The sequence below is a fragment of the Mugil cephalus genome, chromosome 1 (assembly GCF_022458985.1).
Source record: "Mugil cephalus isolate CIBA_MC_2020 chromosome 1, CIBA_Mcephalus_1.1, whole genome shotgun sequence".
Classification (NCBI taxonomy): domain Eukaryota; kingdom Metazoa; phylum Chordata; class Actinopteri; order Mugiliformes; family Mugilidae; genus Mugil; species Mugil cephalus.
Genome location: NC_061770.1, coordinates 47200184 through 47315709, shown reverse-complemented (window position 1 = coordinate 47315709; position 115526 = coordinate 47200184). Strand labels below are relative to the sequence as shown.

Below are 115526 nucleotides of genomic sequence, written 5' to 3'. Positions count from 1 at the left end.
TAGCTGTGTCGCAGCGATGCAGCAGTCTCTACTTCCCCCGTGGCTGCAAAATACTGAAAGTAGATACTAAAAGGGGAGCTACGTCGGCTGATGAGGCGCCCGCACTGACCTGGCAGGACGCTCAGCCCAAAGGAACCACAGTGAACTTCACTCCGGAGCCAAAACACCAGCACATGCACCTCTTATTGCTGAAGCAGCTTTAACCTGCAAGTTTCAAACTGGAAGTAATGACTGAGGTTTAAATACAAAGGGACAGCGATTATACGCTGAATCACTCCTCGTTGTCAAGCAGCCTCCACTCTCTTTCTTTGTCACTCTGTTTCTCCCACTCTCTCGCCGGCTAAGTCTCAACAGAGGCCCTTTGACTTTTCTTTCATCTGCTCCTAGAAAAGTATTGTTGATCCGGCCACTTGAAATTCTGTGGCTGAAGCAAGACAGAGAAAATCCTCTGTATTTTCTTTCCCTTTTATCTGACTCGAACGTGACTTTGACTTTCCCACTACAGTTTTCTCACCCCTTTCGACACCCTTTACAACTCATCCGTCATGGCTCTGAGGCGTGGGAATCCATGATTCGGCCACGTGCTCTGAGATTCATGACCAACACCACAGGGTAGCCTGTAGATCAGCGTGCAGATATCGCCTTTTGGCAGATAGTCACGTTGGGGCCCTCTGGAGTTGAGCTCTGGATGCTCTGGGATTTATCAGAATCTCTTCAATAGAAAGAGAAAGAAAGAGGCATCAGAAAACAAATGAACTACATATGGTATGGAGTGGCACAACACAAGATCTGAGTTATGTAGTAAATTGTATTAAACAGATCAGTTGAACAATAATTAGTAAAAAGTCACTTTCCTCTTCGGGTCATTAGGTATAGATCAACGGAGAAATGCAAATCTTAGCAACTTTGTATTAAAATGTGTGCAACAAATGAACTATATTCTAACTAAACTAAACTTCTGTATCTGACCATCTCAACTGACTCATCAGAGTCTGAAATATATATATATAATACTATATATTAAATGGAATTAAGTTTGAGGCAGAAGAGGCTTTTTACATTTCTCTTCATAACTCACACTATAGCTGCAAGAAACCAGCCATTTTTATTGTAAGAGACATACTGTACTACATGTGTATTAATTATTAACAATTACTAACTGATTTTCATATTAAATGCATGTGTGTCACTGTAACTGGATTCTAAGTATTTGAATTTAGTTAAAAGACTTTTTTACTCAAATACATTGATTAACTGACAGTTCGAGAATAATCTCATAATCCCCGATGTGGTAAACCATGATGGTGCTAGCTAGTGGAGGTGGGAAAAAATATCGATATGGCAATATATCGCGATATTGTTTCTTCCGATACAATATCAATGTCCACCCCCACTACTTTTTCTGTGCAGTAAATTGCAATAAATTAGAAATGGATCATTTGGATTTAAAAATTCTCAGTGGATTATGTAGAATATTGCAATATATCGCCATATCATAATGTTGCAATAATGTATCGTATTGTGACTTAAGTATCGCGATACGTATCACATCATGAAGTCCTTGCCAATACCTACCCCCACTAGCTAGCAGTGGCTATGTTAGCATAGGTGAGTGGTTCATGTTCATTTTAAACCAATAACTTGGATGTAATATGACAACTCACTCTCATATAGACTCTAGACAGCTGAAGGATATCACTGAACATCTATAAAAGTAATTATCCTGACCATTGACAGTCTCCTATAGATAACCAGTCTGTTTCCAATCCAATCCCTGGAATAATACACAGAGGATGTGTATAGAATAATAACAATAAAAGTATATCAGTATGTAAGTCTGATATTATGTTTTTCTCAATAAAACTTCTCTACTCACGTTATCCCCACATGAACATGTGTTCTCAGTTAAACCTTTGGCAGAAAGTTTGGTATCAGACTAAAATCAAGACATTCCTTCCTCCCTCCAGGTCCATGGAGGGCCACGTGGGGGGTGAAGTGTTGCAACGGGGGGCGGTTTGCCAATTACCTTATGTATTGTGTTGTATTAAGTTTGGAGACTGTTGCTTAGAAACCAATTCAATTAGGAAAACATCAAGAAAAAATGATGATGCATGCAGAGTGTATAAATGTCGGCTCACCCTGAATGTCATGCTTCTTTTGTGCAATAAACTCATTCAACTCACAGACTGTAAGTTTAGCGCAGCTTTGTTAATTAGATTTTCTCCTCTACATCTGTGAGTTCTGAGCCAGTGTTGCTCTTGTAAGTCATGCTATAGGCCGTCACTGTGAGTAGTGTGGAAGTTAGATTATATAACTAACATTTGCAACTTTGTATTTTGGAAAGAGAAACCCACCAACCCACCAGCCTATTCTACTGACATCATGAACATTCCTCCAACTGGGACAGAAACTCAACCCAACTTCGTGGGGAACAGTACACCTTGTTAAAATATACTGCAAAGTTCCTTTGCAGACTTTACACTACCTTCTCAACTTGCATTGAGATATTTGGTTTTCCAATGGAAGTACAACATTACTGAGGCCTCAGAGTCACACAAATAAACCGATGTGTCAATAAAAAAGCTCAAATGGATATTTACACATGGGTTTATGATACGTGCTGTATATTTGTTCATTGAGTTTAGTGTTTAGCTTTTCAGACGACACAGTGTGGATGATCGGGTGTTAAATATGAGCTCTCGATAAAAGTCTGGGTGAGCCAATGGGAGCAGGAAGCAGGAAGATTCTCAGTAGCTGGACGGACACATTACCGTTTCTAATCAATTGCCTTCTTTGTAATGATGAACCACAAACTTAATTTCATATCATTTTCATCTGTGATACGTGTGATAGGTCAGACATTAATGTTACTAGTCTGATGACCAGATACTAGGAGAGAGAAGTTTATTCTGTTATACTATTTAATCACTGTTTGTTCTGGGGCAGAATAGACACAGAGAATCATTCATTTGACTATTTGATGCATGCTCACCTTCAACCCTGTTTAACCCATTAACATGTTTGCATGTGTCACACCATCTGACGCCATCTTGTCAACAACTACCGCCAAATAAAGATGATTGAAACAACCTGGACGCTCATATATCCCCTGGAATTGGTTGGTAAATTTGATTTTTGCAAAGTTTTGGGTTTTCTTGAAGAAAATGAAGATCCACGTTTTGTTCCTGGTCATTTGTTTTGTGGCTGGGACCAGAGCAGCACCACAGCATGGTGGTGAGAAGCCAGTCAAATCTGGAGTACATGTCTTAACTCTCATGTCTCATGTAATGGTTATAACAAGCATTATTGCAAGATATACAAAGTTGTTAGTTGGAGGAGTTTTTGACATGAGTGCCTCATTTTCTATTTTCTCAACTCCCACAGATTCTCTCTGGAAGAATCTGAGGGAAGGTCTCTATAGGATGGTCTCTTTAAGGATGGTCTCCTGAAGGATGGTATTCCAGACAAGATGCTCGTAGACCGTTAACTGATTCTCTAAGCACAGATGAGCTCATAAAAGAGGTCATTGAGAACAAGGAAGTGATGAGGAAGGTTGTTGATTTCCTGTCAAAACACAAGAAGCTTGTGAGGAGTATGTTGGAAGAGATCGTGGATGTCATCTTGAGCAACAAGGAGCTTGTTAAGAACCATTAAGTACCATTTCAAACGATAAGGAGCTCATGAATGCAGCTTCTGAAGGTCTCAAGTGTTAGTAAAGCTTGTAAAGTCTAAGATAAAACTTCTTCTCATACGTTAAAAATGAATATTTTACTGATTTATTTTACTGCTTCATATGTTGTCAGGCTTTAGATATTAATGTGTATGTTTATCTGTTCTCTCTCTGCAGTGCTCTAACCTGATCGCCAGCATCACGACGCCCACACCTACAATCACAATATACAGTATTGTTTTATGGGAAGGTAAATGCAACATGAAATCAAATGTTTTCTTCAGTTTCTAGCATTTTAGACTAAAATATACATACTTATTAAAAAATAATATTCACACACTAATCTTTGGGAACTTACTTATGGATATATAATAGCAAAAGGCTACTGTAACTTTAAATATTCTAATTTAGTTTTCTCTCTGTGTGGGTTTCTGCTGCCCATCTCCTCCGAGGCTTGACATGTTGAGCATTCGAAGACGCTCCTCTGCATTTGGTTATTTGCTTCTACATGAGCCAGTGTGGCCATTGTCCTCTGACTTCTGGCATCAAAAGGGCATTTTCACCCAGAGAACTGCAACTCACTGGATATCTCTCTTCTTCACTCTCTGTAAACCTCATAGATGCTTGTATTGTAAAATCCCCGTAGGTCAGCAGTTTCTCAAACACTCACACCAGCCTGTCTGGCACCAACAAACACATCACGTTCAAAGTCCTTTAAATCACCTTTCTTCCTCATTCTGATGCTGTTTGAACTTCAGCAGACTGAATTTACCAGGTCTACATGCATTGTATGCTAAGTGACACTGTATACACATACCGTATATAACGGCTGCATAATTTACCTGCTACTGCCATTATTAGAGGCGTCTCTCAACAACTGTGTGTCTAAATAGAGAATTCTTCACCATGAACATAAGGGTCTTTTGGCAGAATATCTAGAGGTGAAATAAAAGAATCACGAACATGAAAATAGATTTTCTCAAAGCTCTCAAGCACCATTTGTGACCACAAGAGGGAGACAGGAATCTGGTAATGTAGAGTTTAAAGTGAAGCTCATACTGTCTATGGAAACACATCTGCAATAAACTGTGAGCCCTAAGTAAACGCTCTGTCATGCCTGTGCTGAATCCGTAAAGCATTTAGCGTCAGTCAGGTCCCCTGCTCAGCTTTACTGTCAGAACTGTCCTTATCATGTTGTTGTTGTGGTGTTATGCCTGTTATTGTTATGTTTCTCTCTCTCTCTTCTCTTTCCCTCCTTGGACATCTACCTGCCAACGGGACAAGGGATGGAAATTAATCACCCAACTACAATAACATACATATTTACATTGTAAATGTTAATTAACAGGTTTGTTCCATTTTATTTATTTATTTATTTTTTTTAAATATAGTTTTCATCAATCCAGTATATATTGCTTCTTGAGGCCAATAATGATGTTACTTGTGTCAAATAACCCCAGTGAGTCTTTTGTATTCTATTATTTGAGGGCACTAATTTAGGTGTGAGAAGTGGTGCACCACATTATGATTTTCTTTGCTGATGAAACTGCCTTTTATTTTTTTGCTGTATTCATCATTTGTTTGGTCTATGAAAGGTCAAAAACAGAAGAAATGCCATGTGGACATTGACATATCTGCTATGAAATGACTTGTTTTTCAGAGGAAAATAGAAGTTTGAATGAGTGGACTGTGAGGACGTGAGGACTGGATATCACTTTCTGACTCATTCTTTGACATTCTGTGACAAATCGGTGGTACACAAATAAAGCTGACACAATCGACTAAAACACATTTAGATGTTGTCTAGTCTTTGTCTCAGTATTTACAGATCAGCTGGGAAGTTTTGGCAGATTATGTATTTAGTTAAGCTCTATTTCAGACAGTTTTCATGTTTCATTTTACTCTGGTTGTATAAGAGCGACACACTGAATCATGGCAACACTTCTCCTAGGTGTTCATAATCCAAGCTGTGCGTGTTTGTTTGTCTGGGCTGGCGGTCACAAAAGTGATGTGCTAAGGTCCTGCTGTTTTAGCTGACCTCATCCCCTCCCACACACACAAACACACACACACCTTTTTATTTATTTACAGCAGGGATGACTGTGTGGAAGAAAAATCCTTACTGAGGGTCTTATCTACACCAGCAGGAGGAGCCCTAAGTAAAGACAGGCTGCTAGGTGTGTCGCAGCGATGCAGCAGTCTCTACGTACCCTTTGGCTGTAAATGCAGATGAGGTAAAAATACTGAAAATAGATACAATAACAGAAAATTGAGAAGCTATGTTGGCTAATAAAGCGGCTGCAGTGACTAAGCAGGACTCTCAGCCCCAGGGGACCAATGTGAACCGTGCAGTCTGGGATTAAAGTCATACCGTAATTCAAAAGTGCAAAAAATGACATTAAAAATTTGTGAAAATGAATAAAAGCTTTGGAGGTTTCCATTAAGATCTGGAAGTTGTAAAAAAAGGTCTGTGTAAATATTAATTTATGGCTTTTAAATGTTCCCCTTTGTCTCTCAAACACATTTTCGGAGGTTTTGAATTTGTCACTGTTGGTGAATACTTTTGTTCTGCATTTTTTTTTTTTAAACTGTGTAAACACTGATATGAAACCTGCTGCTCATGAAGCCAGTTCATTAGATACACATGTTGAACTCATTAATGCAAATATCTAACCAGTCAATGTATGGGATGAATATCATGCTGCTATTTAAAAAAAAAAAAAAAAAGAAAGAAAAGAAAAGAAAAAAAAAAGGTGAAACTCAATATTTGAAGACTTGGAATTTACTGAGAACTTTTGAAAGCTTGAGGCAGAGTTTGGGGCTTGTTTGGTGTTTTGAAACCTGGTAGTGTATATGTTGCATATTACTAGTGTAACAAATAGATAAAGAGCAAATGTCTGTTATTATCTAAGTCAAATTCAAATTATTACCAATCTCCCCAAAAAGTGGGTGTTGTGAAGTCAGCTCTGAAAGATCAGTGCAATGTGAGTGTATATAAAGTTCTATCTTATTTCCCTTTTGTTCGGTAATACTAACACTAATCATCTGAGCACTTAAAAACAATAAGTAGTGAGCCTGGAAATTAATTACCAAATGCATATATAATGAATATAATGATACATGCATTTGGAGTGAATACTATTTGTAGACAACTACAATAAAATTTGATTAAACTGAATAATGGATAACACATTTTTAAAATAAATCAGCGTTTTTTTTTTAATATTAGGTACAGATTGATGGAAAAAAATACAAATTTTATAGATTTAAAAATAACAACACAATAATGAGTGAATAAAAAAAAATTAAATAAAATGAACTGAAATAAAAAACTATTGTTCTTTGATTTGAGGTCAGACTGTTTTTGCTGGTTAGACAAAAAGAGCCCTCCCTCCCACCCCCAAATCCCACTCCGAGGTCTGGAAACTTCATGTTCCTCAACAACAGGGCGTGTTCATGAAACGTCTTCCACAGCAACGAGGTCAAAAGGAGTTCCTCATATTCACTCCCATTATTTTAAGGGCGGCTCTGAGCAGCTCTGTGAGCCTCCGGGGGGAATTCTTCTTAATTAATTCTTAATCAGGATATTTTGTGTGTTTTGGCAGCGTCGGTAGTGGTGAGATGAAATAATTCATCTATATGAGAGGAGCTCATTTCCATCTCTCAGAGGAGGCTGCGGCCACTAGAGGGAGACAGGCCTCCGGTAAGTTCTGGTAAAATCAAGACATTCCTTCCTCCCTCCAGGTCCATGGAGGGCCACGTGGGGGGTGAAGTGTTGCAACGGGGGGCGGTTTGCCAATTACCTTATGTATTGTGTTGTATTAAGTTTGGAGACTGTTGCTTAGAAACCAATTCAATTAGGAAAACATCAAGAAAAAATGATGACGCATGCAGAGTGTATAAATGTCGGCTCACCCTGAATGTCATGCTTCTTTTGTGCAATAAACTCATTCAACTCACAGACTGTAAGTTTAGCGCAGCTTTGTTAATTAGATTTTCTCCTCTACATCTGTGAGTTCTGAGCCAGTGTTGCTCTTGTAAGTCATGCTATAGGCCGTCACTGTGAGTAGAGTGGAAGTTACATTATATAACTAACATTTGCAACTTTGTATTTTGGAAAGAGAAACCCACCAACCCACCAGCCTATTCTACTGACAATCATGAACATTCCTCCAACTGGGACAGAAACTCAACCCAACTTCGTGGGAACAGTACACCTTGTTAAAATATACTGCAAAGTTCCTTTGCAGACTTTACACTACCTTCTCAACTTGCATTGAGATATTTGGTTTTCCAATGGAAGTACAACATTACTGAGGCCTCAGAGTCACACAAATAAACCGATGTGTCAATAAAAAAGCTCAAATGGATATTTACACATGGGTTTATGATACGTGCTGTATATTTGTTCATTGAGTTTAGTGTTTAGCTTTTCAGACGACACAGTGTGGATGATCGGGTGTTAAATATGAGCTCTCGATAAAAGTCTGGGTGAGCCAATGGGAGCAGGAAGCAGGAAGATTCTCAGCAGCTGGACGGACACGTTACCGTTTCTAATCAATTGCCTTCTTTGTAATGATGAACCGCAAACTTAATTTCATATCATTTCTGTCTGTGATATGTCTGATAGGTCAGACATTAATGTTACTAGTCTGATGACCAGATACTAGGAGAGAGAAGTTTATTCTGTTATACTATTTAATCACTGTTTGTTCTGGGGCAGAATAGACACAGAGAATCATTCATTTGACTATTTGATGCATGCTCACCTTCAACCCTGTTTAACCCATTAACATGTTTGCATGTGTGACACCATCTGACGCCATCTTGTCAACAACTACCGCCAAATAAAGGTGATTGAAACAACCTGGACGCTCATATATCCCCTGGAATTGGTTGGTAAATTTGATTTTTGCAAAGTTTTGGGTTTTCTTGAAGAAAATGAAGATCCACGTTTTGTTCCTGGTCATTTGTTTTGTGGCTGGGACCAGAGCAGCACCACAGCATGGTGGTGAGAAGCCAGTCAAATCTGGAGTACATGTCTTAACTCTCACGTCTCATGTAATGGTTATAACAAGCATTATTGCAAGATATACAAAGTTGTTAGTTGGAGGAGTTTTTGACATGAGTGCCTCATTTTCTATTTTCTCAACTCCCACAGATTCTCTCTGGAAGAATCTGAGGGAAGGTCTCCTATAGGATGGTCTCTTTAAGGATGGTCTCCTGAAGGATGGTATTCCAGACAAGATGCTCGTAGACCGTTAACTGATTCTCTAAGCACAGATGAGCTCATAAAAGAGGTCATTGAGAACAAGGAAGTGATGAGGAAGGTTGTTGATTTCCTGTCAAAACACAAGAAGCTTGTGAGGAGTATGTTGGAAGAGATCGTGGATGTCATCTTGAGCAACAAGGAGCTTGTTAAGAACCATTAAGTACCATTTCAAACGATAAGGAGCTCATGAATGCAGATTCTGAAGGTCTCAAGTGTTAGTAAAGCTTGTAAAGTCTAAGTCTAAGATAAAACTTCTTCTCATACATTGAAAATGAATATTTTACTGACTTATTTTACTGCTTCATATGTTGTCAGGCTTTAGATATTAATGTGTATGTTTATCTGTTCTCTCTCTGCAGTGCTCTAACCTGATCGCCAGCATCACGACGCCCACACCTACAATCACAATATACAGTATTGTTTTATGGGAAGGTAAATGCAACATGAAATCAAATGTTTTCTTCAGTTTCTAGCATTTTAGACTAAAATATACATACTTATTAAAAAATAATATTCACACACTAATCTTTGGGAACTTAGTTATAGATGTGTCTAATAGCAAAAGGCTACTGTAACTTTAAATATTCTAATTTAGTTTTCTCTCTGTGTGGGTTTCTGCTGCCCATCTCCTCCGAGGCTTGACATGTTGAGCATTCGAAGACGCTCCTCTGTATTTGGTTATTTGCTTCTACATGAGCCAGTGTGGCCATTGTCCTCTGACTTCTGGCATCAAAAGGGCATTTTCACCCAGAGAACTGCAACTCACTGGATATCTCTCTTCTTCACTCTCTGTAAACCTCATAGATGCTTGTATTGTAAAATCCCCGTAGGTCAGCAGTTTCTCAAACACTCACACCAGCCTGTCTGGCACCAACAAACACATCACATTCAAAGTCCTTTAAATCACCTTTCTTCCTCATTCTGATGCTGTTTGAACTTCAGCAGACTGAATTTACCAGGTCTACATGCATTGTATGCTAAGTGACACTGTATACACATACCATATATAACGGCTGCATAATTTACCTGCTACTGCCATTATTAGAGGCGTCTCTCAACAACTGTGTGTCTAAATAGAGAATTCTTCACCATGAACATAAGGGTCTTTTGGCAGAATATCTAGAGGTGAAATAAAAGAATCACGAACATGAAAATAGATTTTCTCAAAGCTCTCAAGCACCATTTGTGACCACAAGAGGGAGACAGGAATCTGGTAATGTAGAGTTTAAAGTGAAGCTCATACTGTCTATGGAAACACATCTGCAATAAACTGTGAGCCCTAAGTAAACGCTCTGTCATGCCTGTGCTGAATCCGTAAAGCATTTAGCGTCAGTCAGGTCCCCTGCTCAGCTTTACTGTCAGAACTGTCCTTATCATGTTGTTGTTGTGGTGTTATGCCTGTTATTGTTATGTTTCTCTCTCTCTCTTCTCTTTCCCTCCTTGGACATCTACCTGCCAACGGGACAAGGGATGGAAATTAATCACCCAACTACAATAACATACATATTTACATTGTAAATGTTAATTAACAGGTTTGTTCCATTTTATTTATTTATTTATTTTTTTTAAATATAGTTTTCATCAATCCAGTATATATTGCTTCTTGAGGCCAATAATGATGTTACTTGTGTCAAATAACCCCAGTGAGTCTTTTGTATTCTATTATTTGAGGGCACTAATTTAGGTGTGAGAAGTGGTGCACCACATTATGATTTTCTTTGCTGATGAAACTGCCTTTTATTTTTTTGCTGTATTCATCATTTGTTTGGTCTATGAAAGGTCAAAAACAGAAGAAATGCCATGTGGACATTGACATATCTGCTATGAAATGACTTGTTTTTCAGAGGAAAATAGAAGTTTGAATGAGTGGACTGTGAGGACGTGAGGACTGGATATCACTTTCTGACTCATTCTTTGACATTCTGTGACAAATCGGTGGTACACAAATAAAGCTGACACAATCGACTAAAACACATTTAGATGTTGTCTAGTCTTTGTCTCAGTATTTACAGATCAGCTGGGAAGTTTTGGCAGATTATGTATTTAGTTAAGCTCTATTTCAGACAGTTTTCATGTTTCATTTTACTCTGGTTGTATAAGAGCGACACACTGAATCATGGCAACACTTCTCCTAGGTGTTCATAATCCAAGCTGTGCGTGTTTGTTTGTCTGGGCTGGCGGTCACAAAAGTGATGTGCTAAGGTCCTGCTGTTTTAGCTGACCTCATCCCCTCCCACACACACAAACACACACACACCTTTTTATTTATTTACAGCAGGGATGACTGTGTGGAAGAAAAATCCTTACTGAGGGTCTTATCTACACCAGCAGGAGGAGCCCTAAGTAAAGACAGGCAGCTAGGTGTGTCGCAGCGATGCAGCAGTCTCTACGTACCCTTTGGCTGTAAATGCAGATGAGGTAAAAATACTGAAAATAGATACAATAACAGAAAATTGAGAAGCTATGTTGGCTAATAAAGCGGCTGCAGTGACTAAGCAGGACTCTCAGCCCCAGGGGACCAATGTGAACCGTGCAGTCTGGGATTAAAGTCATACCGTAATTCAAAAGTGCAAAATATGACATTAAAAATTTGTGAAAATGAATCAAATCTTTGGAGGCTTCCAAAAAGATCTGGAAGTTGTAAAAAAAGGTCTGTGTAAATATTATTTTATGGCTGTTAAATTTTCCCCTTTGTCTCTCAAACACATTTTCTGAGGTTTTGAATTTGTCACTGTTGGTGAATACTTTTGTTCTGCATTTTTTTTTTTTAAACTGTGTAAACACTGATATGAAACCTGCTGCTCATGTGCTGGTTAAAAAATAACTTTTCAAACCTTCAAACTTCCATTTTGAAGCCAGTTCATTAGATACACATGTTGAACTCATTAATGCAAATATCTAACCAGTCAATGTATGGGATGAATATCATGCTGCTATTTAAAAAAAAAAGAAAAAGAAAAAGAAAAAAGGGAAAAAAAAGGTGAAACTCAATATCTGAAGACTTGGAATTTACTATGAGAACTTTTGAAAGCTTGAGGCAGAGTTTGGGGCTTGTTTGGTGTTTTGAAACCTGGTAGTGTGTATATTGCATATTACTAGTGTAACAAATAGACAAAGAGCAAATGTCTCTTATTATCTAAGTCAAATTCAAATTATTCCAAATCTTTCCAAAAAGTGGGTGTTGTGAAGTCAGCTCTGAAAGATCAGTGCAATGTGAGTGTATATAAAGTTCTATCTTATTTCCCTTTTGTTCGGTAATACTAACACTAATCATCTGAGCACTTAAAAACAATAAGTAGTGAGCCTGGAAATTAATTACCAAATGCATATATAATGAATATAATGATACATGCATTTGGAGTGAATACTATTTGTAGACAACTACTATAAAATTTGATTAAACTGAATAATGCATAACACATTTTTGAAATAAATCAGCGTTTTTTGTTGTTTTTTTAATTATTAGTTACAGATTGATGGAAAAAATGCAAATTTTATAGATTTAAAAATAAAACTTACAACACAATGAGTGAATAAAAAAATTAAATTAAATAAAATGAACCCAAATAAAAAACTATTGTTCTTTGATTTGAGGTCAGACTGTTTTTGCTGGTTAGACAAAAAGAGCCCCCGCTCTCATCCCCAAATCCCACTCCGAGGTCTGGAAACTTCATGTTCCTCAACAACAGGGCGTGTTCATGAAACGTCTTCCACAGCAACGAGGTCAAAAGGAGTTCCTCATATTCACTCCCATTATTTTAAGGGCGGCTCTGAGCAGCTCTGTGAGCCTCCGGGGGGAATTCTTCTTAATTAATTCTTAATCAGGATATTTTGTGTGTTTTGGCAGCGTCGGTAGTGGTGAGATGAAATAATTCATCTATATGAGAGGAGCTCATTTCCATCTCTCAGAGGAGGCTGCGGCCACTAGAGGGAGACAGGCCTCCGGTAAGTCACTCACTACCACCAGCACATAGGCAGAAACACGCGAATGTGAAGCCGTGCCAAAAAGCTGATTATATGACCTAAATTGAACGGACTGAACCGACTCCTTTGTTCTGCATGAATGCACATACTGTTCGTCAGGGGAAGATAAAGACATATATACGATCACATGTACTTCTCCGTTCCTTATCGCCTATTTATATTGTATTTTGATGACTTTCTGCTGCGATAGTTGTGCGTTGTTCGCTCACCTCTTCAGGGTTCAGATAACTGGACGGCGAAATACTCTGAGCCAGTATAAACGAAGAGGAGACTGCTGTTTTATTTTCCTTTAGCATTATCATCTATTTAATCTCTCTTTAATATATATATATATATGTTCAGTAAATGTCATTGACTTTTGGCGTCTCACCCATAAATCAACTCGACTGTCTGTAGCTAATTGAAAACACAAGCCATTCAAAGGTTTTCTTTAAGTCCGGTGCAATCCACATGTTCCACTTTACTAAAGATTCATCCACTGTGTTCTACTTTTTATTTACACTAGTACTTTAGGTGCACTAGTGGGCATTAATGTATGCTAATATAACAGCCCCGCAATAAATCTTAGCTTTATGAAGCTGCAGTGTTGAGTTACACTACGCAATTTGTACACCGGCATATGCAGTACACTCACTTTCCAGATCATTAGGTTTTGGTGTTTAGCATTCATGGCCGTTACAGTGTTCAGGTATGAGTTTAAAGGTGGTAATCCATCTAGATGATCATTTTGTAGGCTGCAGTTCGTGGTGTTGTATTTAGCCTAGCTAAAATATCATGATGCAAATCTGTAGTTCGACAATACACAGCCTTCAAAATGGAAACACAGTTGCATCAACAGCTCTCTCTCTCTCTGTTACTTTAACCCAGGAACACCTCAAGGTACACGACAAAGAGCCCAGGACATGGACTCGACCACAGGGCACTAGGTTAGCAGACGTGGTTTTAATGTTGTGGCTGATCTGTATATGTGCTAAAGTAAATAAACACTACTCTTACTGATAACAGGGCTAATCTTAAAGACATCAGAGGAAAAAAAACTTACTGAGGGCCATGTTTAAAGGCAGCCATAAAAGCTCTGCTGGAGACGTGCCGCAGCCTTAAACTTCCCGGTAGCTGCAAGGGGTCAGAGGTCACGGCGGGAGCAGATGCAGCGCTGTGACCTTTAGAGGGGGGGTTTCCTCAGCTGCAAGGAAACACAAAGAGCCAGAGGTTACGTGCAAGATGATTAGAAAAATATGTCTGTCTACGTGTGGGGATTTTCAACTTCACAGCTACTAAGCAACAGGAGCATTTAGTATTTAGGAACATGTCTTAATACGTCCCTAAATACTAAACGCTGGATGGATTTCCATGAGATATGGTTCGTTCTAAAGTAGTCATTTAAGAATGTTAATTATGCGGATTATTACAGTGGAATTTATAATGTGCAACGTGGGATTGATATGACTTTAAAGGTAAATACTGAGTGAAGCTCTACAGGGGAGAAAACATTATATGTCGATGACGTTGCTTTTCCATTAATGTACATTAATGTAGACGAAAAGCTGGTGTAAATAGTCACATGTAAAAAAAAATTTTTTTAAACTCTTTTTAACTGAGTCACTGGAAATCCATCCACACTCATCTCAGACACAAACAACATTAACCTCCTGGGTTCGTTCATCAGGCTTTGTAGATGCGGGGGGGTCAAAGCTGCATCATTTGACATGAGACCAGCAGTCAGCTCAGACTGATCATAATCTGTCTGAGGTTTTGAACTGCAGCCACAATGAACACGTGCAACATTCCTGATTTAATATTACACTGTAGCATCTGTTAAACAACATTAAACATTGACCATGTTGAGAATGCAGTGTTATCCTGGGAAACTTTTCAACCTGCCTTTCACCAGGCACACACACGCACAAAAACGGACGAGAAGGATGCACTGGAACAAGTCTGATCCACAGAGGCCCCTCCCCTCAACCCACAGGACCCAAACACTCCCACTAACAACATCCACAGGACGCCCTCACAAGACCCATGTCCATTCTTTGCTGAGTCACAACTGTTTTGGAGGCAGAAGGGAGACCTGCACAATATCAGCACGGTGGTCATAATGTTATGCCTGATAGGTGCATGAAGATCCAGCAAAATAAATTAAGTTGTTGCCCTGTAACGTCCTGCATGAAAAATATGAAAAATAATAAGTATTAGGAGCAAAATGTAACTATTAAAGCAAATTTGTTGTGACTGATATATTATTAAACATGACTTCATTAGCTCATTAGATTTAGCTGCAGGTGGAATTAGCTGGAGCTACTTTATTATATAGAGCACAGAAATCATCTGAGGGGACGTGAGATGGTTAAAAGAAGATGACAGAAGAAAATTTACGACACACAAATGTTCTGGTGAGACATCAGTTGATTTATTGATTATAGTGAGAAGTTTAGAGGAGAAATCAGTTGTTGTTGTTTCAAGCATCACAAGCTACATCCTCTAAAATCAGCATCCAGGGGAGTTTACACATTTATTAGTGACATCTTCAAAGTGGTACGTTAAAACAAACATCGACTGTTCTTACTGCAGGTCTGAAAACACATTGTAGCAGGTAACTCCTCGGTTTAGTCTCTCTGGGACACACACACAAATAATCACTCTCAATTGTGTTTTTTTTTTCAATTGTGGAAACATTAAACAGCCACTAGAACATAAAAAACGTGTTAGTGGAGGTTTCATCTTAACATTCGCGTCCCTATTTGCTACTGCTGTGTGCTGGAAAACTGAGGAAACAAACAACAACAAAAAACACCTGGAAAATTATTAATATTAAATGTAGCGTTGCCATATGTATAAGAGTTTAGCGCTTTCTCCCAAAGAGTAGAGAAAAAGAGAAAAAGAGTGTGGTGTTTTTTACAACGCTCCCGTTTAGTTGCTACACCACCCACAGCCTTTGAAAGCAGCACTACCTAGTCTCAACCTATAAGGGACACTGCGCATGCTCGGAACATCCACCAGACGGTCGGGAGCAGCGAGAAACCGCTGCAGAGGAGGTGTCGGTGTGTAGAAAAATCCTCTTTCTACCGCATTTCGGCGGCGCAAATGTCCGGAATGAGCAGTCAGGAGTTTGTGACTCCGCAGGATGTCTGCCCTCTTCCTCCTCCTCCTCCTCCCCCTGCGCTGCTCTGGCTAGGAGGAGGGGGTATACCTTGAGGAGGAGGCGGATGAGGAGGAGGAGGAGGAGGGAGTGGGGGTGGATGCAGCCTTATCAATAGCAGGTTGCCTCTGATGATCCAGTTCAAACTAGTTCTGCTTTACATATGAGACTGCGGCTCTGAGTGCTTCTACATTTCTACAAAGAGCTGAGGGAGAAAGAAAAAACAAAAACGCTTCCAAATGTCCAGACTTCTTCAGAACATTTTAAACTAACATGTATTTGGTTGTGCTGCACCCAAATGTATCCAGCATTATCACCTTTCTCTTATTTGATGAGGGTGAAACTAAAATGTTATGTAACTCGCTCGTCAAGCTGCACTCATAAAGGTGTAAATAATGCAAACGAAAACTTGGTCCGTGACGGTTTCATTTGGGATGATAACAGTCATTCACGGGGGAGTGTTTGGGCGACAACAAAGGACCAGATCAAGCGTCGTCATCTACCGCTGGCGCGGCGCGGCCGCGCGTAAAAGCCAGTAAATGTCGACGCCTTTGCTCAGTGCGCGACGAGTCGCCAGCAGATAGGGCTAATGGGAGGTTTCAAATGCGCAGTAAGGCGAGATTTAATCTCCATGTTGGGAGTGATGTATGACAGGAACCGGGTGACAAAGCGGAGGGAAGCCGTGGAGGAATCACTGCAGTGCAGCAGAGCTGTCAGTCAACCGGCAGAGGAGGCTGCACGCAGCACCAGACACCAGCGAGCAGCGGCTCAGTTTGAGCCTCCGCGGTGCCGGTTTATTGTCGAATCATCGGGATGTGACTGTATCCTCTGATATCAGCCTCTTCTCCATCCAATCAGACAATTTTATCTGCGCAACAACGCACATGTCTGCCATTATTTTAGATTTATGAGCTCTGCTAACTCAGCTTGAGCCAATCCCAGTGGTTAAACTCGCTTATCACGACCATACACGCTCTAATTTTTTTTTTATTATTATTATTTGTAAACGACCCGTCCTGATGCTAAGTCTTCCTCCTGTTTGACGCATCCCCGCATTACCTTGCGCCTTTTGTCCCGCACATTGCATCCTCCCAGCCACAAACAAACCGGGGATCCTCACCACTGTAAGACATTGGGAAGACAAACCTGCTCAGAAACAACCTCCCCACGCAAACTCCCGTCCACACGGGCCCCACTTTCTCAAAATACACACTCCGCCGGCACACATACATACATACACAAGCCGGTTCAGACGCAGAGAGAGAGGGAGAGAGAGAGAGAGAGAGAGGGAGCGGTGAGCCTGTCTCTCCCTCCTCCCTCGTCCACCAGCATCTAGCGACGCAGCGCTTCCACCAATCTGCGCGGCGAGAGGACCACCCCAACCCCTGAACCCGAATCTACCCGCCCTGCTCGCTTATAAATACCGCCTGGATCACACCGGCGAGTCTTGGTCTTCAGAAACGCTCAGGGTTGCAGCAGAACATCCCCCTTTCGTCTTATCCCCCCTCATCGTTTCGCTGTTTTTTAAGGAAATCTCACGCATCACCCATTTTCACTCTTCATCCTCTCCCCCCCTTCCCCTCCTGTTTTTTTCTTTTTTCTTTTCCGAACTGTAGTGGGGTTTTTCCGCGGCCAGTTGCATGCATTTTTCGTCTCCCAAAATGGTTTGCGAGACTAAAATTGTTGCGGACGAACACGATGCTATACCTGGGACGAAAAAGGAGGCGATCATGTGGAGCTCTCCTCCGTCCAGCGCGGCTCTAAACCCCGCGGAAGCCAAGGATGCGAGGAAAGATGCGGTTTTTATCCGAGAGTTCGAGCGCGGGGATCAGGAGGAGGTGCGGCGCATCTTTTACGAGGGTATTATGGAGAGGATACCCAACACGGCGTTTAGGGGGCTCAGACAGCAGCCGAAGACCCAGTTTATATATGCTCTTCTGACAGGTAAGTACCCTCACTACTTTTGCATCACGTTGTTTACTGTGTTTCAGCCCGGATTTCAAACGGAAAAACTTCCAAATGAATTCTTTTGTCGAGCTTTCTTTTGATGTCTCCGCCGTGAAGTGATTTATTTGGAGAAACTTGTCTTAAACCACACAGACGTCTAACGTTCCTCTGCACTATCTGACCCTGTAGGCGAGGTACAGCTAAGTCGAAATCTGTTGCAGCGCGGCTCCCTTTCCGCCGGCACACCGGCATGTCGCTCATCATGCAACAAAAGGCATGGCAGGCGCATGGTGCATGTGTAGAGCCGGCGGGGCCTGCCGCTGCCGCTGCCGCTCCTGCTTAGGATGAGGATGATGATGATGATGATGTGATGACATGCCGGTGTCGTGAATGAATGACTGAATGAACATTTCGAGGATCGGACCGCGGGGTGCGCGCCACGCGCCCGAAATCCACCCCGCAGCCGCTCCGCCGCCACCCCCACGCACCGCAACACACACGTTAAAAGTCCTTCCACCCCTTGCGGCGCGCACACGCACACTCCGCCTCTGCACAGCTGCCTATGCGCCACAGTCGTGCGCTGGTCTCGTTTGGCTTTTGTTGACGTCGCCGACCAAAAAGCCTCGTGCGTCGCAGCCGGTGCCGTTACGCACGTTAAAAAAAAAAGAAATCGTACGAGCAGAACAGACACAGCATTCGTAAACAAAAAACAAACAAACAAAAAAAATAATCCCTGTGTTTTAACAAGATCTTCCAAGGCACGCAGTTGAAACCGTGGTACATTTAAATCCACTATAATCATTAATTTTAATTTGATTGAAAACTTGCTGCCAAATTGAATCTCTTTTGTTTTATAGTAAACCGGAATAAACTAACTATCGCATGCCACGCAACATGCTTTGCGCACCATCCATCCTGCCCGTTACTGATTCCCTTTGCGCCCCCCAGCGTTACATGTGACTAATAACTCCATCACGGATTGCACTGGTTTGATGAATTCTCTTGTGTACTGGTGGGGGGAGAAACGGTTGTGCCCCTGCAGCTTCTTATGTGCTTTACATTGCAGCCTGAAGAATGCGGGCTTGTGTGAGAACTAACCTCTCCTGATTAAATTGCTGATACTGCGCCTCTGTATATAAAAAAAAATGTATGATGCTTACAAATGTCTTATTGTCTGCGTCTTTTTTTTTCTTCTTCTGTGTATGTGTGGGGTCAAATTCTGCCAAAATCAAACATGTGATTCTCTTTTCTGACAGGTTTCGTTTATTTTTCTTCCATTTCTCCATAGTAATGTGCTTTTTCGTGACCAAATCCGTCACGCTGACCTGCTGTGCGCCCTTCATTCTCATGGGCGCGCGCTACTACTACAGCAGGAAAGTTATCCAGAGTTATCTGGACTGTGCTCTGCACACGGACATGGCTGACATAGAGGCTTATTACATGAAACCCACAGGTAAGACGCAGGGGAAAACCTCCCTGTTCTCTCTGAATAATGACACGAATACATGTTGGGTCAGCGGGCGATGCTCATCCACTCTGCTTTAGCAAAGATTAACATGTCTGATGAGGCTAGTCATGCTTTTTAAAACTGCAGTAGAAAGGCTAGAATAATGTCATTAAAGGCAAAGACGCTGACAGGGCTTTTAAAATGTGGTTGGGTTTAGAGTGGTCGGCAAATCATCAAATATGCAGCTTGTCTCTCTGCTTTCCTTCTTCTTTCCCACCCCTCCTCCCTCGCTCTTTCTCCACTCCTTCCCCCACTCGCTTCCTCTCTGAGCTCCACTTGGCCACTGGGGCAGGGCCGGGGAGGGAGGGAGGGGAGGGAGGGGGGGGGTGCATCACAGGGCTATTGATTGTGTAGAGGAGTCTGCTGATACACTTTCTGCAGCATGCTCGGTGTCAGCAAGGCTCATTTCCTCCGCTGAAGTTTCTAATTGGAAAAATCAATCCAACCTTTGGCGTCACCTCATTCTGCTCAGGCGGTCGAGCCGCAAGCACATTTTTACACTCTCGCCCCGCCTCGTAACTTCTTGGACGCGTCTGCGCCGTTAACCCGAACCACGTGGCCGATATAAAAAGCAGGTGTTAGCTAAGCCACTCAATTGCCCCCCCCCACCCCCCCAACCATTGTCTGCTTCTCTCTGACATTATACCCTCTGGCTTGGTAATCCACTGCATAGACAATTGCAATTTAGCATTCCCATTATGGCTCCAGTGCTGTGATGGTTTAGAGGGGGTCAGGCACCGCCGCTCGTAGACAATGCTAATGATTATGACCGTGCAAACTCAATGGGCCCGGGGTCACGAACACCTGGGTACCGATGGTGAGGCTCCACTGATGTCGCCGTCATTAGTCATAACACGTGTAGCGCGTGTGCGGCGCTTTGTGTGCAGCGTGGACGGGGGAATGAAAACGTTTAGCGCAAAGAAGGCACAAAAAAAATCTGAAATGAGACATCCTCAGTCCACTAGAATTGAACTTTTGTGAGGTTGTTTGCTTATACCAACTAGAAACCACACACTTAAACCAGGGTTAGCTGAGTTAGGACTCTTATACCTTTATTATTATTATATCCTTATTTATTACCTTACTTGTTTTATACTATTCATTTGGATGACTTAGTTATGCAAGTCTGTGATGGTAAAGAGAAACTAGTGTCAACTAGTTCAATCAACAACAGATCCGTGCATGCTAAGCTAAGCTAAGCTAAGCTCATGTTAGCTAGTTACAGTGACTGTGTGCGGGAGGGTTCGGAGAATTTGCTAAATGGAGTCGACAAAAGTACTTGAGTTTGAGATATGTGCGTGCGTCTTATCCTTTGGATAGATGTGACGTACTGACGTGGGTGATCTATTTGAGCATCACTAGATACGTACTTCAGTCATTAAAGTAACTGCTCAACTAAATGAAAAGAAATAAGCAGCAATCACAGGAGTTCAAAGAAGCAAAGAGGGGATATTTGTTAGCTCAGGGTAGCAGAAGAGAAGTGACCGACTGAAGCTACATTTTGCTCTCCTCATGCCACAGCTACAACAATCAATACTCTTATCTCCTCTGTGTGCGTGTTGTGATCACTCACTCTGCTCCCCCTTAAGGCCAGCTGTCACCGCTTTCATTTGACCGGTAATAAAGTCAGAGCGTGTAGGTGGACAGGTTGTAAAACAAATTGAATTCACCATTGTTGAGTATAAACAGGGAAAACTCTATAAAAAAAAAACTAAAGACACAAAACAAACAAAAAACAGCTGCTGAATTTAACTGGTTTGAAATGAATGAGACATAATTTCAAATCCTCAATTCTGATTCACAAATACTTAATCTCCGTAAGTTTATTATCTAAATTCAATAGCTCAGTCAGTGCTTAACGGATTGGAAGCAATGCAATTAAAACTTAACTCAATCTGTTTATACACTCCGACTCCTCCACTCCTCCTCCTCATGTTTCTCTGTCCTTCCTCGGAGCCAACAAACCAATAACCAGTCAATCTGGAGATTAATGAATGTCCACCGGTGGCGTGTCAACTACAGAGCATTTGTTGACAGAAACCGTAAATGAAGACGAATGGCTTTTCGCCAATCGAAATCTTTTTTTTTTTTCCAGAAACCCACAGCAAACAGTTTTTCTGTAAACCTTTATCCACGAGCAGCTGCACTCATCAAATCACTTTGTTCCACTGCAGAAGACTTAATTCATATGTGTAAATTTGCATGGGTGCGTTATCAGATGGGGACTGCAGGAATCAGAGAAGGGAAACGAGATCCTAGAAAACGAATTCATGGAGAATCTTTATCTTTAGGCTTTAAAACAAGCGGTTGAATGTGCTTCCATTCACAGTCACAGATAGCTAAAAGACAGCCATGCTTTAATAAATGTTTCTGAGGTGGGAAAAATGTAACCGAGAAAAGCTTCGCTTCCGAGAAGTTGCTGGACCACATACCTTGTTAGTTGTTCAGTCACTGTAAAGCTGCTTACAGTCATGTAATGTGAATATGAGGGTGGGTGGAGGGTGTGACTAGACACTGGGCCAAAGCCTCTGTGGATATAAGTGATACTCACTCAGTCGTACCAGCTGATTAACGGTTCTCAGTCAGTCTTGCTGTATATGTATGGGGCTTCGCTCTAGTAGAGAGACCAGGTTTCCTCTAACTGTACCTGCTGAGCTTATTTTAGCTTTGAACGACAGAATGAGGGAGACAGACAGAGAGAGAAAGACACAACGTGCGAAGGGAAGAAAGGAGGTGAGCGTTAGGTAGGAAACGGGGGCATGCGCAGGAGGGCTGTTCTGAAACGTGTAATATATGCATGCGGGAGAAGCCGAGAGATCAAGAGCTTGCTGGTAAGCAGATAGACAAAGGGATCTCCTGGGGATATTTCTGACTCATCAGCTGAAGCATCTCAGATTAACAGGGCCTGCCGCTTCCCATCCTCTCCTCTTCCATCCCTCCCTCTTGTTGCTATTTGAGCCGCAGCGATTTCTTTCCGTGTAGCACCTGTATCGCTCCTCCTCCTCGTCTTCCGCTCCACATTTCATCTGTGCCGAAGGTGCAGGGGGAGGCGCTGCAGTGGCCAACCAGGGTTATCCATCATCCTGGCACAGAGGAAGCGATGTTTCCTCCCAGCAAAGGAAGCAGCCTTCGGTCTCGCTCTGAAAAAGTACAAAAATTCAATTTACTGGTCATTTGTTCAGTTATCTGTAGAAGTAAAAAAAAAAAAAAAAAGTTTCAGAGGGCTAATGTTTACCCTGTAGACACAAAGGTGAACGCTGATATATGTGGAAGTGAATCACGAGCACTAAACTCATCCATTATACTGTTAATCAGTCAATCAGTGACAAAGTAACAACAAAGTTACTAATGAAAACTATACAATAAAACAAAGCTTAATCAGTCGCTTTAGCTTTAAGATCCGTGTGTAGCATTAGCCAAGTTGTTGCCTTTACATCACTCCCTGACTTAGCTGCTCTCACATTATACATGCAGCGAAACCGGAGAACTCACTTGTCCATTACCTCGGCCGTACGCTGCGTGCGCGCGGCCATGCGCTATGTCCTGTCTGCTCAGTGTTTTGAGGAAGTGGAGGCCGTCATTAATAATGCATTGTGGTCTCACTAGCCTCGGCCTTTGTTTCGCATTCTGCTTAAATCAATGCCGAACAAAGGCGCTCATCGGAGAAAGTGGAGGACGTGTCAACAGCGGCGTCATTAATTACAGCGTGGTGCCTTTTCTCTCTCGCTCGACTCCGGCGAGTAATCGGGAGAATTTAACATAATAAAAAGAGCGGTTTTACAGCCTGTTATCAATAAGTCTGCCATTACTTTCGCGAGTCGAAAGCGACTCCTGCAGCTTGAGCCAAATATTATTAATTAGCTTGGCCACAGTTCACGCAGGAGCAGTTTATGTAAGTCTAGATCTAATAGGTGAGAGTCACATTTTGCATTTGTGTGCAAAGCCCCCCTCCTCTGATGACCTTTGACCTCAGGAATGAAGGCGAGGCAGCGGCAACGCAAACAAAGGCATGGACGAAGCTAAAAGTAGCACGTGTCTAAAATGTGGGCAGGTACCTGCCGGCTAGCGTACAAACATCCACAGATGTGTTGATGGGCAGGAAGGAAGGAAGTAAACACGTAATGAGCTCCTCCGCGCTAATGGAAATGTAAAGATGTGTCCGTAAAGCCGACGACACACAGCTCACGCCTTCTTTTACATTAAACATTAAAGGTTGGTGTAAGTCTGCATCAAGTCAACGCACAAGTCTAAAATTAATCTTGGCTTCGCGACAACTAAATGATGCATTCTGTGCGGCTGGTGCGCGTCTGCGAGCACAACCGGGAGGCGTGTCCGTTCGCCATCGCCGGCCCACGGTGCAGGAGAAAACTGCTGATGTGGGGGTTATATGTGACAGGCTAATCTATACTCCCAGCATGCACTCTGACCCCGAGGAGCAGGGCGTGTCTGGTCTGTGTCGCATTAAGGAGGCTGCGTGTGCGTTTAGAAAGCACCTTCGAGTTTTTTTTTTGTATCTTTAAATCTGCAAAATGATAAAAGATAAAATTAACGAACAGGTATTTTGCTATTTGCCAGATGTTTCTGTTACACAAATATGAAAATATGGAACTGATTCACTGTTGACTGGCCCATTGGAAGAAAGCATGCGTCTTTTTTAGCAAATAAAGTGATAAAAATACACAATGATTTAACACAGCAATGCAAGAATAGTAGGTGGAGATCTTGACAGCAGCAGAGATGGTGCCAGGGTCAGATTAATCATGCAGTGATGCAACGCTTTCAGTTCAGAGCCACTTAATATTCCTCCAAACAATGACTCTTGACTGTTTTACTGTTAGCAGCAAGAAGTACAGCCCAGTGAGGCGGCGTCTAGACTGAAGCTTTATCATCTGAATCGGCCCTGTACGTTTCACCTGAAGGAAAGGAGAGTAATCTCGTTAGGCCCCATAAAACCGTTTTTTTTTTTTTCTCTTTTATACAGGTATCACATCACAACTTCATCCAGTATTTAACGCTCCCGCACACATGCATGGTGGCATATTAATGCGGCTGTAGTGAAAGAAATTAGATCTGCTGCATTAAGAACACGGTAATCAGATTTTGGCTTGTGTGAGAATCATTACCGATTTACCGAGCGCGCAGCTCTTCCTCTGCTTCTCGCCTTCACCCTGCGCCTGATTTATTTCTCGTCTCGAGATCATCTGTATCCTCCGGGTCCCCTCCCCCCTCCGCAATAATGGCAGATCCTCCGTCCCCCCCCCCCCCTTTTTTTGCGTTTGTATGCCCTAGCAGCAATAATGGATCCTTTCAGGCTCATCACTTTTACTGTTAACACAGGCGCCTCGCCTCCATCCTCCTCGGCTCGCTCCTCCTTTCAGAGACGACGGATGAACGGCTTCTCCTTTTTAGCCCCTTTTCCTCTTTCTCTGACTCCCCTTCCCTCAGTGAGTAAGCTCATTCATTCGAAGTTGCAGTGACACAGATGCTTATGTTTTAAAAGGCGGCGCACTGTATCGCTGGCGTATCGAGTTTTACTCTTAAGCAGCTGCAGCTTAATGCCTTTAAAAAAAAACGCCTTTTGTGGTTACTTGAAGGACTACGCAGCTTCTCCCTTGCTGAGCGGTTAGAAAAGCAGCTTCGGTGCCATGAAGTCACTAGTTCGATTCCCCAGTGCTCATTGCTTATATGCCTTGAAGCCCGCAGACAGCTCCCTGGGCGTCCCATTGTTCTAGGGGGCTGGAGAACAAATTCCTCGGTGCAGTGCCAAATATGGCAAATAAAACTGATTCGATTTCTATGGTATTCACTGGACACGTAGATGGGAGCTGCAAGATAAACAGTGGAGTGATTGACTTGAGCCTTCCCAAAACTTTAACAAGTGCATTTACAGCCTTGGATAAGGGTTTAGGAAAGTGTTCTTCTTGTGAACGTTTGGTCAGATTCCTAGTTTAATATGGTCTGAATGCATTATTCATTCCCACCTACTGCTATTTCGTTTTCTTTGGCTAGCAGTGAGTTCAATGTAAATTCCCCCTAACGGCAGAAACCTTATAGGCCTCATAGGCATTCAAAAAAAAAACAAAGCAAAGAAAGAAAAACATGACCAAATATGACTGCTGGCTATATACAGTATCTAGTCTCAGCAAAAGAAAACAGACTATGACACAACCTTCAAAACACTTCTGAGAACGACCACTTGGGAAACAGGTGTACAGTTTCCTGTAATATGCTGCTGTCAGCGTTGAGGAGTCGTTTTCACAAATCGCAACATCACCTGTGAGAGCGAGTGGCTAACTTAACGCACCAAGTGCAAAAGACATAATTAAGAGATGAGGCTGTGTAAGGTTATTAAGAAAATGCTGATACAAAACACACCACAGAATTCTCCTCCCTATCTGAACTATTGGAGACACTACATGGTCCTATAATCTGCAGAACTGGACAGTCTGAATATTCCCTTATGTCAAAGTTTGCAGTGACAGTGTTTTAACTAGCTAGTGATTCAGCACATTTCAGCTATTTCTGCAACGTGTAAGAAACTCTAAGAAGCCAATCATGCACAACATTCATCCCCCAAAGCTCTTCTAAGCTCGGCATCTCATTTGTCGTCGTGTTTCTGCCTCCTCTTTCTCTTGATCTAAAACACTCCTGCGCCGCAGCGCTCCTTCATCTTTCCATTCCTCTCGCTGCCTGACGTCCTCCCAGCAGAGGTAACGGCGGGTCACTGAAGCCACTCCGTTTAATGGCTGCGCAGCCGGACGCAACGGATGTAAAGTTCCCAGAACCGCGACGTCAGCGCTGCTTTTGAGCCCCCATAAGAAGGGGAGATCAAAATTTTGCGAAGTGTAGCTCATCGTCCCATGCGAAGAACCCAGCGTTCTCTTGAGGAAAGTAATGCACAGTGTGACGAACAAAAAGGCGGAGCGGTGGGAAGCGTGCGTGCTTCCCTGTGCTGTCCTGATTCCTGGCATAGGCTCAGATCAGACAGATGGTCAGGAGGGCTTTATGGAAGCATCCCCCCTCACCCTCCACCCCTCCCTCCTGCACCTTCAACACACACACACACACACACAAGCATTATGCAGGCAAAGAGCGACAGGAGACGACACTGCAAATTTGACATCTGTCTGCGATAAAACAACGCTCCGCGGTCACAGCGAATGCTTAGAGACACTTAACCTGTGACTGTTAGTTTTAGCTGGAGAAACAATCTCCAAAGTACTGAAAAATTAGGTTCACACCGTGGCGCCACAAAACACCCGAGAGAAATGCGTTTGATTGCAAGACTTATTCAAAAATAATACCATGTAATCAGTAAAACTGTGCAGTCATCTGACGTACGTGTTCGATTAGCCACCCCCTTGACTGCTGAGTTTTCCTGCTGAGGTCAGAAAAAAAAAATATCTGCGGGCTTCAGGGAACTACCGATTGCCCGTCTTATATTTGCAAAATTTAACACCCCTAACAGATTAGTGCAACACTGGTTGCACACTTGGAGGGAGGGGAGTACTTGGAGTTTCCCGCTGCTGCTGCAACCCACACATCACAGTTGTTTGATTCAGGAACAGAAGCCTCTGGATCAGCTTAACACAGGGCCTGCAGGGCCGTCAAATCCCTGCTAACAAGCGGGACACCAGCAGAAGCATGATGTCAGTTTCACTGGCAGTTGGTGTGTGTGTGTGTGTGTGTGTGTGTGTGTGTGTGTGTGTGTGTGTGTGTGCGTATATGTGAGCGAGAGTTAGACATTCAGCTGAAAATAAAGGAGAAGTCCACGGCTCACGCACCGGTTCAGTTTCTCCGTGACAAGCAGATGGCCTTCTAGCCCAAAACCATGTAACCGCTGCTAATACGTGCCGTAGATGCTGCTGACGTAACTGAAACAGCCATTTGAACGTAGTTAGGTAACTAAAGCAGCAGGTTTTTGAGGGTGCTTTTCTTTGAAAGATTAGAATCGGTCAAAGAAGCGACGTCATCACTAACATGATAAGCTGGTTTTAAAAAATCACATGGCTTCAAAGGAAGACGCATGACGATGCATTCCATTAGTTACTTGTGACATTTTCCTGTGTGATGCTGGAGTGGTATTAAACATCCCAGGAAGTAGTGATTAGATTATTCAGATTAGATGTGTACATGTCTCCAGATTTCTAGCGCTGAAATGACAACATTTCGATGGAGCAAGCTTCCAAATAAGCTAGAAAAATCTTAAATGAATGTAGAGGTGCTCTGCACTTTGTGTTTTGTCCCTTTTAAACTCAACTATTAACACTTAAAAATCTCAAAGGGGAAAATAACTCACAGGGTTACAAAGTGCAGCATGACTAGAGCTCCAGATCAATGTAAAAGGCTGACATTCAAGCACTAAGCTGTACTCTGGTGGAGGAGCATTGTCTGCTGACATTTTTATCTATATTGGTCTAACTTTGTTTGTCTGTATGTGCGTTAGCCTTTTTGTCTGTCAGCAGCATCAGTCTGATTGACTCTGGGATACAGTCAAACTTTGATACAGTCCAAACTGCTGTGAAAATGTCAATGTTTTAATTCTGTCTGTGAAGAAAACAAAATTAACCTCCTGAAATGTAATTCTGGAAAATGGCCCCTTTCTTTATTGAATCCCAAAAAAATGTTGTCTTCAAGTGCAGCCTGCCGTTCATGCGTCAGTGTCTCTGCTCCAATAAACTGTGAACCCTAAGTGTAGCCTCTCTGATGCCTGTGCTTTTAATCAGCAGAGTTGTACTGAGTGGGTAAAGCAGTCAGGTCTCGGTACACTCATCTACTCACTGCATCTGTTCTTTACTCTGTCCAAGTCAGTACAACATGATGCTAATGGAAGCACAGGACATTCATCAAACTCTCTGATCCAACCACTGATGTCCATCCAGTTATTGTTTTCATCATTCCAGTTTATTTTGCGCCTTGATGCCAATTATGAGGGCATACAAATATTCCACTGACAGAAATTTAAGACACGGTCAAGGGATTCACAGCATATTGGAGCAGCTAAACCTGCTAACCCTAACCCACTTTTACATCTTGAAGGAGCAGTTCAATATTTTGAGGAATGTGCTCATTGGTTTCTTTTCTTAGAGCAGGATGAGAAGGGTGATACTCTTCTACAGCCAGCAGCCACTTAGCTATCTTAGCATAAAGACTAATAAAAAAAATGCAATCTGTATTTATTAAACAATAATAAAATGTAAGATTTAGTTAGGTTAAATTGGGTTAACAAAGGACAGAGCCAGACTGGCATTTTCGGTCATTATGCTAAGATCAGCTAATTGGATTATAGATCCATTTTCATATTTACAGAACGTTTATTGGAAGCATATCCCCAAAGTATAGAAATATTCCCTTAATAGTTTTAACATAAAAAAAAAAAAAAAGCTTGCGGTATTTTATTTACCGTAACTCAATGATGGGCAAGAAAGTGTAGCTGAACACTGGGAAGTTGCGCTTTCTGGGGGAAAAAAAGCTGCCATTACGGTAATGATAACGCACCGCTGCTGTCGGCTGCAGGTTGGGGAGAGAACCAGGAAAAGAGGGTCGTTTGTAGGAATTTGTTGGTAAAAACGAAGTTAGTTATACCCTTGAAATGTCACGAAGGTACAACTTTCCAGTGTTCAGCCACACTTTGAAATTTGTCAACAGGGCAAACCACTGTGAGTTACGGTAATTACCGTATTGCGGTATTACGATAATCAGTTACCGCGTGCTTTAACGCACCAGAGTCGATACGTTAAGGCTTTAAAGGGTTAAGAGTTTATCTGTATGTCCAACATTTGCAGTAGCTCTAATGTTTCCAAACTTGTCCCTTTGGTTTCTGCCAGGTTCCTGTTTCTGGGTGGCGGTGCTTGATGGACGGGTGGTGGGCATCGTGGCGGCGCAGGGCCGTGAGGATGACAACACGGTCGAGCTGCGGCGCATGTCGGTGGACTCCCACTACCGCGGCAAAGGCATCGCAAAGGCACTCGGTCGTCGCGTCCTGGAGTTCGCCGTGCGCAACAACTACGCCGCCGTGGTCCTCGGCACTACGGCCGTCAAGTTGGCCGCCCACAAGCTGTACGAGTCACTGGGCTTCCGCAGAACGGGCCGGAGCGAGGACTACAGGCTACCCGGGATGAGCCGCTCGCCGCTGGAGAGGCTCTTCTTCCAGATCCGCTATAGCCGCTACCGCCTGCAGCTTCGTGAGGAGTGAGAGGTGACAGGGAGAGGGAGAGAGAGAGATGGAGAGGGGGAGATGGAGAAAGAGAGGGACAGAGAGAGAGAGAGAGAGAGAGAGCAACAACCCTCCTTCACCTGAGAGCCCCGACAGCATCCTCTCCTCTGACAGCTTTTATTTATTTTGTGTCATTAGAGATAACTTTGAGTACTACTTAACACTATTTCATCTTAAAGTCACTAACGTTTTTTTTTTTTTAATTTTATTTACTATTCCGCTTTTGTTGCTGTTGTTTTTGTATTTTACATTTAAAAAAAAAGAGTTTGTTTCTTTTATTAATCTATTTTTTTGTATCTTTACCCCTCCCTTTCCACCGTGGGAGAAAAAAAGAAGAAGGCATTTTTAGAAAAGACGTCCAACTGGTCCCCCCCAACCAGACACCCTCACCAGCCCCTCGAGCTCCAAGACCACGTGACTCGAATCAAAACTCCCCTTCATTACTATTCCTCCTGTTTCCTCCTCCCCCCAAAACCTCAAGCCTTCCCTTCCACGTTCCTTTTAGCAAAACTCAGCCAACGGGGTTTAGATGAGAGTCATGTCACTGGGGTTGAACAGATCAGTGGATGGGTGGGGAGGGGCAGATATCGCTTCCTAAAAAGAAGAAAACACACACACACAAAAAAAAGTGTTTCTTCTGCTACGCAACCTGACGCACTCTCTTTTGTAAAAGTCTTGCAGTGTCAATATTTGTGCGTGCGTTGTGGACAGAGTGTGGCCACAAGCATGCACAAACCAAGCCGTTTGGCCAGTCTCTCAAGACACCATATTGAAGCACAGCGAGAGTGTGTTACTGACCCCCACAGTGAGAGAGAAGGATGACAGGATGGCTACCGGAATATGCACCGTGCGTCCTGGATGGACATGAATCAGCACAGTGCATCTTCCTCGCGCGCCGTCCTCTTTGCTCTCCTCGCTGATTGCTTAATTGGATCTCTCCTTCCTTTCTGTTGTTTTTTTTTTCTGGATGAATCGCTCCTTTTTTTCCCCAGCAGAGTCGTGAAAACGGCCTCTGATTGGTTGAGGTGATGGGAGGGTGGAGCTTTCTCGCTGAGGGATCCCAAGAAATGATATAGCTGCATTTCAGAGCTTGTGCGCGTGTGTGTGTATGTGATTGTTGAGAGTATGTTGCTGTGTGTGTGTGTGTGTGTGTGTGTGTGTGTGTGTGTGTGTGTGTGTGTGTGTGTGTGTGTGTGTGTTTGCTTGTGTGTGTGTCTCTCTTGAGGATGTGGTCAGTCATTAGACCCAGCCTCAACAGACTACGATGAACCTATCTAACTAAACATTAACTCCTTTCTATGTGTGCTTTAAAAACTGTTTACTGATTGAATCGAGATCAATTCTGACATTTTAAAGATGCGAATTAGCAATTTTATAACTTTAAAGAAATTACCACGTTTAAATATGCAAATTTTACTGTCAAAACTACGACAATTACAAAGTAGCTACAGTCAACGCTCCACATACTTCATCCAGGTTATTGGGGAACAACTTGGCTATGACGTGACTACTAGCAATACTTGCAAACCTACAGTACATGACTGAGCACAAATAGCAAATAATTATTTCAACTACTATACTGGCATTAGTATCCTCTCTCCCTCATGTATTTTTACTGTGCACACAGCTGAAAATCCATGTAGAGAACGTCAAACTCCTCCCGTTACGCCTCTCTCCAACTCCATCCTCCGACCATATAACCAGCAGTAGATTAAGCCATCCACTACTCTGAGCCTAAGTTGTGTCATCAAAACCATTTGTAAAAAGCAAAAATACAAAAAAAAGCACATAACATTAAAAAAAAGTAATAAAAAAAAATTTATAAAAATAAAATAATACAAACGTAATTGTCACAAAGTTAGCACTGACCCTCCCGGCCTTGCTCTCCTCCCCCCATCGAACTCTTCCTCCCCGCCATTCACGAATCTGTCTGCAACCCTGGGCTAGACCATACACCCTCCTCCATCCGAACCCCGCGCACCCTCCACCGACCGTCGACCGACCTATCCTGCACCCGAGGCCTCATCCATTCCCCGCCCGCGTCTGCATGTGCCACAGAGCCTTGCTGCACTGCTTTTATTATTCCATCTGAAGCTTGATGAACCCACCCTCGACCCCACTCCCACTCTGATGTCATCTGGGCAGTGTGACGCACGCCGCCTCTGCGACTGCGGGTGCCGGGGTTGCGCGCGATGTACGGCTGTACGGGTGTGGCGTAGGGCTGCCCAGACAGCGCGAAGGTGTGTGTGTGTGTGTGTGTGTGTGTGCGTGCGTGCGTGCGTGTTCAGAGTTGGTACTCTCACCGACTGCAGCACTGCCTGGATGACATCATGCCTGCCAGCCAACCAACTGTAGAATGCAAAAAGCAATGCAAGTGTGGCATGCCTCTGTACCCAGTGTGTGTACGGTGCCTGCCCTGGAAAAGTGTAGAAAAAAAATTGATGAAAAAATATATATATATATACTATATATATACATACGTAAAAAGAAAATAAGCTTCTTTTTAAGATAAACATATAAAAGCAATGTGTGTTTCTTTGGAAAAAAAATAACTGTTTGCATGAAACGTGTCTTTGAATGCAAATATAACTTTTAGGGGAGAAACTCCTAGCACATGGCATACAGTGGAAGCATCTTTTTCTTTTTTCTCGTAACGGTTTACGTCGTTTTAAGTTCACTGTAATACGAGACAAGGGTGAGAAATTAATACCAGCCAAAAGCCAGTGCTCACAAAAAAACCTTTCAGCCAACCGTCGTGTAGAACAGGATGTTATCCATCCCTGGCCTGGCTGGAGGACAAGAAGGTTCGATTGCCTCCTTGATCGCAGTGGGAAGCATCATAGCTTTTCTTCTATTAGACCAGCTTGTTGTAAGGTTGCTAGATGCTCTGCAGGACTAAGATTTACTCTGGGAATGATATAAAACGAAACAACTATTGTAAAAATCATGTAGCTCACTACTTATATCGAGTGAAGCCCTTGAGCAAATTTGTTCCATGAAGATAAAAGCGACACAAGTCAAATGTTTAGACTTGGCTCCAAGTAATTACTGCGCTTCCTGTCAAGTGTCCTAAAACATCAAACTTTTCTTTTGCATCTAATTTGGATTAAATTTGCCACACGTATGTAATCCCATGAAGTCCCATGGTTCTCAACCTTTCCACCCTTAGCTCCTTTAGTTCAAGCCATGTGAAACGAGACACTTCGAGAGGAGGTTTAGTCACCGATGCGTTTAAAGTTAAACAGAGTCGATCCGACACTTCCCTAAAGTAAAACACAAGGCACAAAAGCACTGAGAGCGTTAAACGACACTGTTTCCAGATGTTTTCAGTGGCCCAACATGTGGAGGATGCCTCACGCCACCTTGATGCATCTGCTTTGAACTTGGTTGTTGCTGGAGAGTCAAAACGAGACCGCGTTCTGTGACTGCTTCTGGAGCGGCGGCGGCCACTGGCGTTCGCACAGGCTCCCAGAAACGATCAGACCGCACCGCGTGTTTCACCTCAATTGAAAATCTGATGTCAGAGCTGTGAAACGTCAGTGGCGCTGAGGATTCAGATTTCCTCACAGAAACACCACGGCAGAGGCGGACGTCGTGCGTTAGTTGTCCCCGCCGGCGCCGCGCGACTCAACCAGTCTCGAGCGGTTGAGAGTGAGAGATGGGTTTTCCTGAGGTGGATAGCAAACATGAGAAAACTGTGGGCCTGATGTTGTGGAAGAATGTGAAGTCTGTCAATTCTGAGCCATTTCTGCTGCTGCCAATCTCAGTTTTTGCCTGATGAAATTTTTTAAAAAGCTCCTAAATGTATTTTGGGGGGAGAATTATTATCCACATTGGTACATATTCTGAACAAAGGTAATATCATTAGAAAACGCCTTTGCCAAGGCCTTATGCACTGGAATCAAACCCTGGAGTTCAAATATCTTGTGGACTGCATGGCTTAAGGGGTGACTTTGAATTTAAAGATGAAGTGCACTGACTAAAATGCATTTACTTCTAGTCTGAGCAATGTCTGTTTTCTACTCCATGTGAATGCTATGCCCTGTGAAGTCTTGCCTCTATTAAAAACCGGTGTGGCATACACGATGTTAGAATGTAGTGATTAAACTGTATGCAACATCTACCAGAGTGTACATTTAGTTACACGCCGTTCCTCTGAAAATGTTCTGCTGATGTACAATCCAAAAACAATCTCACACCTTTTTCTCAATTTGCTTTTTTTTTTCTTTTTTTTCCCCTGTGATTTGTTTGAGTGAGCTTTCCTATTGGTTGAGGTTTGAGGAGGTTTGAGGAGGTATGCTGCGTTAGCGCCTCTCGCGCTGGAGAAGGCTCTTTTAGTTCAGAGTGCTTTAGAACCCAAAAGTCTGACGTTCGATCTCTGATGACCACGGCAGAGGCACAAGCTGAGGCTACTGAAACTTCAACTTGGGCAGTTTTTTTTTGTTTTGTTTTTAAATTAAGTGGCCACCTTAAGTTCAGACGTATCAGTCGAGATCAACATTTCGTTCAGTTTATCTACCGGTAAAGGAGCATAGAATTCAAACCTGCACAAATGTACAGATCCCGTGGGTGTGTTGTGTTACTCGGGTGGAGTGTGTCTTCGCTCAGCAGGGCAAACACTCACAGGCATGAATGTAAACTGCCAACATTTTATGTTTTAAATCTTTTTTTTTTTTTTTTACTTTGGGAATGAGGAAGAAAAAAGGTTAAAATCAACTGTCGGTTCTTTCATTAAGTGACTAAACCACTACATTAGATGTTAGACATTTTGTGTGATTGTAAATAGCTGTAACTCTACCTACTGCTAATGTATTATTTACTGCGACCTGTCATCTTTTGCCGGTTTCAACCAATCCTGACGGAGTTCACTTTTTTTTTTTTTTTTTTGTCTCAGAAAATGGTTGTCGCCTGGAATGTTCCACCTAAAGAGGAGGGCGAGGGGCGAGGGAGGAATGTGCCACATTGGCAGTTAAAAGAGGGGGTATGGGGCGGAGGAGGAGGAGGAGGAGGTCTGCAGCAACAGAGCTCCACAGCATGGACTCCCTCTCTCTCTCTACCTCTGGTGAGGATTTTTTGCTCGGCTGTAGCAAATTCAGAAGGACTCACTCTGGACTGAGGCCACAGGTGCCAAGAACACAAAAGCACTTGTAGCACAACTGTGTCTTGTTTTGCTATGACAGAACAGGTAGTTTTGATTTTTTTTTTTTTTACATTTCCTATGAAGAATACGGATAAAGTTTCTCTTTCTCCTGTACTATCGACTGTATGTATTAGAAGCGTATATACAGGACGTGATACCATCGTGTATAATTCACTCTACGGCCCGTGGCTATTTTTGGAGGTGGAAGTTTGCCAAAGGTGACAGTAACTGCTGCATTTCTGTTCCTTACATGCCGATATTTTGTTCAACACAAGCCTGCACACTGACTTGTTATTATTTGGAAGAAAAAAAAAATCCCGCCCACGTGCCATCTAGTCAAGCAATAAATACAAACAGAGAAAACCACAAAATAATGACATATTATCTACATGGATTTTATTTAAAATATGAAATGCTGCATTGATATTATATATCCCTTTTACTGTATCAATTAGTGGCGGTGATGCCAACACAGTATTGGCATTGTAACATTACCACTCATTATAGCGAAGCCTGAAGGGGTGTCTGATTGTAAAATGTTTTCGTTTTTTTGTATTTTTCTTTACAAAAAGGTGTCAAAGATGTGTTTTTTTTTTTAAAAAAGAAACTCGAAGCTGAAGTACACAGGTGTACCTCTGCATATTTGTACAGATGTCAACAGGAAATGACAAGAGAGGGGATGATGGATGCTAAAGAGTGAGCAGTTCAAGCAGACAGGAAAAAAAAAAAAAAAAAGATGGTGCAGCTGCACTCTGGAAGTGCTCTTAACTGTATTTAACCACAATCACTTCTGGTTAACTCACACCGCGACACAGAGACACGCACTGCAGCGCCACTTCTGTCTGTGGGACTGGATCTAATCGGTTAAAAAAAAAAAACAGCTGTCTAAATCACAACCATGTTTCTTACAAGTGGGATTCAAAGTCTTTTTTTGAATCTACAAGTTAGTAACTGTAAAGTTGTAAAGTATATTTTACTGTAAATAGCATCTGGGGGTCATTTTTACTCCTTTTGTAACTGCAACTGGGGATTTAAAATATATAAAAGTATATTTTAAAAAAAAATATTTACAGCATTATTACAGAGATTCTACAGCAGCGCAGGTGTCTTGATCTGCGCTGCCTCACAGCGATTCCCACAACGAGTAACAGCAGACACTTTCGCAGGGAACAGTGCACACCATCTTAGCCCTCGTGTCCGAACGCTAATGCGTCCAGACACTGCCTTTCTTGTCCCGCCTGTCTGCTTGAACTCTCAAGTCGTCGGGGAGAGCCCAAACGGCGGCGACTCTTGTTGGCTCGTAGCGCACGCCGGCCACGGCCGCGAGCGTCTGCGGCTCTGGACCGAGCTATCCGGCTATACAGCGAGCCGCCGCCGCGCAAGTGGCTCTCTCTGCCCTGGAGCCCTGTCATGGCTGTCGTCTGTTGCCAGGAAACCGACCCGCACAAAGCACAGCAGGGGATTGATATGCAGCCGCACTGTGGGGAGGCAGGCAGGTCAACCAGCCGGCCTTGATCAAGGAGTAGGAGGAGGGATTGATGGATGGACGAGACGGGAGGGGGCTTTAAAATGCAACTGAGGGCACTTTCTGCCCGAAGCGTTTGCGGGACCTGTAGGGGAAGGGTGAGGAATCGGAGAAAAGAGGCTCTTATAGTCGGGTGGAGAGCAAACACCGCTCGGGGCCCCGCTAGGTTAGAGAGGTTACGTAAAGGCGTGGAAATGACTCTAAAGAACGCAGGGTTAAAATTATAGCCAGTCACGCTGTGGGACACGATTCTCGTGACCGGTGTCGGGACGAGCACGGGGGTGACTTAGCAGATTCAGTGAGTCCCAGGAAGGTGAAGGACAGAAAGAGACACTGTAAAACTGCGTAGGCACTGCTGGTTCAACCGGTCGGCCCCCGACCCTCAGTGAGACTGCAGCTCTGGTTTTTATTGGGGTCTATTAGCTTTCAGTTCCCTTTCTGCCATTCTGTTGAGAAACTGCTGTATTACCACCCGGGATTACTCTTATTATTGTGATTAACCCTTTCTTTTATACTGACAACACCTGGAACACTGTATAGATGTAAAGATGGGATTTCTTGCATTATGACGATGACTGAACCATGGATGTACATATATTGTATCAATTAAAACGACGATGCATTAAGCTTTTACACGTTGCACCGGTAAGATGTTGTTCTTGTCTCGAACGAGGCGGCGGGGGAAGAAGAGGAGGAGCGAGACGCGCCTCAGACGTCAGACTGGAAGTGACACGAGTGTCGGCGGCCGCGAGGATTTGCGCCGCGGGGTCTACTCACGCGTCATGAGTCGGCTCGGGGAACATCACTCTGTTGCCCTTGACGACCGGAGTCTTCAGAGGGGACGCTGCGGCTCCTGTTAATGGAAGAGGTCATTAAAGTGAAGCTATCACTCAGTCAAATGAACATAGTGGTAACGTCACTCACATCTTCAAGAGGAAATTAGCTGAGGTTTAAGTACATTGAATGATATTCTTCCTTTGATGAGCCATTTATACACACACACACATATATATATAGTTTGATACAAATAACAAAGCAGTTCGCAACACACTGATAAACACCTTTATTGGTATTTGCTTTACCTCCACACCCCGGCTCCAAAAGTGCAGAGTGCCCTCTAGAATGTGCACATACCAGTCTCACGCTTCCCCTGCAAAGTGGGGGAAAAGGCCCTGCACTCTTAAACCACAGAACAATGAAAGAATAGAGGGGCAGATTTCCATAACACTGTCCATCGCTCTGGCTCCGAACTGCTCACAACTGACCCGGTGAGAAAAGCGTCTTTCACATTGTCAAGAGGAGAGCATATTCCAGTCAGTGGAAAAAAATGAACTGCCCGAAGGGGCTGGGAAAAGAAAGAAAGCCACAACGGCTGGCGGGTACGCCGGATATATCTCACAATGCCACCTTTGCCGTTTCCTATAATTAGAAACCAACGAAGTGACATTTCAAATAGGGGGTTTAAAACGTCACGGACCCATTTTGTTGGCTTAAACGGTCTTAATTGCGGGACAATGAGGGACATTAGAAGTCTTGCTGTGGCTGGCGTCGACACAGAAACTCGGTCAGTGTGCCTGGGAGCCAGCAAATGTGTGTGAGGGTGGATGCGTGGACAGAAAGTGTGACTGCCTCTGGTGTGCGTGTGCGTGCGTGTGTGTGTGTGTACGCGTGCGTACGAGTATTTGTGGAATGTGTGTGTGGGACACAAACGGCACAAAAGGGGCGAGTGGGCTCGAGTCAAGTGTGCAGATAAAGGATGAGCCGGAGAGAGCAAAGTAATGGATGCTCACGGTCGAGATTAGTATTAGATAAAAAGGAGATGACTTGCCTTGAGTTGCGTGAATGCAACCGACACAAGGGGAAGTTTAGTAGAAGCAGGCGGCTCGGAAAATATCAGCTCCAAGAATGCTGCACTTGAGCATGCAAATTAGAACAGGACATTATTTTAGGATTAATACTTGAGATCAGAGACGTTTTCAAGCGCACACAGGGTTTATTCACAAACAACAAATACAAGGAAAAAGTGTTTAGTAAAAGAAGGTACAGTCTTATTTCAGGTATACAAAACTACTCATTTTTAAAAACCATGCTGAGAGAGCCAATTTTAGGAACCAATAAATATCGAGCCCTTGAACATGGAGCTTCACCTTGGCAACAAAGCAGAGAAAACATCTCTGGTCCTAACAAGATAGTGTGAAAATGGAGGAGGAGAGGAGGAGGAGGACAAGGAATCTTTTTTTTTTTGCAGGATGGAGTGGGAGAGAGAGAGAGAGAGAGAGAGAGAGAGAGAGAGAGAGAGAGAGAGAGGAACTGGTGCAATCCGGTCTACGGCTCCTGCCGTTGCCCCCGGATACGGATGGAGTGAAAGCAAGAACTGGGAGCTGCAGCTGCCTGGTTTCCATAGTGACGTGGATGCAGGACAAGTGAAACAGAGCGATAATGGGAGGGAGAAATGGAACAAGAAACCCAAACCGGGAAGATGGATGTGAACAAACCGGGAGGAAGAGAGACAGAGGAAGACTTTTAAAGGTGAAAGGAAAGAAGGTGCCACACATGCAGCGTGGCGGTAAAGGCCCTGCTGAAGGGAATGAGATGGATGTAGTCAAGCAGAGGGCGACCTGAGGGGGATGTTAAGCTCAGACATGGATCCCCAAGACTTGCCACTGGAGACTGCCACCTTCAGGGGGACCTGGGAAACACACAGAAGAAAAGAGTAGAGTCCTAGTGTTGGCATGTGTATAAGCTCACAGGGATTTACTTTATGAACTGTTGATGAACAAGAAAACTGGGCACAAATCTAATGCTGACACAACAGTTGCATTTACAAGTTAAAGTTGTGACTATAAATAAACTACGTTGTGACATTAGTCTTAGCCCTGTGGCAGCAAACAAATACACAACTTTGTATTTCTGATTGAACAAAGACGGGGAACTTTTGGTTCTATACAGTGTGTGTACATGACACCAGACTAAACTACTGAGTGGTTTACTTACTTTAAGGTGGACTCCTAGATGGTCTATGTGCTGAAGAGATTCCATGGTGCTCTTCACAAGAGCTGCACACAAATATAAACAATCATACCAGGCGCCATAGCCACACTGCATCAACTATATAGCATGTCCTTTACATCTCACATACATCAACTCAGAATTCTATGGAAAAAAGTCAGAATTCGAAGGAAAATAAATAGTTGTCATCTTGTGTATAATACAAAGGCGCGTCCTTCATACAAGGGGAATATTTGACGCTGGACACGATTGATATACCTGCGAACTGCTCCACCTGCGAGTCCTCCACTTCGTACAGGAGCTCATCGTGGAGCTGGGCTATCAGCCTGGAGTTACAGTACAGTATACACATTCACAAACACATAAACACTCTTTATCTTCTTCTTTTTCATCCCGTATTTACATTGCACCCTGCTCTCCTAACATACCAGTCTAATTCTGGTATATGTTGGCTCTAGCGTCAACTGTGTTTGCTCTGGCTCAATGTTTGCCGTCAAACAGAGGTAATCATTTGGGAGCGCCCCGCCTCATCTCAACAAATTAAGTTGGCTGGTGAACCAGTGAATGTTGCTTATGTCTTCTGGCCTGACAGACTCAGTCAGTTCTCCTCTATAAATATAGCACAAGACCACAGTTTGCCTGTATAGATTTAGAACGGCGTGCAGTGTGAAGAGACGCTGTATATTTTGTCCCTGTGGCTCCGTGGAAGGAGAGGGCTAACCCAAGCATGTGAGACTTGGTAAAGTTTTCTTAAGACTTGTCGTATGTGCATCTTCGGCCGGTGGAACCAGGTTTAGAGGTGGTACCTGGCAGACAGGGAGTTGGAGGAGGAAGCCAGGTTGAAGATTCGGATCATAGCCGTCTTGCAGAGATCGGCAGCAGAACCTGGACACAAATAAAAGACACGGATCTGTTTGACTATGGGTGATGTTTAATTTCATTTACTTTGATATTTTTCTACAGATTTAGTAATACCTCAAATTGCACAGTTGATTTTATCCTGGTTGCCCTTTAGCTGAATTTGTGTCTTAGATCTATTGGTCTGTTGTTGCGCTGTGACTGGTCATCAATACCTAGTTTGATTCACTTACGTGAACCTCATGGTCTGGACTTTGAAACCACGACTAAAATATGTAAAGGCAGTCAGGAGCTGCAAGTCAGTCAATTGATTGCAAGCAAAACTGACTTTTGACTAAGTGAAATGTAATGTGCGCACAAATATCCACCAATCAGGCTGAACTTTATGACCCCCCTTCCTTTTGCTGGCCCCCCTTTCACTGCCAAAACAGCCCCAACCCATGGAGCCATAGACTCCACTAGACCTCTGAAGGTGTGCTGTGGCATTTGGCACCAATATGTTAGCAGCGGATCCTTTAAGTTACGATGTGGAGCCTCCACAGATCAGACTTGTTTGTCCAGCACATCCCACTGATGCTCGATTGGATTGAGATCTGGGGAATTTGGAGGCCGAGTCAACACCTTAAACTCATTATTGTGCTCCTCAAACCATTCCTCGGACATTTTTGTTATGTGTCGGTGTGCGTTATCCTGCTGAAAGAGGCCACAGCTCCCAGGAAACACCACTTCCATGAAATGGCGTTCATGCTCTGTAACAACGTGTAGGTGTAGGTACGTGTCAAAGTAACATCCACATGGATGGCAGGACCCAAGGTCTCCCAGGAGAACATTGAGCAGAGCATCACACTGTGTCTGCAAGCTTGCCTTCTGCCTGTATTGTGGTGCCATGTGTTCCCCAGGTAAGCACACACGCACCTGGCTATCCCCATGATGCAAAAGAAAACACAATTCATCTGACCAGGGCACCTTCTTCCACTGCTGTGTGGTTGTGTTCTGATGCTCATGTGCCCCTTGTTGGTGCTTTCTGTGGTGGACAGGGGTTAGCATGGGAACCCTGACTGGTCTGGGGCTATTCAGACTCAAATGCAACAAATATCTTCTGACACCTTTCTATTAGAACCGGCATTAAGTTCTTCAGCAATCTGAGCTACAGTAGCTTGTTTATTGGATCTCCGACGCTTTTCTTGGTCCACTTTTGATAGATACTGATCACTGCAGACTGGGAACACCCACAAGAGCTTCAGTGTTTGAGATGCTCTGACCTAGCCATCCCAATTTTGCCCTTGTCAAAACCTATTTCAATCACATCAACTCTGAGGACAAAATGTTCCCTTGTCTGTGAAGGTTCCTCAGTGCGTTTACATCCATGTGAAAAAAAACTAATTATTACCTTAATTGAACTATAACAGGAGAACTTAAGTGCATGTAAACACGTTACTCCGATTAAAATTCTCTTGTTTATTATATGGTGTAATAGGTCAACCAGAAAGCAAGCCGTATTAAAGTGGTATTAACCCGCTGAAAAGACACATATCGCCACCTAGTGTGGAGGAGGAGGACATGTTCCCGTGAGTTATTTGATTTTCTTCCGCTGCATGTAAACTGGAACAGGGACTGTAGTCCGAAAGTGGAATTTTGAGCATAGCTGATTAAGCTCTGCATGTAAACGCACTAACGTATCCAGGTCATGATAATCCACAAAGGCATTGAATAAAGGCAACTGGACTTGTAGAATTTCTTAAAGACGTTTCGCCACTCATCCGAGTAGCTTCTTCAGTTCTGATACACTAGTGGGAAGTTGAGGTTTAAATAAGAAAAAACTCTGTGGGTAACACCCAACCGGAAACTTGCTTGACCAGAAACTGAGGTTTTTTTCCATAATGGCTGGTACTTACCTGTTGTGAGAGGGGGGATTGTGTGCCTGGGCTACTTACCCTTAGAAAATTAAGAATTAGGTTACAATAGCTGACGTTAAAATCTTCATTGGAGGTAAAGATTTAGATTATGCTTATACGCACATGTAGAGAAGTCAATGCTTTTACATATAAATGTCAATCATCCCACCTTGGACGACAAAGTTGACAGCCTGCCTCTCAGCCTGCATGCGGAGGCCCCAGTCAGGGGAGTTGATGTTGGGGAGAGTCCGACGACGACCCATGATAGAAAGCACATAACCTAAACACAAGATATTTAAAATAAACAGTCTTCTTCTGTAAAACTGGACTAGTATTTTATCAATGCACGAGGCACAGCAACCACAAATCATCAGTGGGGTAAAACACTGTTATAATAAATCCTAAAAATCCTACTTCCTACTAGATGATATCATAAACACAGTGTTTTCCCCAATACTGCACCATAATGTATAAATTCTTTTTTCAATCTTATGATCTTCTCATGTTTGTGAATGAATAAATGGAAGTAGGAGGAAACCTGCTCTTTGGATAACCTGGTAATATCAAACATATCACTGGTAAAACTGGTGAGAAGTTACAAGCGGATAAGGATGTAATAGGTGTGAAACATATGCATACACATACCGTGCTATCTAAACAAAGAGATACACTGGCATTTCCAGTAGAGTCACACAAAACACACAAAAAAAAGGCAACACGAGAATACGCAGTGACGTGACACGGGCACAATACACAAACACACACATTATCAAATGCAGGTATGCAACATACACACACACACGCGCTCACACAGTTGACGAGTACATTCCACCGACGAGACAATGGAGCTGGCTTTAAAGCTAAAGCCCTCTAGTATCCCCCACTATGAACTAAGCCTGCCAGGGCATGAAACCTGAATGACCCTCTTCCTAGAACGCGCACACACACACACACACAATCCTGCACACAAGCCTAAATACATAGGAAATGAGTACACTACGGATAGTGGCAAACACAAACCTTCTACTCTTTGTGAACTGACCCGTGACACAAGCATGCAACCTTTTTTACCAGGAATGTGACCTTTGGTCTGGGGCCCATTGACAGTGATGTGCAGTGTACTTTGTGTCAGTGATAACACATCACAAAAATGCTGTTTCAGTCTATGGGGCAGGTGAATCACACTGGAATGTGTGTGTTTTGCTGTTGCCGTGGTCTATGACACATTGCCGTGATGGCCTGTGGTTTTCCAGTTCAGCCTGTTTTCACGTTCAGTGTTGGGAAATCTGACGGACAGCGGCAAAATCTAGGGCTGGATAATGTAACCGTATAATTATATCTGAATACAATCTGGTGAGACCACAGAGTGGTTGAATGGTTTCACCATTCAGTAAAATTCAGTTGGCCTGATTGATTAAAAACGACAAACAATAAATCAAAATTAAACAACAGCTTGGGTTTGTTCTTCTTCTACAGTCATACCATTTTATTATGTTCATTGTCTATTTCCAGACGTGTATCAGTAAATGATTTGATGATGATCTAATTGACACATCCAGCAGTTATGGATCAACACAATTTATTTTGAATCATGTTTCTAAACACCTGAAACCCCGATACATACACTCTTTTAGTTTTGCTAGTTTTTGCTCACTACCAACACATGTCTTGCTGCGTGGTGCTGGTAACGTAGTGGACAGTGGTGTTTTCCAGCTTCTTTTCTCTAAAAGTAGCTGCTAGAGACGACTAAGAGAAGAGTAAGAGTTAACACTACGCACTACAGTGAAAGGCCAGCCAGCTAAACAATGAGCTGAAAGTCTGCAAAGCTCTGTAAAGCCGAGGAAAGCCACAGATCCACCGGGATAATAGTCTGTTCATCGCTATGTGTGACTCCTTTCACGCCGTCAGTTATTTCATTCATTCTTTTATCAAAATTTAATGAATTATTAATCTGACTTTATTCGGACATAGAATGAAATCCATGACGATAACTATCTATTTTTGAACGTAAGGACCTAAAGCGAGAGCTATACTACAGATATATTAAGTATAGTAAACTGTAAATGGACAGGGACGTGTTTATTTGTCACTGCAGCAGATCTAGGCTTCTCTCTGTCAGCTCTAGACTTCACAGGGCTTTTTATATCTGTTATTCCCCGTCTTTTTCTTTTTTTTTTCTCAGGCAGTCTTTACAAGTGGAGGTTTGGCATTCATCCCAAGAGCATTAATGATATGAAGACCAGCAGCGCAGGCTTACCCAGAGAGGCGGCGTTATCTCATTTTAATATCAAAGACAGTCGGCGATAAACAGAGTGTGAGCCACTCAGTCACTACAGGGTTATTTTTGTGGTAGTTTATTTTGTATACGCTGTAAAGAATATCCCCGTTCTTGTTTGCTCAGCTCCTTGCAGGTTGATTCACTCCTTAACTTCTTCCTCTATCACCTCCACAGCTTCTTCTTTTTCCCTTCCTTTCTTCTCTCTTGGCCACTGCACCCACACTGTGATACTGACCTCACCTTCATGTTGCCCTTTACAATACATCCTCAACAAAACAGGACCGCAGCTGAGCCTGCACTGTTCACCTCGTCTCTGCTCAGCCCGGCCAACATCCATCCCCCTGAACAAAATATCGCTGTATCAGATACCAATCAGCTACAGACTCGACGCTGGGACGGCAAGAGGCCACAGAGTTTATTAAATCCCTGCACACTGAGCCACAGCAGAGGAGCTAAAACGGTGTGAGGCTGGTGTCGCACTGTACGTCTCCAGTAAAAAAAAAAAAAAAAAAAATTTATGTAAACAAGGAGAAAAGAAACAAAAAAGAAGCAAAGAGGCTGATGGACAAGAAGAGAGAGGGACAGACTCACACGGAGCGGGACATATTGGGCATATAAAACCCCGCACAGCCTCTGATGGGAGCATCGCCATGGCGATGAGCTGCATTAGAGGCGACGGGCTTGACGCGTCATCACTCTGCCCCTGAGAACACGGAGGCTTCCACACTGTGATCTGAGCACAGAAAAAAAACAAAAAACTGAGTCCATTACCAAACTTCGATTAGGAAGCCGACCCCAGAGGAAAGGGAAGCAACGAGGGGGGGGGGGAGGGTCCTGTCGCCGGGGTGATGGAGCACCTGTCTGGGCGTAAGCGCCGGTCAGTGTTTGTGAAAAAGGTGGCGTGACAGACACCCGCTGTTTTGACCCAATTCTCTGCGTTTGCTCCAAAACAAGGTTGTTATTGAATGTAAAATGAGGAAGTTCAGGAAAGCTGACGCCAACATACACAAATACACCTTTATCGCTTCTTAATTCGTTGGGATTTAACCGGTTTAAGGAAATATCGACGCGACGCAAATTCGATAGAGTTAAGAGGTGATTAGATCCACGGCTGGAGGTGGAGGTTTGGACTACGACCAGTCCTCCGCGGACGGCGACCTGTTTTGGTGCATTCTGCTCGTCGACACACACACAACGAAGGTTAAAGTGCAGACTTCACACTATTTTGTGTTAGCGTGTTCAAGTCTCAGGTGTGCTGCGTTGGCAGTTCAGTCAGAATATAAATAGAGTAGTGTCCCATCTGAACCATCACACCCTTCTCCACACGCTACCCCCCCCCCCCTCCCCCCATCCCCCACGCATCCACCCCGTCCCTTCCAGTATTGACCCACGGCAGTTTGTCTCATTCCTGCCGGTGCAAGCACATCTTCCTCTGCTTCAGCCAGACACACACAAATCCACAGAGAGCAGCGGGCGTACGCCAAGAAAATTCCAAATGTGCAGCGTATGTCAAAAGTGTTGGCCATTACCCGCATATACGCGTATTTTTTTTATTATTTTTGTGGGGACATTTGGCTGTTTTGGAATCATAGGCACCAACTTTCCCTGCACCTACGTGTTTTAAATATTAAATAGCCTGCCTTATGTTTTCTGCAATATCCACTCCTTCAGTATTAGATGATCATTTACCTTAAGGGAATGCTTCATAACGTACACAGAGCTTATCCAAAAAACAAAAAAAAAAAACAAAGCTGGAACAAAGACAACTGGATTTTCTGAGTTTCTTCTAGGAAAAAAAGTCCAGTTTTGTTTGTATCAGTCTTGTTTTTAAATGCACCGTGACTTGGACGACACAGACCTTGTTTGTGGCTCTGCTGGATGGTTCTCTGGATGAAGGCCTGGACATCTCTGTAGGTCTGCAGGAAGCTGTCCTGGAATCGACTGGCCTGCTCGGGGCTCACCCCCAAGATCCCTGACAGACGCTCACGACCTGCAGGGAACAACCAATCATGAACATGAAACGCAGATTCAGCAGACAAAGACAATTTGGACCAGAAATGATTCGTCTTGTGCTAGTTTGTACCTTTCCTGTGGATCCTATATATATTACCACTGTTTTCTTTTCTTTCCTTTTTTTTTGTTACACTCTCGTGGGGTTTTAAACCAGCTAGAGGTGCTGGTAAATGATGCCACCTCAGCAAAAAAACTTTTGAACTGAATATCAGGTGTTTGTGCTGATCTGCGCCATGAACGACCTAAATGATAAGACAATATAAATGGAGCAAACTGCCTTCATCATCACTGACTAAAGACAGGTGGAGGAGGTCGGAGGAAGAGGGGAATGAAGTGAAAGTGGCCGGGGTCACAGAGGGCGGGGCCAAAGGGTGAGAGAAACGACGAGGAAAAAATGAGGAGCGAGAGACTGAAGAGGGGCAGGATGAAAGGAGAGGCTGCCCCAGACTGTGAGAGGCCTGTTAATGTGCGTAAAGTAAAGACAGAAGCCAAGGCCTCAAAGGCCTAATGCGTGTGTGTGTGTGTGTCCTTTCCAAGGAAGTGTTAAATGTGTGCAGCCTGTAGCAGGAGTCCACGAGGTTAGGAACAGATCAATAGAGGAGTGCAGAGGGTGGGCTAATGGGTGTCATAGTTACTGAGGGCGCGTTTTGACCTTCACCGTGCAGAACAGTGCTCGTGGAGAGTTTGAAACTCAGACGCATTGAAAATTCAACAGCTTAATGAGGAAAGACCTTGTTTTTGGATGTAAAGGACGCGGCGTAAGGGAGGTGGACTTTAAACAGCAGCCAAATTAATTGGCGCTTCTATGGATTTAAAGTTTGATGCTCGATAGCTGGAACACGGAGATGACATCTGAACTTATACGAACAAACATTCCTGAAAGCGCACAATCCCGAGGCTCTATTAGAAATGAGCACGTGACTGTGTTGAAGTAAAATTCTCTGAATGTGTGTTTCTGTGCGTGAAAGACTCCAGATTCCTGTTGGATGAGGTCATATTAGGGAGTGAACGCTCCCCGACCTGATCCCTCTGTGAGCTGCCCCTTCACTTTCCATTCTCCTTCATAAAAAACTCACTGTATATAACAAAGGAAAAAACAAAAGCTGCAAAAAGCCTATTTCAGTTTAGATCTGTTCTAGTCAATCACATGCAATGAATGAAGAACTGCGACAGACATTCATCTTATCTGTTTCATACTCTCGGTTGGTCTTTATTTTCACACCTGTGTCTAATCTCCTCCTTCATTTCATTTTTTTTCCTCCCTTCCAGCTTGGCCTTCTTACGTGTTGACCTAATTGTATGTGTATAACGTGCATGAGTCCATAGCACTGCTCTGCCCCTCCTCCCTGCCCTGATTGTCTTGCAGAGAAAGCTTCCTTTAGTATTCGGTCGCCATGGCAACGCATCCTTCCATGAAGAGCTGTCTGTCTGCGCTGATCAGGAGCTCCTTACATTCCTCTCTTCGCTCCCTTTCTCGGCCCCACCCACTCTTTACTCTTCCCCTTTCCCCTACATTAACTCTCTTCTCCGCCACCTCCCCCCTTTCCTTTTTTAGCCTTCCGCGTTTTCCGGATCGGCCTTTCTATACGTAGTATCTCACCCTGTCACCGTTTTTGTTTTACACACTTTGTGCTCTCCTTGCGTTTATACCTCTGACCTTTTTTATGTGACTAGTCCTTGTATGCGACTCATGGCCCCTACACATCTCAGATGAATAGCTTTTACACATGATCCTCTTTGGCTTGCATTGTTGCGGTTTTATTGAGTTTCCAAGAATTGACTCATTCAGCCCCGCGTGCGTTTGAAAGTGACTGTGTTCGAGGGCTCGTGTTTGTTTTCTCCCGCTGAGCTGTGACTCTAGTTAAAGCAGAAATGCCGCCGAACACTCCATCAGTCGGAGAGCCTCAAATTTTGTTAAGCTCCTGAATTCACTCAACGGGAGCACACGAAGCTAATAAATCCACAGGGGCAGGACTTTACAGTCATCTGTCTTCTATTAACGTGCAGTTTGATCAAACTATAGCATTTATGAGCTAATTTATCCGATAATTGAATATCTGATTTGCCAAAAACTAGTCAGCAGTCACATGAACTGGCGACCACATAGCAGGAAGCGGGAACCTCTCTGACATAAATTAATTGACTTAAAAAAAAAATCTTCTTAAAAAGTTCTGACCTACACCAAGGAGTTCTGAAACATCACTATAATATGCTCATCAGTACATGTGACCCTTGTGTTCTGTGTCTCAAGACGTCAAATCAAATATAGAGCAACATTGCTTAATTTCTGAAATGTTTTAAGTCGCAAGAGCTTTAATAGTACGATATAAGACAATAAGTGGTCTCACTGTTCATGGTTTCTATCAATTTACTTCAGCAGATCAGTTTAAAAATGTGGTACATCTCCCAGTGTATTCAGATCTGTTTATATCAGTGTTTATATTAATCCGTTTTAACATATAATTGATTTATTTCTCAAACAACAACGGACCTTTGGAACCTTAGGGAGCCATTATTCTGTCTTCTGTCTTCAGCGAGGACTCAGGACCTTTGGTCGTTTGCAACAATTAAGGAGATTACATGTGTGAAAGAGGGGCACCCCAAGGAAGCTATTTAAAGCTTTTAATAGGGGGCCCGGTTTCCCACAAACATAAATGCTGGCCATGAAATACTTAACACACAAACAGACATATAATAGACAATCACAGTATTCTGGTTCCATTAGATTAGTCAATATACAAAAACAAGTCTATGCAACGTTAATGTAGAGAAATCAGTGAAATAAGATACAAATGACCTTTATTTTTAAGATTCTTAATATAATCAGTAAATTAAACATATATTGATTGGTGTTTTCAGTTTTTTTTTAGTATTGTATCATATTGCAGTGATGTATGTGAGGCTCAAAGGTTTTCTATAGGGTGAGAAGTGCAGTGTGGCAGAAAATGTCTCAGCTTAAAAAACAAGGAAGTATATTTACGTAGTTTTTTGTGAGAACTTCAATATGACATTTACAATTAAGAAATTCATCAATGAAGATCCTCAGGGATTTTGTAGACCCAACTCTTGCAATATTCTCTCGGTTTATTTTTGGACTGATTTGCTTAATGTCAGTTTATTTTTTACTGGAACGGACGACAGTGAATTAAGTTTGTTTTGTTACACCTAAACCAGGTGTCTATTTTTCTTGATTTATTCAAGTTTATTTAGATGTTTGTCCAAAAAAACACAAAAACAAACAACAAAAACTAATTTGTATCATCAGCAAATAATACTTGATGCAATACAGATGAGAAATTAACAAAGTAATTTATATACACGAGGAAGAGAAGCGGTCCTAAAATGGAACCCTGAGGAACCCCATGATTGATGGGTTTGTATGATGATATATGGCTGTTTATATAAACATATTGATGTCCCTCAAACAGATAACTATGAAATCAGTCCAGCGCTAGGCCTCTGACACCAAAGTGTAACAATTAAATGATAAGGATACCAATGTTGATGGTGCAAATGCTTTAGACATATATCGCCTTTATCAATTGCATCATAGATTTGACCTGTTAGATCGAGCACTGCTACACATGTAGTATTTTTCTTTCTGAAGCCATACTGGGATGGGACTATGACAGTAGAAGTTTGCTCTATGTAATCAATTATATATGACTAACTGTGTTTGTTTTGAATGGGAGCTTCAACATTAAAACCTCTAAAGTGAAGTGAATAACGTTGATCATATCATTACAATTCAATGTTCTGCTGGGGATCTTTTGGAGCTGACATCCATGTAGATTTTACTTAGACATGTACACCTGATGACCCTAAGCAACAAGACCCCTTGACAACAGCAGCCATCCCCAGCAAAACCCACAAAACCGCTTAGGAACAGGAATAGCCTAAGGTGTTGACTTCCCACATCCCAAACCGATGGAGAGCTGTGGGATGCACTGGAACAAGCGAGATCCAGAGAAACCCCCGTCACCTCAACCCACAAGATTAAACCTCCTTCTACACCTGTATCTGTTCCTGATGAGTCATAACTGTTTTGGGGGCTCTATATAAGGCAGGTGGTTTTAATGTTGCGTATTATAGTAACTTTGATGCAGTATTGAAAAGTTGAATTTATTTTCAGTTGGAAAAAAGTTCATCTAAATACTATATTGTTGATGGTGAGCCCATGGAAAAAAACTGGATCTCGACATAAATGTTTAAATTGGTTACAGGCAATAAAACCTGATGAAGGATGCACACTGCTCATAAAACCTCCCTCCATCATACAGGTGAAAGCACAAATGCACACGTAAACAAGTCGTATGCTGTAATAGGCACATGAACATATGTTCATCTACACACACAAAAACGCGTACACGCTATAGTTAAATGTAAACTATCCACTGTGACGTCCACCTACACAATCGCACCCGTCACCCCCAGAGAGGCTGATTTCTGACACTCTGGTGGTGTGTGTCCATGTGCGAGTGTGTGCGGACCATAAATAGGTCACAAACTACACAGACAGTTTATTTATTTATTTTTTCATTTTTACGGGCCACATGGGGGTATTACACATTCGTCTTCCTCTCACCCCTCTTCTCTGCATTTTTTACCTTCTGCCTCTGCCCCTCCACCCCGATCCTTGCCTGCCCCGTGGAATCAGGAATGTGATCCACAACGTACATGAAACACATGAGGACAGCTACTGTATGTCGCAGTGGAAATCCCTGGGCATTTCTGTGGGAAGATAACCTAAATCCTGCGAAAGAAAACCCCTTTTGTGGCGCTGCGATCTGTCCTTCCCCCTGTTTTCCCTGGCCTTCAGTGCACTGTTTTCACTCTGAATTATCTGTGATCCTAATCCATGTCTCCTCTTTACACAATGAGCCACTTGTAGTCGTGAACCAGTCGCCAAGAGATCTCTTGTCGTGTCGAAGCAATACAGGCTTACGTTTTAAACTAGTGTATACAAAGGCAAAACCCAAACAAAAGACTTTTTGAGTTTTCTTGAAGACTTTTCGTCCAAGTAGATTCTTCAGTTTTTACTTTCAACATCTAATAACCACAGTCGTCTAAATTTAGAGGACTTTAGAGCAAGTGCACCACCGAGGTTCATCAAATAAAAACCTCCCCGCCAGTCACACAGGAAACCAGTGGTAGTGACATCTTTAAGAAAACTCCAGCTGCTCGTTGTTTTTGGATTTGACCTGAATGACTGAGAGTCTTAATGATAATTATGTACTCACCTGCTCCATACACAACAGAGTACACGATGCGTTTGGCGTGTTCCCTGTCCTCAGAGGTCACCTCCGCCTCACTCATCCCCTTCCTGAGCGACAGAAATTAGGAAAGACTCATTATAGAGATAGACGGCAAATTAAAGACCTTGAAAGCCAAACACGGTGATGAAGTTGAAGTGAAAAGTGTTTAAAATGATGAGCGACACCCTCTCTTAAGGGTGACTGATGGAACAATTCAATAATGCGATTTGCATTTGTATCTGCCAAATTACTACTAATGATTAGGCAGCGATGTTCACCCCCACGCTAATAACAATGTGAGGTGTAGAGGTGAAAGCTGAAGTAAAGAGAGACTGAAAGATTACAGAAATGACGCAGCAGGAAAGAGGAGCCAAGACAGACAGACGGTTATGTAACATGACTTGTAGACAGTCATAGTACTGGGATCAGACAGGGTGGGACGATTCGGCATTTCTGGAGGGACTGATGTGGAGCTGCCACTGTCGATCAGTGTTGAAGATGAGTCTCTCTCTCACACACACACAAACACACACACACACAGAAAAGTTACAAAACTGTCTGGTGAGTGTCATCACTCCAGCGTTACATGGTGTCACAAGTCTCCTTAAATGTGACGCACAGATACATAGAGTTAGAGCCGTACATGTGCAGACATCAGCTCACGGCCTCACGGAGGATTCTCAATAAAAGCTTTATTTATTTATGACTATGTTCATTTGTACAACCGCTGGTGAGCCCCTTGAAAACAGGGAAGTGCATGTAACATTTACTCCAATTTGGACACAAATGTCCTCAAATTGAAGCTGATAGTCTACACACTACGAGCCCACGTTCATTATGAATTTGCCAGTTAATTAAGTTCACTAGTGAAAACATGTCTGAAAACACAGTCCTGCACTAAATCTTATAAAATCTCCAATTTTAGTCAGTGGGTTTGGATAAATAACTGTTTAACAGCACAACAAACTACATCCTCAAAAAATTAGCATACTGTTGTGTGACCAGTCTACTTACACTGTTTGAACATAAACCGTAAAATATTAGAATGCATTTTTTTCATTGATGTACCTAATGAAGTAGCAGGCAAGTTACTTGAAATAACTTTAATATACTATAAAATAACTCAAAATGTGTCAGCGGCCAAATACTGACATGAGCTTCACAGCAGAAGAACATTTTCCTATAATGAGCGTACTGGATTTCATTGCCCCCTGCTGGACGGGCATTCATCAAGAGGAGACAAAAAAAACGAGGATTACGTCTCGGTTTGTTACTTTTTTGCATATTTTATTTCTGTCTTCTGCGGTTCTTAAGTTGGGTTTAATTTGGCATTAAACATGAAGAGTTGCTAATTCACATTATAAATAATAATAATCAATAATCAACAAGAGTCAAACGTACTCTGGATAGTGCTAAGAATAAAACTTCTAAATATGTTCTGCGATTTTCTTATGCAATAGTTTGGTAAAAACTATTTTAAACCACAGTCAGAAAGTGAACAGTGGTTTTAAAGGTGAGAGAATGAGAGGGATTAGAGGAAGAGACAGAGGCAACAGAAGAAAAGAAAAACCGAAACCGAAATAAATAAAGTATACAGTTAAAGACTAATGGAGAAGCAATGAGAATGGAGGAAAAATATAATGTATAAAACCATGTAGAATACTACAGATGAGACAGCAGTAGAGTCAGTGTGAGGAGACGGAGTAATCCCAGCAGAGCTGCAGTGATACCAGCTAATTTGTTTAAAGGTGAAAGAGAAATAATGAAGGAGACGCGCTGTAAATCCTCAGAACGGGTTTTAATATGGTAATCTGTTTAACGGCTGCCCTCTGCCACGCACTTGACTGAGACGGATGACAGCGGCACAGGTATGACGCACACCGTCCACGCAGCATTAAAAAACGACACAGACCTGTGTGTAAACACCGACGAGCACCGGCACCGAGAGAGGAGGAGGAAAACACACACATCCACACAAAACTACTTTAAAAGAGCAACAACGTAATCACCGGGGCAACGGGCCTGAGGGTGTCCTGCTCGTGGCAAAGAAGCGGGACGAGGCAGTTGGCACGGTAGCCATGGCAACGGCGTTAATAGCGTTTGAAGTGAAGGAGTCGGCGGTCTAGAGAGAGAAACCCTGCGGAGCATCAACACTCACCTTGGCAAGGAGATCAGGGGAGAACCAGTGTGAATGTGTACGAGTGTACGAGTGTACGAGTGTGTGTGTGTGTGTGTGTGTGTGTGTGTGCGTGCGCGAGCGAGGGAGCCTCACCACTGAGAGGCCAGCATGGTAAAGACGTCCGCCTGCGGGTTGGTAAAAACGCGGAGCAGCTCAGGGTCAGAGGAAAGGTGAGCCAACAGACGCAGCTCCACCTGGCAGAAGTCTGACAAACACAAACACACGCTGACATTACTTCACATTTGCCCACATTCACCTCTAAAAGAAAATAAGGAAAAAGAGGGAAAAAGTGGATTTGTTGCGTTCGCCGCCAACCCGAGATGCTTCTTCACGTCTAAATAGCTGATCGTTTTTTTAAGTACCTCTGTGGATGGAGCTCGAATGAGAGTCACGTGACTAAGGTCTGTTGACACCTGTAACTCACTTGTAATTGGATGAATTCATTTTCATTTCATTTTCCTCCAGTGAGTCTCATTAATTATCCAGACTCAAGGTGAATATATTATTATGACTGAATTCTTTACAGGCCTAACGTCTAACAGCTGTTGTACAGCGTGTTTAAATCCAGCTTTAATATTATATATTATTATCAGGAAGATGTAGATTTGGTAAAGATAATAGGATAGTGAAATGGTGTAGAAAAAAAACACCCATACGTGTTTAGATGTATTTTTAGATGAACACTATACTTATGCTGAGACGTTCTGTTCGTGGAAGGTATCATTTGAACTGACGCGCAACACTTACGCCGCACTCGGTGTTCCCCAACCTGCCATCCTTACTTCATTAAGCCAGAGCGCCTTTAAATACCCCACAGAGAGTCGCCGTGGTGGTTGTATTTTTGCCGCGCTGAAAGTGTGGAGCAGAACTACTAATGGCAACAGAGAGGTGAAAAGAACAAGAGCTTCCGGTTAAGTAAGATCCTGTCTGTGGAGAAATCATCTCTCCTCTGCTGCTGGTGGCAGTGATAAGTGGTGAGCCTGGAAAGAAATTGGCCCTTTTAGATTCTGCCACCAAAAAAACAGCACTATGTCCAGTATTGACGTTTGAGAGCTGGACAAATCAAACTTGATTGTACCTAAGCTGAGCCAATTTTCCTCCTAGACACAAGTACAGCAGCTACTATCCTGTCCATTTGTTTTATGTGTTACATCATCACTCCCTCTGTACTGACGGTAGTGTCCTGTTCGGTGTCAAATATCTCGATCAACATCAGAGTCATTACATCTCAATACTAAGGAGACAAAACGCAAAGACACTTCATCCACGGACACATTTTCCACATGACAATTGAATTGTAACCAGAATTAGTTTAGTAATGTGTGAGGGCAAGGTTTTATGACAGAATATGGTACAGAAAGGACAAATCATTGCCCAATTCACAGACAATGCTCCCCACCTTACTTCCTTATCTTTGCCATTTGCTCTGCTTTGGTCCAGTTCTGTGTCCAAATATCGTTGGGTTTTGTAAACTCGTGACTAAACTGAAATAAAACGTGTTTTAAGACGTTGGAGGTATCAAAAACCTGAAGCAGAAGCTGACCCTGTTTTTCTTGGTAATCTGGTGACGCACGCAGCAATTACACCATTTAGCCCAACTCTCTATAATTCATCTTACATCAGGGTCTTCTGTGATTCCGTCGACGTAATTAGAAAAATGTCTTTTTAATTCTCTCTCCTCTGATGCTGTAATTGCGTAAAAACGATTTGGATCTAACCTGCTGCATCGCTGATTACAAAGCATTGTAGTTCCCGTGATAAGAAAGCTTCACCAAAATTATGACGACGCACATTTTTGATTTGGCAGCGCCCCACGTCCCAGGCTGTGCCACGGCGATGACGCTTTTTGAAGACTTATACACGGCCCTCAGCGTTGCCGTTACAAACACACGCAACCGGGTGGCCTGGAGATCTAGTCTGAAGGTTGCGCTGATGTACCAGAACCAGCAGCGGCGTGTATATAAATAATAAAAACGTAATTGCCATCAAATTTGAAAAAAGCAAGAGCCTTGTGGGAGACACACTGATGCGTACATTTGCAGTTGTGTGTACTTGTGGATGAGTGGGCCAGGTCATAAAAGTTAACAACTGATTAATAGCAGCTGGGTTGTTGATTGCAGGAGCCGAGATTAGTAATGAGAAAATATGTTTACATTGTCTAACATGCAAATTTTGATCAGGAACAAATTGAATGATTTTAAAAGAGTTTTATTACTATAGAGAGTAATGTTACAATATTTTAATGCTTACATATATATATGTATATAATGAGAAACAATAGTACCGTGGGACAGGGTACACATCTTTTAATATGTGGGTGCAGATGGCTTGAAATTCAATCTGGTGCATCACGAATTTGCAGCTCTAATATATTTAAACGTTGTGACACACCAGGCTGAAAGTCACTTATTAGTCAATGTCGAGCTGTATGTGAGTTTATCCTGCACAGTCACTAGCTGACAACGTAAGAAATGGAAGTTTAAACTGTGAGGTTCAAAGAGGACATGATGTAGTGTCTGAAAATATGAAGAATCAGAATAACATGAAATTCAGAGAGTCCGCTGATCCAGGAGTAGTAAAATTTTCTAACTTTCTAACCTCCCAGCTAATAGTAGCTCTTCTGGTTTCCCCCTTTTGAATAACACATACAAACTACTGCCCCCTGCTGGTATGAAGAGCCATTTTCTTTAAGGCGCAGGGGGCGTACGTACCATGTGTACCAACTTCTCTCTTAGCCTTTGTGGTGTGAACTTCAAGTGGCATGTTTTGGTCCAGATGCAGGTAACCCGAGGCGATGGCACAGTCTGCCTCTATTACCAATACTTCTTACATGTCACTTAGGTGCGCCTGGAGACCTTGTTTTCCACCTTAATACAATCAATCCTCGTTTTATTTCCCGGCCAGAGTGGAAACACGCTTGGTTAGAGGACTAGCTAGGTTCAGCACGTCCTGTTAAGGGAATGGGTTATCGCAGGACGGGAACAATGTCAGGACAATGAAGCTGAGCAACTGACACAAAACACCTCAAAGCATCTGAAACTAAACTGTTTGACAAAGTTGCTCATGGCCTTAAAATAAGCAGAGAGACAACCAGAGGACATAAATGATACAGAGTGACAGACAGAAAAACATTCATATAAGGTGGACTGAAACTCCCCCGTCACACATCATTACACACACATATTTACAGATGCACACAGACGTCGTAAACAAAAATGTGGACGGACACCAAGAGTAGGCATGGACACTCGTCTCTGTGACAGGGGGCGGTCGGGGCAACGCGCCCTTCACTGAGAAGCCTACAGCTCTCTTGTCAGTTTGGCAAATGTGAATCGAAACGTCTCTTAAGAAGTAGTCACAAACACACACAAGCAGACAAGGACACACCCGCACAGACAAGGCCTCCGCACTACGTCCCTTCCACCCAGACGCGTCTCTCCCACCGCTCGGCGGCTTCGAAATCAAATAAACTCCACCAAATGCGAGGAAATGACTCGAAATGGACGGAGGAAAGTCGAGAGATTTTTAGTCACGGTGAGGCGACCGGCTGTAATAGGTTTCAGCTTATGTGGAAACAGGAAGAATGATGGTGGAGCGGGTGGAGGAGACTGTGTGGGTGGGGAGTTCAAGCACTGGTGCATTAAAAAGAATTATTGTTTTCATTACAGAGGTAAATCTGACAATCAACTGGGATTCGGAGTAAGTAGGAAACCCCACGGACTGCTCAGCTCTGGCTAAAACAACAATATTTTCCATTTAACCCAGGTCACTTATAGGCTGTAAAGGAAAACCTTAGAGGAGGAGGATGGAGACGAAAGAGGGAGGAAAAAAGAGACAACCAGTTTTGGTTGCGCTGAGATGAGCAAGGGAGTTTCTAAAGATATCATCCCATTAATGTTTTATGAGCTTGATCACACTTCCTCCGAGCATGGCTGGCAGGCTCAGAAACATATTGCTGACCAGGAACCGTGTGCATGTGCGAAAGAGACAGAGGGGAACGGAAAGGAGGAGGAGAGGGACTATACTATAGGAAAAAATGTACACTACACAATCTCCTGAATAAGTATACGTGTGTATTATGTGTCTATGTGATGAAATTTAGCATGCAATGCTAACTCCAGCATGTTCACAATACCTCATGAATGTACTGTTCATCAATCTGCACTGTCACAACAAAATAAACCGATAAATGAAAATGAAAAATGAAATGAAATGCGTGCCCTCCAAAGCCTGAAATAGACAAAAACAGCACCATCAGGAATCTTCGTATTGATCTGTAGAGAAATAACTCTAACCCACAGGAAGCTGTGGGCCGGTCATTTAAACTGGACATGCCATTTATTTTTAAACTGAAATGTTACATATTGTTATATAAGTTCTGTGCACATTGAGTTATTATTTGATTAAAAAATAACACTTAGCTCCATTAAGCTACCGTTTAGCTGTCTATTGTTATTTTTTCAAACTATGTTGATATTAGAGAGTAGTAAATTACACAATGAACTGAATGTTCCTTTAAATTTTCAGGACAGGATCAGCGTATTGCATAGAGGCGTGTGCTACTTCACTCTGCAGATATTAAAACAATAAATAAGTGAGTTCCAGCTCCAGTCGTTCCTTGGACGGTATACCAAGATATTGAGGACCGCCAGACATACCTCATACCGCTTAAATGCCGCCACCCACAGCAGCCTGAATATCCCTTGATAATACCTTGCTGCGCACTGCAGAAAGAAGTATGAAGGTTATGCATAAAAGCTCCAGTGCTCAGTGACAATCTGCACAATATGAAATGTCCCTTGTGGGTTGCGGGTGGTGTAGAGAGGAGAGGCTTCCAGGAAGAGTGAATCGACCGGCATACAGGCCAAGGAAATCTATGGATATAGGTTGAGCTGGACTGTGAAAGTTATTCAATTCTTCTGGGGGAAATGTAACCTATATGTATCCTGCACTTCATATCTAAAGCCCTGGAGGACTAGGAGTGTGCGTCCAAAATCCCCAAAAACTAAACTTAGCTTTTATCTTCTCTTAAACAAATGTTAGCAATCATGAAGATAAGATAAGATAAGATAAGATAAGATAAGATAAGATAAGATAAGATAAGATAAGATAAGATAAGATAAGATAAGATAAGATAAGTGCTGTCCACACTGGTGTTGTACAGTCTAACGGCAGTGGAAACAAAGGAGCTGTTGTACAGTCTGATGGCAGTGGGCACAAAGGAGCATCTGAAGCGTTCAGTTCTGCACCACGGTGGGATGATCCTCTGGCTGAACGAGCTGCCCATCAGCATCTGCAGTCGTGCAGAGAGTAAGGGGAATTGTCCAATATTGGACAGATTTTGTCCCTCACCCTCGTCTCAGCCTCCGTTTCCAGACAGTCCAAGTTCAATCCCACCACTGAGTGGGCTTTCTTCACCAACCCCTTGATTCTCTTGACCTCACCAGTCTTGGCAGCAAAGAGCGCGCTGGCAAACGTAGACTGGTAGAAGGTCTTGAGGAGTCAACTACAGACGCCAAACGACCTCAGTCCCCTCAGGAAGAACATCATGCTCTGTCTTTTCCTGTAGTGGGCGTCTGTACTATGTGACCAGTCCAGTTTGTTGTTGATGTGGACCCCAAGGTACTTGGACGAGTCCACACTCTCCACCTCCTCACCCTGGATGGTGACTGAGACAGGTCTCCTACGATTCCTCCGGAAGTCCACCACTACCTCCTTAGTCTTGCTGATGTTGAGTTGTAGGTGGTTCCAGTTCACGCAACAATGATCTCGATCAGTCCTCTGTGCTCCTCCTCATCATCATTGGCGATACAGTCCCATTTCTCTGTAAATCAGTAGTCAAAATGAGTCTGTACACTTTGGAATTGATTCTGCTGTTCCCATCATCAGTTGCATCATCAGTAAATATTAATGAGCCTGTTCCAGAAACGGTCATGCACGCCCAAGCCACGACATTACCTCCACCATGCTTCACAGACGAGCTTGTATGCTTCAGATCATAAGCAGTTCCTTTCATTCTTCACACTTTGGTCTTTCCATCACTTTAGTAGAGATTAATCTTGGTCTCATCAGTCCATAAGATTGTGTTCCAGATCTTTTGTGGCTCGTCTCTGATGAGTGCTTTGCATCTTTTGGTGTGGCCTCTATATTTCTGTTCTCTGAATCTTCTTCGAACAGTGGATTGTGATACTTTCACCCCTGCACTGTGGAGGTCATTGGTGATGTCACTTACTGATGTTTTGGGGTTTTTCTTCGCAGCTCTTGCAATATTTCTGTCATCAACTAATGTTGCTTTCCTTGGCCGACCTGTTCAACGTCTGTTGCTCAGTACACCACTAGTTTCTTTCTTAATCAGGACATTCCAAATTGTTGAGCTTGCTATGCCCAGTGTTTGTCCAATGGCTCTGATTGAGTTCCCTTCTTTTCTCAGATGAAAATAGCTTGCTTTTCTCCCATAGACAGCTCTCTGGACTTCATGTTGGTTTATCCTCTTTAACAAGAAATGCAAACTTCATAGGTTTCAACTCAGGCCAAAATGTAGACTAGTCATGCAGAGATATTTAATGTTTGAACTATCAACCTTAAAGCTAACACCTGGTCAACAAGAAACACCTGTCAGTCACATGTTTCAATAGTTTTGCTCACTTGAAAAATGGGTGGATTCAAACTAAGGGTGGGATGTCCCGAATTGTTTAACACATCAAGATATAAATACCAGGGAATACAAACTCATATTCTGAACTCTTGCCTCATACTCATCTTTTGATCTTAAACCCAAACGTCTTCAGTTAACAACAAAAACAAGGGAATTTGCCTTGCTGTTCCAATACTTTTGGAGGGGACTGTATATCCGACTATGGAAGAGTCATGGGAAAACTTTCAGAGATGGTACCAGAGTTGTAGCAGAAGTCGGAGTAGAGGGTAAAGAAGAATAGTGTCAGGACCTCAGATGTGCATCCATTCACCCTGACATGCTGTGGCCTTCCTGTGAGGTCGTCCAAAATCCAGGTAGTGGTGACAGGGTGAAGTTGTCCAGTAGCAATTATTTACTAGTTTTTAAGGAGTATGGTTAAGTCCACCCAATGCTTTAAGACCTCTATCATATTGGTGAATTTAGTGTTGTTTTCTATAAAAAATAAATAATTTTCCATTTTTTAATTATATTTAGGGATGAATGGTCTTGTAGGTTGCTCAAAAATACTACTATATTACTATAATATTATAAATAAAACACTAAAGAGAATTTGACTACAGGTTTTAAGAGGGATTGTTGCAACAATACAGGTAGTTTTTGTTCTCTTTTTGAGAAGTTACTTTAGGACAGGGAGGATGTACAAAATGTACTATAAGGAATATGATGTTATCTTTGGTAAACCAGATTTGATAGTTGTGCTGGTGCTATGGGATCAATAAATAAACATACTAAAGACAAAATGAAATCCATGCACACGCATTCAAATATAGACAATACTTTCACAGGCAGGAAAGTAACATTGGGACACATAATGCCATTTGACAGGTCTCTGAGCTGAACTTTTTCTAGGGACAGCGGAAAGCAATAGCAGCTGAAACGGACACACACCAGTTTTGGAAGGACATCAGAGGACATACTAAGGTCCTCTAAGTCCAAGTGTTTGTGCATGTGTTTGTGTGGGCCTGTGTGGGACAGCTGGTTTTGAACGCGTTAGTGATCGTGCTCGTAGTGTGTATATGCATGAACCTCTCTTTTATCCTGCTGTCCTCCTGCTAACCCTGGTTTATCTGTCTGGTTATGTAAGTGTGCGACACTCTGTCAGAGCCGGCAGACACCCTCAATTCCACACAAAGCTCTCCCAGACTGACAGTGTCGCAGCTCTGCTCTGTTTGCCTGCACAGCATAAACCAGCATTACAGCCTCAAGTGACCACTGGACACTGTCTAAGGTCATGTCAATGTAACAGGGGCTGTTTTTAAAGTTAAACAGTTACAGACTAGAACAGAAGAACGTGGCCAATAAAAAACACTGCAGCCACAATATTTCTGAAAATGCAAAAAAGATCTAAAGTGGAAAAATCAAAGAGATTTTTTTTGCATTTGTCGTGTTCAGCTGAGATGTTTAAATCTAATCTGGACTGCTGTCGGAACAGATGTTCACACTTCTACTACAAAGCTGAGCCATAAAAGCAGAATTAATGTTGCTGTAACTGCAGGAGAGGAACTCTTACACTCCCTCCTTTAATTAGTGGCTCGGTAAACATCGAATGCAACAACATATAATTAACTGCAGCTGAGTGAAGAATTTAATGAAATAATTATGTAACATAAAAACATACTTTGACATGACACATTGTCTAACCTGCAGCGAGAAAAGTCCAGCCCTCCTGAGGAATGAACATGGCCCGAGGATGAACAGTTACCATCTCCTCCTCCTTTCCTGCAAGGACCAAACATAGAGCCCTGAGGAACACCTTAGCACACCATCAGTCAGTGCGTTTACATGCATGTGAAAAAACAAATTATTGCCTTAATTGGACTTTAACAGGAGAACTTAAGTGCATGTAAACACGTTACTCCAATTAAAATTGGTTCCCATTATCCGATTGAGACACCCAGATAGCGCGGATCTTACCTGTACCATAAGTAGTGCGAATATTACGTACAAGATTTTATCCGTCTGGTTGTTGTTTGAAATGCCGGTCCACCGCATGAACGACTCGTTTATCACGTAATAGGTCAACCGGAAATTGGGCCGTATTAACGTGGTATTATCCCGCTGAAAAGACACGTAATGCCACCTAGTGTGGAGGAGGAGAACAGTTAGTCGATATTCTCTGCTGCAAGTAAACTGGGACAAGGACTCTTGTGAGAAAGTTGAATTTTTATCATAGCTCGATTAAGCTCTGCATGTAAACACACTGACTCACTCTAAAAACAATAGCCCATAGTAACTTGCTTGTTTGCATTAAAATGAGTTTATCTGATAAAAGGACAATGAAGCATGTTCTTTGTTAATAAAAACACAGATAATCATAATTTGAATGAGCTTCCTTTACATAATAAAGCCAGAAAACACACTTTGGATCAGTTGTCACTGATTTAAGCAAAATTAAATAAAATGTTGGAATAATTCATTACATTGAGATTATTTATTCTCTAGGATCAAATGAGTTACACATTCCTAATATAAAAATGTAATACAGTAAATAACAGCAAATATCAAACAGGGTATCATGTGTTACAACACACTGTAAACCACACAGATGCTTAGATTATTGCAGATTCTTCTAAGTGTATCATACTCTATCACCTCTGAATCACTTGAAAGTTATTGGCTATGCTAAATAGAATTTAAATTAAACTGGCCGTCAATAAATCAGTGTAGCATCCCAGTGTGTAACATATGGATGCCTTGCACAGCTCATTTAGAGCCTAATTTATTGACCGCGTTGATTTAGTTTCGGTGCTTGACATCAACCCAGAGACACACAGCAAACACAGACAGTGGGCTGCTGGGGATTCAGAGGTAGAATAACATTATGCTTCAAGCTTGTATTTGACTAAATAAAAAGCTGATATGAAGCTGCAAGATCCCCTTTAGATGGAAATCAAAATTCAATCAGGCTCACTCTATCACTGTAACATCACTGTGCTGAGGTGTTGGACTGAAGTGCTGACCTTAGTAGAGGAGAAATGATTGGGTCCTACACCATCACATTGTGTGAATCATCACATCCCATGTCAGCATGATGCCACTAGAGCAGCACACACACAAATGCATAGATGCTGACAGTGAAAAAGAAGCCTCGCTTCCACTCACGTTCACAATAAAATCAGGACACTGCAATCTGTTGGGATTATTAGGTCCATCACTCACCTCAAGACAGAAAGTGATAACTGGGGGACAACAGAGGAAGAGAAAAAAGGATACTAATGTAAAGAAAGTAGGGACGATGCAAAGGGCTGGAGAGTATTTGATGACAAGGAGCTCTGGGAATCTGAGTGAGGAGCGGAGGTGCTGATGTTAGCACCCATGAATAACTCAGGGAACAGGGAACAGGGAGAGAAAGAAAAACAGGACGGAAATAGAGCTATAGAGCTGTAGAGCTGAGTGCAGCACCACTGGCTGTGACTGACACCGGAGTCAATGTGGCCTGGTCATGCCAACAGATGGATGGACTTGTTTTGATGTTTTATTCATCGACAAATGGAGAAATTCAGTTTTCGTTGTCTGTCTGGGGCACACTGTCAGCCAGTTCATCTGGTAAAGCAGGCGAGTATTAACCTTAGGTTCTCCCGACAAAACCACAGAAAACCACCCTTACGTAGGTGCTGTGAGGAACAATTACAGCCACGAACCATCGACTTCAGAGCTGAGTGAACCAAATGCTGGGTAGATGGGTAGCAGATATAAGTACATTCAGGGATTTAACATCCCTTGGCTCAAAGAGATTCATTTGGCTCGATTATATATATATACCTCCTAGCTGTTCATGTTTGCTTCTAAATGCAAATTTATGATGAGAAACTCTGAGCACAAATATCCAAACAAGTTACGTATAATAGATGATATATAAATGTATATTAATATAAATATTGACAAATTATTTGGAATTGAGTTTTAAATCGCTGAAATTGCTCTTGCTGAAATTGCTCTGAAAAGTCTGCCTCCTCCTCTCCAACACAACAGTATAGCCTTATTAGCTGAGCAAAAGGAATAATAGCAGTTGTGGATGATGCTGCGCTGAGATGTGAAAGGTAGGATCAGGACATTTCTAAACAGAACACAGTGTGTAGTCAAGGCCATTTCAGTCCGATTCAAGAATCAAAGTGAAGAGTCACAGTTGTTGCAGTATCTGGCAGCGTGACTTATTTTTATAAAATGATGACTGTGCTACAACACCAAGATGGTCTAATTAAAACTTTTTCCAAAGGGGGCGTGACCAGAAGACTCAGAGGAAAGGAACAGACTGAGTGGTACAAAAATAATCATCGCGACGTGCCAAGTTGATGCTTGAGGAAAATACATATGCTCTACCCAAGCTGTCCTCAGGAAAAAAATAATTCACCAGCAAACAGAGATGCCACTTGCAGAGCTAAGATAAACTGCATGATGCACGGTGGACTGTGTCCACCGACTGTGTACTGGATTCACTTTATACATGTGTATGTTCTCACAGTGGATGCTGAAGTTTGTCCATTTTTTTCATCTCTGCATCCCACAAAACCATCTTGATCTTTTTCTGTCTTCATCCAAGCAAACAAAACACATTATCTGCAATTTATTCCGACTAGTATTGTCATTATATCTGTTTCAGAATTCATGGCAGGGAAAATTCCCGTCTAAAAATATTTCATCACGTCAATAAAACTGACTTACGCCTGTCGTGTTTTAATTATTACCGTGGTAAAATCAAAGGGAGTCATGCATTAAACTTTAAGAGGGCACGGCAGAGGAATAGAGCAACATGGAAGACACACCACCGCTCTTTTCAGTGATCAGCCCTTTGCTGCCACACTTTTATCACCCTCATAAACCCTCTTTACTGGCTCCCTGCTCATACATTTTTGCGTATACACACACGCACACATACGCACCTCAACATTTATCAGTGTCTCATTCTCTAAAACATGTGGGAGGGGTGTGAATGTGTGCGTGGTAATAAGCGTGTCCACCCTACCTTGGATGCGGTGCTTCTTGGTGATTTGAAGCGGCTGCCTCGGAAGGGCTTGGAAGTTCTAGTTGGGGAGAACGTACAGTTAGTCAGATGGGGTTAACTCTAGCTCTGTGACAGTGTCTCATTACTCCATGGAAGTGGGTCTTCCACTTTCACCAGAGTATTTCATAGATGAATTACGCCCTACAGTGGAAACCTAAATAAAGCGATCATGCTCTACATATGGAGGAAAGGTCAGCTGTACCTGCAGACTCTCCCAGCCCAGCACGCTCCTTCAAAGCCTTAATGAAGGGATTGTAACAGACCAGTGGGACATCTGTATCAGTGCTGCATGTCATATTAATGGTGATGGTACTAGTGGGTGTTTTAAATGTGTACCCCAACCCTCATCCTTAGCAGGTCAAAAAAATAAATTAATCAGGGCATATACAGGAATCTTGAAGTTAATTTCAATATCTTTTTAGCGTATAAAGACTTGCATAACACTGAGCACTCTCAGGAACAATTTAAAAATGCACACATAGTAGTCCAGTTTTTGTGTTACCGTTTTTTTTGTTTTTTTTAAATAAACAAATAAATTCAAATACTTTTTCCAGTTTTTGGACTCAAATTCAAAATTTACCCCCAAAATACCTTTATATTTTAAGACCTCATAAAGTCATGATAAGACTTTTTAATAGTTTTTAAGAGTCTTAAATTCCCCAAAATCGAATTATCAACTTTCAATACTTTTGAAGTCCCCACAGATACCCTGTAAATGTTTTTTAATGCAGACATTATTTGCTTTTTTATAACAGAGAACCTCTCCAAGTCTCCAAGTCCAGGTCTCAATTTTCTACAGGGCTCGACACAACAAACCCTTGAGATATTTGTCAGTGTTGGGCGATGAAGGTGCCCCCTGATCCTAGTCTGACCCATGTTTCTGGCTTTTCGGCTCATTCAGCTTGTCAGATTGGCACCAGAACAAGTTGGTCAGAGAGATTTCTCTGAGTGGCTGATCACTGTGGGGAACTCAGGGGCAACTTTTTGATCCAAACGCAGGCTTTTATTCGAGGTCGGAGTCGGCGCTTGTTGCCGCTAGTTTGTTGACGTGAGTTTGATTTGATTTGAAACTGTTTCCCATGATACCCTGTACCAACTTTAAAGCATCTTCATGGCCTAAACCATGTACTGTAGCTCTTGATGCTTGCTTAGTGTTGTTTTTTGGTCTCAGATTTGCTCCCAAGGTGACAAACTTGCAAAGAAAAAAACAAAACCACAACCAAGTAATTGTTAATGAGCAAACAATACATGTGTGAATTTTGGTTGTTGGTTGAGTTAGTTTATTGGATTCCCTGACCGTCCTTGTCTTTACTTGCACTTCTTGAAATCTGCTCTCCCTGTTCTTTTAATTCCATGACGAGCGTAAGTCCTTTGCGAAGCATTTATTTGCCGCTGTCTGTTTGTACGCGCTGGGAAACACATGTCTAAAATGACTCCCGCCAACACTACAGATCTTTAAAGTTTTCCGACGCGCATCTTTAAATAGGAACAGGCCGACGCTCTTGGCCCAACCTGCATCGACCCACTGAGTAATCTAAGACCTCGCTGATATAGATGCACGCAAAATTACACGGATGCACATTTTTTGCCTGGAAGACGAAAAAAAAGGGAAATGCGATACGGCTCACCGACACACACACACACACACACACACACACACACACACACACACACACACACACACACACACACACACAGTTTGACAGAGAGAAGAAAAACGCCGGTTCGGAGTCAGCAGTTCCATTTTAATCCCCGCTAATCCCACGGTATCCACCCTTTCAAGCAGCACAGTGCGTGTGTGTACGCAAAAGACGGATGTCGGGATGTTAAAGGTTGTTATCAAGGACGTATTCAAAAGTTTGCACACAGAAACACACACGGGTATGTTAAGATAGAGATGGAGGAAGGGGACACAAAAGGATACACACAGTCAAACACTTCAATAAAATCAAAACTGTGTTTCCAAATACGGTTAGAAGCACAACATGCAGGGTTTGACCCTGTAACGAGGGAGTTGCATGGTTGTGTGTGAACCAGAGAGAAAAAAGCAGCTCTCTAATAAATTATTTATTAGAGAGGGAGAGGGAGAGGTGGGGTGAAAAGACAGGACTGCAGTGGCAGGGTGTGGACAGTGGAAAGAATACATCAGGGATCCGCCACTGCTACGCCACACACACACACACACACACACACACACACACACACACACACACACACAAAACACACACACGACCAGTACTTCTACAACTCCACGTGAGATGTAAGCGTGTATTTCGGGGAGAGTGAAGGGGAGACGGTGCAAGTCATTAGGAATGTGTGGGTGCGCTGCCCTCTGACGTGACAGGTGATTCAACGTGTCAGACGGGGAACGCTCAGCTTTCCCATCATGCAGCGTTACGCGGTGACGGCAGCATAAATCAAGACAAACGCATCGCGCACGGGACGCGGAGCGCGGAAAATTGCCTGACACGCTGTCAAGATGCGAGCTACGCATTTTTCCAGCTACACTAGCATCATTATCTTCAGGTTACACACACACAGCCTCCACACGAGCAAACCATGCTCCCTACAGCAAAGTGACACATACGGCAGGTTCATCCAAATGCGAGCAATGCTATTTAGGTGCCAAATTTCTAAACACTGAAAACAGCTTTTGCTTATCATTGTTGTGCAAAAGTGTTCAGTATTATGATGTGAAATGAAAACCTCCCAACTTAGACTGAGCGCTGTGAAACGAGAGATGAGTCAATCAAAGAGTTAGAAAGCTATCAATAATCTATTATTAGTACTTCTACAGCGCCTGCACGCTGCAAAGCAATCAGCTGGCGACTGGATATTTGACTTCAGACTGATGAAATACTGCTGAGTAATCTCTGCAATATCTGCAATTCCTGAGATGGCGCCACCTAAAGGACAAAATAATTCATTGCATCCTCTCTGGCGTTCGAAAGCAGCTTGTCAGAAGAAGGCAAAACACAGGCTCTGTATGTGGCTAACTTAAAAAAAACAAACGGAAAAACAGAAGAGCCGTCAAACCTAATGGGATAATAAGCAGTAATGTGGTGGATAGGAAGCAGAAAAAAGAAATGGGTCTTTTAGCCAAGAACACAGCTGATACAGAATAATCTGGTGAATATTCTGGACAGTGTTTGTCACCGTTTTAATAATGATCATACACATTTGCATGCACGCGTGTTTGTCCTCATAATAACAACAATAATAACGTATTTTTCATGGTTTTACTTGATTGAAAGTCATAGAAGACACACACAACCCCGCGGTGTGGCCTAAAGTTATTATCACCCACACTGTGTGAGAACCAGTTCATTAGCAGACACCGTGGGGGTCCCCGAGTCCAAACGAGAACACTCTTATGCTCTTCCATTTAGTGCATTACGTCCACTAAAAACTCCACAAACCTACGAGAACGGGGCGCAAACACAACAGGTGTAAAACAAAAGGGTCTAGCAGGCGAACACACAGCGTGGATGCACATTAAAATGCACAGACGGGCGCACGCAGAGCCACTCGAGCACCGACACCGAACGGGATCCATTAAGTGGCTGTTGTTGTTGTTTCTCCCTAATTGCATCAATATGTGTGAATTATACAGAGCAGACGCAAACATTTGTGTATTACCTTCTGTCGCACACAGTCATCACATGTGAAATTAGATTTTTGTCACACACACACACACACACACACATTATTGAGCCATCGACTAGCAAACAAAAATTCTTGTGTCTTCCTTTCCCGGGCTCATTGAATCTTAATGTTCCGCTTTATCATGCAGATGTGTTTCTTTTTGTGTTGTCTTTCCACCGCTGACTCCGTGAGCAGCATCGTTCTTTATATTCTCCGCAACAACCCGGTGTTTGTTTGCTCGAATTCCTCCTCACGGGGTAGTACGGGATCACAATGGCCTGATAATGAAGGTGAAAGTGGCTCGGATTGGTGCTTCAGCAGGTCTGCGTGGACCCTACAGGGGACAAATGATGCCAACAAAGCATCAACCGCACAGTCGACAAAGAAAAATATGATTTCGGATCAACACTGGCTGAAATACACCGATGGAGCATAACATAATGACCAACAACAGGAGAAATAAATAACACTGACCATCTTATGACAGTTGAGTGTTCTGCTGGGAAACTTTTGAACCTCATATTCATTCATGTGGATGTTACTTAGACGTGTCCCCCAGGTCGAGCCTGATCGGTGGACATCCAGAGGACTGGTGTGGCGGTGGACACAAGGCGATTGTCTGAACATGTCTGCTGAACATGAGATCTCGTACGCTCTTGAGCTCTGTATTCACCTTTAACACATCTTTGCCTACTGTATTTATTAACAAGTGATTCCATCTGGCACTGCTTACATACAGACTGTGAGTGCAAATGGAGTAAAAAAAAAAAAAAGGGGGCACTACTAGATTTGCCCTGCGCTTGCATGAACATAAATCTGTCCCACAGTTAGAGTCTCGGAGGAGTAATGCCTTGTTAAACAGACGGGGACCAATGAATCACTGTGGTGCTGGTGTGGGGTAATTTAATCAACAACAACTTAATGACTCAGAACACATGCACACATGCAAATACGCACGCACGTTCGTATGTTCGCGCAGAAGGATGCGTGCGCACAAGCACGAGCGCTAAACTGCCTCGGTTCACACTGCGACCACAGACACGCCCACCAAAATCCATTTGTTTTAAGAAAGGAAAATTGGCAAAGATTAAAATCCGTCCCTTTCAGCGGTTATTACGGGGACGGACTGAAAGACAAGTGATGCTTCGCTTTGTTCTATGCTGACTTTTGAAAGCTATTTCTCACAAATTCCACATGAAAATCTATGAATCACTGCTGCTGTTCTCAGGATGAGTAACGAACTCATCGAACTCTAATCTTTCGCGAGCAAAAGTGCTTTTGTCAAGAAAATCGTAACAGCGAGTTTTATGGTTTTATGGCACAATCACCGATCAATTAGCTTCACCATCCTTAGCTCAGATCTACTGGGCAGCGGAGGATAATACACAAACCTCACCACAAAACAATTCTTCTCACTCTGTATACACCTGACACAGTGTGGATAGGTTTGTTAGTCACTTAAACCTCGGGACAATCCACCTGGATATAATGACGACTGACTACTACACGTTCTAAATGCTGCTTTTATGCCTTTTAAAGTACTTGTGTTGTTGCGTTGTCTGTCCACGTGTCCCATTCTAATGAAGACGGTACGTCAGAAAATGCCTTCAGGGAATTTTATTACATCTGCTACAAACGTTTAATTTGGATTGGGGGATAAACTGATTAAAATTCAGTCAGGGCCACTTTAGTCAACAAAAACTAATTTGCATTTGTGACAAATTATCTCATCTGAGGCCTCCCTGCCTACATGGAGAGCTGAAAAAGAGGTTGGTCCATCACAATGTCACTGCTTTTGAGCTTTCGGTGATTGTTGCTGCATCACACAACAAAGCTACAGTGTATATAATATTCATCCGCACTCCTCTGTTCTTTCTACGCTCCCCTTTGTGTGTGTGTGTGTGTGTGTGTGTGTGTGTGTGTGTGTCTTAAACACTACCAGTGAGTCAGCAGAGAGCAGGAGAAGTGCTTAGATCAGCCTTGGGAGGACCGTTGGTGTGAAACACCTTAACAGCTAAATGCAGAGCAGCCTTAAAGAAGCGTTTAACTGCTTGAGGAGCCCTGGAGGAATCTCAGCCGGCGGCTTGGGAGCAGACACAACGGCACAATCAAAAGACAGAGCACGCTGTAACGTCGATAATGCAGCGAAGCATTTCCTTAACGAATCATTAATCTATCTAGATAACGATGAAAGGGCTAAATGAGCACAGTTTATTGGAAAATTTCCCTCGGTTTTACTACAGATACTACAGAAAAAAATGTACGTCAGCATTTAAACGCACAAGGAAAACAATGGTTTGACATGAAACCAGAAATGAAAGCGGAGCAACATGTTTACGTCCGTTTCTCTGTATTTGCATAAACAAGTTTGACGCACTTGTGGGTGGAATGAGCGTATAAATCTTCCAGAGCCATAAAGGTGCAGAGAGAGATAGACAGAGAGGAGGAGGAGAGGGCTGAGATGATGTAGGGTGGAGCACTGCATCAAGAACTTGGCAATGTGAACTTGGTGTCCTCTATAAGCGCTCCTCGGAGTCAGGGCGTAGGTGGACGGGGGGAGTCCAGTCGTATTAAAAGTCAAAAGGGCCGACTAGAAACTCAGCGAGTGGAGAATAATAGAAGAAGAAAGACACCGATATGTACACAAAGAGAGAAAATACGTTTAAGAAGGAATGAAAGAGAAAACCAGACGGAGAGAATGAGAACAGATGAGAAAAGGAGAGAGACCGCATGCATTTTTCCTTTCTCATTAGATAAAAAACAGATGAGGCAGAAGAGGAAAGCATCACTTCCCTCCCTCCCTCCCCAGCAATACTCGCTTCCCTCAGCTCTTTAAAGTCAGCACCAGCTTTACGGCCGCCCTGCTTTAATTCAGGAACCCCTTTGTTACTGCAGTCTGGCTTCAACTGGATTGAAGCCACAGCGGATGAAAGCTAAACCCCTCTGCAACACTCCTCGGTTGAATATGGGAGGATATGAAGTGCGTGTGCGCTGCAGGGGGGTGAGAACACCTTCCTTTTGAACCTCAGCCTCCAAACCATAAGCTGCAGCGGTGGGATGTGACATGCTTATGATCACTGAGCGGGTCTTTACACTCCACATTATGATGAGAATAATTATGAGTGAATAATGAGTTTAATTTGGGGTCAAAAAAAAAAAAAAAAAAAAACACCAGGGAGTTGACTCTTGTTCCTTCTTGCTCTCTAATGGCGGATTAATGTTCTTGTCTTTAACAATCAGGCAGCAAAGCTCTGCCACACATTTTTAACCTGTGGTTATTTACTGACTCTTTAATCCTCGTATCGACGTGGGACTTGACAACAGGTCGTTCAAAAGGCCCTTTTTTCTTTATCCCTTTCTGCTTAAGGTTTGCCGTCCATCCAGGGTCAGACAGAGGCTCAAATCGCAGAACTGATATATTATGTCATGTCTCTGCACCTATTGTTTGTGTGGGTCACTTTTCATAATGTTTATATGGACAGACTCAGATTGAGAGCAGACGAATTCTGACTTTTATACAGCATGTTTATGTTTGTTTTTAGGAGGAAAATATAAAACAGAAATATAATTATGAAGTATTTTATCCCTCATACTTATTATCCAAATAAAGGATGTTAATACTAGAAAACTAGGTAACATGCGAGTGGAAAATGAAAATTATTTCACATCTCAAAGTAGTAGCGACATAGTGGGTGGCAGATAACGTAATATGTTTCCTGCTTGAGAGTAGTAGAGCTAGAGTGGAGCAGTTTACAAGGAACTTCTGTTATAAGATGTACGGACCTTAAAAGTAATGATTGTAAACTCAGAGTGACTCACTGATCAGGCTCGTTGATCTGGTCAGAGCCATGAACTGAAACTCTGAAACTGAAAGGAATAAATGCACATTTTAAGGGAGGAAGCCGGAGAGAACCCACGCAGACACAGGGAGAACATGCAAACACAGAAAGGCTCCAGTCGGCTGATGGATTCGAACCCGGAACCTTCTTGCTGTGAGACACCACCACCACCACTGTGCCGCCCCATATGATCTTATTAGAAACAACATGTCTGTCTGATTACGTCGCTGTCCTCTCTCGCTGTGTTCTTTATATTATGTATCAGAATCAAGATAAAAATGCAGCACAGTCAACACACCAAAGACCAAACCGGAATACACACACAGGCATAATTACACACTCAATGAGATGTTCAACCAAATCCCAGATCTGTGTTTGAGTCGATTGACCGGAGCTGTGTTAAATTATAGCCGCCCGACGGTCACGTATATCATTAAGTAGCAGCGCGATCAATTCAATGTGTAGCTCGCATCCACGGCGGATCACTAAGTGAGATTAGAAAAGTTCGGTTTCTCCAAGGCGACATAGAAATACTGTATGTGTGTGTGTGTGTGAGAGATAGAGCAGTGCTCAGTGACAAAACCAATGGACCCTGACAGCTGGGTGATGCTGAAATGAGCTATCGACCGCCCAATACTGAGAGAGAGAGAGAGAGAGAGAAAGAGAAAGAGAGAGAGAGAGAGAGAGAGAGAGAGAGAGAGAGAGAGAGAGAGGGAGAGATTTTTTTTGATTTTTAAAAACACACTTTATTTACATTCTTAACATATTTACAGTGTTTTCAATAAAGTGCTACTTTGTATGTTTTTGCACACTAAAATAAATTATCCAGTGAAAACTTGTGCAAAACTCAATTCAACTCAAATGATGTTTCCGTAGCACCAACGCTGCTTAAAAGTGTCTAAATCTCCAACATGATAAAGCATGTTCTGGTAACAATCTGCTTAACATGTATTTTTCAGCACATGTCTGTATATAAAGCAAACTGAGAGGTAGAAGGGAAACAGGTACGCTGGCAATATTTATGAATTTAATTTAGTCGTTGTATGTGCATAAGAACTTAGTGTAACGAGTCTATATTAAGGCTATTTAAGGTCTATTTATTTTCATCTGACTTTAATTTTGTAAATGAGGTTATATACTTCTATTTATTCCACTTGAAAGGTTTGTGCCAAAGTTTTCAAGTTACTTAACATGAATTTTATTTTTGCTTTGTTTTGTTCTAACTTTGCTGAGTTGAGTAGAGTTCCTGTTTCCTCTATAATACTAGATGCAAACAGAGAAGCAGATCCTGAACTTCCTGTGGTCTTGGTCTGTTAGGGATTTTAACGCACTACTTTTAAAAACTCACACGTGAATATGTTTGTAATCAGTACACAGTAAGTATCATCAAAGGGTCTCATTGATGAGCTATGAGGAAAGACTAGCGTAGCGTAGCCAGACTCTTTTAACTGAATAAACACGTGGTAACAGGTCATTAGGATGTAACTACTGGATGTGTTTAAACTAATACAGAATTAAATGCCTCTGATTGTAATAGGATAGTCCTGCAACCAATCTGAATTTTCTTGTCAAAAACAATTTCAACTTCACATCTCACAGACAGTTTATGGCAACGCTGCTCTTACTCTTCTGTAGATTAGCACATAAAGCGCAGCTACATGATTTGATTTGATCTTTGCCGAGGGGCATAATCAGGTCCCAAAGGAGGGAATCCAGATCAACTCACAAGTGTAGGCTGGGAAAAGACAGAAAAAAGCAACCGTGTGATCAAAGACACAAAGCATGAAGAAAGAAGATATGTATAAAATGTGTTGTTGCTTCATACCGATTATCTTGAGACCACAACAGCCTCAAATAATGTTTGTGTGCACATAGTATGTGTGAGTACAAATCCCAATATGACCTTTTAATACCAGCCAAAGTGGCTTATGTGGCAAAGAAAAATGACCAAGCACAGGAGCATGAACTTGGTCAGCAGGACGGAAAACAGCATCCACTCCTTAAACCAGTTCAGCACCAAGGATAGCTCCACTAACTAAGCTAAAGCCTGTGTCAGTCTTTTAACAAAGATCTTTCAAAGTTTTCAAAAATAATCAGAGACAAATGGAGACGGTGAGGAAAGTGGACAGGTGGACAGTAGCTTATACTTACTGGGTGTTTTGCAGAGATTCTCCCAGTTACCGCGCTTGTCTGGTGCCACGTCGAGGAAATGTAGTGCTGAAATGTCAAGAGAGACGTTCAAAGACAAAAAATTAACAATTTAGTCACCTGAAATAAATCAGAAGACACACATTTGAGTCAGTCGTGTGTCACCAGTGTTTCCATATAGCTGGTTCTTGTCCAGTTCAGCCTGAAAACAACAGCTGTGATCCTCATTGTCATCATCACTGTGGTTCTGCTTTTGGACAGTGAGCCAGTCAACAGCGCTACGCCCAATTTGAACAAGCTGCTCGAAGGCTGTGATGCCAGTCGTGTTGGTAAGCAGAACATACAACAACACGGCTGCTCTCTGGGTTGCTGTTAAGTGACATAATGGGAGCGTCTGGTTCCAGACGGACTTCTTAACTTGATACTGGATGATAATCTGATTTTGAGCATTAGGTCTCAAGTTAATCACAGAACGTTATGCAAAACTGTCACTCTATTTGCCATCATATTCATTTTAAACATCACTTTGAGAAGAATGTTATTCACCATAAATTGAGATTTGATATTGCGTGAAACCATTTATATATGCAGGTGACAAATATATTCTTTGTCTGGTCCAGTAGACCAACAAATAAATCACCATCAGAGCCAAACAGCTCTAGACGCAGGCGGACTCATTTGCAGCACTGAATAAGCACAGATTGACAAACACAAGCTCCCATACACTAGGGTTGAACGTGGGCCATATGGAGATACTCATCTCTCTTCTGCCAAATTAGCAAAACGATGGCATTGAAGACGGTCAACGGCTCAGACAAGATGTTTAGTATTTTCTGTCACTGCAGGAGACCTCGTACAGTTTTCAGCTGTCACACACAGACGTATAACGACGGCAACATTCACACCAGCAGAACCTTTAGAGGAGAACATAAACCTGCAGAAATTCAACGTTTGGTTTCGCTCTCTGATTTCAGTTGAACCAGGCTCAAGGACAAAACACTAGAAAATCCATATCTTGAGCTAAAGAGGTCCACACGGTTGTGAAATATCAATTCTTAAGACATCGTTTGATGAATGTAGGTAATATAAAAAAGTTCACATTTTAGAGAAGCCTGCAGTAAGCTCACCTTACTCATCATGCATGAGAGGATCCCATCAACAAAAGTGGACTTGATTTTATGAACCTGGGGGCAAGAATGCATGAAAATTGATGTGAAAATGTTCTACTACTACTCTGTACTTTACCCATATACATTATTGAAACCCTATTAAATGTAAACTAAACAATAATCCTCTTAAACAGATTGTTATGCTTTCTAAATCTGACCATAACATTAGATTTTAATGAGCTGAGGCAGCTGCTTTGGACTTAAATGAAGGAAAAGTAGATGCAAACATGAATGACCTGTCTGTACTCCAGAATGATCTTTGGCAGAGGATGAAGGTGCTGAAGCTGCAACAACTGCAACAAAACAAGAATGAATGAAAAAATAAAGACCAAAACAGTTGTGACTCATCAGAGAGTGGACATGGGCCTTCTGAGGGGGTCATGTGGGGTCTGGTAACAGCCTTTGTGTCCTGTGGGTTGAGGGGAGGGGACTCTGTGGATCATCCCACAGATACTTGATCAGTTTGGGATCTAGTGAATTTGGAGGCCAGGTCAACACCTTGTGCTGTTCTTCATATTTGAGTTGTTCCTAAAGCCTCTGTGCTGCATTGTACTGGGTCAGTGAAAGTCGTTGCTATGTGGTGGGGGTACCTGGTCTGGTCTAGATGGGTGGTACATGACTAAGTAATATTCAGATGAACGAATGCCGGGTCCAAAAGTTCCTGTCCCAATTGTCTCTCCTGTCAGTGGTTTTAATGTTGTGGCTTATTCATGTATATCAAGTCTTGTCATTCTGTGAAGGTTTCAAATCAAATAAGACTAAGAAGTTTTCTTTTAGATTACAAGAGATTTGAGGATTAAATTGACATGTCTGTGTGCGTTTGTTTTTATGCGCCGTACTGCAGCTTCTGATGTTGACTGCTGTTGTTTGCTGATGGTCTTGGGAAGCTTCTTGTTCTCACAGCGCTCGTGGAGCCGCAGCTTCTCAAACAGTACCTTCAAATATTGCATATCCGACAAAATCAACAACACAGAAACAGACACAGATATGTCGTGAAATGTATATACAGTTCTCGCACATACGTAAAGAGAAGCCATACAGATTGTAAAGATTTTCACACATTTTCACACATCACACTTTACGTACCGTCCGTAGCTGAGTGTTGCTGGTCACCAGGAACATTTGTCCAGCTGTTCTATGAGCCTCCTGCTCCAGATGTTTCATTTTGGCCTGGCAGAAATACAGACAGAAAAAAATGACACATTTCATGTAATTTTTCCCCAGAAAGTCTAATTACCCTACCAGCTATTATTCACTATTTGAAGATCAAAATGAGACAAATAACACTAATATAGTTTCTAATATTAGTGTTGTCCTGTGCAGGTTACAATAAATCCTAATTACAGTATTAGCTCTGATTGACACAGAGTTGTTAATTCATCTCTGTCTCTGGCAATAAAAGTTGTTATGCACCATTAGTGATGACGCAGTGAGATGATACAAAGACCAGAAGTCAGATCAGCTGCTCTAAGTTATAAGTACTATTGATTAATGTTTACTGTTTTGTATTTTAGACGATATAAACCTCTTTATATTATTTATTTGAGATGTTTTCTAAGACTCAGCGTTTCTTCATGACAAACAAAAGCATGTCGTGAACTGTTTATCATTACATTACAGTATTTCATATCTTTGATAGTCATGTTCCAGATTAGCCAGACAATGACTCAATAGATTTACAGCCAATTAAAATGTTGTGAGACAGCAGTGTGTTTATGATAGCAAAATATTATATTACTATCATCATTTTCCAGACTTAAAACTGAAGTCTGCATTATAGCTTGATCTGAAGAAAACACTCTTTGCGTATGTATGACAGAAACACAGTCTGTATAAAAAATGGATAACAGTTCTTCAAAAGGGAAACCAAAGAATGTCAAGCTCCCCCTGGTGGCTGCTGCAGTGCAGGTCATAAAGTCAGATGGGACAAACTAAAACATCACAGTGCCGTTCTTTAAGTAGTTGTTTGATGCTATAAAAGGGGAAGTGTTCACTGTGATTAAAAGCTGCTCTCAGCATTCAGTGACGCAGAATTACTTTAACATAACGTAACCTGAATGTTCTATCTGACCAAGAACATGACAAGCTCTGCAGTGAACTATACAGACCAATCTATGAGCTGAGGGATGTTGCGATTTTTTGGGTCAGTTTCATGTGAAAATGACATTAAGTTTAGCAGCATGACTAGCATCAGCATCCACACGCATGTTCTGTGTTCGACCCTTGGCCCAGTCCATAGTTTGGAGAATCAGGAAGCGGTAAAATAGTCAAGTGGAATCAAACCTCTTTGAGCAGAAATGGATGAAGAAAATGGATACGCAATAACAATAACATATATTTGTGAGAGTATTAAAGAAATGAACTACATCCCTTAGTGGCACATAATATAGAACAGATCATTCAATTCATCTGCAATTAATCATGCATTAAATATCAATCACAATTATGTGATTAATCGTGATAAATTATTTTAATCAATGAACAGCCCTACAGCACAACATAGTACATAAATAAGAGGCATTCTGACTTAAACAGACTGAGTCCTTAACACAGATAGACAGCCAGTGAGAATTAACGGCTGCCATAATAATCCAGTCATTAATAGTGGATAAACCTCGTTTCCCAGGACAGACAGGCAACACAACCAGCAGGAAAACATGACAAGAGACAGAGAGGGGAAACAAATGGTCCACAGGGGGAGAAGGAGAGAGAAAATATGTTCTGAAGAAAAGAAGCATGAGGGATAGAAAAAGGAGGCACGAAGCAAGGACAGAAACATAGAAGAGAAGAAAAAGAAGCCATGTGGCTGAGCCTGAAAAAACAGGCAAAGATGAAAAATAAATGAGTACGACTGAGAAAACTAAGTAGTGAATGGTGACAGTTAAAAGAGCATTTTGTGTCTGTAGGACTTGGGTGACACAAACACACAGAAGCTCATTACAAGTCTGACTGAAGTGCTTAACAATTTGACGGGCAACACAGGAATGAAGGAAGAGAAACGGAGACAAGAAGAGAAAAAGAGAAAGCAGACGAGAGAGGGGAGACGGGCCGATGGAATGAGATACAACGGACAGAAAGACAGATCGGGGGGATGCAGGACAAAGAAAATGTGAAAGTGGAGAAAAGTCTTAAAAATGAGTTGGAATGTGAGCAGATGGGAAAAGGGTTGACAGGAAAAATGAAAAGTAATTGGTGAGCAGCAGAAGAAACAACAACAGCAGAAAGAGGAATAAGGAGAGGAGGGCGGCGAGAGAAGTGAGAAATAGAAAGAGACAGACGAGAAGAAAGGAGAGAGGAAAATCGGGGTTAGCTGGCAGACATGTACCCAGATTCCAAAATATGTACTTTCTCTTGCTGTTTCTTGCTGTCTCACTCACCGCCCAGAGCAGGCTCCAGACTGCCTCATCAATATTGGATGCTAGCCTCTGACACACAAGCGCACACGTACACACCACACAGCGAGGGTATAGTAGGGAATCTGTGGGGCAATATTTCAACTCACTGCAGTGAGATTAATCATCCCATTCCACAGCTTTACCCGTCGGAACGAGACGTCTGTCTAACGCGATTTTAACAGAAACATTTTATAAAGTGAGACCCGTCCCGTTGAATGCTAATGACGCTGAGTGAGTTTGTAAGACGCAGCCTGACAGGAGGGATTCTCCGCTTGTTGTTCAGACAGGTGAACTTGACAGCTCGGATGAAAAGAAATCCAACGCGACAGAGCGGGGACACGCGTGGCTGCGCTCGCAGGCGTGTTGCAAAAGCACACGCGCGCTACACTGCAGCAGTCTGCAAAAACTTCAGCACGTGTGTGTGTGTGTGTGTGCGTGTGTGTGTGTGTGCGTGTGCTGGCAGAGGCAGACAGCGATGTTCCTTCCTGCAGCACAGCCTCTTGGAGGAAAAAGACAGACTATCCATCCTATTTATAGCAACACGGCAAGATATCTACCGTCTCCACAACAACACCGATGCCCGTGCCAGCGAGAGTTGGGAGAGCGTTCGCTTGCGTGTCAGCAAATTTAAGATGAAGAAGTGTCTGCGTTCTCGAGATTGTGCGTCCACAGCATCCGCATACGCTTGTGCATCCACAGTCATTCAAATGCAGTATCCAGAACTGGATTTTTATCTGCGTGTAAACAGGACAGCTCCCGAGAGGACACCCACCCACCACTTCACTAATCCTACCCTGAAGAGAAAAGAAGAAATTCTCTTCTTTTTTTCCCGCCTTTGGCTCTCGTTTTTTGTTTCTTCTTCGCTTTTACCCAGAGGCCTGTTTCTCACATCCTGTTTTGCTCACATTTGTATTAATACCGCAGCTGTCGACAGCACCGTGAATCAGCAGCCAGACAAAAAATTCAATCACCTGAGAGCGATGCCGTCCAAATCTGAACTGACCCGCAGCGTACCTTTACAGAGGCCCGTGGGTAAAGTTTCATTTGAAGGTATGGAAGCTGTGTTGCCTAGACATCTACGTAGGAACGATTCTTATTTCACGAGCATTGCTTTAAATCGTTTCCATGTTAATTAGGCTCAATTTAATCATCGTAAGAGCTCACAATGAAGAGAGACAAGCACGTTAGCAACAAGTTAACATTATCTTTAAACACACAATGCAGGACTTATATTTGTGTATTCTTGTTAAAAAGAAACATTAACTCTAAAGCAAATGGAGATATGTTTGTTAACTGTGCCAGTGGAACTATTAATAAAAGTGTGATGCTGCCTTACCCCGAGCAAGTCCGAGGTTCTCTTAAGTGCCTCTTTGTCCACATGAATGCGGTGGCTCTCCATGGCTGAAACAACAAGCATTTATTCATCCACAAGGTCTGATATAGTGAATCTACTCTAAGAGATGGTTACTGTGGATACAGAAACTGGTTTTCATTATAAAAACAAGGGGAATGAAGTTTTAAATTGACTAAATTAGCGCTGACATGATACTGTATTGGGGTGACAAAATATTACGTCTTTTTTTAGAACAATGTTTAGTGAAAAATAAATGGAGCAGACCTGCCAGGACAGGGATCATGTTGAGCTCCATGTCTGAGTACAGCGTCCACAGCCCCTGACTCTGGACACACAAATAGTCAGTCAAGCAAACCAAGTGTCTGGAATGTATAGGTAAGTAGATGAGTGTGCGTGTGTAAAGGTCTGTCAACCTGTAGTTTAGAGCATAGAGTCTTATTAAGTCTGTAGAGCCAGAAGAGACCTGAGACGACCTGAGAAACCTGTGAGACAAGACAAACATATACATTACACAATAAAATGAGGATTTACCTCAAGAATCTGTGTCCATGTGATGAACATAAGTCAGATCCACTATCCTCTACTACTACATCACACAGATCAAACACTGCTTTAGAGGTCCAATACGACATATTGTTTAAAATACAACAAATGAAAATGGCAATAATTTTGAGACACCCACCGAAGATCATTATTAGGCAATTACTGCAATCAAGCACTTTTTGTAGCTCTTAATGAGACTTCTATACTTCTGAGTTTCTGCTTTTTCAATGAACACTGAGTCTAAACACAACACTGCTTACAAGAAAACCCTGCCAGCTCCGAGAGTTCATTTTCATACTGGGATCGATGCATTCACATTTTACTGACCTTCTGGGTACCGAAGGAAGGTGTTGTACGGGGTCTTTTGCAGTGTTTATTAAGTAGGTCTTGGTAGCAGGAGGATGGATCTGCTGGATCAAGTAGCCACCCTGACACCTGTGGGTCCTGAATATGACACCCTGCCACTGAATAGAGAAGAAAATCTCTTTTAATTAACAGTATTTAATATGCTGTACTTAAATTCATTCATAATGCCATTACTCCATCTACTGTCTGGATAGTGTGAACTGTGATTGATAGACCTTATCCCCGTATTGTGTTACTGACACAATAACACAAGTATTATATTTTGTATTTTAAGCATTTTATTTCCATGTTAGTTCATGCTACTTGGATGTTTTGGCTGTTTATTAAAAAAAACACTTTTTACACGCCCAAGCACTCACTGGATGGGGTATCACATACAAATACTGCAAGACTATGGTACACATAGTGAATGTGAATGTGTGTGAATGACAGGTTTCAGTGTATTTATTTATATTATTATTGTATACACCAATCACAACATTAAAACACTAACCTGTAATAACCCAGTCATATATCTGTGACACCCAGGGTGACTCAAATCCTTCATCTTGTCCAGTTATCCTGCTTCTAACATTAACTTTGAGGACAAAACGTTCACTTCCTGCCTACCTGATCCCACCCAATGACTGGCGACCAGTGATTAAAACTGGCAGATCAGTGTATGACTCGCCTCGTTTCCAGCTGAGGTCTCTTCTGTAAAACTCCAGAGCTGTACGAAGCATATCCTTGGCTTTGTAGCACACCACTGGCAGGGATCTCGACAGCACCTGTAGCAGCATATCTCTGTGGGACACAGACACAGACGGGACTATAAGGTCAGTGTAGAATACTGATATATACACACATAAGCCTTCTTTTCGTGGACGCTAAAACACAAATTTAAATTTCAAAACCCGACTGATCAACATATTCACATTTGTTTCATTCACACACAGACACGCGCAGACCTAGTAAAGAGCTCCTGGCCCTGGTGTGTGTGTTGCTGGGCCCATACAGGTGTGTGCTCCAGTTTTAAGTAGACCAGACTGTCGTTTGGCCCCAGAGAGTCCTCCAGTGCGCTGCAGCAAAGATCATTCTTCATCAGTAAGAGGAGGCCACACACTGGTAGACTGAGCTTCTAGAACAGAACAGAACAGAACAGAACAGAACAGAGTAGAACAGAATAGAACAGAATAGAACAGAACGCCCTTTATTGTCATCGTACAGTGTTCGACGACAGAGATTCTCCTTTATCAAGAGTGCAGCTGCCACCATTTAATGAGGTAAGTCTTGGTCCCTTGTCTCCTGTTTCAGACTTAAAGATCTCAGGCACTAAAATAACCTGTGTTCATTTAATAATATGATGATGTGTGAACTGCACAATAATAAATCACTGTAATAAACAACCTCTAACGATGCTCTTATAAGCTATGAATGCAACTCCAAAGACCCGACCTACAATAAACTAAACAACATCACATTTATCAGTTTCACCAGCAACAATTTGTATCTTTTTACTTCCAGTGGCTTCTCATCACGTCACCATGTTCTTGACTGGAACATCTACATCACACGATTAATGACGATGCTGTTTTGCCGAGCTCTGCTCACCTGCTCTGGGTCTAACTGAGTTGTTCCATCTCGGTACACCATGGTTAGAACCAGCGCTTCGGCCTGTCCAGCCTTCTCGATCATCTGCGACTTCTCATCTGGCTGCAGTTTCCCAGAATCCTTTACTCTAGGGTCAGATGTCAGGGCTGCAGTCAGACATGTAGCTTTAGATTGGGTTTGGGGATCACTGGTCTTAACTCCCTCATTGGAACTTTTGTACCGTTTTGTTGATGGGTCCGAACTGCACTTGGAAGCAGCCCTCGATAACTCAGTGCACTGTTCCACCTTATTCTGCCTAATTTGTTGAGTTTGCTTTGGGGCACTTGGGTCTGTGTATACCCCTTGCACTATCCCTGTTTCGTGTGAGGGACCAGCTCTAGTCTGTGGTGTTTGGGCTAGTGCCGGTTGTTCAAGGAAAGACGTATTGAGCTTGGCTCTCTTCCACTCAAACACTCCTTCTTCCCTGATATTCTCCTTTGTGGGACGAGGTGGCTCCCACTTTTGAGGATGTCTGGTTACACAGATTCTGCGAGGAGGGTTCGCGTTCTGGTAAAGTGCTTCATGTTTCCTCTTCGCGGGGAAAGAGGGGGTCAGGGTCGGATAATGTGTCTGCCTTTTAGAAGCAGGTAGATTTCTGCTTTCAAGTTCTTTGCTTGATATTACACCAGTTGACATCAAGTCCCGTACTGAGGAAAACGAGTTCTGTCCAGGAGCAACGGTGCTTGCTGGGGGCCCTCTGGTGCTTCCATTAGTGGTCTAGACGGTATAAAAGATGAGGAGTGAGCAGACAGGGACAAAGAAAAAGAGAAAAAGAAGAAGCAAGAAGAGACATGACTCATTCTGTAAACTCAGAAAACACTTAAAATAGACTCCCGCTTCCCTGCTGGCTTTGTTACAAAAGGTATCAATAGAAAAGAGCCAATTCGTTTTGAAGAATGGTGTGAATGAAATAAAAGTGCGTAGCTGCAGATTATTTCTTTCAGGACACTCCCATTCACACCTGAAGATTTGTGACGGAGAAAAGCTAAACATAAACAGGTAAGCAGGTGGGTAAGTAATATAGTACAAAAGAAACAAAAAGAAAAAAAAAAAGGAAGAACATGAAGAGGATGCGAAGGTCCTCCCTCAGCTCTCTGTCCCAGACGGAAACACAGACTCTAGAGACACCATTTGTCTGACAAACCGGTGTGAAGCTGTGTCAGGGTCACAGACGCAGACACAATCACATTCGACAGTAACTCATACGTATTTACATATATTTCAGGAAAACAACATCCAGAGTTTATAGTATATAGTATTATAATTTATGAACAAAGATTGGTACTTGACATGTACGTAATGTAATACAACATACAGTATGTGGGTAGGTATATTGTATACATCTAATTGTAGTCAATAGCAGCCAGTAAAGCGTGAGAAATCAGGTGAGCATCATCCGTCAAAAGTACAATCTGACCTTCCCCTAAACTTCCCAGCATCTTAAAAACATCTTTTATTCATACTCATCACCCATCTCTATACAAAAGCACCAAGTGTGCACATGAGCACATGTTCTATAACAGGAGATGTGAAGATGGGTATTCTGAGGATTTTCAAAGACGGCGTCTGCGTGTAATTATGTGCACAATTCTGTATACACTGATCAGCCACAATATTAAAACCACAACAGGAGAAGTAAACAACATTGATCATTTTACTTCATACAATGAGAAACGTTTGGACCTGGTATTTGTGTGAATGTTACTCAGACCAGACCAGACCAGACCAGACGCCCCAACCCCACAGCAATGACACTCCTTGATGGAAACATCCATCTCCAGCAGGATTCAGCCTGACACAGACATACACACAAAACGCTTTAGAAACAACTAAAATAAAACATGAAGACCACAAACAACATTCTGCTGCCACAGGACACCCTCAGAAGGAACCATGTCCATTCTCCGAGGAGTCACAACTGTTTTTGAGGCACGAGACAGACCTACACAATACTCGGCAGGTGGTAATAATGTTATGCCTGATTGGTTTAGTTGTCAGCAGTGAGCTTGGTAGGTATGAATTTCTGTGATTCAGCTCCCTGAGGAGAGTCTTCCTCATTTCCCTGTAAACACAACCCGTTTTCCTGCTGACAAAGTCATGAACCCCCCCAGGGTGCTGTGCTACAGGATATAGATAGAAAACCAAGGCAGGCCATGGCCTGCAGCCCAGTACTGGGCGCATGGAGGTGTGAAGGAGTGCATGAGAAACAGAGAAAGGACTGGTATGTTTCCTGCTGATTGTAGCAGTACAGTAAAGTTCTTGTGCTTTCTCTTGAGCTCACTTTCTATCCATCCGTCCGTCCATCCATCCACCATCTCTTGTCGCCAATTTATATTTCTTTCTCTTTCCTGGACTACTTGGTCTTTACGGCTCAGTGGAGAGCTGTAACTTGTCAGCATGGTGCTATACCGCTGATGAAACACTATTTGACACAAGTCAGATTGATTTCTCTGTACATCAGTGTCACAGAAGCCTAATCCTGATTTGAACGCATGTTATTTGAATTTTAGGACTTTCTAGTGAGCCGCCACTGTGCAAACTGGTTCTGCGGGGAAGGATTAATTCAGTTCAGTTCAATTTTATTTCTAGTGTCAATAACATACAAATTGTCTGAAGACGGTTTACAAAATCCATCCTGAAACCTCCAGAGCAAACCTGAAGGTGACGGTGACAAGGAAAAACTCCCTTTTAACAGAAGAAACCTTGAGCAGAACCCAGCTCCTATGGAGGGACCCATGTGACCATAACCTTAACCCTAAGCCTGACTCTAAGGCCAGCCGAGTGGAGACAGGAAAGAGAGAGAACAGGAGAAGTGACATCTGTCATAGTTACATATATCTGATTAAAGCTTTGATAACAGAGCAAAGCAGATTAAAAGAAGGGGGGACATAAAGACATATCAGCATTATTGGTATAAAACAAAACAAACAACTCAGGAGCTGATGGGCAAGCTCACAAGTGGACTTTTTACCCTGTTAAGTTTTCGAAGGGGATTTGTGAAAGGACACAACTTTTTGCCCTCGTCTTATCTTGATGACATGAAGTATCAGATAAGACCTAAAAGTCCAGCATGACTTATTATTTACTTTTATTATCTTATTATTATTATGAATTAAGTATTTAATATTTTGCGCTTTTGCGCCATAGACTCACTTGTCGGTTGTCATCGTGCTGCTGGTTGTCACAGAGACGAGGAGCTCTGAACTCCAGTCCTCTTGCTCCACACGTCTGGGACAGTGTTGGCGCGGGACACTGTTCACCCAAGTCTAAACCCTCTATAAATGGAAGGTGAGAACATTTTGTTTTTATCAGACCATCTCTTACAAACTATCAATGAACCCACTGTTGTTAGCAGGTATGTGTGACAGGATCAAACAGACATGTTTGTGTTTGTTACAACACAACTTGCAACTTGATGCGTTTGTGCATGTGAGTTGACTCAGCATCGTCTCAGTGGCTGAGACTCAGTCGGTGAAAAAACATGGCTGAGAGCGAATGGTGCTGGTGTTTAAGAAAACTTGAAATGCTTTAGCGCCCCCTACAGGTGGTTTGGACTAACTGACCACAACAATGGCCACAACTGTATGTTGTCTGTGCAACTGTTAATGTTAATGTCACATGAACAAATAAAATCGTTCAACCCTCTCTAGCAGTGGGTAGTACACCACCTTAAATGCATAAAGCTTAATTAAATAACAAAAATAAATCATTTGAAGCTAATCACATTATTATTATTATTAAGGCTAAGATGATTGTTGATTTCTGAGCACTTACCTACAGGCTCAGTCTTTTCTTCAGCATCCACAAGTGGCACCTCCAGCACCTTTCCCTCTGCTTCTCTCTCTCCTGCCTCCGTATGTGTTGCAGGTAATTCTGGGACCTTAGAATTTGTCTCACACTGTGTCTTTATTGGTTGGATGTTAGGACAGTTGGCTTGTCCTCTCTCCATCTGAACATCAGTGCTTGTATCAGTACTTTCCTTCGTTTGGCTCTGAGTTTCAGCTTCCAATCTGACCTCCATCGTGTTTCTTCTTTCCTGGTCATGGGCAGTGTTGTCACCCAGGTCTAAATTAAGGAGCTCAGACTGTAGCGGTGGACCTTGTGTGTGGTCCATCTCGACCGTCACACTCTGACCCACATCCTCAAGGTTTTTATCAAGGTTTTTATCAAGGCAGTGGCTCAGTTCTAAAGATATCGGGATGTTTTCCGAACTACCAGTAGGATATCCCACTGCTGTCACTTTATTCTTAGTACCAGGGGGAAGTTCAACTTCTGTAACTTCAGACCTTATGTCATTCTCTTCTTCGTCCTCGTGCTTTTCTCCTTTACTGCCACAGTAGATGGTTTTATTTGCGTTAGCGGATAAGTTCAAATTACTCTCCAACACAGAGTCTTTGGTGATTCCCAAAAAGCACATTTCCTTCATGTCACTGTCTGACTCTTTCTCATTATGCAGAGTTACATCCCCACATCCTTTCTCTTTCCTGATCATTTCATTTCCTCCATCTTGCATTTCAAGCTTTAAGTTTGAAGCTTGTGCTGCACCTTCCTCTGACATTTCTTCTGAATCTACAACCTGTCCCACGTCCTCCTCAGCTAGATTTCTCATCAGCCTGGGCGAATGTGAACCTCTTCCTTGTCTTGTTACAATAGCACAGGTGGGTAAACGTATCCTTCTAGTTTTAACTGTTGTGGACGGCGATTGATGGTGAAGTCTATCTCCATCTTTTAATCCACTCGTGGACTCATCAGTGGGGCTACGTACAGTGTGCGTGTCTTCATGTGTATTTGTGGGAACGCTCCCGTTCTTGTCGTTATCTGGCCCTTCACATATTTTAAAGCAGGATGCGGCAGGGTGACGCGTCACAGCAGGCTCCTCTTCATGAGATTTAGGCCGTTCTGTTGTAGTAAACAACATTTTATCAGGACATTCCTCATCTGGAGATATACAGTGGATGGAAGATGGCTGCATTTCTTCAGTGGTGCTATGAGAGAGAAAAGAAAATGAGACATTTTTACTTTTTAGTAGCTTGGAAGTGATTACATATTAATTTGGATGTATTTAAAATATAATTTGATTCCTTTGCCGCTTACTTTCTCCAGGGTGCCGCTTGATGCTCAGAAACTCTCCCTGGTGTTTGGAGGGTTAGGGTGTATCTGTCACTGCGGAAGAATGATGTTGCTGTCTCAGGAACTTCACGCTGGGAGAATGACAGGGATCGGCTGGACAGGAAAGCAGGGGGTTCAGAGCACATTCTGAGGGAGTGAGTCTGCGAGCAGCGATAATAGGCTTCAGTCTGAGAGGTCTGTCTCTGGAAGCAGGAATCCCAGCGGGAGGAGGTACCAGAGGAGGCCTGGGATGACAGGGAGCTATCTGCCGTCTGGGAGGACAGATAGGAGGCTGACGTCTCGGGGCGCTGGCTCTCGTTGGAGTTTTGGCGAGAGTTGGAAAAGGGGGACAGCTGGGGGCAGGGCCACAACCTGAAACACAAGATTTTTTTCTGTTTTCTTTTCTTTTTTTTCACACTCGAACTAATAATAAAAATACACAATTGAATCCCCTGCACTTGAAATATAGCCCGTTAAATCGCTCAGATTCTTGCATTTTTGCTGCTTCTTACACCAACTTTGAGAATAAAACATCCAGTTGCTGGTTAATTTCTACCTGACAGGTGCCATATCAAAGTGATCCATGTTATTCACCCGATAAAAACTGAATAACTGTGCATCTTCTGTACCAGTCTAGAAGGGTAAATGACACCCTCCTGAGAGCAGCACCACACAGTGCGTCCTCATTTTCTTATCTGTGCACAGCGTGTTCTTAATCTGACTTACCGAACTGTGTCTCTACTTTCCTCTCGACTCCAGCTGCTATGAGGCCAAGACTCCTTCTGGCTGCTATTACACCTTTCCGCTACACATCAAAAGAAAATACAACTAAATACACAAAGCATTGAATGACTTCACTGCGTGTCTGAGCAGAAAAAGTGCTGCACTGACTTGTCAATTCTACATCACATCAACATGAAAAGGCTGCGTGTACTTTTATCTATGCTTCTACCCTGACTGACTTGGTCTGTGATTACTGGAGTAGCTCAGGTTGCGTCTGGCTCCACTCTGAGCGCGAAGAACAGCCAGGATCCGCTGGGCTGCCTTGGAAAGGGGTCCTGTGTATAAGCTGTTACTCGAGTGCTCCATCTCATCCCTAACACCTGAGGACGTGTTGTCTCTCCCTGTCTCTTCAGTGACCTAAGTTCTGAACACGACAAAGGGAAAGTGGGTTCAGTGGCACATAGACCTGGTTTAACTGTATTTGAAACAAACATATCTACATGCAATAACATACGGCGGGAAAAAAAAAATTGCACAGGAATTATCCCAAATGTCCTGCAAACCACACAGAAACACACCTTAGAATAAAAACTCGATAAATGCAGCATTTTACTTTATTTACGACATAAACAAGACACTTTAGAACATCATAAGACAGTACAAGACACTGTAAGCAACAATATGTTCCTATTAATAATTTCACGAAATACAGTCATCAGTTCCAATCATCAAACCAACATCACAGCTCCTTTTCACCAAGTTGTTTGTAATCAATCACCCACACAGATCAAGTTAATGTAGTAGACTTGCTATCAAAAGAGTTCTTATCATCAGTGAAAGTTGAGGCTGAGCTGGCTACACGCTCCTCATGTGTTCTGGCAGCTTTTACTGTTGCCCTTTCTTTGCAGTTTGCTTGCCCTCCAGATCCTCCACTATTTTCTGCAGTAGCCGGGCATCCAAATGGAAGTAAATGTACAATTCCCGCTCGCGCCTGAGGAGGGCGTTGCGCTCCAGCTGAGAGCGCTTGGTTTTAACTTCATTCAGGATTTCTTGCATTACTTGCTGCAAACTGTGCAACTGAGACTCGGATTCCACAAGCTTTACCGTCAGCTCCTGTATAGACAGAACGAGAATGGATGAGGAACAGACAAAGAAATAAACAGACATTTACGTTTAACACAATCTGTGGTTCTCATACAACTTATTTAGTCACTGAATGTATCAAACATTTCCAATATCATATGTAAGTCAAATGCTAATAACTTCCATCATTTTCTTGCATTAAAATACAATTTAATCAAAATTTGCAGAAATTTACATACAAAATTAAATGTAAATTTTCTACAAAGAAAATAGGCAAACAAAAGTTCAAAAGTTCAGATAGTTGTTCAGCTGTTATGTTGACCGCAATAATTAAAACCTGAATTACTCAAGTAGTAGGGTCAAGTAGTAAGATAAGTAGCTTGTAGTGCAAACTCTACAGTGACATTGCAATTCTAAGATATTTTATGGAGAGACACACTTGCTGATAGGAGCACAGTAAAATCAAACTGATGCATGAATGTGCAAATATGAAAATTATTACTCGAGCCGACATTATCAGTACACAAACATTCTTATCATGAGTCATGCAGTAACAACAACATCTCCATTTATGACAGAGCACTTTTGTACCCAACAGGTGCCTCTATTAATTACTTGGAATTGTAAAGTAAGTGAGCAGGGTGCAAAAGAAAAATCATACTGTGCTACCAGCTTCCCTCACCAAAGGTGACAAGCAAATTAAAAATCATCTGACTCACATTAAGAGCTAACCGTGCTGTTTGGTTGACCAAGACGACTGTGCGCAAGATGAAAAGAAACAAACCCACCTGTGCATTGGGGCAAAGCAGCTCCTGGTCATTAATGGCCGCTGGACGTACCTGTGGCCCCAAGACCAGCTGCTGGAGCTCTGTGTACATGGCTCTGTGGAGCGCCTCACAGTCGCCATAAAGACGAGCTGCTGTGTAGTTCTGCTCACGGCCGGCACCGGCTAGAGCATCTCGGGTTAACTGGAGGCTCGACGCAAGATCACGAGCTGCCGTGTCCAATGCTTCGTACGTCCGAAAAGGCTCTGATCGACTGTGGTCTGAGTCGTGACAAAGGATCTGCAGCAGTCTGAGGAAAGGAAGGATAATATAAACATGAGAAAAAGCAGCTGGTGGTATACACTGTACAGTGGTACTGAAACACCAGAATATTGTTGAGTGTATGATCCTAGTTTATGTTTTTGAACATTCTCATGTCGCCTAACAAACTAATGAACCAGTAGATCTGTTGTTTTAGTTTTCTCACCCCATATCCATAAATATTAAAAGTATAAACATGATTTCTTCTATATTTAGGAAAAGAAATATACTATAAAGCCTCTTAAAACCTTGAAATACATAGGTTTTAGTACTAATGGTTGAAAGCACCCTACCTACTGAACGCTGAATCCCTGCAGCTAATGATAGGGTTGGGTCTCGGGTTGATGGCCAGGTCAGGGTGTGCCAGGGACTCAATCCTAAGGGAGGACGCTTCACCTTCCTTCACCAGTCTGCTGTTAACTTCTCCCAGCTGCTTCTGACATATCCTCCATCTCCTCAACTCCATTTCCTGAGCCAGAAGGACCAAGTCAAAGGACGCTTTCTGGCGGAGTAAATAGTCTCGTACCTGTGTGGATAGATTAACAATTAATTTCCGTTACACTGTTTTAGCTGAAATGTTTCCAGTGGCATACAATCACAAGGTATTGGTGGCTCAATTCCTACAATTTAGTGCATATCGATTTTGAATAAAAACAGGACCAAAACCAGGATGTTAATTTGTGATAAATTCTTTCCATTTGAGCAGCAACCATAATGAATCTTGTTACACTTTGTCCTTCAGTGCTGTTTAACCCTGGCCACACAAATACTAAATATAACAATATTTTAATGTCGTAAATATATATTTGTCACAGACAGACGGTGTTAGCAAACTCACCTGGTCCTGTCTGGAGGTGTAGTAATCCTGCCTGGCCAGCTGTAGATCCAGGTCCCCCCTCACTACTGGCACGTTAAGCAATCTGGCTGACTCCCTAAGAGCAGTAGGTACTGGTCCATGAAGCAGAGCTTCCAGCTCAGCTTCCACAGCCTGTAGCTCTTTTCTGGACACAACTTCACGCACATGCAGTGAGGAGGAAGTGGAAATGCTCTGGTAGAGTGAAGAGCAAAGTATATGAGCGCTTCACAGTGTAAGACAAAAAAATAATAATAGATAAAAAAAAAAGATAATAGAAAGAAATACTGTCGATCGTGTATGTCTACTTTACCTTGATATGAGAAGACTGTTCAGAGAGCCAGTGCAGGCCAGACCTGACACTCTTCTCCTCTGCCATGGCCTGCATCAGCTGATGCTGAGCCACGATATGAGCCCACTGAAGTCTGGCCATCTCTATCCTCCTATTCTCCACTACCTGTTTCTCTCTCTCCGTCCCATTACGTTCACTCTCATTCGCATCTCCATCATCACAAGAACTGAGGTCAAGGACCTGGAAGCGCTCAGAGCATGAAGTCTCAACAATGTCTGATATGCCCTGGAAAAAATGCTTTGTGAAGGCCGCAAGTGTTTTAGTGTTACACTCCTCCTGATGCAGGTAGGGATCCAAGGACATTTGAGAAAGGAGGACAGGGGGCCTTTGGGTGACAGAGGGGTTTGACTGAACCACAGGTTCCCCTTTCTTTTTTTGCTGGGCTTCTGGCAGGTTTGGGAGATACGAAGAAAGTTTGCTCACCTCGTCTGTTAGGTTTTGCAACAATGAGTTTGTGTTAGCATTCTCGGCTCCAATAGAAGCACCTGTCTCCTTTAGCTTACATGCAGTGTTCTCCAACTCTGCAGTAAATTGTAGGTCCACATCTGCACGGGAAGTAGCCATAACTTGCAACTTGTTATAGCGCCATTGCTTTAACTTTTTCTCTCTGAGCAATGCCTGGAGTTCTGCCTCCAAGTCTTCTATGGCCGCATCTTCCTCTGCTACAAAAATGGACGATATGGAAGAACAGGAAGGCCCCAAGATGTTCGCACTACTCCCATCTGACGGCCCAACAGTTTTGAGGACCTTGCACAGTGCTGCTTCATCCAGAATTGGTTTACCAGACTTCTGCAGTGCTTGAAAAGCACGCGCCTCCTCCACGGTGAGGACATTGCTCTGGTTGAGGGTCCGACAGACGAAGTTCAAGAAGTGCAGGTTCTCCGGGGCACAGTCAAACAGCCAATCGAACTCTGAAGCCGTCAGTGACGACGCACCAGGATAACCTAGACGGCCCAGGGCCTCCACAAACTGCCCACCGTCTAACATGTCTAACCTGTGTCCCCCTGGCACAGTGGCAAACATGCAGCAGCACAATGTAAGTTTTAGGATGATTAGATCAAAAGCAAACTGAGTGAGAAAAATTAAGGCAATGCATAGTTAAGACCTATTTTGAGGTGTACATCCATGTCATTCCTTTTCTCGATTTGCTACATCAGCTGTTAAAAATGCTCCATTACACACTACTAAAACTGATAGGAGCAGTTTGAATGAATGTCACTGTATTACATTTATATACATATGTAAACCTCCTTTGTACAACACTGCCACAGTGACACATCACTTCCTATATAAGAGAGTAGACAAACATAATATAAAAGACATTTGATAAAAGCTTCATACCACAATCTTTATACAAATGAGTGTAAAAGACTTTCAAAAGTAACATACATACACCCACTTTCCAGTTTATCAGGTACATTAGGAGATTATGTTGAAACCGTATAAGAAAGGTGTTAATTTAACCGTATGGTCATTTTGGAGGATGTAGTTTGTGGTGCTGTTAAACTAGACGGAATTAAACACAATATAGTTCCTGTTATTCCTGTTACTCTGTAGCGTAAATGAGATGGTCAAAATAAGAAAAACATGTCTAAGTGAAATACAATAGAATTCAACAGTACTAATAAACCACGCCTCCAAAATTAATCTAATGAACTGACCAACAAGCGTCAATACGGACACTCTCACATCGTTCTGTATGTAATTATCCATATTTTATTTATTTATTTATTATTTTCATATACTTTAATCATATCACAGTCATCTATATCTTGTGCACTAGCTTTTAAGGCATTATGAAGAGTACTAGACGACGTTATAACGTTTTAAGTAGTCGAGTTTAGCATTCAAATAAAGTTAGCTGGCAAGCTAAAGTCAACGGTTGTCCCTTGCTAGCTAAAGGCTAGAAAGTATAACTAGTCTAATACGTGCTGCAGCTGCAGTCAATTACACCACTACTCCGTTCCGTGCGTTATCTGACCAAAACAGTGAAATATATGAACAAACTGCGACCTTCATACTTACAATTTTACTCCAGTCGTCCGTTATTTTAGCATGAAGTTATCTCGTTAGCGATTATCTGCTCGCGCCCAACATCCAAACTGCCCTGCGTCACTACGCAGGGCTACGCGACGGCCTACGTCGTGCGCCAGAGGTGGCGCTAAACTCTCGTCCAATCAGATTAGCCGTAGAATTTTTTTCCCGCCCTCTCTCCTCCCATGCTTTTTTGACTTAACTGATGTCACTTATCTCTTAAATTTTCACTCCGTCGTGCTCTCGACTGTTTGTTGAAGACGTGCAACTGGTAAGTCTTACGGATAAATGGACAGACCTGTTCTTTAAATAAAATCAACAACTCAACTCTATCTAGTAGCAGAACCACAAGGAGGTGTGCAGCAGAGAGCTGAGTTCTCACTTCAGCCTTCTTGTTTAGTCGAACCATTATCTTGCTGATGTTTACATTTGTATGTGTATTCAAACTCGGTTGCAGTGCGTTGTGTTTAATTGTTTTAGACGTACGAAGAAAGAAAATATTACTTAATTCATACGGTTGCATTTAAAGGTTGCTGTACTTGTCTCTTCGTGTTTTGTTTTTTTTATGATGTGTGTAGGCATGTTCCAGTGGCACACTTGCATTCCTGTTTTAATGACGCCGCAGAAATCCAAGATACTGTAACCAGAGGGAAATTAGTTTAGTAATAAGTAGTTTGATGTGAAAAGGTAAAGATTCAATTGGATCACCTAGCAAGATGTTTGTTCATGCTGAGATGTCCAGGCTTTTGTTAGTCTTTTCTTCTCAGTTTCATTATCAGTTTAGTGTTTCAGATGTTGACCCTTGACATTTCTGTATTCACAGCTGATCCACAGAAAGAATCATGGTCCAAGCTAAATTCTGGGTCCTGGTCAAGCACTTTGATGGCGTCCCTAATGACAGCAACTTCAAGCTCAAGGTGGAGGAGCTCCCCAACATCAAGGATGGAGGTAGTTTGACTTCTTTTTAGTGCACACTGTTTGTCTGAAGCACTTTGAATGCACTGAAAAGTTGCGGTTTTGTTTACAGAGGTGCTTTTGGAAGCAGTGTTTCTCAGCGTGGACCCGTACATGAGGTACGTAGGAAGCAGCATTGCTCATTGCGAGTAATTATTATTGTTTGGATCAGTTCCATTGAAGCTGTTTATTAAGATGATAGTGCATCAAATGTGCCGTGCTGTTTGTCCTCGTCAGGGTGTTCAGCAAGTTATTCATGAAAGAAGGGGACGTCATGATTGGAGCTCAAGTTGCCAAGTAAGGAGCATAAACAGAGAAAGTAAGGTCTCTTATCAGATATTGAGCAATGTGCATGTCTAATGTTTACCCAAACCGAGTCTACACCTGGCGCTAATTACCAAAGCCTTTCATTCACAGTGACTCAGCATCAAAACTTTACAACAGTAGAAGTGTTGCCAAGGAGCACTCGAACATAAACCTGTTCTAGATGGATTGGTTGATAAACATGGAAAACAAATTGCTCCACTAAATTACTAGAATGCACTTTTCAGGCTGCAGTTCCAGATGTTGTGTATTTTGTTTGGGTTTCTCCATCTGGCTCATGCTTGGACATAATACTGAAGATCTACCGGGATGCTCGGTATCCCATACATTTTTCAATTTCCTGGTCAGGAATTCCTCATCGAGAGATCCAGAATCTGTTAATATGTGGGGAAAAAAAGAAAATTTGTCAATGCTGGATATTAGATTTTTGCGTGACTGAATCAAATCTCTCAGTATTTGCGTAATTCAAACCTTCTGGTCCCTTGCGTGACACTTGCCAAGTAGACCGGGACTTCCAAACTATTCCTCACATTACAAATCCTGCGCACGGCTGTGCTTTAAAATGTTAGTCGGGCGCAGAAGAATTTTAAAACTGCCCTTTACACGTGATATTCTGCTGCAAGAGAAATAATCCTTCAGGTAATTCAGCACCCTTCAATTTAAACGCTTGATTGACATGTGATTTTTTTTTTTCTTTTCTGTCATTCTGCAGAGTGATCGAGAGTAAAAACTCAGCATTTCCTGTGGGGAGCCATGTCGTGAGTGATTGTGGCTGGAGAACCCACACGATCTCTGAAGGGAAGGGCCTCCTTCCCGTCATGGCTGACTGGCCCAAAGATGTTTCACTGTCTCTGGCTCTGGGTACTATTGGCATGCCAGGGTAAGGCAGGTGTTTCGCCTGAATGACAAATAATGGTGGGAGCGGACAGTTCATTTCTGAACAGACATTGCGCAATGACGGGTTAGGCAGCTTTAATCGTGTCAAATGCTCTGTTTTTGACTTCTTTACGAGGGAAACAGGAAGCACAGTGCTAAGCGCTGGCAAGCCTGTTATGGAAACTGTTACAAAGAGTTTACATCCTGAAGGTCAGAGGCTCTGGCTGAACAGTTTCTCCCTTTCTGCAGACTCACCGCCGTGTACGGGATCGAGGAAATCTTGGGGCTGCAGAAGGGCGAGACCCTGCTGGTGAATGCCGCAGCTGGAGCGGTGGGCTCCTTGGTGGGACAGATCGCCAAGATCAAGGGCTGCAAGGTGGTGGGGTCGGCAGGCACCGAGGCCAAAGTGGCTTTCCTCAAAGAGCTGGGATTCGACGTGTACTTCAACTACAAAACCGTCGGTTCCCTGGAGGAAGCCCTGAGGAACGCCTCTCCGGAGGGATACGACTGCTTCTTTGATAACGTAAGCCGCGCTCTTGTAGTTCAACATGTTCTCTTTCTCTTACTGCTTGGTCCTGATGTTTTAGCGACGCTTCTGTCTCAAATTTAGGTGGGAGGACCTTCTTCATCCGTGGCCTTGGAACAGATGAAGAAATTTGGAAGAATAGCTTTGTGTGGAAGTATCTCCACATACAATGACATTACACCCCAAACAGGTGAGCACATGCCTGATTTCATTTTCTATGTCAGTAGTGCTGCTAATCTTGGTTCTTTTATTTCATGTCTGCCTGTGTAAACACACTGAAATGCTGCGTTGGGCACTTCCCATGTCATTAACGTATTTTAACACTAGAGAGCAGTGTTGTGCTGCTCAAGCTTAAAAGAGCCTGATGAAGTATTATAACATTTATTTCATTTATTTCTCTTACTCTCTCTCTGTCCCAGGGCCATGCCCTCAGCTGACCATGATCTTAAAGGAGATAAAGATGGAGGGCTTCCTGCAGGCCAGGTGGGAGCACAAGCACCCTGAAACTCTCAGGAAGCTGATGACGTGGGTCAAAGAGGTTAGAGGCAGATTCTTTTTTTCGATTAGAAGAATCTACCGTGGTTCCGCATCAGTGTCATTTTAAATTATTTTTTAAAATTTTATTTATTCAGGGTAAACTGAAGACTCGGGAGCACATCACAAAAGGCTTCGATAACATGCCAGCTGCTTTCATGGGGCTCCTGAAGGGAGATAACATCGGCAAGGCGATCATCGCGATCTGATGTGAAGCGGGGCTCACACGGCCAGAAACAGCGCGAGGAAAGAAATCACTCTTGAAGGACTGATCAACAGACATAAAACTAATCAAATGGCTTCGCATCAACACGTCACTGTTCATCTTTTAATGTTTAGTGTAATCGGACAAGTCATTTGAAGAAATGTGATTGATGACTTTCATACATAGCTGTTGAAGAGTTAAATCTGTCCACAAATCTTGACATTGTACGAGTTTGTAGAAAGATTTTTGTTTAGCGGATTGTAATTCATAGTGAAGTTCATCAAAATAATGACGAATGCATGTTTAAATAACTCACTGCTGTGGGAATAATGAGGAATGAAGTGAAAGATTTCTCCTGTAAGACGACACAACTCGTTTATTTCCGTCTTGCTAGGTACCTCTGACTGTAATTATCCATGTGCTTTGTAACAGCTAAAACCTTTTTGTACGATTTAATAAAGCTGATTTTGTGATTTATCTGCCGCGCTCACGTCTTTCTCTACCACTGCTTTTTAAGAAACAAGGAGATGAGGGCCGCAAACGACTGAGTCTGCGGGCTCCTTTCAGTCCTGAGGAGAGGGCTGTCGAGATAATGGGTCGAGCACTGACGACCATCTGCTGCCAACTGCGGCCTTTTGTTTGATCCAGGAATAGACTCGTTTTATGCAGACATTTGAATTTTGTTGCCGGCTCCATGGTTACACAGGTGGCTGTCAGTCTTGCGTCCAGAACGAGAGTCTGTCGAGGACGGGCGGTAGGATACGACACACTCTGGGGACAGTGTTATTGTGGATCTTTAACAATTATTTCATGTCCGCTAAATAACTGAAATGCACATAATGCTGTTAAAAAGTGGTTTGCAGTAAAATAAACACAGAAAATAATATAATTAGGTAAAAAACATTAATGGCAGATTTTATAACGAGAATTTATAAAAACTAAACTAAACTAAAAAACTAAACCAGCTAAAATGTCATAAAACATAAATAAAATGACTCAAAAACTCCTCCCAAAGTCTGAGACCAATGATGATCTGATTGAACAGGTGTTGTAAGTCATCAGTTATAACTTGAAGTCAGTCTGAGGTCAATAAGTGTAAAGAAGTCTGGAGATGCAGCATTCGCTGTAAATCTGCCACATACTGTAACTCCCGTGTGAAGTGACTTCATCTGTGTGTTATTTATTTCAGCTTATTTGTTCCATGTCCCTGACACATGTTTTTTCTCATGTCCACCTCTCGCTCTCCAGGTGTGATGAAGGATATAAACTGGCCACACAGACGGACTCTCTGTCCTGCCAGAGCGACGGCACCTGGTCCAAACACAGCATCCGGTGCCAGCCCACCCCCTGCCCGCTACCCACCAATTCCTCCGTTCCCCGTTTGCTAATCACCGGGAAGGAGCTCACTCCTGTTGGAGGCACCATCGCCCTCTCCTGCCCTCCTGGCTTCTACCTGCAGGGGTCAGCAGCAGCAGAGTGTCAGGTAGGAAGCACAATGATCTCTGAGCCTTGATTACCTAGTGATTAACACCAACTGTTACATAAACCTCAAACATCATCATGACTTGTAAAAAGCTTGCACATCTCTTTCCTCGTTCCTATTAACAGTCCTGGCATGAACCTGTGTGTAATGCGCTGCTTCCCTGTCCTGTGTTTTGTGCTGTGTCATCAGGCGGGTGGAGGCTGGGCTCCAAGCATCACGTCAGTGTCCTGTGAGATGGTGGTGTGTGGGAAACCCCCTCCTCTTCTCCACGGTGTCACTGAAGGCGACAGCTACAACTACGGAGACTTTGTCGTCTACTCCTGCCTGCCCGGCTTTGACATGAAGGTGACAGATGTTGTGTAGTGGAAGGCGTGGCTTCATGCATGAACTCATATGACAGAAAAGCAGCTGCAGGAAGGAAGAAAAATCCACCTTTCTTGCCTTTAAAGAAGTAATATAGGTCACTCATCTCCAATAACAGGCTGCACTAGTGGCGGCAATCAGATTACAGAAAGTCACATGACTTCTCCCCAGCAATCAGTAGGATGTGTTTTGTTCCAGAGCCAAGAGAAAGAGCTGAGTCACTCTATTCCTGATATGTTGATATGCTAGCTCCCTCGATTTGAATGCTGGCAACAATGAGGGCTTTATAATGTGCTGAGGACGCACAAGCTACACACTTCAACAGCACTTCCTAAAACATAACAACACTGCTGCAGTCTCCAGTGAAGTCTGTGTAGTGCTTTTTAAATGGATAATTTTTTCTGTTGTGTTGTTTTTTTTATCACAGGGAAACTCTATCCAGACCTGCCAGGGAGACAGAACGTGGAGCGGCACTCAGCCACTGTGTGTTGGTAGGTTTGTGTACACATGAGACAAAGAGATGTATCACTGTCAAATATTTAATCTAAAAGTCTCAAGTTATTTCTGATGACAGTCACAAAGCAGCACATACTGACTGAACACACAGGACAACGGGCTGAGCAGGCTGCCCACGAAAATGGGTTCCACAGCAAACGCACAGGGGATGTAATCTTTGTGTTATGTAACCTGGAACACACTGCATACTTTAACCGCGCCCTTAACATCTATTCACGTTTGTCTGTAGTCTCTGCGGGACACTCCTGTGGGCCCCCTCCCTTTGTAAAAGACGCAGAGATCCAGACAACAGGAGACACTCACCTGCACAACATCAGCTATGTGTGTAATAGCTGAGTCTCACCTGTCAGGCCGATGGCACGTGGAGCCTGCCAGCGCCCACGTGTGAAGGTACGGACACGGGAGGCACTCACGTAAAAGCTCACTTGTCCAAGAAGTGGTAGAGTGTTTGGGAGGAGGCAACACCTCAATCGTACACACACACCGAGATACAGAGGCGATTCTGGAGCCTATTCGGGCGCTTGACAAACATTTCCTGTAGCTTAGTCACAATCTCTAGCAAAGCTAACAAGTCAACTGATGGGTGGAGCAAGCACGGACCTCAGAGCTGGACACATCGTTCTGCTAACTGAGTTAAGTAATGTGAACTAGTGGTATTTTCTTCACATTTTGAATTGGCCACTGTTTTCATATTTGACTATTATAAAATGCACAGGGTTGTGTGTGGGCCCCTTTGGAGGTCTCATACTGTCACCAACCGGGGTGCCCTCTACTGACCTAGGATCCCAAACCATAGACCACAGGTGTTAAACATACGGCCCGTGGACCAAAGGCGGCCCGCCACAGGGTCTAATCTGGTGCCGCACCATGTATTTGCAAAGTGTGAAAATTACATAGAAGATTGCGATTTTTCAATGACAAATAACTGCTAGTCCTAGTTTATCCACTGTTTTAGTCAGAGAAGTGGACAGAACACAACACAGAGACCCAGGACTAGACAACAGACTGCAATGTGCCCTGATTGCACTTATTGTTCTTAAGAAATTTATTTTTTCTTTATTGTCTTTATTAAAAGCAAACATTTTCCTCATTTCTACCGTACGTCTCTGCACTAAAACTATTGAAAAAAGTTAAGAGTTGTCATTACTTATATGTCACTGATTTATTGATTTATTTTTACCACGTCCCACGGGACTGCCTCACAGCATGACAACTGGTAGTCATTATGATGTCACGTCCTGTTTCTGTGGCACCGAATAACGAAACGAAACTTCTCAGAAAAACTTGAACATGCATCAACATTATATTAACTACCTAAAATGACATTTTTTGGAAAAAACGAAATAAAACACATGTTTCGTGTTTTATTTTGGCCCATCCGCTAACTTGGAGGAGGTGGAGGTTATGACCTGTACTGCAGCCAGGCACCAGGGGCTCTACTTGCTTTGACTTCACTTCGGAGGAAACATCAATTCTTTACACACAATGCCCCAAACAGCTGCCTGCCTTATCTATTGACAACCTGAACCTCTGAAGACATCCATATATTACCTATTACTCACTTGACTTCCTGTTGTTTTGCTTTTTTTTTTCACAGTTCGCCAACTCTGTGGCAAATGTTTGCAACACATCGACAGGAAACCTTCGAAAACATCCTTTCATCATTACTGATTTCACACTTTCTATTTCACAACAGGGACTGTGACAAGAGGTCAGTTACTTTGAGGTAGTCAGTCACTTGAGAAGCAGATGCTTGAGTCACATTCGAAGAATTAAAGGTTTCATAACACAGGCTGCAACAAGATGTTTCTGAGCTGAAAAACGGTCTTCCTTCTACGTTTGCACTGTTGATTGTGTTGATTTTGTTGTTGGTCTGTTGTGTTGATGTCTGTGTATGTTTGTGTACAAGCTGCTGGACACTCGAATTTCCCCCCAGAGGATGAATAAAGCATTTTTCTATTCTATTCTATTCTAAAATGTCACCCCTGTCATCAGTCTATTTTGAAACACATAATTATACAAACTAGAGCTGCGGTGTGGTCAGTGGCGGGCGAACTGATTCAATGAGGGACGGCACGGATGAATTATTTCAACTAGTTTAACATGAATCATTCTTTTACCTCAATTTCCAAAATAAAAAGCGCAATCAGTTCTGACTTCAGTTTTTTGAAAGAAAGGATTTGGAGTTTGATTTGTCACAAATAACACTGACCGTCTCCTGTCACAGTTAATAGTAAAGTTTGTTTGTTGACCCGTGTCGCAATCAGACGTGTCTAGTCATTGTATAACGACTGTTTCATTGTTCATTGATTCATTTGCATTGTTTTCCTCATCTATCACTACGAATCAATAAGAACCTCCTCTAATCAGTCTGAGGTCCAGGTCACGTGATTGTACGGGTTTGAGGAAATCATTAAGTGTGATCAGGATGCCCGTCCACCCTGTCCCCGTCTGCATCAACGCTCTTTCGCTCCTCTGCATGCTCCCCTCGGGCCAAATCCCTCCCTACACTCTTGCATGGTCGTTGGTCTAAACCTCCCTGTTGGCTGAAGAGCCGTTCCTGTCTGTTGAATCAAAACCAACGCGGCCGCATCAAAGGCCGTGTCAGCGTCCTGTGTGCTGGACTAATTACGGACGCCTCTGCAGCTTCTATGACAACCTTTGTCTGACTGTCCTTTGATTTTTCTTAGGTCCTCAACGCGCGGCACAGTGGCGCTCACATCACTATGGCTCCTTGTTTGTGTTTGCATGGGTATTATTCTCCTGCGTGTGTGTTAATTGTCTCCGAGCCACCTTTGTTGCACGGAAATCGTGCAGATTTCTCTCTGCGGTGCACATGTACCGTACATACATATAATGGACTAGAGAAATGCGACAAAGGAGAAATAAATGATGCTGACACACCTAACACAAGAAACAGTCTTGTTAACATAAAACACAAGCTAAAGCTGCAGAGATGTAACACTCACATGCAGATTTGAAACTGGAATCTCTGTCGAATTGACTGAAAAGCTTCTAAACAAACTAAGTTAAAAAAGATCAAAGGTCTTGACCAAAAGTGAAGATGGACGGACCCTCCATGATGTCCATGGGTTGTCCGTCGCCATCTTGGTCAGCCAGGTGAGTGGGGCTGAAGCGGGTGGTTGACGACTAGACAGACATCGGGTTCCCACCTGAGACTCAAAGCCACAGCACCCTTATTTATGACTAATTAAAACCGTGGAGTGAAGAGAGTTAAATGGAGAGTTTTGATTTTCATGTGTAGAGAAAACTAGATTGAATCTTTGAAACCTTGTGACGGGTCTCTGCATAAGTGCTCCTCTTGAGCCCGCAGCCTCAAGGATGAAATTAAAATATTTGGCTGCTCAACAGAGCGATGACTTCAAATGACTTCTTGTTTCCACTCGTCTCTCGTTGCGTGGCACCCTACCCGCGCGGGCGTCCCGCCGGGGACACGGGCACGCACCGTCACAGTGGTGAGTTCAGGTCTGAGTCACCGGGGCTTTCTCATGTTTTAGGCTGCTGTATACAGAAGCACGGCTAAGCTTCCGTGCCGCATACTCCTCTCCGGTCTCTGCCCAAGTGTAAGCCTGCCCGGTCCAAACTGAGGATGACCATAAACTGAAACCCAATCCGAACACATTAGGCTTACGAGAAGTCTTAATGATTCATATGAGTCAGAAGCCAGGAGTATCCAGGAAGCACTAAATGACCGTTAAGAGCCTCCTCTTCACTTCTCTAGAAACAGTGAGAGCATTGTTGGCCAGATCAGACCTTAGTCTAGTATTAACCCACAAACTGCCTTATTCACTCTCCTCTCTCCGCAAAGGCAAAGCTGTACTTTTTCATGAAGAGACTCGTCAGTATTAAGACATATGCTGCTGTATTCTTGTACGACAGTGTTTCTTCTACATTCATTCAGGAATGGCGGCCCGCCATCCTAGAAATCCCAGTCTATTTATTTATTGTTTTTTTAATTGTCGCCGCATGTTTCCACCTTCACGTGCGGCGGTTCTGTTGGGTCAGGTTCTCGCGAGTACTAACATAAACACCAGATAACTCTCTTGCTCAGTATCTACTCTTTGGGAGGGAGGGGAGGGGAGTGGAGGTACTGCGACGTTAATTGCTCGCGAGAGCGTGGGCTTGAAAGTGACATCAGGACTTACGAAGAAAGGGTTATTAGCTTAAGATATCTCATAATAGGTTTTAAAAGTTAAATAGGTGGACGTTCGCAAAATATTGATGGCCAGCTAACGTTACGTAACACATTGGTAGCTTGAGTTAATTAAATCAGTGTCACTAACGTGAGTAAACTAAAGCCCCTTTCACATGGAGCGAAAAACCTCACTCCATGTGAAAGGTTCAAATCAAATGATGATGACAAATCAAATGTGCTATTACACGGTCGTTAATGGAAGCGCATAGATACAGTGTTTATCATCTTATATAGCGATATCCCTCACTTTTTTAACGATCGTGGCAGCGCTCTGCATCCGAGGAAAAGAGGAGATATGGTGGCAGATATCGGGCACTGTGCAGGATACAGTGATTTATTCTATATATTAGCAGCCTTTTGAAAGAGCGGGGGTTTGACCGGTCCATCAACTAACTGTAATGTTATCTGCAATGTACGTGATGACGTATGAGGGAGGAAAAAAACAGGCACGCAGTTCTCACAGCTGGAGGTCCGACCCGGGACTTTTACCGATGTGAAAGTTCACCAAAAGAGAGTCGACCCAGGATTTTCGATGTGAAACCGGTATAATTCATAGCATTTAGCTGATATCTACACGGCCTGATGCAACTGCATTTTCAGATGACGTTTTTGAAATATTTCTCTAAGAAGAGAAAAGATAAAGATGACGCTGGTCAGGTATCAGCCTTTTACTGACTCATAAATGGTTAGGTAAAAGAAAATGTGTTCACACTTGTAATCATTCTATAAATAGATATCTTCTATAATAAAAACAAACAGAAAAATTAATTGTTCTGAATGTTCTACAGCCCCATCAAGAAATTTACTGTTTTTATTTAATTTTATTGATTTGTTTTTACTTAAAATGCCATTTTCACCCAGCCATTCAATAAATAGGTTGCGAAAGTAAAACCTGCAGTCAAGTGTCATGTGTTTATGCCGCCACGGCTCCCTGGAGAGCCTGTCCCTGCTGCTGAAAAGAAATCCTAGAGGAGACACTGTACGATGTGTAACAACTATTGATGTGATGGTCTGATGTATATGTGTAAACTATTCTCACATTTTTATTCAACCTTCAGTGAGGGTTCTGTCATCTTTAATCTGTTTGAATATGAATGAACACACACAACATGGATGGATTCCTCTTTTATTATGTCCACCTGGATGAGCACATGGCATAGAAGAAAAGAAGAAGTAGTAGCGAAGTTGTCAATTCTTATAAAACAGAGTTTAAAAGACACTGAGATCAGGTCTACATCAACATGACATGATGAATGGATTCGGGTGCTGCCTGTGTGGTGCACACCAGATGGTTATTGGACATGAACTGAAATGGATGTGAACAGATATTAACAGCTTGTGAGGTGGTTTTGATACAATATGAGGTTGAGGATTGGTCAGTGGAACTCAGTTTCTCAGCTTCTCCACCAGTTCATTCAGCTGTTTCTCATTCGCACCAGAGAACTCGTTCACCTGAAAAACAGAAAACGGGTTTAAAAGAAAAAAAAAGGCATTAATATATGTACTGTTCAAGCCTATTGTATATATCTGCTTCTGCCCTTTATTTTTTTACCCTCTAAATTCTTTATTCTGATAGTCTAACTTATGTTGTACAGTTTTCCAGTTTTCTCATGCTTTTATTTTTAAGTGCTTCGTCTTGTACCATTGAGCCAAGTGGCCGAAGTCAAATTCCTTGACCGATTCTGAAATTAGATGTCGACGTGTGCAGAGAGGACAGAGTCGCGAGTGACCTAGATGGTTTCAAAACTTCATCCATATCGGCTTCTTACAGGGTGATGATATTACCATCTGAATTTGGAGATGATGCAAATCCATTGTATGCTTTGGAAACAAAGTCAGTGCGTTTACACGCAGAGCTTAATCGAGCTATGCTCAAAATTCGACTTTCTGACTACAGTCCTTGTCCCAGTTTACATGCAGCGGAGAAAATTGAATGATCGATGGGAACATCTCCTCCTCCACCACACTAGGTGGCGATATGTGTCTTTTCAGTGGGATAATACCATGTTAACGCAGTCCGTTTTCTGGTTGAACTATTACGTCATTTAATAAACAAGAGTGGATCATGAGGCAGACCGGCGCGTCAAACAACAACCATAGGGATAATAGTTGAGCTCTTTTAACCTTGTGCGTAATGTTCGCACTACTTCTGGTGCAGGTAAGATATGCGCTATCCCTCAGACAGTTCTTCTACCGGCTCTGTTTATTAAGTGTATACATGGCGGAGAAAAACAAATTCCAATCGCATTATCTGGGTGTTTCAATCAAATAAAGAGAACTCCGATTTTAGTCAAAGTAACGTGTTTACATGCACTTACATTGTCCAGCTAGAGTCCGATTAAGGCAATTATTATTTTTTTTTCCCCCCACATACATGTAAACGCACTGAGTGACCGTCTCTTTGAGAGGAGGCCTCACAGCTGTGTTATACATGTTTCAGTAGAAACTCTGGCTCGGACACATGTAGCCTCTACACGGAGAAGCAGAGCGTTGAGCAACTAAAGACTCAAGACATTCTCTTCAAAAGAAAAAAAAAAAAAAAAAAAAAGAGTTGAGGCCAAAAGCAGAGCTAGTCCAGTGTGAGAGCAAAGCAAACTGTGCTGCATTTCTTCTTACCTTCTGTCCATTCTTGTAAAACTGGAATGTGGGCATGCACTGGATCTTACATTCAGTGCTGATTTCCTGTACAAGCCAAAAAAAAAAAAAACATTCAAAGAGATGAACTGAGTCATCCACAGTGCCACGCCCTACATGTGGACGAGTAACGTAGAGCAAGAAGAATATTAACTTCTTGTTCTTGTATTTTATTTTACACTAGTGGTCAAGTAAACTAGGCAGAACTACTAGAATCACAATATTTCTTTTTAACATGAATTAAGCGCTGAGTGAGAGTATAAAACTCGCATTGTGCAGCTTCGCTGAACGGAGACTACGAGACATTTAGTAAATAGCTACAATACGCTTCAGATGTGAACAGAGCCTTTATACCAGATGTGATTCACGGGATTACAACATGTGCTTATAATGCGCAACCATGTCAGACAGTCTTACGGACATTAAGTTAATCATTAATAACACATTTAAGAAGTTATTTACACCAATCAGCCATAACATTAAAACCACCCGTGTGTAAAACGAACAACACTGATGATCTCTTTACCATCTAATGTTCTTCTGGGAAACCTGGGTCCTGGCAAACACGTGGATACCACCCGAACATCGTTACAGACCGAGCGCATCCTGAAGGCAAGGACGAGGGGTTGTTCTTTGTATCCCGGAAGCACATGTCGCTCAGATGAATGATGCACTCAGCCATTCTCTGACACTTGTGTTTTGTAGCTACCATTAACTCAGTCAGTCGGACCAGACCAGCCTTCCCCAACAGGATCACTGAGACTTGGGCACCCACGACCCTGTTGATGGTCGACTACTTTTCATTCCTTGGACCACATTTGATAAATACTGGTAACTGATCTGGTATCACACCACAAGAGCTTTGGAGATGCCGACTCAGTCAGTCATCAAATCTGTCCCTTCTCAAAGTCTCTAAAATCCTTCCACTTTTCCTGCTTCCATCATGAACTGTGAGAACAAAGTATTTACTCGTTTCCTAAATCATCGGGGTGATTGAGACCATAATGTCATAATGTTATGGTTGATCGGTGTATTTGTATTGTTGAGTATCAGATTTAGAAAGCAGAAAAATTATCGAGTTGCAGTGACACAGAAAAACTTGTTAAAGAAGCAAATTGTGGTTCACCACCGTCTGAAGAAATGGATTCCATGAATAGTTCACGTTCCTCTGAGAATTACCAGCATGACAGGCATCGCCATCACCTCAGACTAAAAACTACAAAACCCACAACACGTATGCACTGAGAATGTCTTACCGGGGCATCATCTACGTCCACCTTCAGGAAAACCACGTTCTTGTTCTCCGGTAACTCTGACAGTTTCTGTAAGACAATTAATAAAGTAACTTTTTAATAATAGCAAGTTAATCATCAATCAAGTGGAGTGCATAAATCATTGGTTTTATTATTTAAGACGTCGTCCAGCTAGACAAAGGTTGTCTTAGCAACGAAGCTCAAACTCCAAACAGACATTTGGGAGCACCTATTTTAAGGGCTTCCGCGCATATTTGTTTCCGCCTTCTCTCTTTATCTAAAAACAAGGGATGCCCACCAGCGAGTCCAAGTATTCGCACCAATGTCTGCGACTATGCAAACAAGCATTCCCGTCACTTCAGAGATCACTTATCACCCACTTACCACAAACTTAGGGCCGATCTGTTGGCAAGGGCCGCACCAGGTGGCAGTGAAGTCCACCACCACCAGCTTGTCCCCAGCTTCTTTCAGGATTTTGTGGAATTCTTCCTAGAGGAGACAAACAATAAAAGTGTCATTGTCGAGCCGCGACGTGATCAATTAACCTGGACTAAAATGACGGCCGGTCTGCTGACCGGCTGCCTTTGTTAAGTCAGAGCCAGGCTTGTTGCAAGGAAAGACAAACAACAATGTGGATCCGTTCCAACAGAAAAACACTGTAAATTTGCAGACTCTGTAGGAAGTGAAACTTGAATAACACCCTGGCAACAGGTGTGGGTATAGTGGAGGAAATAACCAAAACATTTCTAAGAAAAAAAAAAAAGAAAAGGAATACTTAATTTTCCATTCCGTTGCAGCTAAAAAAAGGGTTCTGTGTCTCTGGTTGGTGGTCAGCAGACCAATCAGAAGTCCACCAAGCGACCAACGAATGAGGCAGATATGTGAAATATAACATTGCTGATCATATGCATTTTTTCCTTTATCTGCAGTCAGTCCTTGGTCGGCTGCTAATGGTTGCTGACGCTGCAGATTTAAGGCCAACATTTCCTTCACTAAACCTCAATATGTACACTTTCTGTTTTACACTAGAGCGTCACTCAAGGACTCAAAAACTTTTAACTACTCACAAATACTGATGATTCTGGGCTAGGAAGAATAATGTGACACGAGGTTAAAGCCATGTCGGAGCCATCAGTCCGCTACATTACAGTGCTTAGTGAACGCATGAACGCTCGCTGTTTTAATTAATTAACATTTCTGTCTCCACCCACGTTTCCAGAGCTGTCCAGCCCAGAAGCATGGCCTGCTCCGGACTGGTGCACCAGCCCGTAGCCTGTTTGCTACAAGTCCATCCACATGCTAACTGCACTCTTTCCATCATTAGCGATACTAAGCTAACGGCTCGGTTTCGCTCACAACTGTGTAATATTGTTTAAATCGAGTAAATGGGGTCAAACAACCATTTCCGCTGCGGTTTCATAATGTGCCCGCCGACTACAAGATGACAAAGTCCAACGGGCCTGTCCCTTACTCGTGCTCAAACACAACGTCACGCTGGGTAAACCCGGAGTCCCTAGCTTACTCCGTCTGTACGCCACGTGCAGACGGCCGTCTTTTATTTCGTTTGGTTCTTGTTTTTTTAAAAAAAGATCTAATGAATAGACATAAATGGGAAACTATAAAACGCTACGTAACGGGCACCGGCAACATGGAGAATGAGTAGCGGGAGGAGGGAACAAGTCTCGCGACCGTCCCTATGGACGCGCCGCACTTCGGCTTTTCAGATAAAATCCTCAATCTAACCACAGGGACAGCTCCACATACAAGAATGCCACTTACCAGCGTCTCTACGTGGCGAACCATTTTTCCAGTTTGGTGGAAACTATCTCTGTATCCGCTGAGGAAGTTTGGGAAATGCCCTACGTCAAGAAGCAGAGCAGTGGTTTTATTGAGGGCAGGGCGTATCGATATAAACGTCGATATCAGGGCCGGTATCTGCGTCGGATCGATACTACCGTGCTGCGATCGATACTTTTCTTCTCTCCTATTCAGTGCGCGGCAGGTGCTTCTCCGTCCTCATCTCTAGTAAAAGGTGGATATGGACAGAGTTTGACACTCAAGTCCTATCATCATAGCACCATCGCAGAGCTGGAACTGATACTGTTGAAATGAAATGAAATGAACTCCGAAGAGAACACAACTACACAGGATACAGACTCACTTCCGTGGTAGAAAATGAATGAACCAACATTTCCATCCCTGAGCAATTTTTATATTTACTATTATTTGCTATATTACATTGTTGCTTTTGTTTACTTATTCGCTCGACTGACTACTATTACTGACTTTATTATGGAAGCTTTTCTGTGCCATCAGAGTTTGAGTATGAATTTCTAAATAAATTAAGTTTACAAGCAAATTCAACATTTAAAAAATTAAAAAATTAAAAAAATCTCAAAAAAAATGTGACCTCAGAAATACAACCTCAAATATTCAACTTTAAAAATGCAACCTCAAATAAATCAACCTTAAAATGCAACCTCAAAAATACAACCTAAAATATTCAACTTCAAAAAGAGCCAGTCTCAACTTCTGGGTAACCAGATGGAGAAATCTGCTTGCCCCGAGTATCCGGCACTTCTGGGTGAAGTCACGACGTAGGGATGTTGACATCGAGTCTTATAATTGGTTGGACAACTGGAATAAGAGGAATTGGAAGATTATTTAGCAGTTAGCGGTTGTTATCGAGGCAGAGAAACTTATCGGTTTTGTTTTGTCCTTTTTATTCTGTGGATACATTGATAAAAGCTGTATTTGTATATAATAATTTTCAGGATAAACCTTAATTCCTTTTGCGCCTAATATACAAATAAATTGATTAAACTTGAATTATTTTGACATTGTATTACTTAAATTTTTAATGAATAATGTGCTGTCATCGTATTTTTTGTGTTTTGTGCAAAATTTTAAATTACAAATAAAAACGTTATCAAGCTATCTCTTCAAAACATATTATGAAAAATAAATTAAACTCGTGTTGTCTAACCACGAACTGATCTCGCAGTCCGAGCTGAATGGAGCTGAATAAACAGGACGAACTTATAGTTGACGTCATCAAGAAGCCAAATCGAGCCGAACGTATCCGAACATGCAGGCCGAATTTATAGTGACGTCATATAGAAGCACCGGATATTCGGGGCGAGCAGATCTGGTATCTACCGCAGACCCAGTAAGCCAGCTACTTTACTTCTGCTTAGTCATCGGCCTTATTACAGGACTGCCTATGGCGTTTTTCATTCTGTCTTTCCAATATTTGCCTTGGATGACCGTCAACGACGTTAGTCGTATTCTTTGGTCTTCCTGTCATATCTGTATAATAAACTGCATGTTCATAACTACATCTATAGTTATGATGGTAAGGTACAGCAGTGTACAGTCAGCCTAGCCGCTGGCTGTTGTACAATGGCACGAATATGCCAGGCTAACTTTATATTGCTGTAACTTAGTAGTTATGGATGTGGCTATAAACACAGTTTGAATTCCTTCTTTTAAAGACAAAGGTGACTATTTTTTTTTTTATTATTTATTTATTTTTTTTACCTCAACACTTCCCTTTGAAAAGAGGGTGTGCTGTTGAATTGTAACAGTTTTAATGTAAGTCAATTGGGAAAGACAGAGGATCAAATTGTGTTGAGCTTGATCATGTATTCTGTAGAGAAGACACAAGTATACAGAGTTCAACAGGGAGCACACTGCAAAGAAAAACAGGAGTGCAGTCATTTACAATTTTTCTCATAAGAACAGAGTTTAAACAGACCTCCCCAAGGGCAATAAGCACAATGAATTAATTACATGCTATATCACTTTTATTAGGTTATATGAATAAATGCATACAGTTTCAAGTCCTACACATGTTTCTTTGCCCATCTGTTTTCCATTTTCGTAGTTTGTAAGGAGACGTGCCACAGCATATAGTTGGTTAATGTTGTCAAGAAATCAGAGTGGGGTCTCTGTTTTTCACCTGCATGTAAATGCACTGTGTTGAAGAACTTCCTTACTTTACTCTATGAATGAGGCACTCAACATGCACCCAGGGACGGTTTAGAGGAAGTTGCTCCATGTTGTGATGATCCTGGTGACTATGGACTCGTGGATTCAATATCTATCTGCAACGTCCCGCTGCTTTATGCCCAGTACCAGATATTTAAGGAATAAGAACATCTCCTCTATTTGCTCCAGGAAATTAGTATGTTAAAATAAATTTGGGGGGAAAGTTACATTATTTTGTCGTTAAGCTACTTTATTCCATGTGATTGCCTGGAATTCAATCCACAAATATACATTTTCAATAATATCTAATATATTTATATTACACATATAAAGTGTGTAATAAAATGATAAATTAAGTCGAATGTTCTATATAGAGACACAAAGTCAAGTCACATGTAAATTTATTTAGAAATTTACTTGGTATCGGATCGATACCAAAATTCCCAGTATCGCCCACCCCTCGTTTTATCGTCGCTGCTGCGTCAAGTGGCGCAACCCTAGTCCAAACCGGAACCAAGCTATTGTACTCCGAGTTTAACAAAATTAAAGTTTTTTTATGTTCTCTGGTGAGACAAGAAGCTAAACCAGGCGCATAACGCCAAAGCTCTGCTCTTACGAATGATACATTATTCATAAATATATATTTATGTATTTATTTTTCATTCCGTCCTATGCATTTAAACGGGTTTCCTGGTGAATACTTTTATCGTGAAAGAGAAAGCGGATGTATAACTTTTCACTTTGGATATTCTTAAACATTCAACCATTCATAGTGCCACGGGAATGAGAAAGTGTCCCGTTACTTCTGCATAATCCTTACATCATTATCTAGTAGTCTATTACAATTGAATATGTTAAACAGTGACTACACAGAGAGGCGTTAATCGGGCAAGTCACAATGACTTCACAAATTCTTAGTTTACCGGAGCTATTCAAGGTTTTACTCTCATAAGCTAAATTTGGACTTCCGGTGGAAAGGGTCTACGGTAAACCATAGGTGGTGTGACCATTGTGTAACTAACGGGAAAATGCGGAAATGATGCGTCAAGTGGCGCACAATTTTTTCCAAAAACTCAAGCGGTAAGCTGATAGATTTTTTTTTTTTTAAAAACAAAACGCAGATACCCTAAAGCAAATCAGTTTGAACATTTATGAGCAACCGTTTATGAGGAATATTTCAAGTTAATTATAATTTTAATTTTGATAATAAGATATATATTTGGGTAAGGTTTTATTTTTCACTATCCAGTAATTCCATTAAAGGTGTCCCACATTTCCCTGAATTCATTTTATTTCCCTCTGAGCAAATTCTGGGATGCATGGCAGAATTTCATGCAAAGGCTGATTGACCCATGAAAGTAAACATTACGATTAGAATTTAACTTCCCGAACCACTTCCTCCTCCTTGTGTCTCTCTCCTCCCACTTTACTGTACCGCTAACACTGTAGTCAAGTTTTTATTCTCTGAACAATTTTCAAAGTGGATGGATGTATAGTAATGGAGGATGTTAGGCCCCGAGACAGAGATAGAAAAACATGAATTAACTTTCAGGAGGTGTCCAAGGAAAACTAATGATGCCCACATAACTGTCTGCGAAACAGCTCTCAAGGCAGTTTGGCAACACATCGGCGCCCTCTAGTGATAAAAGACATTAATGAAATGAAAAGTTGAAGCGTTCCAGTGTGATACAGGCAGGCGTCAAGTTAAAATGGTGAAATTAGCACAGATTATATATGTATATATATTATAACTTTCCAAGTTATCGTGGCATTGCACATGGACCTACACAGAGTCATTCTTTCAAAGGAAACACTTAAAAAAGGTCCATCCACCTCCAACCAATGCAGAAGCATCACTTAACAAATCAAAGAAATTGCAATGGAGAATACCACATTTCAATATCTTTTCTACACACACTGACGACAACTGGAGGCTGAACCAGAACTGAACAAATAAGGCTTAAATAAAGCTTCATATGAGTCAAAAGCCAAGAGCAAAATGTTAGGACAACTCCAAGTGTTTGGGAGAATTTTTTCTTCTCTGTCAGAGTCACTGGAAATCCTTTAGAGGCCTTCAGTTTCTTAGAAGTTACCTTTGTGACCTCTTAGACTATTACGTGTCTTACGTTTGAAGTGATCTCTGTTGGTCAGTAACACTATAGGGTGAAAGAATACTGTATGAATAAAGATTGATAAAAAAAAAACATATTTACAAAATACAAGCTGGAAAAGGAATTTGTGGGGGTTTTCAACTGAGTTAGGCTTCACTCTTTTCCTCTTCTTTGTCTCTAGGTCTATAGCTTTGGAGAAGACCCTTTCACATGGCACAGAACATACTGGCATATGAAGATATCTTTTGGCAAGCTTTTAAAGATTAGCATAAACTCCTTGCCTAGCAGTATTTTAATGGCTCTTCTCCCCTGGAGAGGGAGGGCTCGGCCATATTGAACTCTTGCATCTGCAGGAAATCACAACAGAAGAAGGTGAAATCCATTGTGTGTATTTTGTATTGTGACGTTTTCCACACTGCACCTAGTCCTTAAAAAGTGCAGCAGACTTAGCAGTTATGCGCAAGGATGGATCAGGGATGCAGACTTTCCTGTGATTTTATGTCTCCATATCATTCAAATTGGGGATATGACCTTGCATGCAAACACCTTCAGTTCGGTTTTAGCTGCAGGACTCTCTATGTAGGCAAAATCGGATGGATGGTTGACGGTAGGGTGGCGCTGTTGCATTATT

General features: G+C 42.5%; 6 protein-coding genes across 9 annotated transcripts; 3 read left to right on the top strand and 3 right to left on the bottom strand.

The window, feature by feature from the left end:
• The first annotated feature begins 15363 nt into the window (after positions 1-15363).
• Positions 15364-37033, top strand: nat8l (N-acetyltransferase 8-like). Its single transcript, XM_047577595.1, has 3 exons — positions 15364-18009; positions 19301-19465; positions 29347-37033. The coding sequence occupies exons 1-3, from the start codon at positions 17706-17708 to the stop codon at positions 29712-29714; spliced, it is 837 nt and encodes a 278-aa protein (XP_047433551.1). The 5' UTR covers positions 15364-17705; the 3' UTR covers positions 29715-37033.
• Positions 35476-94975, bottom strand: poln (polymerase (DNA directed) nu). 2 transcript variants are annotated; one of them, XM_047577565.1, is made up of 28 exons: positions 94902-94975; positions 89743-89927; positions 89507-89585; positions 88766-89152; positions 87446-88656; positions 86825-86946; positions 83633-84388; positions 82990-83159; positions 82713-82825; positions 82004-82140; positions 81547-81615; positions 81398-81458; positions 81116-81180; positions 77471-77554; positions 77224-77319; positions 76621-76677; positions 76343-76399; positions 75219-75284; positions 65545-65602; positions 62223-62300; positions 53981-54092; positions 51694-51776; positions 46299-46430; positions 42332-42442; positions 40216-40294; positions 39668-39735; positions 39395-39456; positions 35476-39089 (listed from the first exon to the last, which is right to left on the bottom strand). In XM_047577565.1, the coding sequence occupies exons 2-28, from the start codon at positions 89867-89869 to the stop codon at positions 39003-39005; spliced, it is 4527 nt and encodes a 1508-aa protein (XP_047433521.1). In that variant the 5' UTR covers positions 89870-89927; positions 94902-94975; the 3' UTR covers positions 35476-39002. The 2 variants fall into 2 exon arrangements, 1 of the variants encoding a protein (XP_047433521.1); XR_007112226.1 differs by lacking the exons at positions 35476-39089; positions 39395-39456; positions 39668-39735; ... (1 more) ...; positions 42332-42442; positions 53981-54092 and having other exon boundaries at positions 46368-46430.
• haus3 (HAUS augmin-like complex, subunit 3) lies at positions 90389-93863 on the bottom strand. Its single transcript, XM_047592299.1, has 5 exons — positions 92838-93863; positions 92510-92719; positions 91965-92197; positions 91426-91660; positions 90389-90616 (listed from the first exon to the last, which is right to left on the bottom strand). Exons 1-5 carry the CDS (start codon positions 93861-93863, stop codon positions 90389-90391), a joined length of 1932 nt encoding a protein of 643 aa, XP_047448255.1.
• ptgr1.1 (prostaglandin reductase 1, tandem duplicate 1) lies at positions 94551-98806 on the top strand. 3 transcript variants are annotated; one of them, XM_047577586.1, is made up of 9 exons: positions 94551-94573; positions 95734-95858; positions 95938-95983; positions 96102-96161; positions 96901-97068; positions 97314-97587; positions 97675-97780; positions 98010-98128; positions 98223-98806. In XM_047577586.1, the coding sequence occupies exons 2-9, from the start codon at positions 95753-95755 to the stop codon at positions 98331-98333; spliced, it is 990 nt and encodes a 329-aa protein (XP_047433542.1). In that variant the 5' UTR covers positions 94551-94573; positions 95734-95752; the 3' UTR covers positions 98334-98806. The 3 variants fall into 3 exon arrangements, with proteins under 3 accessions (XP_047433542.1, XP_047433536.1, XP_047433545.1); XM_047577580.1 differs by lacking the exon at positions 94551-94573 and adding an exon at positions 95035-95181; XM_047577589.1 differs by lacking the exon at positions 94551-94573 and adding an exon at positions 95576-95597.
• A 514-nt stretch (positions 98807-99320) lies between these two features.
• On the top strand, positions 99321-102712 carry LOC125012278 (sushi, von Willebrand factor type A, EGF and pentraxin domain-containing protein 1-like). Its single transcript, XM_047592176.1, has 6 exons — positions 99321-99379; positions 99578-99812; positions 100002-100157; positions 100603-100666; positions 100921-101081; positions 102289-102712. Exons 1-5 carry the CDS (start codon positions 99321-99323, stop codon positions 101025-101027), a joined length of 621 nt encoding a protein of 206 aa, XP_047448132.1. The 3' UTR covers positions 101028-101081; positions 102289-102712.
• A 3305-nt stretch (positions 102713-106017) lies between these two features.
• Positions 106018-110727, bottom strand: LOC124996778 (thioredoxin-like). Its single transcript, XM_047570088.1, has 5 exons — positions 110574-110727; positions 109179-109283; positions 108798-108863; positions 107524-107589; positions 106018-106359 (listed from the first exon to the last, which is right to left on the bottom strand). Exons 1-5 carry the CDS (start codon positions 110595-110597, stop codon positions 106294-106296), a joined length of 327 nt encoding a protein of 108 aa, XP_047426044.1. The 5' UTR covers positions 110598-110727; the 3' UTR covers positions 106018-106293.
• Positions 110728-115526: the final 4799 nt, after the last annotated feature.

Bases quoted from the DNA above. Each gene is read 5' to 3' on its own strand.
- LOC124996778 (XM_047570088.1), bottom strand. From the start codon at position 110,597: ATGGTTCGCCACGTAGAGACGCTG. The intron at 109,284-110,573 runs GTAAGTGGCATT...TGTCTCCTCTAG, and splicing joins TTCGCCACGTAGAGACGCTG to GAAGAATTCCACAAAATCCT. The intron at 107,590-108,797 runs GTAAGACATTCT...TGGCTTGTACAG, and splicing joins TGGACGTAGATGATGCCCCG to GAAATCAGCACTGAATGTAA.
- haus3 (XM_047592299.1), bottom strand. From the start codon at position 93,863: ATGTTAGACGGTGGGCAGTTTGTGGAGGCCCTGGGCCGTCTAGGTTAT. The intron at 91,661-91,964 runs GTAGGGTGCTTT...TCCTTTCCTCAG, and splicing joins AGGGATTCAGCGTTCAGTAG to ACTGCTGCAGATCCTTTGTC. The intron at 90,617-91,425 runs GTACGTCCAGCG...CTGTCTATACAG, and splicing joins AGCTGGTCTTGGGGCCACAG to GAGCTGACGGTAAAGCTTGT.
- poln (XM_047577565.1), bottom strand. From the start codon at position 89,869: ATGGAGCACTCGAGTAACAGCTTATACACAGGACCCCTTTCCAAGGCA. The intron at 86,947-87,445 runs GTAAGTGCTCAG...TTCCATTTATAG, and splicing joins AGAAAAGACTGAGCCTGTAG to AGGGTTTAGACTTGGGTGAA. The intron at 54,093-62,222 runs GTTAGACAATGT...TGTGTTTGTCAG, and splicing joins CTGGACTTTTCTCGCTGCAG to ACTTCTGCCAGGTGGAGCTG.
- LOC125012278 (XM_047592176.1), top strand. From the start codon at position 99,321: ATGACTCAAAAACTCCTCCCAAAGTCTGAGACCAATGATGATCTGATT. The intron at 99,380-99,577 runs GTAAGTCATCAG...CTCGCTCTCCAG, and splicing joins GATCTGATTGAACAGGTGTT to GTGTGATGAAGGATATAAAC. The intron at 100,667-100,920 runs GTAGGTTTGTGT...GTTTGTCTGTAG, and splicing joins CACTCAGCCACTGTGTGTTG to TCTCTGCGGGACACTCCTGT.
- ptgr1.1 (XM_047577586.1), top strand. From the start codon at position 95,753: ATGGTCCAAGCTAAATTCTGGGTCCTGGTCAAGCACTTTGATGGCGTC. The intron at 95,859-95,937 runs GTAGTTTGACTT...TTTTGTTTACAG, and splicing joins CCCCAACATCAAGGATGGAG to AGGTGCTTTTGGAAGCAGTG. The intron at 97,069-97,313 runs GTAAGGCAGGTG...CCCTTTCTGCAG, and splicing joins GGTACTATTGGCATGCCAGG to ACTCACCGCCGTGTACGGGA.
- nat8l (XM_047577595.1), top strand. From the start codon at position 17,706: ATGCATTTTTCGTCTCCCAAAATGGTTTGCGAGACTAAAATTGTTGCG. The intron at 18,010-19,300 runs GTAAGTACCCTC...ATTTCTCCATAG, and splicing joins TATATATGCTCTTCTGACAG to TAATGTGCTTTTTCGTGACC. The intron at 19,466-29,346 runs GTAAGACGCAGG...GGTTTCTGCCAG, and splicing joins TTATTACATGAAACCCACAG to GTTCCTGTTTCTGGGTGGCG.